Raw genomic sequence first — 144,179 nt, 5'->3', positions numbered from 1 at the left:
AACCCTTATTCTTTTGCTGGCAGTTCTTCTGTACATTCTTATCCATATATCCTCCATATAAAACTATTGTTCACTGAATAAGCCCACTGATATTTTAAGTGGTATTGTATTAAGTGGAGGATATTATAATAATAATTATAGTGACTCAACCTAGACATTAACATTGAATTTCTCCTATTTAATTCTTCCTTTATTACTATAAAATTGTTTTATAGTTATCTTCATATATATATATATATATATATATATATATATAAATGGCCAAGTATTATTATTGAAAACTTAAGCTCCTTCTCAGTTTATTATGCATCTTACACAGCTGTTTTTTATCTCAAAATGTTTTTCATTATCTTGTTTCTGTCATTTGTTTTGTTAAACCAGACTCATAGACCAAAAATAGATTTTTTTCCTTCTTGATTTCAGAGTCCTAGTGCTATATCTTTGATGCTTGCTCTGATATGACATGTAAAAATGATATTTAAATGTTTGTAATTCAGAAACTAATTCCTGTGAAATACTAAAATGTGATCAATTTGTAAGTGTTCATATATTTGAAAATATAGTTAATATCCTTTTCACTTAATTCCTTCAAAATGTCTATCAAATCCAGTTTCTTAATCAGGATATTCTATATATAATTTCTCACTTATCTTTCATCAGTACCGGAACTGAACACAGACTCCAGATGCAGTTTGACTAGACGACAAAGAACTGTGGTATTAAAATCTCTCTCATTTGGACGTTAGTAAATATCTAAGGCCATATTTGAACTCATGTATCCACTGCACTATTGAGCTGTCTTTACATCGGTAAATATGCATATATTGGCGGGGCTTGATCAAACTTTTTTCAAATATTTCGATTTTATTACTCCATTACAATCACATTACAATCATATGCCACAACATGCTAAACCATTCTCCAACTGATACGTATCCTTTCAATGGGTCCTTTTCCCTTTTTTTAAAAATATTTGGAATACAGGCTTAGTAAAGGAACAATATATGATGGACAACTGTTGTTATCTAAGAAATCAATAAACAGGCAACTTCAGAGAAGCCTGGAAAGACTTGCATGAACTGAAGCTGAATGAATAGAGCAGAACTAGAAGAACATTGTACACACTAACAGCAACATTTTTCATGATTAACTATGATAGACTTAGCTCTCCTTACTAGTACAAAGATCAAAAATGATTCTAAAGGACTTAAGATAAAAAAATGCCAGAGGAAAAATATGGATCTGAATGCAGACCAAAGTTTACTAATTACTTGCTGTCAAGGGGAGAGAGGAAGAAGAGGAGGGAAGTTGAAAAAGATATTATTAAAATAGTATAAAAAATAATGTTGAAAACTATCTTTGCATGTAGTTGGAATAATAAAAAGTAAATTTAAATTTTAAAAACTGTGCTTGAAAGCAGGAATCACCTAAATTTTCTGTTTGTATCCCCACCACTTAGTACAATGCTGGTCACATACTTAGTGCTTACTAAACATTATATTCATTCATTAAAAAAAAAGAATGCAGTTTATAATATAGAAGCTGTTCAGTGATTTTGCATGGTGTGCTCTTGCACAGATCATTAATAAACTGAAAGAGAAGATAAGACCCTAAGGATCTCTTAGGCACTAATTTGATTACTAAAACTAAATTGGGGACTCCATTCCTAAGTAGTTTTTAGCATAAAATGTATAATGTATAACTAAAGAAATGTTGCATTTCATGACTTAAAGCTTGCAATGACTTTCAGTCATTTTAATTGTGCAGTGTCATGACCTGGGGTGGGTCATTTATAAATAAAATTATTATTTATCCAAAATAAAGAAATAATAAGCAGACAAGATTTCAGAAAAACCTGGAAAGACTTGCATGATGATGAATCAAGTGAGCAGAATCAGGAGACCTTGCACACACTAACAGCAACATTGTGTGATGATCAACTATGATGGACTTAGCTTCTCTCCGTAGTTCAGGGATCAAGGACAATTCTAAAAGGCTTGTGATAGAAAATGCCATACATATCCAGAGATGGAACTGAGAAGTTTAAATGCAAACCAAAGTTTACCATCTTAAACTTTTAAAAGGTATTTTAAAGTTGTTTGGAGGGGAATGGCGGATCCCATCAGCTGAGTGTCATCTATACTCTGCCATTGAATATTTAATGAATGCATAATTTCATCTGTGTGGCTACTATATCCACTGAAGCTGATTGTCCCTCTTCTTTTAGCTCAGATATTTTTTCATGAGTAGCTGTGGCTAAAAAAAATCATTATCTGGTAATTAACCTTCAAATGATGAGCCTACTATTTATTTGTGTGCATAGATATGCACACACTGTCTTTGAGCTGATACAACTTTATTCACCAACCCAGATCACAACCTTTAGATGATCATTGTAGCTATAGTAAAAAAAAAAAAAACCCATTCACTTGGTAGCAATCTTCCATAATTCTGAGCATTTCTTCATATTTTTCATCTCCAATTTGGTATGTCAGTAAAAGAGCTCATACCACATTTGGTAAATCTTTAAGAACCCTGCTACCATGTCCAGAGGGAGCTATCAGAAGAGAACTTTAGGGGAGGTATGGAAAAGTCCTTTAGTATTTCAATACTCTGAGATGTCTGTGATCTCAATGAGAGTATTCGCTTCACCACAACAGATGACAATATAGCCATCATACCTTATGCTTGGCAATTGTTGCCCAGTTTTTTAAGGATGAGCCACTTGATAAACTAAGAATGGTTGTCTAGATTTTGTACTATTTTCTGAAATAAGTACATAGTAGATAAGTAGTCTGTGTACAACATAAATAATCATGAAGTATATGGTTTATACACAATACATATAATACAAGTATACATATAGTACAAAAATAAGAACCTGCATAATTATAAAAATATATTGTCCATAAATATAGAGTACATATGATAACATATATAAGTAAAAAGCACATATATAATTATGTGAGTAAATAAGAAATAAGTATATAGTACATTTATAAGTATATATATATATAATGCTCATGTAAGTATATATAACTATTGAATTATATGTTGCAAAGATTATAAGCATATAGTACATATATATAATGATACAAGTGCATGAACTATAAGTATTTAGTATATAGGTTCATAAGTTCATAACACTTGGGCTATCTACCTTCCTTTTGCTAAGTGACTAGATCACCTCCTTTTTCCAATCATATTTTCCTTAATTGTATCTTTTATTCCACTTTTTATCTACAACTCATCTTTAAACCAGGCTTGTGTCTCTCTATTTCATTTCAATTACCTGCAATTTGGGCACTTCAGAGATTGGAGTATTTCTTATAAAATGAGCTATATAATATTACCAGGAGAGAACACTGGATAAAACAGCATTGTTTATGTCAGCAGCTTAGGGCTTTGAAAGTGCTGCACAAATTCTTTGAGATGATCTGACATCTAAACAGTGATTTAAAGCTTTCATGATACTCCAATCATTATTAAGCCTCCTGACAACCCTGTGAGGGAGAAATATTTAGAGGTATTAAAAGAAACTTTTTCCTTTCCTGGAACTCACTGGAATCTTCCCTTTTCCCAACACTTCTATCAGCACCTCCTTCTCTTTTCTCCTTCTTCAACTGAATTCCAACACTACCATTCCTTCCCCATTAACGTAGTGGGGAGCTCAGAGAAATGACTTCCTTCCAGCACTTATATACACCCTTTCCATCCTTTCCAATCAATGATCATTGGTCTGGACCTTTCAAGCCCCACCAGTACAGAATGGACAAGGCCCCTCCTAGTATTTCTATGAAAAGGGAATAAAATGGAATAACACCTTGACTTGCCAACTTTCCTGCCAAGGTATCCTAAGCATCCACAAGTCTTGTCATATACACCATAGCTGAAACTTTCTACAATAAATGTCCATATATAATAATGTGAGGCAAGGATCTCATGGTAGAATAACCCCAAGTGTACATGAATAGAGGAAGGTTATTGACAAGTTCAGGAGCCAACTTTTTCAAACTTTTCCTTTTTAATCCTGATGTTCTCATAAAATAACACAGTCAAATCATATTTATAAATCACCTATTTTGAACAACACATTGTTCTAAATCCTAGAAATACAAAGGAAGGCAAAAAATATAATCCCTGCTCTCAAGAAGCTTATTATTTAAGAGAATAAGATTCACCTTTTGTTACTAAATGCTTTTTGTCTTTTATTTATTTCCCCTTCTTGTTACCTCAGGTTGACTTAGAAAGGTTTAGCAGTGGGCATGATCATGCTTGTGAGTCCCTGAGAGGGCTTAGCTGCCTTTTCCAATCTTTTCCCTGGGAGTGGAAGAATCTAGGTGACATCCTACAGATGAATCCTCTTTCCCAGATCTCTATCACAAATTAAGTCAAACACAATTTGGTTTAACTCTTTTGTTTTGCTTTAAATATGTCAGAGGAGTAGTCAAGAGAAGACTGGAGGAAAGTATAAGGGCACGAAGAGATAACATGAAAGATAGCATGAAAAGCTGGTCAGAACTGTTCACAAGAAATAATAGCAATAGGTTAGAAAGGTCTGGAGGAAAAAATGAGGCTAGCACAGCAGCGCCCTCACTCAAATCCAATTCATGTGTTTGTCATGGCTTCACCTCCCTGATGTTGCCACCTCCTTTGAAATTGAAGGGCAAACATTATCACAACTACAGGAACAGGAGTAGTTTCTCCATTTTAATTTCTTTCTCTCTTATGGGAAGAAAAATAGGGAAATTTCAAGAATGTTCTTGAAAAGTTACCAAAATGACATCCTTATCAACTCAAAAGTAGGAGGAAGGGGATAGGGGAAAGAAGCTCACCCTGTCTACCCTTAGTACTTTTCAAAATTATAGCTGTTACAAACTGCCAATTTGGTCATGGCCCCATCTTCCCCACCAGTTGTATAAGGTGTAATGGAAGCAGGGCAGAGAGACAGAGATGCTCAGTTTTGCCGGGCCCTCTTGATGTGAGGATGGAGGATGACTCTGACTCATCATCTTGGCTTGGTCCTTTTCTCTCTCCTTTACTGAATGTTTCTGCAAACTGTTGAGGCTACCCCTTGTAAATCATTTTAGCTGACGATGAGTTTCTGAGAGAGCAGGTCCATTGTGAGATTGGGGAAAAATTGTAAAAGTCAAAAAACAATAAAAAAAGAAAGAAAGTAGATCCATCTCCATGGTGATTATGAATCAGTTAGATTCTGATGCAAAGTTACATTTCTATGTGTTTTTTCTTCCTTTATTAGAATGTGATTTTATGAATAAGAGGACTATTTCTACTTGGGGTCACATTACAGGGTATTTGTATGCTTCTCATTCATTCATTCTCATTTTAGAGATGAGAAAACTGAGCTTAGGTTACATGACTTGCCCATGGTCACATGTCTAGTAAGCATCAGATAATGGTATTTGAACTCCTGTCTCTTTGACTAAAAGACCAGTACTCTATCCTAGGCCACAATGCTTCATAATGTAATATAGCAGCTTTTCTTCCACCTATTTAATTCTGCAGTACATGTCCCAAATAGAAATTTTGCATTTCTCTGCAAACACTAATTGACATCTTGTGAAAATAGAGATTTTTGCTTCAAAGTGGATTACTTCTGAGATTATAAAAACTTTGTAGTAACATGTCAATATCATTCAAGTTGGTGAATAAAGGAAAAATAGCTACTGACACAACCCGATTCTGATTACTGAAAGTAATAAATCTCTCTGAAGTGGTCATGTTATTTGAATTTAAAATGGAACTGATCTCTGTAATAATTTATAAATTATAATTTTATAAACTATATGAATATTTATACAAAGGTAGAGTTATAAATATTTACACAATTATATAATTTTTATTATTATAAACTTATAATGTACATAATTATAACTTTGAAAAATACAATGATATGAAACCACTTTAGGGGATAAATTATTCATACTAATTAGGACCCAGATTTATGATGTATAGAAGGCTATGCTCACCATGTTGCACTTACTTAACTACATTTCTTTTGCTATTTTGGAAAACAAAATAAAACATAAAAAGCATCGATCAAGGGTTCTGGAGTGGAACTTCCAAAGAAAAACTAGTACCTTGTTACCTTGTTAGGATAGTGAATGATAGTCATTAAAGAAAAAACTGTTCATTGAAGAGCCCTTCCTGAATTCTGAAGCAAGAAGCATTTCCTAATCCCCCTTCCCTCCGCTGAATATCTCCAGTTCATCCAATATGTGTATATATATATATATATATATATATATATATATATTATACATCATTCTTTGCCTGTTGCCTCCCACATTCAACAAAGAAAAGATTCTCTTTTACCTGTCTTTGTATCTCTCCTGTTTGTTTAGCTCTGCGTTTTGCATATAATAGATGTTTTTTATATGTTTCTTACTTGCCTGTCTACCAAAGTGAATCAGCACTAAAGAAAAAATATTGGATTTGGAGTCAAAAACCTAAGTTCAAATCCCACTTTGACTCACCTAATTGAACATAAGCAGGTCCCTGAACCTCTTTTTTTCTCAATGTAAAATGAGGGATTGGACAACATAATCTCTAAGGTTCCTTCCAGCTCCAAATCTATGGTTCTTATCATAAAAAAATTCTCTTTCCAATAATCTTTCTCCCATTTTCTAACTTCTATGAAGTATTTTATTAAAATTTCCACAAATTTTTTCTTTAAGGAAACAAGAAGGATCAAGGAGGAACTCTTGTAATAATTGTTGTAGTATTTCTTCATATATTTTTTTGGTTACTCACTTAAGCATAAATCTAACTTCAGCAAAAGAGGACAATTCAAAAGATAGAAAAATGGTCCTGATAAAAAAAGGATACCATTTCCTCCCTTGGGCTGTGATCTATGGCACCTGCAGAATCACAAATCACAGCTTTGCTGCAAGCAATGAATCTGAAGTTTCCAGTAGCTCTACTTTAGCCACATGCTAGATTAAACAAATATATCTTTTCCTACAGAGGAGGGAGGGAGCTGTTGATATACTAAATATCATTTTGAGAAAATACTTCTAGTTTCACTTTCAAATTGCTGCATGGAAATACAGTTGTGAGCATGTTGAATACCAGTCTAAAAAAACAAGATGATATTAAGAAATACACTAATCAGTTGCCAGAAAGTCATAAAATGAATTAAGGTGTGCATGTTGTTTGCTTGTGATGAATAGTATGATTTTCTAAATACATGACTATCAGGACTGGGTAGCATAGTATTAAAAATCATTCAAATAAAGAGAATATATATAAACTATTGCCAGATTTCTAATATTAGGAAGCTGACATGGTTTTGCATTCAATGATTTTGTTGTTCAGTTGTTTCAATTGTGTACAACTCCTCATGACCCCATTTGAGATTCTCTTGCCATTTCCTTCTCCTTTTCATTTTACAGATGAAGAAACTGACTTCCCTAGGGTCACATAGCTGTTTAGTATCTGAGGGCAGGTTTGAACTTTGAAGGATGAGTCTTCCAGATTTCAGATCATATTATGCTGCCTAACTACCCAAATGAGATGAAAAAAGTAGTATTTTCAGTGATTCTTTCCAAAAGAGATACAGATTTTGGTGTTGCTACCTTCTCTACTCCTTTTAGACTGGTCTTCTTGCTCTGTATATCACTAATGGCTAATTTAGACAATCAGTATTTTTTAGAATTAACAGTGCTTTCAGGGAAGTGCTTTTGAAATTCTTGTTTCCTACTGATACTCTCATCAAGGAAATCCTCAACAGCTGCATAAATGACTATCATTTTATTCTGGATGGTAGAATAGGCACAGATTGATACTAATAAATTGGTAGGTGCTAATGTTTTCTCATTAAAGCTCCTTGACTCCCAGTTCAGTAAACTTGCTCTACAAGTACAAGAATACCCTATTTATAAAATGAAAGAAGGTGAAAAACAGCATGTTCCAAGATGTAATTCAGACAACGTTAGTTCTTTCTCTGGAGGTAGATAGTCCTTTGAGATTGCCTTGGATCATTGGATCATTGCATTGTTGAGAATAGATAAGTCATTCACAGTTCCTCATCATTGTCATTATGTTCAGTGTACTCTGGTTCTACTCTCTTCACTTTACATCAGTTCATATAAGCCTTTCCAGGTTTTTCTGAAATCATCTTGCTTTTTATTTCTTATAACAAAATAATGTTCATATACCACAACTTATGCACTCATTCCCCAATTGATGGGCATTTGTTTGATTTCTAATTCTAATTTCTAATTCACCACACACACACACACACACACACACACACACACACACACACACACACACACACACACACACACACACACACACACACACCTCTTATAGTTTTTACAAATAGGTTCTATTCCCTTTTTTGATCAAAAGATATTCAGACTGAAAAGAATGAGGGGGAAAAAAGAACACCTTCCATATAGTATATGATCCAAAGGGAGTAGCAGGTATTATAGAGTAGAAAGAATATCATGGAGAAAATAAAAATGTCTAGGAGGCAATATGTAAAGAAGGCAAGAGGCTATAAAACGTGTGACCTCAGATATTTATATAGAAATGCTGAAAGTATGGATAATAGAGTAAATGAAAAATTCTAAATCAAAGAGGAATAGTCAATCTCCTAGGAATCATTTAAGATCTTGTTTAATGTGAATAGTTCAAAAATAGCAGAAATAAATAAAATGATCCCTGAAGTAAAACTGAATATTAAGGAAAGTTTATGAGAGGAAATCTAGGGAAAAGTTTGAAGAACATTAGGATGAAGATCAAAGGAGAAAGAAATACATACTATATAGGTACATAGTACAAATCCCCTAGATGAAGAATTGGAGACATATAATAAACAGACATAGTTATGGGACACTAGTTATTCAAACATCAGCTAAAGCTCTCTATCTCCTTCTGTGTGTTTTCTGTTGGTATATGTTTGTCCATCTATCTCTTGCTCTCTCTACTTTTCTCCCCTGCTTGCCCCTCAAAAGCAAGACATCTAATTTAGTTCATCCTGCCTTAATGATAATTTCATTTTTCTTTGAAATGGAGGAGTCAATAAGTGAGCCTGTTGCTAATGAACTGATTCTTAACAAAAAGAGAAGCACTGACTGTTGAAGTAAAAATAAAAAGCCTTGAGAGGAAGTATCACCCATCATAAAATTCCTGATTGAAGAATACGGAGTATAAACTGATATGTAGCCTAAATCCTGGAAATCTAGATTTCAAAGTTAAGAAAGAGAGTAAATAGTATTCTCTGACCTAAAATTCTAAATGAAAGGGAAACTCTCAGGGAGGCAATATTAGAGAGGAAAAAAAGGCAAATGATTCTGATGAAAAAAAGAATACAATGTTAGTAAATGAGTAATTTTAAAAGGCATATATAAAAAAGGTGAAAACAAGAACAATTCATAAGGGATGAATATAAAAGAATGGTTCAGGTCCTACAAGATTACTTTGGGTTCTAAAGCTACAAATAACATGAAAACAAAGAGTCAAAGGTCTCATCAAACATAAGTTGGAGACAAGAAAAAACTCAAAGAAAAGAAAAGTAGAATGTTATAAACAAGACAGACATAGTTATTGGAGGTTAATCAAAAGTGTCCTTTGATCATTTATTTATTCATTTATTTGTTTATTTTTTCATTTATTTATTGGGTAGTTAGTCTTGGGATCTAGACTATTATCTCATCATTTGGGGATGAATTGACTGGTTTTGACTTTTGTGGATTGAAGTCGCTTCCTTTTTGCTGATCTTTAAAAAACCATCAGTTGTTGGAGGAGACTTCCTTTTTTAATTTATTTGAACATAGCTTTGTCCCCTGAGAATAGACTTTAGTCCCTGAGTGAAACATGTACAATTAAATAAAAATAAACCATCTTACTCCAATTCTAGAGTGGACAGTAGGGGAAACAACAGTAGAATATTGATAAATTTTGTCACTCTTGGTGTTTGTACCCAATCCAGGGGAAAGAGGGGGAGAGCATGTGGTGTTACATGTACTTTCAACAACATAACCCCAGCAGAAGGAAACTATGAATCTTGTGACCATGTAGAAAAAGTTCACATATCCTATGTTCCAGGGAGAGAAGAGGAGTTCTTATGTATCATCAACTTCTTTGGAAGAATTATGATTCCCAAGAGCTGGAGAAACTTTGAGATACTGCAGTCATAGCAAGAGAAGGAAAAGATCTGAACTTTACTCTTTAATATTATTGAAAAGTATATAGACATGGCAAGTCTAATGGGAAGGAGTTGTCCTTGTAGCCACCCAAAATTCATTTCCTTACAAAAAAATTCCTTCCAAAGAAATTTAAGCTCTTAGAATAATACCTTAAAGCTAGCTGCCTGTATAGATTTCATAAGTGAAACTGGGAACTAAAGGTAATGTCAGGCAATTGACCTTTTAGAAACACTAAATTAATTTCCTTTTTGAGGAGAGTCTACACCATAGGGTGGAGCTAAAAGTCCAGAGGACTATATAGACCCCTAGAGAATGGTAAAACTCATAAAGGGGAAAAAAAATTTAAAGATTACTAAGAATAATTTATGCATTTTTTTTCTAAAATAAAGACTGATCTCTACCTTAGGGGGTATAGCTTCCCCTTCAGATTTCCTAGGATTCCTTCTAGGAGAAAAATGGAAATAGTTATCCTCTCTGTCTCTATGTCTATCAGCTTGAGTTTCTTAGAAGATTTTTCTCTCTCTCTTAAATAAACTGTAATCTATACTGTTTTTGTATTTTTTCCAGGCAGAAAAAAATCTCTCATATAAGTTTAGAAAATCTTTGGAATTACCTTTCTTTCAAGTTATTCCCCCTCTTTTGCTTACATTCAAATACACAGAAGCCTTCATTGATTCAATAGTTATCTGGTTTTAATAACATTTCAAACACAAAAGAGGAAAATAAAAAATATTTCTTAAAGGGTTAATAGTCTGATGTCAATTTATCAATCTGCAGCCTGAAGGGGCTTTGCCTTTTCTTGCTTCCATTCTCTGCTGGTCTGGATAAAGAGAAAGGAAGCAGCAAATGAAGGCAGATAAAGAGAAGTCAATTTCTGTTCTGAAAAAGTGCCAGAAGATTCATGCATGACTGATACTAGTGGTCTCTGGACTGTTAAAAGTCCCCAAAGATTAGGATTCCTCTTACTCAAGCCAGGGAATGGGGACATTTAGCCTGCCAGCAGCTCAACCTAGCACTGGAAAATTTAAGTATAAGAACCAGGTGAGGCTTTGTCTGGTACTCAGTTAGTCCTGTGTCACCTCTAGTCTCCAGTGAAAATGGAAGATATCCCAGATGACCCACTCCCTCCTACCACCATACATGCTCTACCTCTATGTCACACTGCATTCTCATTGGCTCCTAGAAGGAAAAGGGGATGTAAAAAGATGTTGTATTTTGAAAATGTTAAATTTTTATTTTTATTCTTTTGCTCCTTTACTCCCATCAAGCATTGAGCCAAGGTCACTTACTATGAACTAGACCACAGATAACAGTAACAAAGGAGTTTTAAAAAAAAAAGTGGTTGATTTTTGTCTGATTCAGCTACCACTGTCTAGAGTCTTCCTGGTAGGAAGGGATATGGGTGCATCTTGAGGAATAGGAAGGAAGAAGGCAGATAGCCTTCCTGACCACAAGAGATCTAGGTTCTGTCAAGCAGAAAAGGGAAGTCTGTGTTGCAAAATTAAAAGGACCTCAGACTATGAGACTGTAAAGCTCCAGGAGAGGCTTCTTTCATCCTTTCGCATTAGAATTTCTAAAAGAGAGGTGAATAGGAAGAAAGAAGCAGGAGAGGGAGAAACTGGTACACCAGAAAAGCTGTTCCCAATGGGGAGAAGATACTGATAAGAATGCAGGTACATAGAGGTATGCTTGGGAACACCTGGAATAGGCTGTATATATGCCTTTTTGTAATATCCCATTGCATATTGGCTTCTAGGAATTACAGGAACCTAAATGAATCTCTGGAACCTAACTATACAACTACACTGTTTGATGTGGAATGAAATTCCATGTTGAGTGACTCTCAATTCTGCTTTGAAAAAGTTTGTTATTGTGGCCATAATGTCACTTAGAAATAGCATTCTAGTAAATGTTTAACAAAATTTGAACTCAAAGATCAGTCTTCCTGACTCCAGGTTCAACACTTTATCTACTGAACCAGCTGGTTGCCCAGATAGTTTATAATCTTTAATGGGGAAAAAATTAAAATTATTTCAACATATGAACTGGTCTATCTTAGCTCCTATTCTATTTAAATCATAAATCTGAAGGTGAATTAAAATAGTCTCTTCTTTCTGTATATTTTCTGAATTGCTCACATCTGGGCAAAATTTTTAAAAATAGATTCAGGATGCTCTGAAAGTATAGCAGAAATTCTATCTTCCAGGCTATCCATTCTCTTCATGAATTGCAGCCCAGAAGGTTTTCTACATTTTGGGGACTGTTCAGTCTGCTCCAAATGACCCTAAATTGAGGGCAGCTAGAGAAATTTCCTTTGGAAACCCAGACTCAGGGGAGGCATGACAAGGTTTTACCTCTCCTCCATCAAACTTTGTGGAATTAGTCATTGTTAAGAACTTTAATGCAGGGAACATTACACTTAGAAATTATTTGGTCATAGTATTTACAACAAAAAGGACCTTTGGAAAATTTTAAGTGCAATCTTCATTTTAGAGATAAAGAAACTGAGGTCTATGAGGTGAAGTGACTTGTCCAAGGTCATACAGCTAGGAGGAAAGCCAGGGTTTGAGCAGTGCCTTAGACTTCAAATCCAGCGCTCTGCCCACCATACCACCCTTTGTTGTGGCTCAACCCCTTCTTTTGACAGAGAAGATATCAAACCCCAAGAGAATGGGTGATGATTCAGATCAGCACTGAGACCAAATATTTTGTCTCCTAATTCCTTGGCAGTGAGTGCCCTTTCTACCCATAGTTTGGGTGATACACAGACAAAATAGTTTCTTGGTGTACTCTGAAATAATCCACTGCATCCTAGTTCATTGCTAATATATTGATTTTTGTCTTAGGCTTCATTGACTCGGAGGAAAGAATGAGACAGAGCTTAGAAGGAGGTTACAATATATATTAATTCTGCTCCTGGGATATATTTCCTTCAACTACTTCTTATTCTCTCTCTTGCTTTCCATTAGAATTATGTAATGGTAAATGACTATTAGTCCAGGATAAAATCCATAGTGAGGTTTTTTTTTTTTTTTTTTGCAAGGCAAATGGGGTTAAGTGGCTTGCCCAAGGCCATACCACTAGGTAATTATTAAGTGTCTGAGACCAGATTTGAACCCAGGTACACCTGACTCCAGGGCTGGTGCTTTATCCACTGCGACACCTAGCTGCCCCCATAGTGAGGTTTAAAAACAGAAATGTCTGTCTATAAGTACAATTATCTCTTAATTGTACTTGGGGGTAGGGAGAAGCTAATTAGATACCCTGTTATATGCATAGTCTGCTGCGCCAAATTCACTCACCTGATCTCTGTTTGCTTTGCTCATGTAAAACATGACCTTCCACTGGGAAATGTGGTGAGTATGGAAAATCAACTATTTACATATTCTTTTATATTTTATTTTAAAATGTAGCATAGGTGAAGACTAGTCTTTGGAGTATGCATAGCTATTTCCTGCCTGGTTCCAGTCAATTCTGTTGATGCTTAGAGGATGGAAGTGGGGCAGGGTAAACCCACTTCAGGCATCAACTGAATTGTGACAAAGGGTCCTCAAAAAAATCCTGAGAAGAAAACAGTTACTAGTTCTCATTTTACTGATCTAAAATAATGTACTCTGGGAGTTCTCCTTGTTTCCAACTGGGAAGCCACTTTGAGATTCAGGAGGGGAGGCTGTCCTGTCTTTTATACAGGCTTCATGCAGCTGTGGGATCAATGCTATTTCTGCCTCTTTTTGTATTTGCTGTTTCCTGATCTTATGTGAAAAAGTAAAAGTGGATCTGCCTAGGATTGGCAATTACCTTCTGAATTCTGAAAGGTTCAAAGATTCCAGCAGAGCAGATTTTCAGAGAGGCAGCTTGTCCCAAAAGCATCAGGGAAATTTCTGAATTGGAAATGGAGAGGTAGGAGTAGCTAGGTGGTGCAGTGGATAGAGCAGAAACCCTGGAGTCAGGAGGACCTGAGTTCAAATATGGCCACAGACATAATTATTGCCTAGCAGTGTGACCTTGGACAGGTTGCTTCACCCCATTGCCTTAAATAAAATTAAGAAAAAAAAAGAAATGGGGAGATATACCAAGGGTAGATATGAATATGGAAAGATAATTATCCAAGAGACAACTTTGTCCATTGTGGTGATGAAGAGTACTACTTATGGATGCAAAAAAGAAGTTGATCCTCAGGGTTCTACTCAGCAAAGATATGTACCCAAAGGAAGGACTTCTAATAAAAGAAGTCATGAGTTACTTTTAGCTATATATATTTTTCCAAAGGTGTGTAACACTAACAATATACACTGGATCCACTCTTCCCTTCGGTGCCATGCATATTTTGGGGAAAATGTGCCCCAAATTATGAGGGTAGAGCATAATGTAACATTATATCAATGATTCTTATATCTTATACTCTTATAACTTGGTAAATGCCTTTATAGAAGTGAATTGTCTATTAGATGACTGTTAAGAAGAATCTAACTAGTGGGCGGTTAAAAATAACATTGAGTACTCATCCCACCGATAGTTTTAGCCCTAGAATCTGAGAATCTAAGTCATCCTCTTGTGAATAAAACTGTGAACATAAATGCAGATTTGAGAAAGTAGATCAGAGAGTGCTTCATATGTTTTCTCAAAGAAAAAGATGCAAATTGAGAAAGTTTTAATTCATTCAATCCTACACTGTCCAGATGTTTAATTACTCATAAAAGTAAGGAACAAGTTACTTGTTGGAAAATTAAATTAACGTTTTCTCTTTTATGGTTGTACTTCTTTTCATCTCTTCTTAATGTTCTGAATCTGTTTAACAAGGTATAGACTTTTAAGAAGAGGCTACAGAAAGGTCAGCCCATGATCTAAGGAGAGCAGTATTAGAGGCAAATGGAATGTAAAGCTGCTTATTGAAAGTAGGAACAGTGGGTTAGGACAGAACAGACTCCAACAGCAAGTAGTTGGGAGAGCAAACCTTTTATAGGGTGAGTGTTATAGGAAAGCAAGGTGTTGTGGTTCCATGGGGGGGGGGGGGGGACAGTTGAGAACGATTTGAGGTTTCCATGGAGGTTGTGAGTCATTTAGGGTTTCCATGGAGCTTAAGATTCATTTTCTCAACTGGGCAAGAGTAAAACCCAGATATGGATCCAAGTGGTACTATGTTCATAAAGCCCGTCTTTTGTTTTATTTTCTCAAAAATAATATATAAAATATTCAGAGCAGCTCTTTTGTAGTGGCAGAGAATTGGAAATTGAGAGGATGCCCATCAATTGCAGAATGGTTAAACAAGTTATGGTACGTGAATATGATGGAATACTATTGTTCTATAAGAAACTAAATGGTCAGACTCTAGAGAAGCATGGAATGACTTATGGGATCTGATGCTGAGAGAAGGGAGTAGAAGCAAGAGAACAATGTACACATCAGCATCAACATTGTGAGATAGACAACTGTATTAGTCCATAGACAGCTATGGACAATGTTATCCCCATCCAGAGGAAGAAAAACAAACAAAACAAAACACACTCACAAAAATCAACCCTTCAGAATCTGATGAATACTTTATAAAAATTACCTCACTATTATCTTATTATTTAATTAATCTCTTATTATTAATCCTAATTTTGCATACTGAAAATGACTAATATGTAAACACATTTATTAAAATATGTATGTAAAATGCTAACCTGACTGCTGCTGAGGGGGAGGGGGATGGGAAGGGAGGGTGGAAGGCAATTTTGTAATTCAAAAATATACATATGCATATGGATGAAAAAATAAATAAATTTTAATTTTAAAAAAAGAGACCTATTGAAGTTAAGTGACTTGCCTAAAGTAGCAGATAATAATTATTAGATGGTCCTGGATTCAGGAAGACCTAGGTTTGAACTCTCATGCTAACACTTTCTGCATTTCTCTGAGCAAGGTACTTATATCTTGAGTGTCTCTGACATAGATATTATCCATTAAGTAAATAAATCATTAGAAATGTTCTATTAAAATAAAAGATTGAGATCTGAATTAATGAAAGGAGCTCTTATATTGTGAATCCCTCACAGATGAAAAAATTCTAGCTCCTTCAAATATTGTACTGATTTTAATTCTACTTTATTCTAATGAGACTACCATGGGGGAAAAGTATTCACAAAATGATATTAGCTCTAATCAAATTATTCACAAGGCAATCTGGATTTGAAGGAAGTACTCAAAAGAGACATACACTGTCTTTAGGAGATAGGTTAAACTACAAGGACAAAGTAGACTCAAAGGGCACCCCTCCCAACAAATGTTTGTTTTTAGTGGAGAGATCAGGAACTTGGCAAACACAGATATGATTATCTGGCAAAAGCCATGTTTCCAGTGGGTCAAATTTAATAAGAAGAGGGGGTGAGATTTACCAAAATAATCATAGAATGACACACAGTGTTCCTTTGAGCTAACCCTCAACTATACCAAAGTCTCTCATGGTATATCTAGATTAAAGCTATAGCTACTTCAAAGACTTTACATGTAGTATACTGAATTGAAAGACAGTTTGCTAAAGAAAGACAAAAAAAAATAAAATAAAAAAGGGAAGCCCTCCAGGTGAGATAGCTGTCTGTCTGTGATTCAGCACTTCACAGACACAGATATTCTAATTAAATCAGGAAAATTGAATCTGCTTTGGTCCCTGGGGCTAAGTAGGTAATCCTATTTACTGACTATCTTCCCAGTGTAGACCTTTAGCTACCAGCTGCTACTCCACTCAGAAATTTCTCTTGATTCATTTGGTAAATAGCTTTAAGGTACACACAGTGAAAATGTTTGGGGGGTGGGGACTTAATTTGTAATTTGTTTCACTTACTGAAAACAGAAGGAAAAGACCATCTATTTTTAAAAAAAAAACAAAACAAAACTTTTTTTTTTCTCTCAAATAAGACCTCTCCACCACTTTCTGACCATGCCGGCAGTATTCTGGCCATCAAGTTTATCTCCCTCCCACCTGAACCTTGGATTATACTCAAACTCTTGTGTCTAGAACTTAATACCACATTCCAGATGAAGTCTAACAAGGGTAGAGTACAATGGAATTCTTGTCTCCCTCTTGTTGGGCATAACCTTTTTAAATGAACCTGAACATTGCATTACTTTTGTTTTAAGTTTATTGTTGTTGTTACAGTTATATCACACTAATAATTCACATTGAGCCTGGAGCTTACTTTTTAGAAATTTTATTATTTTTTCCATTAGCATGTAAAAACAATTTTTAATGTTCATTTTTTTAAGATTTTGAGTTTCACATCTTCTCCTTTCTACTCCCTGGTATGTTAAGCAACTCAATATAGGTTATACATGTGCAGTCATACAAAACACATTTCCATATAAGTCATGTTGTGAAAGAAGACACAGACAAAAACATAGAAAGAATAAAATGAAAAAGAGTTTGCTTCAATCTTCATTCAGACTTTATAATTCTTTCTCTGAAAGTGGATAGTATTTTTCATCATGAATCCTTTGGAATTGTCTTAGATCATTGTATTACGGAGAATAGCTAAATCATTCCCAGTTGATTGCCAAAATATTGCTGTTACTATGTTCAATGTTCTGATTCTGTTCACTTCATTTTTGTATCAGTTGATAGAAGACTTTCCAGGTTTTGCTGAAAGAAGCCTCCTCTTTATCTTTCTTATAGCACAAAAGTATTCCAACATAATCATAAACTGCAACTTGTTCAGTCATTCCCAATTGTTAGACCTCTCCTCAATTTCTGATTCTTTGTCATCATAAAACATTCCCATAAATATTTTTGTAGAAATAGGTATTCCCTCCCTCCTTTTTCTGTGTCTTTTTGGAATACAGATCTAGTAGTGGTATTGCTGGATCAAAATGTGAGTATAATTTTATAACCCTTTAAACATAGTTTTAAATTTGCTTTCCAAAATGGTTGAATCACTTTACAACTCCAGCAGTGCATTAATGTCCCAAATTTCCCACATCCCCTCCAACATTTATAAATTTCCATTTCTCTCATATTAGTCAATATGATAGGTACAAGATGGTACCAAAGACTTGTTTTACTTTGCATTTTTCTAATAAACAGTGATTTAGAGTATTCTTTCATTTAACTCTAAATAGTTATCATTTATTCATCTGAAAACTGCTTGTTCATATCCTTCAGCCACTTATCAATTGGGAAATGATTGTATACTTTTAAATTTGATTCCATTTTCAATATATTTGATATATATCCGAAATATATGCTGTAAAAAGTTTTCCCCATCTTTTTGCTTTCATTATAATCTTGGTTGCATTGGTAGTTTTTTTTTTATGCAATACCTTTTAAATTTATTACAATAAAATTTTTACATTGTATCCTTTGTTTAGTCATAAATTCTTTCCTTCTCCATAGATCTGTCAGATAAACTATATTGTTATACAATATGAGGTGCTTGTGTATCTCTAATTTTTGCCAAATTGGTTTCCAATTGTCCTAGCAGTTGATTGAGAATTGCTAATTTGAAAATAATGGTCAATTTTTGTCTCAAAAGTTTGATGTTTTGGCTTAGCAAATACTAAATTATTAAAGTCATTAATTTCTATGTATTGTGGAAATAATTTATTCTACTTATTTACCACTCTGTATTATAGCAAGTACAAAATTTGTTTTGGTAATTATTGCTTTGTAATAAATCTGGTATGTGAAGGCCACCCTTCTTTACATTTTTATTGATTACCTTGATCTTCCTGACCTTCTGTTCTTCCAGATTATTTTGGTGTGATTTTTTTTTCCTAGCTCTATAAAATAATTTTGGGGAGTTTACTATGGTATTGAATAAGTAAATTAACATAGGTAGAATTATCATTTTTAAAATATTGACTCAGCCTATCCATGAGCAATTAATAGTTTTCCAGTTGTTTAGATATGACTTTATTTGTATGAAAAGTATTTTCTAATTGTGTCCATATAGTTCCTGAGTTTGTCTTGGCACATAGATTCTCAATAATTTCATATTATCTCCAGCTATTTTAAATGAATTTATAACTTGCTACTGAACTTTGTGGGTAATATATAGATATGTTGATAATTTATGTTGCTTTATTTTATATACTACAACTTTGCAAAAGTTGTTTATTATTTCAATTAGTTTTTTAGTTTACTCTCTAGGATTCTCTAAGCATATACCATTATATCTTCTGCAAAGTATGACAGTTTTGCTTCCTTATGGCTTGTTCAATTCCTTATTTTTTTCTTCTCTCATTCTTATAGCAAGCATTTCTAGTGCATTATGGAATAATAGTGGTGATAATGGGGTATCTTTGTTTCACTCCAGAATTCATTTGGAAGGCTTCTAGTTTATTTCCAGTGCAGATTAGATAGATAATTCTTATTGCAGCTTGCTTTAAAAAAAGAAGATATTTTTTGAGAATCACTACTTCAACATCTTATGAAGTTAGTTTTCATTTTGTCCCTGATTGCAAGACTTTTTATTTATCATTTTGAAATTCCATCTTATTAGGTTCAAAAATGAGAATAACAAATTTGAAACTTAAAATTAAATGGAGTGAAATTTGCCAGAGTATTTCCTTAGAAGACAGGATGAATCCTACAAACTTATGAACCTTAGGTGTCCCACAAAAATGACAGTTTTTTAAAATTTCAACAATATAGGAAAATTTTTTGAAACTATTGAGAACTTTTAGTAATAGACAACAGAGCACTGAATCTATTAACTGTCACCAAATACCACACATTTCTAATATCATCACATATTTGATAAATTTGCCAATTTCAATAACAACAACAAAAACACCTCTACAAACTGCCAAGAGAGAAACATTCAAATATGAAGAAAAGGCAATTGAAATAATTTATTCCTCATTGTCATTTGAAGTCATAGGAGAAAATGGAATTTTGAATTTTAAAAAAAAGCAAAAAGACACAAATTGCAAGCCCAAAATACATATGGATGAGCTGAGTTTAAATATGAGCTTTCTTTTTTAATGTTATTTTGTTTTTCAATTATATGCAAAGATAGTTTCCAACATTTATCTTTTTGTAAGTTTTGAGTTCACATTTTTCCTCCTTCCCTTCCTCCCCACTTCCCATGACAGTGAGTAATCTGATATACATAAACATGATATACATGTTTAGCATATTTCCATATTAGTTGAAACATTGAACTTTCAATAAGTCAGGAAGGCATTTACTTAAAAAAAGTAAAGAAATTATTCAACCCAGGAGTACTGCAAACAAACAAAAATGCTAGGTACATAGAATTTAAAAGAGATGATCAAGCTATGAAATTAATTCCATCATCTTTTAAATCTATTATTTTACAAAAGAGACTGGCAAACAATAAGTCCTACTAGGAGTCAGACCCTGGGTTAAGCACTGGAGAATACTAAGAAAGGCAATGCTCTAACTGTTGGAAAGCACTTCTTGCTCTCAAGGAGTTCATTGTCTACTAGGGTAGATAATATGCACATAACTATGTACAGTATAAATTAGGGAAGTTGATGCTACTCTCCCTTCTTTTATTCAAAGAGGACCAGTGACATCACCACACTGAGGAAATATAGTGAATGATGAGCAACGTATATGAATTGGATTTAAGTGAGGCAAAAGTTTATTTTGCTGGTGGGGCCAAGAAATATAAACTGAAAATATTCTTTTATGTTATTTTATGGTGTTTTTACCTTTTTCCAGTGTTTTAATTTTGTATTTAGCATCAGTTTATCTAGATTTTATACCTGTCCTTGTTTTTAGACTATTAGGTTAGAGGGATACACAAAAAAACAGAGATTCTGTCACCTTGTGTGTCACATGTATGCTTACCTACTAAACCTACCCCATGGATAATGAGCCCCCTAAGTTATTGAGAGAACATGGGACTAAATTAGGAGATGACATTTTACGAGCTACTCTTCAATCAGATAGCTATAAGACTTTGAACAAATTACTCTCTAGGGTCAGTGATTTTTCGTGGGTGGGTTTGTGTGTGTGTGTGTGTGTGTGTGTGTGTGTATGTGTGTTTGTTAATGTCACCTATGGACCAAACCATATTAGCCTTTACAGACATGAATTTATATTTGAGAGGTGGTATTTTCTTCTATGTATACCCTACGTGAATCAAGACCCTAACTCACTATAACTCTAAAATCCATTTGGACCTAGATACTATGCTTTGTTATTATCATGCTTACAGAAACCAAGACAAACAATACCATAGTATCAGCAAACGTACAAGAAAGGAAATGGGGAAAATCCAAAGAAAGCAAAGAAAAATATTCTCAAAAAACAATCTCCAAATAAATACATTTTCATTCTCCTCTTCCCCAGTGTAGTCTAAAGAGTAAAGTTCCCATGGGTTATCCTGTCCAGATCTTTCTTACAAACTGAGGAAAAACTAAAACCTTGGAGACCTCAAAAATTTCACAGTTCATAATGTTTCATTGAAGGGAAGAGGATTCTGAGTATAGAGTCTGGCCAGAATTACCAGAGCCAGAGGGAATTGTGTTCTCACAGAGGCTGGAAAAAGATAACTCAAATTAAGAAGATAATTGAATATACCAATATTCAGTTCTGGGAACTATGTAGCATCTATTCTTTACAAAATGTAGTGACATCATTATTAAGAACACTATGGTCATCAGTAATAACAACTTGTATATCAACCATTACAAGCACCTTGTATACCAGTGTGCATTCTTATTAATTTTTTTCTGAAAGAAAATGTTTGGGGCAAATGACATCATACTTTTTTTCATCAGCTGTCCCCCATTCCTGAAAATTTCTCAACCTCTTCACCTCCACCTTCTGGTTTCCTCCTCTTCCTTCAAGACTTAATTCCACATTCTGAAGGAGGTCTTTCTGAGTACTTTTCCTCAACTGCCTCCCTACTGCCATGCCTCCCCTCTGCTATTACCTCCCATTTACACTGAATACATTTGTGTTGTTTGCATGTTGTCTTTTACCACTGGAATTGTGAGCTTCCTGAGATTATTCTATTTACCATATTTGGATCATCAGTGCCTAGTACCTTACTGATATCCTTACTTGGTGATTAACTTATTTAAGTGATAATACTTGGATTCAATTCTGGATTCTCTACCTCCACATTTCCATAGTGATCTCTTTTCATTAAACCATGTTGCCTTCTCCTCTCACTAGCAAACTTACAGAACCATAGACATTAGGGAAGCAAACAACATGGCCTTAAGAGCTTAGAATTTGAAGAATTGCTCTCCTAGGCTCTGTTGCACTGCCCTCATGATTCCTTTCAGAGTGACAGAGGAGGAGCCGCCATGGTGATGCTGGCATAAGTCTCAAAATCATGCCCACCTGAGCCTCAGGTACCCTTGTGTCTCCAAGAGTAGCCACTTTCTAAAACAGATTAGTTACTTTTTTTCATGAAGCTTGAAGCTTCAAGAGTTAAGCTTGGTGACGAGGGCTGCGGTCTTGAATATTTATAGAATACTGTACTCCTGGTGAGATCTAGATATGGGAACATTCAAGAGACAAATAAATAGTCTCAGGCCACAAAGATAGCCAAAAATGTACCCAGGACTGACTAGATCAACAAATTAAGAACCAAGTTACAAAGGCAGTGAACTAGCCAGGAGTAAAAATTGCTAGTTGGTGTAATAATTCCATTTTATAAATGAGAAAACTGAAGTAAATTGAAGTTCAGTAACTTAACCCAGTAAGTGTCTGAGGCTGTATTTGAACTTAGAAAGATGTCTTCCTGACTTCAAGCCCCCATTCTTTCTATTGTGACATTTAACTGCTCATATTTAAGTATTCTTGTTTAGTCATGACCAACTCATCATGACCAATTTGGGGTGTTCATGGCAAAGATTCTAGAGTGGTTTGTCTTCTCCAATTCATTTTACAGAGGAGGAAATGAAGCAAACAGGGTTAATTGCCCAGGGTTACCCAGCTAGTGTTTAAGGCTAGATTTGAATTCAGAAAAATTAATCTTTCTAATTCCCTGACCTGTACTCTAATGATTATGCCACCTAACTGCCCACATTGATCAACAATATCCTTAAGGGACTGAGACATTTAAGATTACTATCTGTTCTAAATCTAAGACTGGGAGACAAAAATCATAGAGTACTTAAGCTGCAGCCAGTATACTTGAAATTGAAATGAACTGGATGGCCTGCATTATACATAACTGGACAGTCCTGCCATCAGCAGCAGTAGATTTTTATGAAAGAGAATTACCAGAGTTTTAAGTTGGAATTTCATAAGATGATCATGGGACCACAGGTCCTAGAGCTAGAAAAGATCATAAAAATCATCTATTCCAATCCCCTCATTTTTAATAGATGAAGATCTAAAAGTGTTAAATGACTTCTCCAATAACACAGAGGTAGGGAGTAGAGCTAGAATTCAAATCTAGGCTCCCCAGAATCAGAATTATATGCTCTTTCTACTAAATAATTCTGCTTCTTTGGGTAGGATATGGAATTTTGTGGTACCATATGCTTAGCATTAGGCAAGCCCAGATGAAGTATCTGAAATTAAAGGTCTTTAGGTGGAGCTAAGATGGTGACAGGAGAAGATCCTCTCTTAGGTGCTCTCTCTTACTAATATTTCAAAACTTATAAAATAAAGACTCTAACTAAATTTTTGAGAGACAGAACCCACAGAGGGATCCAGTAAGGCAATTCTCCAGCCCAAGGTAATCTGGAAAATAATGGAAAGGCTCCACTCCATGGGGTTAGAAGGGTGGCTGCCAGAGTGAAGGAACTTCAGCCTCCTGGAGACAGCCCCAGGGCACTGGGAGCTGGGGCTCACTACAACAGGGCAGTTTCCTGATACATCCTGGGGAGCACCAGAACAACTTGGAAGATCAGCCAGGGCCCTCGGGGCAGCCCATATCCAGGAACCGGAAGCAGGTAGAGCAGATAAGCAGGTACCCCCAGGCAATTCAGCCTTGAGTGCTCAGCCTAAGTAGGAGAGTGGAGAGAGACTTCTGAGGTCTGTCTGATGTACCTGGAACAGGACTCTGGGTCTCTGACCACATTCAGATCCTGATCACAGCCTAGAACCCCCATAATAGAACAGCAGGGCCCCCCCCACCTCAGCCCCATGACAGAGGGGTGCACTTGTGGTTATTCACAGACCAGGAGGGAAGACAGAGCTTCACACATGGAGACCCTTGGGGGGGGGGGTTCCCAATAATACTCAAAAGCTCAGGCACAGGCTGGGGAAATGAGAAAACAGAAAAAAGAGGAACACCATTGAGAAATACTTTGTCTATGATCCCAAGAAGGATCAAAATACTCAATCAGAAGATGAGGAAGTCCAAGCTCCTGCATCTAAAGACTGCAAGAAAAATGGAAATTGGTCTCAGGCTATGACAGAGATCCAAAACTATTTTGAAAATCAAGTGAGGGAGATAGAAGGAAAAACTTGAAAAAAGTCAGCAATTTAGGCAAGATGATCCCAAAAAATGCTTAAGAAAATAACATGTTAAAAACCAGCATAGGACAAATGGATAAAACAGTTCAAAAAGTTATTGAGGAGAATAATGCTTTAAAAAGCAGAATTGGTCAGATGGAAAAAGAAATAAGAAAGCTCTCTGAGGAAAACATTTCCTTCAGATGTAGAATTGAACTGAGGGAAGCTGCTGATTTTACAAGAAATCAAAACACAATACTTCAAAACCAAAAAAATGAAAAATTAGAAAAAAATGTGAAACATCTCATTGAAAAAGCATCTGATCTGGAAAACAGATTCAGGAAAGATGATTTAAAAACTATTGGGATACCTGAAAGTCATAGTCAGGAAAAGAGCCTTGACATCATTTTTAAAATATTCCTACAGGAAAATTGCCCAGATATCCTAAAAGCAGATAGCAAAATAGAAATTGAGAGAATCCACTGATCTCCCTCAGAAAGAGATTCAACCCCCCCCCCCCCCAGGACTATTATATCCAAGTTCCAGAACTCCCAAGTCAAAGAGAAAATATTACAAGCAGCCAGAAGGACACAATTCAAATATCGTGGAGCTGCAGTCAGGATTACACAGGACTTAGCAGCAACTACATTAAAAGCTCATAGGGCTTGGAATATAATATTCCAGAAGGCAAAAGAGCTCAGAATGCAACCAAGAATCAACTACCCAGCAAAACTGAATGTCTTCTTCCAGGGAAAAAGATGGACTTTCAATGAACTAGGGGAATTTCAAATGTTCCTGTTGGAATAACCAGAGCTGAAAATTTTGATCTTCAAATACAAGACTCAGTTGAAACATAGAGAGTGGAGAAGAAGGGTGAAATAGGAGGGACTTAATGATGATGAACTGCATGTATTCCTGCATAGAAAAATGACACTGATAATACTCATATGAACCTTTTCATTTAATAGAGCAGGTAGAAGGAGCTTTTATAGATGAAGCACAGGAGAGAGCTAAATTTGAAGATATAATATAGTGTAAAAATGGAGTCAATGGCTAATAGGAAAATGTAATGGGAGTAAGAGAAAGGAGAGGTGGAATAGGCTAAGATATTTTGTATAAGATTTTTTTTCATTACAATGAGCTATTGCAATGATATGGACGGGGGAAGACAAGGGGGAATGAGGGAAACTTCACTTTCATCAGAGGTGGCTAGGAGAGGAAACAGCATATATACTCAATGGGGTATCAACATCTAGAGTAAGAAGGAGAGAAGGGAGACTGGGAGAAAGGGGGATGTGAGTGATGGAGGAGAGGGTGGACCATGGGGGAGAGTGGTCAGATATAACACATTTTCTTTTTTACTTCTTGCAAGGGGCTGGGATTGTATGGCCTGTCTGGGACCACAGGACCAGGTGGTTGCTGGGCCTTAGGGGTGTTATGTGGGCTCAGGGCCTTTTGGACCGAGATCTGGTGAGCAGTCTGCTGCACCACTCAGCTACCTACAGCACATTTAAGAAGAATGACAGAGTGAAAGGAGAGACATAATATAGTGTATGGTAGTGGGGAAGTATGAATGGAAGGAGTTGCAATCAGCAATAGCAATGGTGGAAAAATATGGATGTAGCTTTTGTGATGGACTTATCATAAAGAATGTGATCCAACTGCGACAGAGCTGAAGGCTTTGGAACACAGACTGAAACGCATTTATTATTATTATTATTATTATTATTATTATTATTATTATTATTATTTTGGGGGGGATGCAGGGCAGATGGGGTTGTGTGGCTTGCCTGGGGCTTCACAGCTGGGTGATTATTGGGTTTCTGAGACCAGATTTGGACCCAAGTGTTCCTGGCTCCAGGGCCAGTGCTCTATCTACTGGTCTACCTGGCCACCCCTACTATTATCATTGTTGTTGTTGTTGTTGTTGTTGTTGTTGTTGTTGTTGTTATTTTTGCTAATAATTTTAATTTTAATTTTTTCTCTTTTCTTTATTGGTCATGCAGGTCTATATTTTGGGGGAGGGGCTATTTGTTTACTCTTAACCAAGAATATTTTAGTAATGTATAAAAAAATATCATTTGTACAAAAATAAGAATAAATAAATAATTTTTTAAAAGCAATTAAAGGCCTTTGAGGAAAAAAGGAAGCCAAATTCCGTGCTCATGTACATGGGGGCACCTGACATAAGCAAGTAGAGTGGGCAATATTAAGCAAATATGTTTTCAGTTTGGAACTCTTTTGATCCAGAGTTTGGAAGATTGAGCTTTGTATGGGAACAGCATACTTATAGAGAGTCAACAATTGAAATTCCACTATAGATCAAACAATGGACTCAAATCCTCAGGTTATAGTACATTTTGTTGGACCTTCCTAGATCTGTGTACTATTGGTGCAGCTAGTAATACACTTGTGTCTGTGGAAGATCTGAGCAATGACCATCACCTAGAAAGAACAGGGAAAAACAATCTCAGATCTAGATGGAATGTAAAAGAACTAATCCTAGCTATTTCTGATGGTAAATTTATTGTACAAGACATCTGGAAAGTATTTTTCCAAATTTTGTAAGGAAGTACCTACTTAATGGTATCCCAAAGGAAAAGTCCTTCCACCTCTGAAAAGGAATACATTCACATGTGAATATTCATAGAAGGACTGAATAAATGTCAGCTCTCCTCCAGAAATGGAAATTGATGAAAGACTTGGTCTAGAAACTGTTCAACATTCTCTGAGAAGGAGAACAAGAATGTTCAGTTGCTTCAGATAACACTTAAAAAGCTGACCAGCTTTCCTTTTCCAGTATTTAAGCTGTAGGTCATTCTTCCTCCAGTACAATGAGATCAAGGCAGCTCTTATCCCATTTCTCCTCAAGGAGCAATAGGAAATTACAAAATTGTAAGACAGGATGATATCAGACATTGGAAATGCCAGGAGGGAGCGGAGCCAAGATGGTGACAGGAGAGGACCTTCTCTTAGTTGCTTTGGAACAAAACTTATAAGCTAAGGACTCTAACTACATTTTCAAGAGACCGAACCCACAGAAGGACCCAGTGAGGCAATTCTCCAACCCAAGGTAATCCGGAAAAGAACAGAGAGGCTTGGCTCCACAGGGTTGGAGGGGTGGCCTGCCAGAGGGGTGGCCTCCCAGAGAGAAGGACCTTCAGCCTCCTGGAGGCATCCCCAGGGGGCTGGGAGCAATGGCTCACAGCACCTGGGGCAGTTGCCTGATCTACACCCAGGGGAGCATCAAGCACAACTTGGGGGAACAGCAGGGGGACCTCTGCCAGAGCGAGCACGTGAAGCCCAGCCCTCAGGGCACACAGTGTGGCCTGGCATCCCAGATCCAGGAACCAGAAACAGGCAGAGCCAGTAAGCTGGAGCTCCCAGGGCATGAGACCATTGAGCTGAATGTGGGGAGTGAAGAGAGAGACTACAGAGCTCTGTCCTCTGCCCCTGGAACAGGACTCTGGGGCTCTGACCACATTCAGATCCTGATCACAGTCTAGCCCCCCGCAATAGAACAGCAGGCCCCCCCCACCTCAGGCCTGTGGCAGAGGGGTATGCTTGTGGTCATTCACAGACCAGGAGGGAAGACAGAACCTCACACACACACAGAGATCTTTGTGGGGATATCCCACTAATACTCAGAAGCTCAAGAAGCACCCCAAAATCAGGCACAGGCTGGGGAAATGAGTAAGCAGAGAAAAAAGAGGAACACCATTGAGAAATACTTTGCCTGTAATCCCAAGAAGGATCAAAACACTCAATCTGAAGATGAGGAAGTAAAAGCTCCTAATCTAAAGGCTCCAAGAAAGAGAAATTGGGCTCAGGCCATGACAGAGTTCAAAAAAGACTTTGAAAATCAAGTGAGGGAGATAGAGAAAAAATTGGGAAAAGAAATGAGAGAAATGCAGGAAAAACATAAAAATGAAGTCAGCACCTTAGTCAAGGAGATCCAAAAAAATGCTGAAGAAAATAGCATGATAAAAATCAGCTTAGGTCAAATGGATAAAACAGTTCAAAAAGTTATTGAGGAGAAGAATGCTTTAAAAAGCAGAATTGGCCAGATGGAAAAAGAGATAAGAAAGCTCTCTAAGGAAAACAAATCCTTCAGACAAAGAGTAGAACTCAGGGAGACTGATGAATTTACAAGAAATTAGGACTCAATATTTCAAAACCAAAAGAATGAAAAATTTGAAGAAAATGTGAAACATCTTATTGAAAAAACAACAGATATGGAAAACAGATTTAGGAAAGATAATTTAAAAAATATTGGAATACCTGAAAGTCATGACTAGGAAAAGAGCCTTGACATCATTTTCAAAGAATTATTACAGGAAAATTGCCCTGATATCCTAGAAGCAGAGGGCAAAATAGAAATGGAGAGAATCCACCCATCTCCCTGAGAAAGAGATCCAAAAAAAACAACCCCTCAGAATATTATATACAAGTTCCAGAACTCCCAAGTCAAAGAGAAAATATTACAAGCAGCCAGAAGGAAACAATTCAAATATTGTGGAGCTGCTGTCAGGATCACACAGGACTTAGCAGCAACTACATTAAAAGCTCATAGGGCTTGGAATATAATATTCTGGAAGTCAAAAGAGCTTAGAATGCAACCAAGAATCAACTACTCAGCAAAAATGAATGTCCTCTTCCAGGGAAAAAGATGGACTTTCAATGAACCAGGGGAATTTCAAATATTCCTGTTGGAATGGCCAGAGCTGAACAGGTTTGATCTTCAAATACAGGACTCAGGTGAAGCATAGAGAGTGGAGGAGAAGAGGAAAATATGAGGGACTTAATGATGATGAACTACATGTATTCTTGTATAGAGAAAATGATACTGATAATTCCCATATGAACCTTCTCATTTAACAAAGTAGGTAGAAGGAGCTTTTATAGATGAAGCACAGGAGTAAACTGAATTTGAAGATATATTGTGGTGCAAAATGAAGTCAATAGATAAAAGGGAAATGTAATAGGAGAAAGAAAAAGGAGAGGAGGAATAGGCTAAGATACTTCATATAATAAGATTTTTCTTTATTGCAGTGAACTATTGCAATGATTTGGAAGGGGAGAAGGTGAGGGGGAATGGGTGAATCTTTGTACTCATCAGAGGTGGCTAGGAGAGGAAATAGCATATATACTCAATGGGGTATAGACATCTGGATTAAGAAGGAGAGAAGGGGGACAGGGGGAAGGTGGGGAATTTGAGTGATGGAGGAGAGGATGGACCATGGGGGGGGGGCGAGACTGGCCAGATATAACACATTTTCTTTTTTACTTCTTTCAAGGGGCTGGGATTGGGTGGCCTGTCTGGGACCCTAGGGCTGGGTAGATGTTGGGTACGGTGTGGCATGTGGGCTCAGGGCCTCTTGGCCCCAGGGCCAGGGATCTGTCTGCTGCACCACTCAACTACCCTACAGCAGAGACAGAGTGAAAGGAGAGAGAAAATATAGTTCATGTTAGTAGAGATGTATGAATGGAAGGAGTTGCAATCAGCAATGGCAACAATGGAAAAATATGGAAGGAACTTTTGTGATGGACTTATCCTAAAGAATGTGATCTACCCACAACAGAGCTGGTAGTGTTGGAACACAGACTGAAGCACATTTTTAAATTATTATTATTATTTTCTGGAGGGGGGTGTTGCAGGGCAAATGGGACTGGGTGGCTTTCCTGGGGCCTCACAGCTGGGTGACTGTTGGGTGTCTGAGGCCGGATTTGGACCTGGGTGCTCCTGGCTCAAGGGCCAGTGATCTATCTGCCACCCAGCCACCTCTACTATTATTATTACTATTTTATTTTATTTTGAGTATTTTTTTTTTGGTTTTTGCAGGGCAATGGGGTTGGGGTGGCTTTCATGGGGTCACACACCTGGGTGATTGTTGGGTGTCTGGGGCCGGATTTGGGCTTGGGTGCTCCTGGCTCCAGGGCTGGTGCTCCGTCCACTGTGCCACCTGGCCGTATCTACTATTATTATTATTGTTGTTGTTGTTATTGTTGTTGTTGTTGTTGTTATTTTTAAATTTAAATTTTTTCTCTCCCCTTTACTTTATCGCTTATGCGGGTCTATATTTGCTTTGGGGGAAGGGGTATTATGTTTACTCTCAAACAAGAATATTTTAGTAATGTATAAAAAAAATTACTTGGAAATGCCAGGAAGAGAGGAAGAACTATATGTTTGAGGCTGTGGGGTTCAGAGCTGTTTTTGTTTTCCTGCACCTATTTAAACATATTAACAATGTTGGTAGCCTTGAAGGTTGGAAAATGTTTTGAGTGTGTTAAAGCAAAGAGAATTGAGCAGAAGGTCTGCCTTACTATTGATAAGAACTTTCTGACAATTTTAAGTAGTGATTTAAATATAGATATGTGCACCTGATATTTGTGGACTGGCTTAGTTTAGTTTCAAGTATATATTAAGTGTCTGTGTGCCAGACTCTGTACTAAGTACTGGTGATATAGAGAAAGGAAAAAAAAAAAAGTCATGCTCTCAAAAAACTCCTCACATTCTAATGAGTGATACAATGCATAAGTAAATAGATACATATAAGATTCATACACAGTATATGTGTGTGTGTGTGTGTGTGTGTGTGTGTGTATAGGTATGTCTGTATATTGTGTGTATACATACAATGTTTATTTGTGATGAGTGGGGAGTAGGGATGTGAGATGTCATTGGGAGTGAGAGTCTTGATAAATGGGAGAATAGGGGTGTCCTTGATAGTTCTTGATACTGTGAACAGGGATTTTGAACATGTTGAGTTTGAAATCATTCACTCTGGATCATTTACTTTGAGATGTTCAGCAGTCACTGGTCATATGAGATTAGATCTCAGAAGCCAAGAGTTTCTTGTCTCTTTCCTCAGATATATCCTAATTCTTTTGTGGCTTATTTAATACTTTAACTTCACCTTTATTTAAATGGATACATAAAAACATAGAAAGATATGAAAAATTTTAACATAAAGAGATCATGAAAATAATGACAAGATTTACACTGTCTTCAACTTGAGAGAAATATAATAATTTAATAGTTTTTCTTAATTGTCTATACATTCCTATTGGTTCCCTTTCTAAAATGTTATGAGTTTTAGTTGATATTTATTCCTTATGTTGCATATTTAACTATCCAGTTTAAAATTGTATTAAATTTTTTTCTTAAAATGAGAAATTAAACATCATTATCATCATGGGACTATAAGATTCCCTCTACTCCTAATAGTTAATCCACTACCTTGGGTCAAAATAGTCACCTATGTCAAAGGAATGACTAAAAATTATATTCAATTGCAGAGTTTCTTTTTTTTCAGTTTTTGCAAGGCAATGGAGTTAAGTGGCTTGCCCAAGGCCACACAGCTAGGTAATTATTAAGTATCTGAGGCCAGAGGGCCAGTGCTCTATCCACTGCACCAATTTGCCTAGAGTTTCTTCTTAAGACTAACTACTGATCTATTTCCTTCAGCACAGAGGAAAACTTCTCACTTTTTAAAAAATTTAATTAAATATTTTATTTATTTTGAGTTTTACAAGTTTTCCCCAATTTTACTTCCCTCCCCCCCACCCCCCACACCCACAGAAAGCAATTTGTCATTGGAAAACTTCTCACTGTTGATATGACACTCCCATATACTAGGAAGAAGACCATGCTGGGGCAAGTTCTTGAAAAAGTTCAGGAAGACTGATATTATTTTCAAGTTGGAAAGTTTGTGCTGGCACTACCCCGGAAAGTATATTAGATAACTAGTTGCCATAGAGACCAAGATGGGAAAACCTAGAACAGAAATATAAATAAGGTAAGCTTTCATGAAAATAATAGTCCTTGCTCTTATACATTGCCTTGTTCAGACAAAAAGATTGACTTTAAAGTTCCAGGAAGAAATATGGTTGGTCTGTTTTATTGTATAGAAAATCCAACTTTAGGAGATGGCTGCTATAGTGACTCCAGGCCAGATAGATTAGGGCTTTATCAGAGAGCAACAAGAAAGTTGAAGCTCTTCAGGGAGAATTATAGACTGATTTGAAAGACAAATATCATGTAAGGCAATCTCCTTGTGTCTGGATTTGTTCAGTTGTGCAGCAAAAAAAAGTCAAAGTTGACCTTTAGCCTAGGATCCTTCCACCATTGTTTGTTTTCATTAAAAGAAGACAGTTTCAAGCTCTGCAGGTTTTAGAAACCGCCTGGTATCTGTCAAGGTATTATTTTGCTATAAATTAGATCTATTCTGAAAAGTGTTAGAGGGTTCAAAAAAGATAAGAATTCTACATCATTATCAACAAAGAAATAGGCTTTGTAAAAATCTCAGCAGTCAGATGGAGAGAGATATTAGAAATGCTTCAGAGGTGGAATTCACATAGAAGTTCACCAGGAGATCTAGATTTGCTCCTACTGGGAAAGTTGTGACTAGAGCTGCTTCTGCCTTGCCTGGCTTTGTGGGTCTGCTGTGAGAAGATGAAGGATCAGGTTTAGCCTTACTGCTGAACATTTAGGAAAGTCAGGGATGATATCAGGGAACCTGGGAACCAACCATGGAATTAACGATACCTTAGGTTGAAGATAGCCAGAGCTACAGGTGATAGCTTATTGAGTGCCAAAATGTTGGGATATGGTGTCCTGAAAAAATTCAGACTCAAGCTATCTTAAAGTTCAAGTGAAGGGAATTAATTTTCCTATGGGACTGATGCTCCCAAGACAGTTTCTCTTCTAAGGAGTGAGCTATGTACATTCTTTTAAGTATCTCCATGCAAGGGACAGCTATATGGTATAGAGTACCAGTTCATGAGTCAGGAAGACACATCAAGGTGAGTTCAAATTTGGTTTCGTATTCTGGCTGTGTAACCCTGGGCAAGTTACTTGATCTGTTTGCCTCAGTTTCCTTATCTGCAAAATGAGTTGGAAAAAGAAATGGCAAACCATTCCAATATCTTTGCTAATAAAACTCCCTGTGGGGTCATGAAGAGATGGACACAAATGAAAACCAAAAACACAAAACAAAACAAAACAAAAAAAACCCAATAATTTTCTTGTAAAGTCATATTCTGGTAATAGGTTTCAATCCAAAGACTCAGTGACACTTGTGAGGTCAAGTTTCTTTTTTTTTTTTCATTTGGACCTCAGATTGGATATAGCATACACAGATAATTAAATTCAGAGTATTGGGTTGAAGAGAGAGCACTAATGCTGGGGATCAGCAAATGCCTGGGTAGGAAGTGACAGCTGAGCTGAAGAGGAAAGCTTGTGCATTTATATGGCAGAATGAAAAGGTATATTACATATAAAGAACATATTGGCTGGCATAGGGAGTCAAAGAATTGTGAAATGTCTGGAAAGATAATCTGAAGTCAGATTGTGAAAAGCTGCAAATATCAAACAGAAGTATTTGTATTTTATCCTAGAGGTCATAGAGAGTCACTGAAGATTTTTGATCAAAGAAGAGAAATATTTAAATCCTAAATAAAATGTCACTGCTTTTATAATCCTTCCCTAATAGAAATGATCTTTCCTCTCAGATTTCATACAGAATTTTGTTTTGTTGCTATAGAAATTATTTACCATTTGTTATTACATATTCCAATTGCCACCCTTGGCTCAGGATCTCAGATCTAAGTTCACACATGGGATGGGCTCAAACTTTATGGTCCCTCAAAAGTAACTCCTAAACAGTTTGGCCTTCACTCCTGGACCCTAACCTCTGGGAACAGAAAAGGATAACTGGTTATTTTCCAAGGACCCTGTTATTTGTTTCCTCTGCAAAACAGTAAAAACAATTGTTCAGAACAATTGAAGAAGGAATACATGTATTAATAACTGCAAGAAAACTCACCCAATAAACTGCAAAAGAAGTAACCTCTCTAATTTATCTTAGTCTACCTTAGTAACTACCTGAATCTCAGCACATTGGTTTGTCTTAGCAGCACTTAGCTGCTTAAGAAATTGTTGTGGAATGACTGTAACTTCACCAAGGACAAAAGAACTAAATAAAATAATGGTATATTTGGAATTCAAAGATAGAGGGAACAAAGATGATCAGAACAAAATCAAAAGAAAAGGATTGAAAGCATGCTTAGCATCTCTTCAAAATAAAGAAAATGATCGTAAAGACATATTTCAGTAGCAATTTGAGAAGTGTTGGTCTCACAGAAAGATGATAGCAATAATGAAACATCCCATTTCAGAAAGCCATACAAGAAAATTACCCAGAAGTATTTGAAACCAGGTAAAATGTAGACTGATAGATTGAAATAGAAGCTACTCAAAGTTTAAATCAACTAAAAATATAGTTACCAAGAAATGGGAGAAAAATGTCTGGAAAATATTCTTAAAGCAAAGGAAAATAATTTTCAAACTTTTAAAAAATATACTATACAATTGAGTACAATAGCTTATTTTTTAAATTATTTTTGGCATAATTTAAGAAATTTGACTCATTTTTAGAGAAGTAATGGCAGCTAAGTGACTCAATTAATAATAAATCAATAAACATTTATTAAGGGACTACTATGTTCTAGAATTTTAAATGTTCTAGAGAGAGAAAAAATAGGTAAAAGATTGTCCTCTCAAAGGAGAATTAGATTTATAATCTAATAGAGGAAACAACAAGCAAACATATGTTCAAAAAGAGAGGTAAATTAAGAAATAATTAATAGAAGGAAGACATTAGAATTAAGAGGGTTTGGGAAAGGCTTCCTGTAGAAGAACGGTTTTAGATGATCAGGGAGAGTATTCTAGGCATGGACAGTCAGAGATAAGAGATGGAGTATATAATTCATGGAATAATGAGGAGGCCAGTCTCACTGTTTCAAAGACTACATATCAAGACTAAGGTATAAGAAGGTGGAAAGGAGGAGGGGACTAAGTATAAAGAACTGTGAATGCCATATTTTGTTTTTCATCTTAGAGGAACAGGGATTCGAGTAGAGTTTATTGAGTATAGGCATGATATGATCAGACGTATTTTACGAAAATTTTAGTGGTTAAATGGGAAATGTAGTAGAGAGGGGAGGGAGGCAGGCAGACTTAACAGCAGATTATTGCAATAATCCATGTATGAGGTGATGGAGGCCTGCTCTAGAGTGGTGGCAGAATAAGAAGAGGGAAAGAGGAATATTAGAGAGAGGTTGCAAAGGTGAAGTTGACAGACATTGGCAATAGCTTGGATGTGGAGAGTGAGAGAATGAGGCGTTAAGGATGACATCTGGTTAGTGAACTTGAAGGACTGAGATAATGTTGTTATCCTTCATAGTGTTAGAGAAGATAAGAGTGGGGCAGAGTTTAGAAGAAGGATAATGAGTTATGTTTAGGAAATGTTTAATTTAAGATGGCTACTGAACATTTAGTTTGAGATGTCTGAAAGGCGCTTGGAGATAGGAGATTGGATGTCGGCAGAGATAGACTCTTAGGTCTAGAGTCAGTAAGACCTGAATTCAAATCCCACCTCAGATACTTACTAGCTGTGTGATCCTGGACAGGAAAAATTGAAGAAGGAATAAATGTATTAATAACTGAAAGAAAACTCATTCCAAAAAAACTGCAAAAGAAGTGGTCTTTAATTTAAAATCCTAGTAGTCTTAGTCTCAGTACCAGAGAATCTTGCCAGCTTTTCTGTCTAGGGCCTATTTGTCTCAGTTTCCTCAACTGTAAGAAGAGGATAATAATAGTGGTCACTTGTCAGAGTTGTGAGAATTTAATAAAATAGCATTTATCATTTGCAAAATGCTTAGCACAACTCCTGGAACATAATAGGCAATTTTTAAATACTATCTCTTATTATAATTAGGATCATAATTATTTATAGACCTAATGGATAAATGTCCATAGAAATGACATAGAAATTAATAAAAACAAAAGAAACTTAAAAAATTAAAAAGCCAAACTAAAGGTCAATATTTTTGTGTTAAAAAGGAAGAGATAATCCTATATTCCTTTTAAAAGTTTTACTTTTTTAAAGGGCAAATGACAGATTAAAAAGAACATGAACAAGTAAATTCCATGAAGAGAATCGGTTAGCAACATTCAAGATGAGATAATAAATGAGAAAAAGAAATCAAGGAATTTATATTTCATTTCTTTCCCTCTTTCCATTTCCACACAGACCCACTCACATAATCTCACTTCTCCAACCTATCCTCCACCCAGCTGCCAATGGGATTTTCCTAAAGTTCAGGTTTGGCAATGACTCCCCCACCTCACCATCTCCTTCAACAAACTAGAGTGGTTTCCTGTTGTCCCAGGATCAAATATAAAGTGATATATAAAACCCTCCACAATTTGGCCCTTCCTATCTTTCCTCTCTTCCTCATACTCAATGATGCAGTCCAATTGGCCTTCTTCTTGCTCCTTGTTATATGACTCATTATCTCCCCATTCTGTAGTTTTTCATTGTCCATTCCCCATGCCAAGAATGCTCTGCTTCTACAACTCTGCTATCTAGTTTCCTTCAAGACTTGACACAAATCTTTACCGTAGAAGCCTTTTCCAGTCTTTCCCTCAACCCCATACTGTGCTTATTTTCCATTTATGGTTTATATAACTCATAATTATTTGCATTATAGTTAAATATATATGTAGCTATATACATGTTATAATTATTTATATCATTTATATGTTGCCACACCCATTAGAATATGCCCTCTTTGTGGGCAGGAATTGTACTTTTACCTTTCTTTGTGAATACAATGCCAAAGAATAAGTGCTAAATAAATGTTTTATTGACAAATGAAAATGTACATTTACCAAGTATCACAATGACTGAGTTCTTCTTAATCGACTAGTTCCACTATTAGCAATGCCATTGTTTGGAAATCTATTGCTAACTTTTTTAAAGGAGCTATTTTCCATAACAATAATCTAAAAGGGGAATCTGTCGTTTATTTGTTTAAAAATTTAGCACATATATACATGAACAGGCAAGTTGAAATTTCCTCTAAATAATGAGATGAAGTGCTGATTTTAATTTCAGAAGTGGTACCCATGATGATGAAATACCTTGAGATGATGCCATATAATGTCTAGATTTTAATAAATGAATGTGCTTATGTACACACACACACACACACACACACACACACACATATGTCAACTTCTTTGAAAATCTGAAATACTATGTAAAAATAGCTCTTAAATAATGGTCAATTGAAGAAGAAAAAACTTAAGAGAAGGATATGGTAGCTGAAAGGCTGTATTGTAGAAAAGAATAAACCTATTCTATTTGCAGAATGGGGAGGGGAACATAGATGTACATGGAACATAATCCCAGTGTGCATGGTCTCACACTTTCTGTATTCCTATGGGAAGATGTTACAAAGAGGCAAATTTCGACCTAATCTACAAAAATACCTTCTTTTAATCATATCTAAGATAAAGTAGAACTAGATTTCATTGTAGTTAGTGAGTTCAACCTCATTGAAGATCTTCATTTTAAGGCTACAAGAACCACTTAAGTCATCAGTATTAGTTATGTTGGAGAGAATTGTTATTCAGGTTTGGCTTCTTCCAATCTGCTTCTGCTTTCTCCATAAAGTTAATCTGCAATCTTTCCTCTTTTGGTAAATGATCTTTATGAATTGCTCTGGCCATTGAACTTAAATACCTAGTGGCTGACAAACACAAGTGTATTATTCACCCTTCTTCAAAGCAGCTGGGTGTTGTAGTGGATAGAGAGCTAGCCTTGGAGTCATGAAGATGTGAATGCAAATTTTGACTCAGATTTTGTGACATATAACTTAAAAGATTTTGGCTTCCGTTTCCTTATCTATAAAATTGGGGTAATCATACCACCTCCCTCACAGGGTTGTGCTGAGTATCAAATAAAGTAATATATGCAAAATGCTTTGCAAATCCCAAAGGTCTATATGACACCTGTCTATTATTATTATTATTATTATCATTATTATTATCATTATTATTATCATTATTATTGTTATTCCTTTCTAAATTGGTGGGTGTCTTGCTAAGTTTACAAAAGCTCGGTTTTATCCTTGCTTCATGAAAAAGAGTCAGAAATTAAGCAGAGGGGAACTTAACAAGTCTTCATAAATTTCATTGCATGATAGACACCATGCCACTTATTTTCTTTGAAAGCACAAAAAGTTACTCACAAATATAATAAAACCTATTTATCCATATAAGAAGCAAACTACCTTCCAAAGTTTCAAGGTGAATGGCTTACAATTTGTTAGATGCAAGTTATTGTTTTTTTTTAACTTTCAGTAAAAAAATACTATCAGTTATGATAGGAAGGCAGGGAGGGAATGGTCTCCAGTTATATAAAATATTTTTATCTCTGTATGAGAAAATTTAAATCTCTATATGTGAAAACAGATTGAAAAGGGTTGAGGAGTGAATATGAGGAGAGGAAGTGAAGGCAGCAAGTGTTGACAATGTTTTCAGTGTTTTGGCCAAGAAAGGGAGGAAAGATGACAATAATTTGGGGCCAATGATGGAATCTAATGAAGTTTTTGTAAAGGATACAAAGTAAAGTAAGCATGATTACTTTTAAAGGATAGGAAGTAATGTAAGTAAGATTCAGTAAGAAAGTATGATTAAGTCTAGGGCAAAAAACACACATGCAGATGATTAATTTTACAGCCATAGCATGAAAACCTGCTTCTTACCAGTTCCAAACTCTTTCCCACTCCATCTATCCTTCCAGTTTCCCCCTTGGTGGGGGGGGGACGGACTATATTTACGCTAGACAATGACTTATATTTCTTGAAACTCTGATTGTAACTTAAATCTGATCATCCTTTTTCTACCAAATATCCTTCTTCCTGACTTCCTTTTTTCTAAACAATGTATCTCACTCTCTTTCTGCCTTTCATAATTGAATCCTTTGGCTATTAAGAATTTAACAAGGGTCTACCTTGGAAAGGGGATATGATTACAATGCATACATAAATCAAGCAGTGTGGTATTTCACTCCAGGGAGATACAAAAGATTAGATGACATGTTTCTTTCCCTCTAACTACTTTAATCTAATTGGAATAAGAGAGAGCCCCAAGCAGCCAGGCTGACTATTTCCTTGTCATTGGTGACATGATGAAGAAGAGACTGTGACAAAGCCTTAAATAGGTTGGACTTCTTTTGGAGATCCAGACAAACAGGGAATGTTGTATTAGGCCAAAATGTCAAATATTTAGGAGGAAAGTAACCTGTTCAAATGTTATTTTTCTCCTGGGGTAGGGTTGGAAATACCAGACAAGTAGGCAGGCAAGAAATGTAAAACCTGAACTGCATGGATTGAAGGACAGAGGCTTTTCTCTACTTTGTTTCTAGCATTGAATCTCTCTAAATCCTTGCTAAATCAAAAATGGTATAAAGAATTATTTTGGGGTGGGGGTGGCTAGGTGGCATAGTGGATAAAGCATGGGCCTTGGAGTCAGAAGAAACTGGGTTCAAATCCGGTCTCAGAATCATTACCTAGCTGTGTGGCCTTGGGCAAGACACTTAACCCCATTTGCCTTGCAAAAACCTAAGAAAAAAGAATTGTTTTAAGTAAGTAGTCTTTTATATACCAATGAAGGGGAAAAGAACAACATTTGGGCAAGGTGTTTAATTAAAAGATTAAGTCCCAAATGAAAGTTTGGATTTACAAATGACAATCATTTGCAAGTCATTTCAGATAAAAAGAAAAAAAAAATGCCTGCCCTCAAAAAGAAATTGCCTGCCCTTATATTCTAAAGAGAGATATGTAAATAGCTAGTTACATTCAAGAAATATAGAGTAGATAGGGGGTAATCTCAGATCCAAAGGCTCTTACATCAGAGGGTACTAAGAACAACCTACTACAGAAAGTGAGATTTGATCTGAGAACCAAGGAAATTGTTTCCCCCCAAAACCAGGGAAACTAGCACACAGAGCGGAGGGTGAAAAGTATAAGGTATGGGGGACCAAGGCATGTAAAGAGTATCCTGTGTAAGGAGCAGCTAGCAGGCCAGTGCTACTAGACTTTAGTTGGTGTGGAAAACAAAAAATGTAAGAAAACTGAAAAGACAGGAAGGGGCCAGATCATTAAGAACTTTAAATGTCAAAGTTTATATTTGACCCTAGATGTAACAGAGATCCTCTGGAGCTCACTGAGCAAAGGGTTGACATGGAACACCCTATGTTTTAGAAAATTCAACTTGGCAGATGAGTAATAATCTAGGGATGGACTTGAGGTAGCCACACCAATTAGGAAACTATAGTTAAGAGGCAGATGATGAGGACTCGAACCACTGTGGTAACTAAGTGGAGAGAAAGAAATATATAGGAGAGATGTTGTGAAGACATAGACCATAAATTTTTGCAATGGATAGGATATGCGCAACGAATTCAAGTCAAGGATGACATGGACATTATAAAGTAAGTGGGTGGCTGAGAGGATTGAAATATCCTCAATAACAGGGAAATTTGGAAGAAGTTTGAAGGGAAAGAATATTTTTAAGAATTATTCTTTTCACAGATTTCAACATACACAAATGTTAGGTTGATTGTTGTCCTTCATTCTTGAAAAGGACCAAAATGGTATTATTATATTAAGAGCCAAATAACAGTGAATCCAACTGGCTGATCAGACTGATATGAGCTTGGAATGCTCTTCCACAGGTTGAGCACAAATAGACAATAATAAGAGGTTTAATTTCAGCTATTTAAAATAGTATCTGGTTTTCAAGTCACTTGACTCACTGTTATTATCTAAATGATGATAAAATCCTACATTATAGAGAAAATTTTATACTTCTCAAAGCATTTTGACAAAGATTATCTCTTAATATTCTTTTTAAAAACACTGTAATGCCTAGTTCAGTTTTGAAAATTATGTACTATTGTGTATAAGTTATTGTCTTTCTTGGTTCCTATACTCCTAATGAGCTTATGGCATAGATTTTTACTTAAGTGCTTCAACCATGAATGATTTCACTTATGTGGGTGTTCCTTGTAGTCTTCTCTAGTATCTGTAGTACATTGCTAAATATGTTGACACATCAATAAAAAAATCAACCAGTGCCTAATTCTCTGGTGATAAGCCACTCAGAACTTAGTTAAACTTATCATCAGTCTATTGACAGGTTCATCCTGATGAGGATCCTATACTCCATGGACAAAACCTTCAAGATCCTGGTATCACTTTGATGTCATAATGAAGCATTTGAGGTTCTTTCTTTAAAAAAGTTTAAAAGGGCAACTGTGACACTGGATCCTATCTTCCTAAGGAAGCTTTGCATGTTTCTATTACAATTCTTACATTCATTCAACAAGTATTTATTGAGTGCATACTGCATATAGAGTATTGACCTAGAAAAGAATGAGATACAAAATTTACAAAAGATATTGCATAGCACCAATCAGAGCTCAAAGTCTAATAGGGTATAAGATATAAGTACAGATAATGCACAATAATACATGTTAAGTGCTTTAAATGTGGACAAAATAACATTAGGTAAGGGCTAAGGGAGAAAGTCTTTGCTGACAGAGGTAATTAAGGAAGGCCATCTGGATGAGACAATATTTGAGTTGGGTTTTAAAGGATGATTTCAACAAGCAAAGTGAACCTGGACATGTTGAGTTTGAGATACCTACAGAATGTCTAGTATGTCATGCCCAACAGTCTTACCTAGTCTTGTGGGCTGTGGTTCAGTAGCAAAATTAGGAGTAGATATATAGACAAGGGAGTCATTTGAATAGATGATAATTATATCTATGAGGACTAATGAATTCATCAAGTGAACAGGTATAAAGAGAGAAAAGAGCATACCCTAGAAAATGAGTGTGAAATGATTAATGTATTCAGAAAAAAAAAAGAATGAGAAGAGGCCAAACAAGAGATTCTAGAAAAAAATAGCATCAAGCCATTCCCAGAGCAGAAAGAGTAAATATACAGAAGCAGATCGTAGTCAACAGGGTCACAAATTCCACAGAGAGGTCAAGAAGGATGAAAATTAAAGAAAAACTATCAGATATAATAATAAAGATATCACCACTGTGGAGTCAAAGAAAACAAAGAGGATGAGGACCAGGAAGACAGGAAGAATATGTTCATGTCCATGAAAATAGGGAAGTTCAGAAGAAGAGTGAATTGCTGGTAAAAGATTGTTATTGTTGAGTCATTTCAGTTGTGTTTGACACTTTGTGACTCCATCTTGGAGTTTTCTTGGCAAAGATATTGGAGTTTTTGTTGTTTGTCCTCTCCAACTTATTTTATAGATGAGGAAACTTAACCAAACAGGGTTAAGTGATTTGCCCAGAGTTATATAGCTAATAAGTGTTTGAGGCTGTATTTGAACTCATGAAGATGACTCTTCCTGATTCCAAGTCCACATTGCACTACACCACCTCTCTTCTCTAAAGATACTATCATTAAAGCCTATCTATGCCAGCTCATTCTGTTATCCACTTTTTCTCACTGGGGAGTGGAATGGCTAGTATGGGAGAAGGGTTTACTCACCTCTCTAGGAGCATTTCTGAAATGATCAGGGGAAGAAGGCAGGGAATGGTGGGATCAAAGTTTTGCTGCACATGGCAGCTGCCTAAGTCAGGTTCAGTTACAACCATCACTGAGGGGATGCAGCCATAGAAGGAAGACTTATGGTGGGAGGGGGTGAAGTAAGATTATTGAAGGGGATGATGTAGTTATGTAAGAGACAAGACCATCACTGGCTGTATCACTGAGACTTGATATAATTCATTTTCCTGCTCTCTAATAAGACAGAGATCACTGTACTGAAGGAAAATAAAGGAGTAAGGCCTAACCCCACTACTTACCATTTTCTGAAGGATTATCTAGAGAGAAAACTGTTGGAAATCAAGGAAAAGTTATGATTATCATTCTGACAACTTTGTTATTCCCATTTAAATTTGTGATTATTTACTCTCCTTTAATTCCCATCTTTGAATTCCTTATTTTCTTCATAACAAATCACATTTATATAACTGCTTTATATTTGCTTCACCATACCCCTTTAAGGTTGGTGATACAAGCATATTATCCCCATGCTAAAGATAAATAAATTGAAACTCAAGGAAATAAAATGATTTTCTCATGGCCATAGAAGGAGTGAAGTATCAGAACTGGGAAACATACCCACATTACTTTTTTGTTTTTAATTTTTTAATATTGGATATTAGAGAGATCCACTGAAGCTCATTGTGCAAGGGATTGATATGGACTGACTTAACTTTTTGAAAACTCACCTTGGCAGCTGACTGAAACTTAGAAATATATGAAATATGTGCATAGTAATGTATAATATCAACATATTTTATGTATCATAATAATTCATTATTAGAGGGTCAAAATTTTTTACCTAGATTTTCCAGATAGTGGGGGCACCAAATCCCTAAGACTTGTGATGTGGAAAGGATAACTGCAAAAACAACTTTTAACCTTTGATTTGTTGGGGTTTTCTTTTACAATTTTGAATTCCAAATTCTCTCATCCTTCCTCCCCTCCCTCATTATTGAGAAGACAAGCAATTTTTTTCACTTTTAATATTTAATATTTATTTATTCTCATTTTGTATAAATAATGATTTTATACATTAATAAAATATTCTTAAGAGTAAACAAAATGCCCCTCCCCCCAAAAATATAGACTCACTTGAGTGATAAAGGGGAGAGAAAAAAATTGAAATTAAAAAAATAATAATAATAATTGTAAGTATGGCCAGGTGGCACAATGGACAGAGCACCAGCCCTGGAGCCAGGGGCACCTGAGCCCATATCTGTCCTCATACTGCCAACAATCACCCAGCCATGTGACATGCAAGCCACCCCAACCCCACTGCCCTGAAAAAAGGAAAAAAAAAGGAAAAAAAGACACAAAATAAAAATAAAATAGTAATAATATTAGGGGTGACTGGGTGGCGGACAGAGCATTGGCCCTTGAGCCAGGACCGCCCAGGTCCAAATCTGGCCTCAGATACCCAATGATCACCCTGCTATGCAGACCCAGGCAGGCCATCCAACCCCATTTGCCCTGCATCCCCCCAAATAATAAAAATAATAATAATAATAATAATAGTAATAATAATAATAATAATAATAATAATAAATGTGCTTCAGTCTTTGTTCCAACACCAACAATTCTGTCACAGGTGGATCATATTCTTTATGATAAGTCCATCGCAAAAGTTCCTTCCATATTTTTCCACTGTTGCCATTGCTGATCGCCACTCCCTTCTTTTGTATTTCTCCACTACCATGTACTGTATTTTCTCTCTATTTTCACTCTGACTCTGCTGTAGGGTAGCTGAGTGGCACAGCAGACAGATCCCTGTCCCTGGGACCAAGAGGCCCTGAACCCCCATACCACCCCTTAGGCCCAGCATCCACCTGGCCCTATGGTCCGGGACAGGCCATCCAATCCCAGCCCCTTGCAAGAAGTCAAAAAGAAAATGTGTTATATCTGACCACTCTCCCACCATGGTCCATACTCTCCTCCTTCATTCACATCCCCACCCCTTCCCCCTGTTTCACCCCACTTCTTACTCCAGATGCCTATACTCCATTGAGTATATATGCTGTTTCCTCTCCTAGACACCTCTGATGAAAGCTAAGTTTTCCCTAATTCCCCCTTGCCTTCCCCCTTTCCATATCATTGCAATAGCTCATTGTAATAAAGAAAAATCTTATTAGATGAAATATCTTGGCCTGTTCCCCCCTCTCCTTTTTCTTTCTCCCATTACATTTCCCTTTTTTCTATTGACTCCATTTTTATACCATATTATATCTTCAAATTCAGCTTTCTCCTGTGCTTCAACTATAAAAGCTCCTTCTACCTGCTCTATTAACTGAGAAGGTTCATATGAGTATTATCAGTGTCATTTTTCTATGCAGGAATACATGCAGTTCATCATCATAAAGTCCCTCATATTTTGCCCTTCTCCTCCAGTCTCCATGCTTCACCTGAGTCCTGTATCTGAAGATCAAACCTTCTATTCAGCTCTGGCCATTCCAAAAGGAACATTTGAAATTCCCCTGGTTCATTGAAAGAGGACATTCATTTTTGCTGGGTAGTTGATTCTAGGTTGAATTCCAAGCTCTTTTGCCTTCTGGTATATTATATTCCAAGTCCTACGAGCTTTTAATGTAGTTGCTGCTAAGTCCTGTGTGATCCTGACTGCAGTTCCATGATATTTGAACCGTGTTCTTCTAGCTGCTTGTAATATTTTCTCTTTGACTTGGGAGTTCTGGAACTTGGCTATAATATTCCTAGGGGTTGGTTTTTTGGGATCTTTTTCTCAGGGGAGTCGGTGGATTCTCTCCATTTCTATTTTTCCCTCTGTTTCTAGGATATCAGAGCAGTTTTCCTGCAGTAATTCTTGAAAATTATGTCAAGGCTCTTTTCCTGATCCTGACTTTCAGGTATTCCAATAATTTTTAAATTATCTTTCCTAAATCTGTTTTCCATATCTGTTGTTTTTTCACTGAGATATTTCACATTTTCTTCTAATTTTTCATTTTTTTGGTTTTGAAGTAATGAGTCCTGATTTCTTGTAAATTCATCAATCTCCTTGAGTTTTATTCTTTGTCTGAAGGATTTATTTTCCTCAGAGAGTTTTCTTATCTCTTTTTCCATCTGGCAAATCTTGCTTTTTAAAGCATTCTTCTCCTCAATAACTTTTTGAACTGGTTTATCCATTTGACCTAAGCTGGTTTTTAGCATGCTATTTTCTTCATCATTTTTTTGGCTTTCCTCGACCAGGCTGCTGACTTCATTTTCATGTTTTTCCTGCATCTGTCTCCTTTCTTTTCCCAGTTTTTCTTCTAACTCCTTCATTTGATTTTCAAAGTCTTTTTTGAGCTCTGCCATAGCCTGATCCCAATTTCTGCTTTTTCTTGGAGTCTTTAGATGGAAGAGCTTGTGTTTTCTCATCTTCAGACTGAGTATGTTGATCCTTCTTGGGATCATAGATAATGTATTTTTAAATTGTGTTCCTCTTTTTTTTTCTCTGCTTGCTCATTTCCCCAGCCTAAGCCTGTTTTTGGGGTGCTTCCTGAACTTTTGGGACACTCCCACAAGGGTGTCAGCATGTGAGGCTCTGTCCTCCCTCCTGGTCTGTGAATGACCATAAGTGCCCCCCTCTGCTATGGAGCTGAGGTGGAGGGGGGCCCCTGCTGTTCTCTGGGGGGGGCCTAGACTGCGATCAGGATCTGAATGTGTTCAGAGCCCCAGAGTTCTCTTCCAGGGGCAGAGGAAAGATCTCTGTAGTCTCTCTTCACTCCCTTCATTCAGCTCAATGGGCTCATGCACTGGGGGCTCCTGCTTACGGGCTCCGCCTGCTTCTGGTTCCTGGATCTGGGCTGCCATGGCCAGGCTGTGTGCCCTGATGGCTGGACTTCACGTGCTCGCTCTGGCAGAGGTCCCCCTGCTGTTCCCCCAATTTGTGCCCGGTGCTCCCCGGGGCATAGGTCAGGAAACTCCCTAGCTGCTGTGAGCTGCAGCTCCCAGCGCCCTGGGGCTGTCTCCGGAAGGCTGAAGTTCTTTAGCTCTGGCAGGATACCCCTCTGGCGGGCTGCACCTCCGACCCAGGGAGCAGAGCCTTTCTGCTCTTTTTCAGGTTACCTTGAGTAGGAGAACTGCCTCACTGGGTCCCTCTGTGGGTTCTGTCTCTCAAAATTTTAGTTAAAGTCCTTAGTTTTGAAGATTTGTGAGAGAGCACCTAAGACATGATCCGCTCTTGTCCTCATCTTGGCTCCGCCCCAGGACAAGCAATTTGATAAAGGTTATTCATGTGCAGTCATGAAAAACATATTTCATATTAGAGAAGTTGTAAAAGAAAACAGACAAAACCTCAGAAAAATTAAATAACAGTATGATTCAATCTACATTCAAATTCCATCAATTATTTTTCTGAAGGTAGATAGGATTTTTCATCATAAATCTTTCAGAATTATTTTGGATGTTTGTATTGTTGAAAACAGCTAAGTCATCCAAAAGTTAACCATCATACAATATTGTTCTTACTGTGTACAGTTTTTCTGATTCTGCTCAGTGAAACCCATACTTTGCTTCCAAGTCTACTATTCTTTCCATTATGCATACTGCCAGGTAATTTGATATTTAGGAATTTGCTTCATTTTAAAACACACTAATATATGTTATAGGTATGTTTCACTTAAAGAGAACCTAATATACAAAATTTCAGACTTAGAGATGTTAAAAATTAGGGAGTGATTCTCAGTAAGAGCTAGAAAGCATTTTATGAATTATCAAAAGATTTTATTAAAAAACAAGCTCTCATATATTTAAAAGATTCTATCTCTGCATAGATTTTAATAGTTCTGCAAGCTATTGGTATATTGCTAAGGTTCCTTCACAATCATTATTATTGGGAAGAAAAACACCAGAATGATAAAATATAAGTATCATGGACCAAATTGATTGATTAGTAATATCTAAGAAAATCCATTAAGTGAAGATAGTTTTTTTTAAATTACCATCAAAATTTTTCTATGGGGTGGCTAGGTGGTGCAGTGGATAAAGCACCTGCCTTGGAGTCAGGAGTACCTGGGTTCAAATCCAGTCTCAGACACTTACTAATTGCCTAGCTGTGTGGCCTTGGGCAAGCCATTTAACCCCATTTGCCATGCAAAAACCTAAAAAAAAAATTGTTTCTATCAAACTTTTTACAAGTGTATAAGCAAAGGGTGGTTAGGTGGCTCAGTGGACAGAACACTGGCCCTGGAGTCAGGAGTACCTGAGTTCAAATGTGATCTCAGACACTTAATAATTACCTAGTTGTATGGCCTTGGGCAAGCCACTTAACCCCATTTTCCTTGCAAAAACCTAAAACAAAAAACAAAAACAAAACAGGTGTTTGGGCAGAGTCAAATATGGTGAGATAACAATTCTAAAAGTTTAGTCTGTTTACAGGCCTTTGGAGAGGATACATCCAAATGTAAAGCAGTACATCCAGATTGGGTATGAGGTTTTTAGGGAGACACAGATTACGAACTTCTCAAGAGGAGGAAATAGTCATTTTTACCTTTATATTTTTGGTGTTTACTGATTGACTCTTCAGGGTTTCTTTCAGTACCATAATGTATTATTGGTGGGGTTCCTCAGCACAAGAAAGGGGCTAAATTCAACTTCAAGACAAAAATATTATCACTGGAAGTAAATTTTTAAGGGATAGTATAGCTTCAGTTTGTTTCTAAGAAAAGATGCTATAATTGATAAATACTTAAAATGGATACTGAGATCCCTTGGTATCTTCTCAATTTCAAGAAGACCCTAACACATTGGCAGATTTATGGAAGAACATGAAAGGGTTGTACATGTGGTGATTTGAATCACTAAAGGGAATATGCAATTTGATGAAATCACAACCCAGTCATTTTTTTCAAGTCATTTTATAAATGAAACTTTTGATTTCAACAGTGCAAACTGTCAACATCTTCCAGCAAGACCTAGCAGCACCATTTCTGGGTGCAGAGAAGTTAGGGTGACATTAGTTTGATGAGCATGAAGTAGATAGAGCTTGCTAAGCTTCAAAACCACCTCTCTATCTACTCTGCCACACAAATTTTCTATAGGATGTCACAGATTAGGGCTGGAAGTAACTGTTGTCCAATCATCTCATTTCACAATTGAGAAAACTGAGTCCTGTGGAGAAGTTTTAAGAAGTTAAGTGAATGGGGTGGCTGGGTGGTGCAGTTGGAGAGAGCACCTGTTCTGGAGTCTGGAGGACCTGAGTTCACATCTGGCCTCAGACACTTAATAGTTACCTAACTGTGCGGCCTTGGGCAAGCCACTTAACCCCATTTGCCCCGCAAAAACCTAAAAAAAAAAAAAAAAGTTAAGTGAAGTTTGTGACTCAGGGTGAAAAGGTAAAGTGGAAAGGGTAGGAATTGGACCTAGGTGGTCTGACAGTGGTCTTTTCATTGATAATGGATAGAAGGGTGTCCCTTATCCTCATTTGCAAGTCTCAACTCCATGTTACTGACAGGTGTCTAGAGTTGGGATTTTCTTCATTCAGGTAATTTACTTGTTCGTGAAAACCCAACACTGTTAAGAGTATTTCCTCTGTGACCTCTCGATTTGCTTATAAGGACTCTCAAATGCTGATTTTCATGGCAGAGATGAGTGTACTGAGAGCTGTTGCTTTGGTCCCATTTTCCTAATGAGGAAATACCTATAGCGTGAATCTGGAATCTCTGTGGGTCGCCTTTTTCCCCCCCTTAAATTTAGTACCATGCCATTTCTTGTAGCATTTATTCAATTTGGCGTAAGCTTCTGGGCTGGCAGAGCTAACAGACCTATTGCCGGCGGATGCCCTTCGGGGTGGCGCGGGGGGCTGGGGCCTCGAGCCTGGCCGCTGCGGCGGCAGGGGGCAGCCTGCCCGGTGGGGGTGGGCAGGGGCTTGGCCAGTGACGTCACAAAGGGACCCGCTCTCCGCGCGGACAAGAGGTCGAGCCGAGATCAAGGTGGGTCGGGGTTTTGGAGGGGTCTGTGCCCGCTCCGCGCCCGGCCCCGGCCCGGCGCGCCTCCCCCCCAGGCGCGGCCTCGCAGGCCGGGCATGCTCAGTAGCCGGGGCAGGCGGCCCCGCCCCCGGCCGCTCGGGCTATAAGATGGAGGTGCGCGCGGCGCCCCGCGACACCGCGAGGGGGCGGGAGCGGCGGGAGCGGCCGAGGCTCCGCGGGGGAGGGGCGGGCCGACGAGGAGGGGGCGGGGCGGCAGCCCAGCGGCGCCCAGCGCAGCCCCGCCGCCCGCCGCCCGCCGCCGGCCGAACCTCTCTTTCCCACTCCCACCCCCAGACCGAAGACCCCTGAGGGACCCGCACAGCCATGAGCACGGCGTCCCGCGCGGGCCCCGCCAAGCCTCAGGACGACGGCGGCCCCCCGACCGGCCAGTGCGAGGTGGTCGTCATCGGGGGCGGCATCTCAGGTCAGTGGGGCCGGCGCTCGGGGGCGGGGCTTCACTCCCCCCACTTCACAGGGGGGCACCGAGGGGCCGCGCACCCCGCGACTGCGGGGGAGCCGGGACACCCGCAGCCCCGTTTTACAGACGAGGAAACTGAGGCAGGCGGCCAGCAGCAGGGGCGCCGGGCCGCAGCTTTGGGTCTGAAAGGGGGTCTTGCGCCCCCCCCCCCAGGCCAGCCGTGTGACGGACGAGCAAAGTGAGCCTCAGGAGGGGCGGTGGGTAGCCCAGCCGTGCCCACCCCAACGCCCCCTGCCCCCGGGGAGCCCCGCGCAGTGGGCACACACGCGGGTTGTCATGGGCATAACTCATGTCTGCCCGCGGGCAGCAACAGTTGGCATCATCCAAGGCCAGGGACGGCGTATAGACTTATCTGTCTATGGAGAGAGAGAGAGAGAGAAACAGGCACAGAGAGAGACAGACAGATATCTGTCATCTATCTATCATCTGTCCATCTATCATCTCTCTATCGTCGATCTACCATCTATCCATCTATTATCTATCCATCTATCATCTTTCTATCCATCTATCTATCATCTATGTATCTAACTCTCATCTCTCATCTATCCATCTAACTATCTATCATCTATCTGTCATCTATCCATCTTTCTACCAATCTATCCATCTATCATCTATATCATCTATATCATCTATATCATCTCTCTGTCGTCTATCTACCATCTATTATCTACCCATCTATCATCTTTCTATCCATCTATCATCTATGTATCTAACTATCATCTATCCATCTATCGATCATCTATCTGTCATCTATCCATCTTTCTACCAATCTATCCATCTATCATCTATCATCTATATCTATCATCTCTCTATCGTCTATCTACCATCTTTCCATCTATTATCTATCCATCTATCATCTTTCTATCCATCTATCTATCATCTATCCATCTATCATCTATCCATCTATCTATCATCTGTCATCTATCCATCTTTCTACCAATCTATTCATCTATCATCTATCTATCATCTATCCATCTATCTATACACCATCTAACTTCCTAAGATATATGATATGTGTATCTATCTATTTATATATATATGTATATATACACACACACGTGTGTGTGTGTGTGTGTATGTGTGTGTGTGGAGAGAGAGAGAGAGAGAGAGAGAGAGAGTGAGAGAGAGAGACAGGAAAGGAGCCCCAAGCTGTACACCTGCTGCCTGAGCTTATAGAGAGGGAGTATCTTACTTGCCCTCCCCTCTCTCTCATCTCATCGGAACTTCCACACTGCTGCTACATTTTTATTCCTATTTTTAAAAGTCTTCCTTGTTTTCATCTTTCCCTCCTCTACTATCTGGGGGGCGGGGTGTGTTATTGTCAGGAAAAGTCCAATTAGGTGTTTGGTTATCTTCTGATCCAAACCTTTTTTAGTTCTCTTCTCCTAGGAGGACATTCAAACCCTTAGGAACAAGAAGCAAATAGGGAGAACTTAGTCCTTCATTCTTAAGGGGCTACTGCTGGCTAGCCCTTAAACAGCCTCTGCAAAGGAGATGATTAATTCTGAATATCTTGTAGAAGGGCTAGTGAATGACATGTTATCAACAGGTGTTTAGATTGGGATTTTCTTCATTCAGATAATTTACTTTTTCTTGAAAACTCACCACTGTTAAAATTATTTCCTCTGTGACCTCTTGATTTGCTTATTAAGAACTTTCAAATGCTTTTCATCACAGAGATGAACATAATGAAAATTTGGTCCCATTTTCTAAATAAGTTTGTCAATTCATGAGGAAATGCCTATAGTCAAAATATGAAAATGGATCTGAAATCTCTTTGTGGGTTGATCAGTATGAAAATTAGGATACTCATCCATGCCTGCTCAAGCCCGTAGGAGGGTCTGCTGAACTTGCTTAGAGGCCTTCCTTGGTTTACCCATAGATTCTAATTCCTACAGGAGCCTTCATTCTGTAATATCCTTTGGGCAGAATCTATGTACATAATTCCACATTAATTACAGATACCAATGTTTTTCTCACACAAATTGGAGATCAGCACTTTGGATCATCAGGGTTGAAGTGACTTGATATTAGTGGCTACGGCAGATGGCTCAAGGATTCAAGTCTGACCTTAGGGGAAGGTGGATATTGACTCTTGTTTTAGGGCAGGGAAAGGACCAAGTACTATGACTTCCATATTGTTTCACCAGGAATAAGGAAATAGATCTTTTAGTCTGGACATCACAAAAAAGTATAGTAGTAAAAACCTCTTAAAAAGATGTAGGGTGCCATTTATAAAAAACTTCTACCCCCTACTTAGCACTAGCCAGTACTTCATAATTCAAGCATTAATACCTGGATTTCACATGTCTTTGCGACTTGTTCCTGTATGACTTTTAAGGATCTTGCCTCTAATTGTTTGACAGCTTTTCCTTATTTCAGTTCTCTTCCATTCCCCTCTCTCTCCTCCCTTTCTCTCCCTAATAAGCTATTATTAAATTATAAAAAAATGAGGAACTGTAAAAGTTTTTTCTTTTTTTTGCATAGCCATTTTAAGTTTTCATAGAGGAACGGTGACACTAGACAGACACCGGGCAGAACAAAGATTAGGACAACTGGCCTTTTCTGATCTACCACATTCAACTGGAGATATTGAAAATGGTAAAACCCTTTCAGAGAAGAACTAGGACTAAGGAGAAGTCATATGTTTGTAAGGTATTTCACTAAATATTCACAGGATAACTTAGGTTTTACTGTCATTAAATCTAGAATACCTGTGATTTCAAGAACAAATCTTTTCATTGCTAAGAAGTGTTCCCATGAGTTTATGTATTACCCCAACAGCAATTAGTTTGGTTCCTGGGATATCATTTAGAAACATTACCAGATGGATGCTTTTACAAATTATCACTTTGAGAGTTTGAATGTTTTGATAAATAACAAATGGGTTTTTATGTGATGGAATTTAAAATTATTTTGAAATGTTTTGGCTGCACAAAAACTATACTACAGTGATGTCCATGTCCAGATTTTTTTTGTCATTGTAAAAGTAGAACTTTTACAGATAAGAAAACTTGAGACTCAAACAAGCGTAGTAGTGGCTTGTCTGGGTAACACAGACATAAGTTGGATGGCTAAGATATGAATCATAAACATTCCCCTTCCCTCCCACTAATTAAATAACTTCTATATTGAGTAGGAGAAAAATTTCCAAAGGAAATAGTTCAAGCCATTGTTTTGGGGTGGGCAGCCTGATCCTAATTTCCTTTTTCTTCTTTTTTCCAAACTGAAACATAATAGTTCAAAACATATTTTCTCAGCTTTGAACTTTTGAACTCTATTGAAACTATAACATTGCTGGTCACCCTTTCTTTTTGAAGCTCCTCTTTTGGTTTTATTTTTCTCCAACTCTACAGCTGGGCCTTTTCAGTGTTTCTTTGGTTGGAAACAGAAGCAGTGGTTAGCCACACCTACTCTTCCCACAGTCTAATTTTGGGCTTTCTCAAGACTAGATCATTGGTTTTTGTCATTCTCTTCTCTTTCCTAGAAGATATGCCTTTTCATGCCTTCAGCTTCTCTTGATGACTCTCAAATCAAAATCTCAGGTCCTGTCTTGTGTTTACAGCTGCCTTAGAGGTATATTCACTTATATCTTTGAGTCACCTCAAATTCTTTTCTCCAAAAAGGAGAAGTTGCTCCACCTAGTTTCCCATTGCTTTTGTTTTTAAGTTTTGGGGAATGATGTTGCTGTGGCTACTAATCACATAGGCTCAAAACCTTAAAATGAGTTATTGGTCTTCTCAATCAGACATGGAGTTGTCATTTTCTGTTTTAAAAAAAATATCTCTCATATCATCCTGTTTTATTCTCAGTGTTCTTATCTTAAACCCTTATCACTTCAGTGTCTCCTAGCTGACCTCTGTGATTATATCTTCCTCTCATTTCACCCCGTCCTACCTATTGTTTCTGGATATTAGTTCTTAAACTTTTCCTTCATGTCACTCTTAGCATCAGCTCCTAATACTTGAGGCTTTCAAGGCCATTCACAATTTGGCCCCATTCTAAAAATTCAGTTAATTCAAACCTTTTTTTCTCAATGCTTATCTCCATGGAACTATGTTTGCTCTGTCCAAACTGTTTCTTCCTTAAAAAATTCACCATGCTTATTCCGACCTCCATGTCTTCAACTTTCTTCCCTTACCCTGTTATGATCTCTCTTCTTTACCTGAAAATTGATTGATAGCTGACATTTTAGCATTTATTTAAGGTTTTAAAAATTATATATATATATATGTGTATGTATATATACATGTATACACACACACACACACTCACACACACATATTATTTTGATGCAGTGGATAGAGCCTGGAGTCAAAAAGGTTTAACTTCCTGAGTTCAAATCTGCCCTCAGACACTAGCTGAGAGGACCTGAGCAAGTCATTTAACCCTATTTGCTTCATCTGTAAAATGGGTACAGAAGGAAATAGCAAATCACTCCCAAGAAGACCCATGATGAGTTAGACATGTCTGTAAAGACTGACCAACAGCATTAGCATTTTTATCCACATTTTATAGATGGAAAAATTAAAAATCAAAGAGACATGCCCATTGATCACAATTTTTCTTGTATCAGAAACAGAAACTGAATCAATCTCTTTCTAATTCCACCTTCACTGCTCATTCTACTAGGCCTTTTACTTCTTTCAAAGGCAGAATCTTCCATCTTTCTATGGTCCTTCCCACCTCTAAAATTAGAATTTCTTTTTTCTGATTTCCAAGCTTCTTTGATTCCTTCAGTCCTCTTTGGTCATTTTTATCCCTGAAATCCAGTAGCACTTCAAACTCAATCCTATCCAATTAAGCACTTAATTTTATTCACTTAGGCTTTTTTTGTTTTTATTTTTCTTTCGCATATATTTAATTTCCCTGTGATGCCAGGAACCCACATGTACTTCTTTCAAAGTACTTGTCTGAGCACTAAACATTACAGTAGATGCTCAGCAAATTCTTATTTTAAAAATAAGTTTCATTGATGCCTTCTGCTAATTTCAAGGTAATTTGGGGAGTTCAGAGGGAAACATTCCTCTTTCAAATCAAACCCTATGTTGTTTGTATTAAACACCAAATATGGTGACCAGTTTGTACAATGTATTCAATATTCTATATCTTATTAATTCCCTATATATCTACTATGAAAAGATAATAGAATTAGAGCTGGAATAGACTTTAGAGACCATCTAATTTAACTGTCTGTTTTTATAGATGAGAAAATAGACTTAGTGTGTGATTCGGCAAAGTTTTAGTTAGTAGATACCAAAGAACTGAATGTAGGGGCCTCTCCTCCAAAATCTTGTGTTCTTTCCATTTAAAAAAAATCAGTTTTTTTCAGTTACTCAGAATTTACTTTACTTTTATGAATCTTATTTAAACTGTTATATTAACATTGCTCTATTATTCTTTTGGTTCTTATTTTCTTTGTATCACCTGATACAGATCTTCCAAAGTTTTTGTATTCCTTTTACTTGTCACTTCTTAGTGGACAATAATATTTCATTGAATTCATATACCACTTTTTTTTCAACCATTCTTCACTTGATGGGTATCTACTTTGTTTCCAACAAAGAGTGCTGCTATGATTATTCTGATCGGGTCTCGGGCCTTGGGAGTGTAATGTCAGTACTAGGACTGCTGATTTTTTTTTTTTGTAGAATTCTAAATTGAAATTCAGAATGACTGAACCACTTGATGTCTCTGTAATCTGGTATATTAGTCGGTTTGTCTTTTCACAGCCTCTCCAATATTGACCATTTGCATTTTTTATCTTGCTTGTTAATTTGTTGAGTCTGATGTAAAATTTCAGTTATTTTTTTTCTTTATTTCTTTTACTATTAATGATTTGTAAACATGATTACATATGATCATTTATATCAGTAAATGATTGTTGATTCGACGTAAGTGGGAATATTGAGACTACATTTTGACATATCTGTATGTAATCTTTTCTTCATTTCCCTTTCCATCGCCCTCTTTCAACAGAACACACCTGAGTGACTGAAACCAGGGTGACAGGGAACCCTTTCTTCATTAATAAAATCCATTCTCAAAAAACTCTGAATGTGCTGTAGATGCAATTTATGTCTCTCTGTCTTAACAGGATGTATTTTGTACTTTTGTGTATGTGATGTTTATTAGATTATATATTTAGAAAACCAAAAAGCTCGAGTCCTTGTATTCTATAAGAGTTGAATATATTAAACTATCATAGTGTCTATGCAAACAGAAAAAGACAATGACATATGAGAGGGAGAATATTAATATTTGTAATTAATATTTTGGTGATTTTTATATGTTTGGATTTTATAAATTTTCTTTTCAAATTGTCAGGAGATCTGAAAGGAACTGAGAGTCTATTTCATATTAAATAATTGTCTCCCTGAATTATATCTATTGCTGTATCTCCCTTTGTTGAATTAGATATCGGTCTCTGTGGAGAATATCTGTCTAAATTAAATGTTTCTTCTTAATGTTGCTTCAATGATGAAATGCTTAATGCTAGGTCATTTGTTGTTATTTTGTGTAGTGACATTCTTTTGTGTAGTGATACTCTTGAGTAGGATTTCTGTCTTAATTAGATTAAAAAATACATGAGAATAATCAAATTCATAGTCCTTTTTAAAAATGCTTTATCCGATCTAGACACTGGCAAAGATATAAAGGTTCTACCGATTGAAATGTTCAACCTAACTGAAAGAGAGGAAAAATAAACATCCAACTGTAATACGTGATTAATGCATAAGAGAGATGCAACCCAAGGGCTACATGGAATTTGTAGAGAAAAAGATCATTCAGGGAAGGCTTTATGTTATAGGAGACATTCAGTTTTGGTATAGGGCAGTTCCTAACTCTGCTACTTGTCTACATGACTGTGGGCAGGTTACTCCTTATCAGGACTTTGTTTCTTTATATGTAAAATGAAGGGCTAGACTAGATGATCTCAATCTCCAAGGTGTTTTCCATCTGTACATTCTGTGACCAGCTATGTAGGAATTAAATGGGCAAAGAGAATACCTTTAAAATAGAAAGAAAAAGATTGTCACTTGAAGGGCTCTTTATATTGACCGTCACCCTAGGTATGTTGCCAAGTTCTCTTGTAACAGGGATTGTTTACGAATCTTTTCTCCTGCAACAATATATTCCATGATTAAAGAAGGAATTGAATATTTTCATTTGAAAGATCCTGTTACCATTTTGGATTCCCATTCCTACAAAAACCACTAAATTCTATGCAGTTGTAATGTTGTGTGTTTTGTGTGTTGCTTTTCATTAACCTTAATTATTTATGCAACACTTATCATTTGTCTCAATACTTTGATACCACTCTCTCTGATATTTGAATTGTGATTGAGTTATTTTGGTATACTTTTGGATAACCCAATTTTCTACTCTTTTTTTTCCCAGTTTATAGGATCGCCGTTTAGAATTGGAAGGGACTTTTAGAGACCCTTCATTTTACATTTTATAGAATGAGACCAGGAACCCACAGTTAAAAAAGTCATAGAACCAGGATTCATATCCAGTTGCAATAATAAAAGTGAATATTAAAAATATCTTTATCCCAGATGAGTGTTTATTTTGACTACTGCTAGTCTTGGTTTTGTTGGTATGTGTTGAAGGGGGGAAAAAAAAACATTGTCTCTGCAGAGAGAGAGCTTGGATTCAGATTTTGTCTTAACAGTTACCTGGACCAGCAGAGATATAACCATTGAATGAATGAGACTTTAAATTCTGAATCCAAAGAATTTTAGAAGAATTTCTACTTGTATCTCAATTATCTGTTGAGTCTCTGAGCAACACTAAGATTTCAACATACCTCTATAATGAAGCAACTAGAGAGAAAGTAGAGTAGAAAATAGGAATAATAAGCATGTGGCTAGGGGGTCTTCTTTGGTACTTTGTTGATACATTGCTTTTTCATTTCTGTGGATGCCTTAGGCTGTGAAAATTTAAATTTATAGACTTGCTAACATTAACATTGTTGTTTTCATGTTTTCCAAAGTGGAGCACAAAACAACCCAGTAACATTCCTGCCCAGTAAAGCAGTTCTAGAGTTTTGCCTGAACTTTCATAACAATGCTAACTTCAGGAATGGTAAATTGGGCAATGATGTTTTGTGCTAGCTTGCCATTATTCAGCATTTCAATATACTTTTTAAAAAATTCTTGTGTCTGTTCAAACTAAATTCATAATTATATTTGTGAACACTCTTTAATAGGATTATTTCTTCCAGAGTATATACAAATTTCAGTCATTAGAATATGAAATATATACACACCGATATACACGCATGTACATATACATGTGTATATATATGAATATATACATATATATGTATGTTGTTTTCAGTCATCTCTAATTCTTAATAGCCGCATGGACTATTTGACATGCCAGGCCCTTCTGACCTGAGAGGTTCATCTTTTGATGATATGTTTTTTACCTTTTTAATACTGTCTATGGTGTTTTCTTGGCAAAGATACAAGAATGATTTGCTTATTTCCTTCTCCAGTGGATCTCACTCTGTGTGCGTGTATGTATGTGTGTATATACACATATATGAAAACTAAATTAAATTTTGTATTGTAATATATATATATATATATACATGTATTTATATTGGATGGTGTGTTGTGAGCACACATATATATTCAAATACAAGTTTAGTCATAAATTTCAGATTCCCTAGATAAGATGAATAATGTTAATGAAAGAAGTTATAAGTACTATAAATTCTTATAACTGCATAACCAATCATAAGGGGAGATTAGACTTGTTCACTTTACCCATGTTAAGAGGCAACACCTATAGCAGTGATTACCCAAAGTGGTATGGGTTTGCTCAGTAATTGTTTATTCTCCATGAAGATCTTTACACAGAGGCTGTATATCCCATTATGGTGGATATTCCATTTTAACTTCAGTTAGACTAAATAGTTTCTGATATCTCTTCTGATCCCATGAAAGAGAAGCTTGTCTAAGTACAAGAGTCAGTCTTTGTTCAGACTTGGCATACAAATACATAGAAACTTTTGAACAGTTTTGGTAAATGACTTTTGTGACTCTCATTTGTATCTTAACAGGTAAATTAGGTGTTATATAATCAATGATACATGTGCAAATCTTTTGTCTAGGATTGTAAAACTAATCCCACAGTCCCTAAATATTTGTTGCATGAATTTCAATAATAGGATATAATTTTAAAAAATAAATACAGAGAAATAGAAAAAAAAAATCAAGCCACATCAAACAGATGCTATAAGTACTTGAGATGAGTTGATTATTAAGAGCTATAACTAAATTTATGGAATAATTTTATTTTATCTGCCAAAAAGTTGGATTTTTTTTCCTCCTAAAATTTCTTCTGTATCTGATCTTGGATTTGAAGCAGAGGAATAGAGAATATGCTAGAATGATGGGTAATAGTTCAGTTTAGTTGAATGTGGAGTGGATGAAAGGAAATCTGTGAAATGAAACTTTTAAAGTATTAGGTGGATGCTAGGTCAAGGAGGCTGCATTTTTAATCCTATAAGGTCACGGAGTTATTGAAAATTTTAAAGCAGAGGAATGATAGGGGAAAAGAACTAAGCATTTATTCAGTGTCTATGTGTCTGTCTGTGCTGGTTGCTAAGGAAACAATTGCTATCCTCAAGAAGCTTACATTCTAAAAGGAGGGGGGCAATAAGTTCCTTTGTAGGATATATAGAATAAATATTAAAATGATGAATACAAGCATGTAGACAAACATTTTTAATCCTATAAGGTCACGGAGTTATTGAAAATTTTAAAGCAGAGGAATGATAGAGGAAAAGAACTAAGCATTTATTCAATGTCTATATGTCTGTCTGCTGGTTGCTAAGGAAACAATTGCTATCCTCAAGAAACTTACATTCTAAAAGGAGGGGGGCAATAAGTTCCTTTGTAGGATATATAGAATAAATATTAAAATGATGAATACAAGCATGTAGACAAAGGAGGATTGAAGGGATCAACCCTGTTTTGCTTGAGTGCCTCTAGAAGGAAGAGGTTAGATGGGGAACACATGTTTTCTAAATCTGCTTTTGATAATGGAAAAGGGATTATTTAGATGAGGTGTCACATGGGAAGATGGCAGCATGTAGGATTCCTGGAGGCATATTGCTAATTAGGTGAGGCTGAAGTGTTGAGTTCTGTAAAGAGCTTTAAAAAACTCAATAGAGTTTTATATTTTATCCTAGAATCAAAGAGACACGTGGCCAAATTTGAACATAATGTTTTAGAGAAATTTTAGTGTGGTTGATGAACTAGAGTTGGGGGAGAAGTTTCAGGTAGAGAAACCAGTTAGGAAATTATTGCCATAACCTAGATGAAAAGTGATGAGCATCTGAGGCATGTGACAGCAGGGGCGGTACAACAGAGGAAGAGATGGATGGTGTCATGGAAGCAATGATACTGCACTTGGGCAAACTTCAAGAGAAAGTAGAGGATAGAAGGGCCTGGCATTCTGTGGTCCAGGGAGTCATGAAGAGTCAGGCACAAGTGAACACAGAAACACAGCAAGATTTGGCAACTTTGCTGGATATGTTGAGTGAGGAAAAAATGAGTACCTGACAATAGAGAAGCTGCTGGAAAGGTTTTTTATGGGAAGTAAGAGAATGATTTCTCTTTTGGATATGTGGCTTTTGATTTTCTTCTAAAATGTTTAGTTGGAAATATTCAATAGATAACTGCATAAATGTTCAACAAAGGCAAATTAATTTGGCTTTTTGAGAAGGATGAATTGGAGAGAAGAGGAAATTAGAATCAGGAAGACTATGGGGGGGCTGTCAAAATAATTTAAGTGGCAGGTGGTTAATAGTCCCAAACTTTTAGAGTAGCAGCGTTAAATAGAAAAGGAAGGGATGATTTTGAGGAATCCTTTTAAAGTCAAGTCAACACAAGGTAACTTACTTAGGCATTCCCTATTTCTCTAAACCCATAAGGACCAAAGAAAACTTATGTCTTCTCTGCTTAGAGCCTCATTTACTTTTCTTTCCAGCATTTATTTCATATTTCAACCTTCATAATGTTTTTACATTATTTTAGGATGAGATTGTCCCTCTTAGGCTATGTTAAGCTCTTCCTTTGTATCTTTCAAAATGATACAATAGCCAACCCTAAGCAAAATTTAGACCCTCCCGCTCGATTTCTTGTTTTCTTCTTCAGAGGGTCATGGGAAGTTATTTTGTTATGAAAAGTCTCTATTTTTAGGTATGTTTGAGTCACAGTAAACAAATATTTGTTTATTTGTTTATGTCACTGAAATCATAAGCAGAGAAAACTGGTTTTATAAACATTTAATGATATGATAATCTTTGAGAACTGAAATTTTATTGTTTATCAGACCATAGACTTGCAAGACTTGTAAGATCATTTAGACCAATTAGACTTCTCTTCAGCTGCCCCCCCCGCCCCCTTTTTTAAATAGATGAGGAAATTGAGATCCTCAGAAAAGTGAAATGGCTTAAACCAGGTCCCAGAGCTCAGGCTAGAGTTACTCTTAGGATTCCCAGTTAAATATTTTTCAATTCTATTGCTTCTTTGACTCTGATGGCGGCAGCATGGCATTGTGGATGATAGAAAACTGATCCTGAACCCATAACGACTTAGGGTCCAAGGGGCAGCTAGGTGGCACATTGGATAAGAGTGCTGGCCCTGCAGTCAGAGGACTTGATTTCAAATTCAGTCTCAGACACTCATACTTACTAGGTGTGTAACCTTGGGTAAGTCACTTAATCCCATTACCTCACAACCCCCCCCCAAAAAAAAAAAGACTTGTGATTCAATACTTTGTAACATACCAGCAGTATAAGTCTAGGCTTCAACCCTTATAGTTCTAGTCTTCTTTTTGACACTCTTAAGTTACAGAGAAGGAGCTGATGTGTATTTAAAAATTTCTTTCTTTATTTCAATTATATGTAAAGATTTCAACATTCCTCTCATTGTAAGCTTTGAATTCCTTTTTTTTACTTCTCTCCCTTCCCATCCCCCCTTGACAGCAAGTAATATGAAATAGATTATACATCTACAATCATGTTTTTAACATATTTCCATGTTTATTAAATTGTGAAAGAAGAACCAGAACCAAAGGGAGGGGGAAAAACCATGAAAACAGTATGTTTTGGTCTGCCTTCAGACTCTATAGTTTTTTCTCTGGATATAAATGGCATCAAAAGTCCATCATAGTTGATTATCACACAGTATTAATTGTTAATATGTATAAACTGTTATATGTGTATAATGTGTTTAATGCTCTTCTGGCTCTATTCACTTTACTCAGCATCAGTTCATGCAGATCTTCCCTAGCTTTTCTGAAGTCCCATCCCTCATTATTTCTTACAGAACAGTAGTACTCCATCATATTCATAAACCACAACTTGGTCAGCCATTATCCAGTGGATGAGCATCTCCTCATTTTCCAGTTCTTTGCCATGACTAGAAGTTGCTATAAATGTTTTTGAACATTTGAGTCTTTTCCCTTTTTTATGATCTCTTTGGAATACAGAACCAGTGGTATTGTACACAGTTTTATTGTCTTTTGGGCATAATTCCAAATTGCTGTCCAGAATGGTTGGATCAGTTCACAGCTCCCCTAATAATGCATTATTGTCTCAGTTTTTCCATACTCCCTCCATTATTGATTATTATCCCTTATCATTTTTAGCCATGCTAATAGGTTCAAAGTGGTACCCTCAGAGTTATTTTAATTTACATTTCTCTAATCTGATTTTCATATTATTATAGAAAGTTTTAATTTCTTCATTTGAAAACTGCCTGTTTATATCCTTTAACTATTTATCAAATGGGGAATGACTTGTATTCATAATAAATTTTATTTGGTCTCTATATGGTTTAAAAATAGACCTTTTTAAGAAAATTGCTTCCCCTTTCTGTGTTTCTTCTTGTCTGGTTGCATTGATTTTTATTTATGTAAGAACTTTGTAATTTAATGTTATCAAAATTATGCATTTTGCATTTTATAATGTCCTCTCTCTCATTTGATCATAAACTCCTCCCCCCCTTCATAACTGACAAATAAACTATTTCTTATTCTTCTAATTGGCTTATAGTATCAAGCTTTTTGTCTAAATCTTATCTTGCTATAGAATGCTGATATATATTTAGCATAGGAGTTTTCCTGCCTGGGAACTTCCCTACACCTATGGAATCTCAAATCTAGTCCCTGTTGCTCTAAAAATGAATATGTAGACTGCTGTCAGGAATGCTCTGTAGGGGTTTATAACTTGAGCCTGAATAGTTCTTTTTCATGTCTCTGTCTTGGTAACTTTGCATAGATGCAGAATGTTCTTAAATAATTTTCTGAAGGAATTAATAAATGAAAATTGGAATGATAAGATTTAGGGGCAGCTAGGTGGTACATTAGATAGACCATTGAACCTAGAGTCAAGAACACCTGAGTTCAAAGCCAGCCTCATACATATACTAGCTTGGTGACCCTGGGCAAGTCACTTAACCTCTGTTTGCCTCAGTTGCCTCAACTATAAAGTGGAAATTATAGTAATCTGTCTCCCAGGTTCATTGGAGGAACAAATATAGTTGTAAAATTTAGCATAGTGCTTGGTACCTAGTAAGTTCTGGTATATAAATGTTATGTTATTAGAACTATAATAGAACTTATAAGGGAACCAAAGCCCAGAAAGATTAGTACCAAAGCCCAAGACCAGTCAAATAGTCAGTTGTAGAATTTGGGTTTGAACTCAATTCAGTCCTATTACTTTTCACTATATCACTTGGTGACAAAATATTAAATTTAGAGAACTGATAATAGGATTTAAAAAAATAAATGGTTTGGAATCCAGTCTCTTTTATAATGATAGCTATCTTTCTGAAATCCAAAATTCAATCTTTTGATTCCATAATGCTTTCAACACATACATGTATGGGGTGTGTGTGTGTGTGTGTGTGTGTGTGTGTGTGTGTGTGTGTATGTGTATACATAAAGAGTTAAATTATTTCAAATAAATGAGTTTGGGGAATATAATTTATACATTTTACAAGTTATTGATAAATCTTATAAAAACTAAAAGACTTTTAGTTTTTAGTTACAAAACTAAAACTTTAGATTGATAAAAGATAATAGAGAAGAGGAAATAGGAGGATAACAAGGCATTCCTGTAGTGGTATGGAATTCATTCTAAAATAGCCCACCCTGAGCCCTGTGTTCTAAAGTTGAGGAAATCTTCATGTTTATTAAGCACCTACTATGTATAAGATACTGTGGTAGATATGACAAAATGAAAAATTACCTAGTCCCTGATCTTAAGGGACCTAACAGGTACTCAAGTATAACACAAAGTAGGGTGTAATGGGAGCAAAGGAAATTCAGCAAAAGTGAAAATTTGAAGAGATAGAGAACATTTCTGCATGACAGATAAGGTTGTATATCCTGAAAGGCTAGATGTGAGCATGGAAAGAACATTTTGACATGTCAAGATGAGGTATACAATTTTATTCCCTCTGCAGTATTCAAAGAAAAACCAAGTGTTTTGAACAGGTAAGTAGAGTTAGATCTATAACAACTGTGTAATGAATGGAGTGGTGACTGTAGAGATTAGAGGTTGTGAGATGTACAATTAGAGATTAATATAGTAATAATAAGACATAATGTGATGAAACTAGGGAGGTAGAAATGTAAATGAGTAAGGAAAAGCTGGATTTAAGAGAGACTGCAAAGGCAGGAGAGATTGGACTTGGATTGCCTGAAATTGACTTTTGAGGGAGAGGCAAAGTCAAATACAATTAGTAAATTTTAGCCTGACTAGGAAAATTGTAAAATTTATTAATAAGTCAATATAATATTTTTAAAATCTGTAGCAACACCATAACAGACATTGGAAATACCATTGTAGAGAGAATTTAATGTTCTCTTGCAATGACGTTTTGTGAAATTTATAGTGATGACATTCTCATTCTTAGACCAATTCCTTGTAGCTTAAGTGAAGGTGAGAACTAAACAATAATTAAATGAATTGAGTTGTTTTCAAAGTATTTTTTGAGCTCTATCATAGCCTGAGGCTGTTTTTTCTTGGAGTCTTTAGATGTAGGAGCTTGTGCTTCCTCATCTTCAGACTGAGTATTTTGATCCTTCTTGGGCTCATTTGCAAAATATTTCTCAATGGTCTTCCTCTTATTTCTTTGCTTGTCCATTTTCCCAGCCTAAGCCTGTTTTTTTGGGGGTGCTTCCTGAGCTTTTGGGACACTCCCACAAGGGTCTCAGTGTGTGAGGTTCTGTCCTCCCTCCTGGTCTGTGAATGAACATAAGCGCCCCCCTCTGCCACAGGCCGAGGTGGGGGGGCCCTGTTGTTCTATGGGGGGGCCTAGACTGGGATCAGGATCTGAATGTGGTCAGAGCCCCAGAGTCCTGTTCCAGGGGCAGAGGACAGAGCTTGGCAGTCTCTCTCTTCACTCCCCTCCCTCAGCTCAATGGGCTCATGCCCTGGAGGCTCCTGCTTATGGGCTCCGCCTGCTTCTGTTTCCTGGATTTGGACTGCCAAAAGACCAAGCTGCTCCCTGTGTGCCCCGAGGGCTGGGCTCCACGCGCTCCCTCTGGCAGAGGTCCCCGCTGTTCCCCCACTTTGTGCCGGTGCTCCCCGGGGTGCAGCTCAGGAGACTCCCCCCGCTGCTGTGAGCTGTGACTCCCAGCGCCCTGGGGCTGCCTCCGGGAGGCTGAAGTTCTTTGGTGCTGGTGGTCCACCCCTCTGGCGGGCCACCCCTCCGACCCTGGGGAGCAGAGCCTTTCTGCTCTTTTCCAGGTTACCTTGAGTAGGAGAACTGCCTCACTGGGTTCCTTTGTGGGTTCTGTCTCTCGAAAGTTTAGTTAGAGTCCTTAGTTTATGAGTTTTTATCAGAGAGCTCCTAAGATTCAATCCCTTCATGTCGCCATCTTGGCTCCGCCCCCCGAATTGAGTTGTTTAGACACCAGTTTGTAGTTCATGCAAAATAAAACCAATTGTTGACTTTATTCATTTGAAACCAAATTGAGTCCTTAGCCTATCTAAGGAAAATTGTCATTGGAATGTTTAAAAAAGAATGTTTCTGTGAAAAGAAATGCATATACATATAGGTTTATCTTGGCATAGATGAGTTTCTGTGCACAAGGCAGATAATTATTGATAAAGATGCATTTTTTTGCTGCCAGCACATTTTTTAGTTCTCATTACAGAAAAGCTTTAAAATCAATTGACACTACCAGTCTTAAGTGAACATGAAGTTTCACATGGTTTGATACTTCTATCTTTGTATCTTGTCTTAATTAGTTGAGACATACGTACATTCAGAATTGGTTGCCCCTACGTTATGCTCTCAAACTTCAATTTTGTCTTTTTTTGGGAGGTTTACATGACTCATTCAAATATTTGAACTAGATTACTAGTTTGTGCATGAGGATTAACACATTTTTTAATCAAAGTGAAGATGTTTTCCATTTTTTTCATTTTTTTTCCCTCTCTTCCCTTGGCTTCACTGACTCTTCTGATTTGCCTTCTCCTATGTGACCATTTTTTACTTGTCATTTTTGCCAAATCATCATTCTTAATGTGAGCATTCTTCATAACCTTGTCCTGGACCCTCTTTTTTTTTTCTCTCTCTCTTTGCACTATGATTCAAGACCTGATCCATTTTCATTGCTTCAAATAATATCTATCTGCAAATGATTCCCTAATCTATATCTTAAAATTATAATCATTCCTGGAACTAGGACTACCCTTTCCCTCTCCCTTAAGGAGCTTTCTACTTTGCATCTAGACACATGGTCTAGACAAAGGGAACTAGACCACCCAGAAGAAAGGCCATACTCCCTTTCTTGTACTTTGACTGGTTATATCGCCTGCTCTTGTATTCCAGGGTAGATTTACTTAAAGTGAGTAGAAGGACACTCAATGTATAATGTAAGTCAAGTGTGTAGCAGGTTTCCTATACACAAAGACCTACTCGATGGAAAGGCTCTCACAGGTTTATATTTAACAAGGAGTTAAAATAAGTATTAATAATAACTATTCATATTCTCCTGGGAGGATTGAGTCTTATACCTCAAAATGTGAAACAGTTTACCAAATTGCTGTTTTAGACATTAGTTAACATTGTGTTTGCTCTCTACTGCCTCCCCACAAGGTGTCTTCTGACAGGGATATTGATTGGTGTCATTTTCCAGCTGATTAAATATAAACATCTCATGATACTAATCAGCATTGATTAATGGACCTAATGACAATGTTACCAAGACTGTATGTTCATTTCTAGATTGCTGTTTAGTCACGTCTAACCACATAAAAATGCAAGACGAGGCAGCTGGGGCTCCCAGGCCCAGGGAAATGTCTCCTGAGTTGCCTGTAAGATCCTACACAATATAGTTTTTCTTTCTAGCATTTGAATGATGATTAGTTCTTTGAGAGAATAAATGTAGAAGGGAGAAAATGATCAGAAACATAGAATTTGGGAGGTCATTGGGTGAAAGAAGGAAGGCAAGGCTGCAGAAAATGCAACAATGAAGTTAGAAAGATAATAAATATTTATTTTAAACACTGGCCTCCAAACTTTAAAAATCTTGTACATCTATAAGTAAGGGCAGTTAGATGGCACAGTGGTAGAACACTGGGCCTGGAGTCAGGAAGACTCATCTTCCTGAATTCAAGACTGATCTTAGATACTTAACAGCTGTATGACTGTGGACAAAATCACTTAACTCTGAAAGCCTCAGTTTCTCCATCTGTGAAATGAATTGGAGAAGGAAATAGCAAACCAGTTCAATAAGAAAACCTCAAATTGGGGTCATTGAAGAGTCATACACAACTGAAATGACTTGAACACCAATATTTCAAGATGCATTCTATGCTTAAGAGGGAGACTTATTGTTAAAAATAATGGATAGAAATCTATTAAAATAATCTTTGATTTTTTTCCTTATTTAGTTGTGATGAGTTCACCCATAATTTGATGATCTCCTAATTGTGAATATTGCATGAGGAATAGGAGTAGCTGAGTCAATTCTGTTGTTTTCTTGTTTGCTTGTGTTTATATCACTTAATATGTTAAATTTGTAATTTCTCTGCAGGACCCCCCTTTTTTTTAGAGACACTTATACTTTTTGTGAGAATAGCTTTAGTTAAGAATCTTAAATCTACAGTTTATTTGAAAGGAGTCTTTTAAAATAAAATATTTTTGTGAAGGCTAATTCAGTAAAAAATAGATATCTACAAATCCTCTTAAACAAGGTACCTGTAAATTGAATTATGTCATAAGACAGCTAAAATGAATGAGTGTAATATGCCATCTGTCAATACTCTTTCCTCAGGATATTTTGTGTACTGAATGTGTTACATGACTCTCTGACATATGGATTGAATATCAATTTATATATTAAATATGAAGAAACTTTAAATTCTCTTTTAGATTAAAAAATTTAAATAGAAATTTTAATATTTTTCCATAAACTGCAGATTTGGGTACTACTGGTTTAAAAAAAGTTTGTTAGTGACCTTAGAACAATAGATATTTTGTGTAGAAGCCAATTTCTAGGGGCCAATATGTGAGTAATGACAATGGAATCAACACACTTATTAATAACTTGAGGAATTTAGCCTTGAAAGAAAGGATTAAAAAAAGTAGTGGTTGAAAAGTCTTGAATTTGTCAAATAATGACCTGCCCCCCCCCATTGCATATATTTTGTTTGGCCAATTCAAAAATTTTATAATTGAAGAGTCCCTTAGAGATAATAATCAAACTCACATGGGGGTACAACTCCCTCAATGACAGCATTAATTTCTACATAGTGGAAAGCAACTTTAGAAAATGAATTTGTAGAGTGAGAGACACAAAGGTGCCTGAGAGAGGAAAAATATTTGGGACTCAGTCCTAAGAAAAAAATGAGATATTTAAATTTTAGAAAGTAGAAGACCGTCTCTGTCTCTGAGATTACACTGTATATTTAGTTATTCCTTATGCTGGTCTGGCTTTATTTATTAAATACATATTTTTAGCATGTGATGACAGCATTTTTTAGGTTTAAGCAATGCAAAAATCAATTGAAATACAGTTTTCTTAAACAGTATCTCTAACTGGAGCTTTGTTTGCCATTGCCATGATAACTATGTCACATATATTAATCACCTTGCCCTGATTAAGTTGCTATAGTAATAGACCAATACTGAAATCTCAAACAAGGCTTTTAAAAAATATACTTTTATATTTTGTCACATTAACTTAAATCACCTTCAATCCTCCTTCCACCCCTTACTGTGAAAACCACAAAATTAAATAAAAAATTCAAAGGGGAGAATTTTATTTTTAAAATTATTGCTATTTGAAGGTAGGATCATGTTTCTCATTTGTAAAACATTGGAGTACTCTGAATTTGCAGTGTTTGCATCTGAAAGAGAATCATAGAAATCTATGATTACTTCAGGAGTAATCTGGGCTTCATTTATTCTAAAGTGAAATCTCATAGGTTGGCTGTTAGTATCAAAAGGATCCATGCATTTTATAATGCAAAATTTTAATTTTCAAACATTCTATAAATTTTCTGGGAATTTTATATATTGCCTAAAATATAATTAAAAATATTAATTGTATGTATGTATATACATGAATATATGGGACTTGTATATGGCAAATATATATATATATATGTATTATGATTTCGTTGATAGGAGTTCTCTTTTTTTTAGGTTTGTTTTGTTTTGTTTTGTTTTGTTTGCGAGGCAATGGGGGTTAAGTGGCTTGACCAAGGCCACACAGCTAGGTAATTATTAAGTGTCTGAGGTAGGATTTGAACTCAGGTACTCTTGACTCCAGGGCTGGTGCTCTATCCACTGCACCACCTAGCCATCCCCATAGAAGGGATTCTCAGAAATACCCCCTCTAATAATGGATATCAATATATTCTCTTCAACTTATAGAGAGTTGTATAGAGCACAGAATTATTGAATGACTTGCCTTGGAACATATAGCATGTGGCAAAGATAGAAATTGAATCTAGATCTTCTTATCTCTGGCACTAGAGGCATTTCTCTAGCCATTTCATGAAGCTGCCTATCACATATATATGTAATATATGTGTGTGTGTGTGTGTGTGTGTGCGTATGTACATTTGAACAGACTTCTAAAAAGTCTTATTGGTTTTAGTTAAACTGAATTTTTATTCCTTGAAATACACCATATATTTACATAAATATTTGTATGTAATGCCCAGGCATTTTGGAGAAGTCAAGAAATGGTTTAGTAATCATATGGTATGCAAAAAAATTGCTTAATGTGTAAAGTATGATGATAGGAAATATGTGAAATTCAGGCATTTTGTAAATCTTATGACAAAGTGTTTGGATGCATTCTTTTTTTATGCATCCTTTAGATGTGATATCTTGAATGGATATATTCATTCCTGAGATATTTACATTGTAAAAAGAGGAAACAGTGGTAAAACTATTGATCTTGAATTCATAAAAATCTAAGTTCTAGTTCTGGCATGATATTTATTTAAGTGTGTTGCTGGGCAAGCCCCTTTCTTCATTGAACCTTAGAGTAGGCATTGTGAAAAGTATCCCTGGTAGTTCCCCATCATTCTTTCCTTTCTCTGCTCAACTCCCCGAGAAAGAAGACATTAATGCTTCTACTTCCTTCCTCTTATGCTCCCAGTCCTCCTGACTCTTGGTGCCTTCCTTCCCTCTAAGATTTAGCATGGTTTATGTTTATACATAACCATTGACCTACTGTCTCTCCATTGGACTGGAGGCTGCTGGAGAGCAGGCAGGGGCTGTTTGTACTTTTCTTGTGTTCCCAGGCCTCTGTACAGTGCCTGGTACATATTAGGCACTTAAAAGATGCTTGTTGATTCATGGTACTTAAATTTTTTTTTTCCTCTAAATTATTCTGGGCCATTCTTTGGTGTTTTGTAAAATTTGGCTTATAATTAAGGAATAAAATTTAGGGAACCCTGACATTAGCTGGGCAGCAAGGACTGGAAACCTGAGTTCCAATCCAGCCTCAGCCATTTACTAACTGTGTGACTCTGGACCAGTCATTTAATCCAGTTTTCCTCAGTTTCCTCATTGGTAAATGAGCTGGAGAAGGAAATGGCAAATGACTCTAGAATCTTTGCCAAGAAAATCCCCAAAGGGGTCACAAAAAGTTGGACATGATTGAAAAATGATTAAGTTAAAAGTTGTAGTTAAAAGTTGTAGCTATATGTACTCTTGAGTGTCTTTCATTTTTACTCTTAGATTAGCAATGCATTTCTGGGACCAATTTTTTTTTAGTTGCCTATAATATGTTTTTAATTTTTGGCCAGCTTATGAAAGGATTTAAAAATCAAATAGAGAAGTTTACTATAAATTGACGAACAGTTGACAATTTACTTTATAGGAGTTTCCTCACTGGAAATACCTGTGAAATCATTGATTCCATTAAACAGAAATTCAAATAACACCTTTTTCAGAAGTTGCTTTATTGGAAAGATGATTTAAAAATACAATATAGTAATTTTTCATTACCACATAATGTTTTTCCATGTAACTAAAACTAAAACACCAAATATTTTTCAAAAATTATTTTAATGGAAATTTTCCATATATATATATATAATGTACTACTCTGCATTTTCTGCATTTTTAAGCAGAAGCCAGGGAACATAGCTTGACATTTATCAGTTGCTCAGAAGTGTCAGTAAGTGTATCTATTATAATAGCACAAAGAGCATTTTGGATTTTTCTTTTTTCCTACCATCTTAACAAATCAAAAGACATTGAAAAGTTTGTACTTCAGTTTTCTCCTTTGTAAAATGAATGGGTTGGACTAGATTTCTATCTGTAAAGTCATTCTCCCTCAACAGGTCATCTGTTCCCACTTTGGGACAGTCATATAGCTTATTTTTGCTTTATTGACTCCCACCCCACTTCTTGTTGCTTTTAGTAACCAGCTCCTCAAACTTGAAGCATTGTGAGGGAGATCTTATGTGTTCAATGGCTTTTTCCCCCCTCTAAATCTGAGTGGGCAAACCATGACTTCATGACCAAATATCACCCACTGCCTGCTTTTGTATATATGACTTGCTAACTAGAAATGGTTTTTACATTTTTAAAAATACAATTTTATTTAAAGATGTAAAAACCATAGTTTGTCAGCAACAGTTGGGATTTGTCCCCAGGCTTAAGTCTGAAGACCTTTACTCTAAAAGAATGAATGAATGAGGCATCAGTTAAACAAAGAACTGTATTAAATGTTGGGGATACAAGTAGAAAAGTAAAACATACCTTTTTTTCAAGGTTACTAAAATATGTGGAATGTTTCATTTGTAAATAAGATGGTAAGATATGGTTGTCCTTATGATGCAGAGGCAAAGAAGATAGTGATGCCTCCACTTAAATATCATTTTTGCTGATCAGATCACACCAGTTTCTGCTGTTGAACCATTTGATGTTACCAAAGACTTTCTACAACAAAAGCTTTCTTTTTTGGATCTTCAGCAGCTGTGGCTGTAGCACCTGTAGGAACAGTTGACAGGCTGCTTCTCCCAGGGGTTGCTTCCCAGGAAAAATAATTTAAACATTTTGTTTTTCATATTATTTATCATTAAAATTATGGCAAAGAGATATTAGTCTCTATACTGTTCCTATTGGTCAAACATCTGCTATAGATGAGCTCCTACATGAAGTAGAAAACCTACACAGTGAAAGGAGCCTGAAGACCATTTATAAACATGATACATGTCATGTAGAATACATGTACTTCAATAATAAATCTTTTATGGGATTTCATATGCTAGAACACATTACTGAACCTAATGAAAAACACCTGTATTATTCAGACCAAAAGAGTTTTAAAATGAGGTTCAAACATCTATCTCGTTTGGATTAGCTTTACTTATTAGGATAATTTAAAACTCTTTTATATATAGTTGAATGATATAAAATACAAAATCCTATTCTAGTGCCATCTCATCATGTGAAGGTGATCCTGAGTTCTCAGTAGCTATAATCAATTCACAAGTTCTAAATGGTCCTTCCAAACTGGAAAAACTTTTTTAAGTGTTGACCCATTTAACCAACTTAAATATTCCTTATCTGGACTATTGTCTAGACCAGAGGGGTTAAACTCAAATCAATAGAATCCTTGTGGTGGCAGATTGACTTAAAAAAAATCTCAAATTAACATTATCTGTATTGTATCGTACCTTTCTTTGTTCTGTCAAACATTTCTCAGTGTTCATTTTAATCTGATTCTAGCCTAAGCAATTAGAGTTGGTACAGGCAAGGCACTGCTATAGAAGTAGTAGGAAATATGTTGTTCTGATAACAAGCAAGCAAGCAACAAACAAATAAATAAAAGTAAAGCCAACTTAAATCCTGACTCCATGCAGAGAAAGACAGAGACAAGAGACCAAGAGAACAACAAGAGACCAAATTTGAAATCTCCTTAGATCTGGTAGAATACATGTTCATCATTTACTTATGCATAACTTTCTGTCTCTTAATCTCTTATTTTGTCTTAGGTCTGTCTGCTGCCAAAGTGTTAGCTGAATATGAAATTGATGTTGTGGTCTTAGAGGCCCGGGACCGAGTTGGAGGAAGGACTTACACTGTGAGGGTGAGAGCTTCTTAATACTTCATTTGCAGTTATCTGACATAGGCTGTAAGTACAATTGAGATTTAGAGGGCTTTAAAGGCTTACAATTCAGAAGGTTAAGACTCTAAGAAGTCAAGTTTACCTGCTTGTCTGTGGTATCATGGAACCTCAGCTCCTCCATCAGTTTAAGAAAGATTGTACAGTTTCCTGCAATAACCCAATAGCACAAAATTCTTTTCTAATCAAGATACTTTTAAATCCCTCCTGCTACCTTTAGAACAAGGATTCCTGGTTTTAATATACCACCATTCGCTTTTACATGTTTTACTGCCTACTATTTCCATTTCTGATAGTATGAAAAGATATGCCTTTCTTTTAAAAATGAACATACATTGAGCTGATTTTTTCTTTCAGTATTGATAGGTATTGAATTGATGAAACAGGATATAATGAGTAGAAAGAGCACTGGATTGAGACCCCATCAGGAGGATTGTACCCCAGGATTTCTAATAATTATTTGTATGACCTTTGGATAAAACATGTACCCTCATTTCCTCCTGACAAAAGGAGTTGGAATAGTTGATCAAGAAAGTTCTAATATTCTTCAGTTTTAATAAGAGATATCTAATAGTTCTCAAAAGTCTGGATTGTTGATTCCTCCTTTATGACTCAATAAATATAAATCTTCTTATCCTTAATTTGCTTAAGTCACTAAAAAGAAACATTCCCATAAAACACTTTAAAGTACCAGATTCTCTGCTTCAGGAAGATTTATATTTCAGTATTATTTCCTCCATACATATACACTGCCTTAGGTTAGTTTCATTCCATGCTGTATCATTTCTGTGTATCAAGGGGTTCGTAATCTGGGATCTGTGGAGCAAATTCAGGGGATTCATGAATTTGGTCAAGAAAAAAGAACATCTTTATTTTTATTAATCTCTAATATTTAGCATTTCCCTAAGTTACTTAAAAACATTATTATTTTTTTTAGGGTTTTTGCAAGGCAATGGGGTTAAGTGGCTAGCCCAAGGCCACATAGCTAGATAATTATTGTCTGAGGCCAGATTTGAAATCTGGTACTCCTGACTCCAGGGCCGGTGTTCCATCCAATGCGCCACCTAGCCACCCCTAAAAAATTATTCTTAATAGTGGTCCATGACACAAAATAGGTTAAGAACCTCTATATATCATTGTTGCATAAGAACTTGGTTCCATTTATAGCAGTCTTTCAGTTTTCAAATAAGACTTTAAACCTATTCATCATCAGTTATGTTCTTGAGAGAAGGGGGGGGTGACAGATAATAATGATTTATGGAATAAATAGATTATTTAAATATTAGTAGATTGATTTTAATATGAATAGATTTCTTTGCAATAGAGGACCAAATAGAATCATTTTACCAGTAGGTTATTATGAAATTTGTCTTTGATTAGGCTAATCCTATTAAAATACTACTACTACTAATTCATCTAAAATAGCAAAATTTGATGTGGTTTGAGAGAACCTTCACCTGGAAGCTGCACTAAATATTATCAAGGACTGAATACATTTGTGTGAGGAGATAGTCTGAGCAGAAAGTTGACAATCTGTGTCTCTGTACTACATAGATTTATTATCCACCCCAGACACTTGTTCAACATCATACAACCCCCTGCTATTTTTTTCTCTCCTTCCTTCTACCATCTCTTTTAATGAAGTAGCTCCTCACCTCACCAAGGTCAACCCCACAACATTCCACATATCTCATTCCTCCTGGTTTTTTCAGTGGTTTTACCCCACTGTCATCCCGTTACTCTCTTTAATCTTCGGTCTTGTCCTAGAGAAAGTCAGTTCTGTGTGAATGCCAGAAAAAAGAAAAGGCTCATGAAAAATTTATTATGGAATGGACAGAACCATGGAGTATACCCACATCAATTGTGATTATGATCCTGCAAAGAAGACTAAGAAAAAGGAGTCAGATAGGAGGGAGAGAGACAGAGACAGAAAGAGGCAGAGAAACAGAGAGAGAGTGGTCACTGAAATCCAGGCTCTGTGCTAAGAGATAGGGATTCAGAAAAGACCAAAGACATGCCTGCCCTCAAATTAAAACCTAATGGAGGAGATAACATGCAAACAAATATATAGAAAACATGTTATATACAACATATATACCAAATAAGAGCAGCTAGATGGCACAGTGAAGAGTGCCCAGCCTCCAGTCAGCAAGATTCCTGGAGCAGGCCAACTGAGGGTGACTGAGACTAGACTTGGCAGCACCAGTGCAGTGGAGAAGGGCCCTACATTGGAGCTGAAGCCTCAAGGTTTTGGAAGTGAATGTTCAATCTTTTTGCATGTAGCCAGAGGGAAAGAAAAATAAAATAAAGCTTAGGGGGGAAGAAAGAATCAAGTAAATTCAAAAAATGGAAAAAAAAAGATGATCAGAGCCAATAGGAATGTCTTATTTCTGGAAGTGCAAGGAGACTACTGTCACTGAACAGAAAGGGGGGGGGGGTGAGGGGTAAGGTATTAGAAGAACAAAGACAGAGTGGGGCTTTCAGTTTGAGATATCTTGGAAGAGATATCTTGGAAAGACTTGAGGATAAGTTCATCCCTTTCAGGTGCAGGAGAAGCTTATGTTTACTATGTCTAATAGAATATTTTGTATTTATTTCAGGAGGCAACAGGAAATCATTGGGCGTGAATGATGATTAGATTGTGTTTTTTCTTTTTTTTTTAAAATTAGATTGTATTTTAGGGAAAATCACTTTTGTGGCTGAATGAAAATGGATTGGAATGAGGAGAGCCTTGAGATAGGCAGGATCCCCCCCACTCCCACCCCCCAGCAGACTATCAAGGTGTGAGGTGATAAAGACTGAGCCTGAGTAAGTAGCGGCAGCCTCAGAAGAGAAAAGCGTCTGTTTAAAAGATGCTTCAAAAGTGAAATTGGCAAGTCTTGCTAACAGTTTGGATATGAGTTGGGGTGAGGTGGGTGACAGATAGCGAGGAAACCAGGATTTCCCTTGAGTTGTGAACCTGAGTGACTAGGAGATTGATGTTACCTTCTGCATTCTAGAGAAGCTTTCATTTCCAACCTAGTGGTGTTATTTTGGTGGTCTTTGATAGTGAAGGACAAGAATCAACCAGCTAGAGAGGGTAGGAGTTGATGAGAAGAGTTCCATAATTCAGTCATCTTCACTTCCACTCTGTCTCTGACACAACAATTAGACCTCTTCCTCATCATGCCAAACACTGTGGCCTCCAAAAAAGCAAATTCCTATCCTGTTTTTTTCATGAGAAAGTTATAAAATTGGGCTGATTGGCTTCACTAAAAATCTCAATGAGGTGTTCAATACTGCTTGGTATCTTTTTAAATTTTCTTTTTCTATTCCTCAAAACACCCACCTCATTTCTCCCACCTTACTTTATTGAGAAGATTGAAATCATTAGACAATTTTTTTCATTTCAAAATATCTTCATCTTTGCCCTTTTGGTATATGTCATCTCAGAAACTTTTCTGAGGTACTTTTACTTATGTCCTTGGTTCTTCCCCTTCTCCTATCCTCTGAGACCTTGCTCTTTCAATTTCCTTAGCCTTCAGCAAAGATTTATTAAACATTTACTGGGTGAAGTGCACTATATTACATACTAAGGAGATATAAAGATTAGCTAAGATAATATCCTAGTTATGGAATTAATCTAATCTAGTAAACCAACTGGCCTGCCATTAAAAGTGAATACACCAATGAAGAGTTTTGAGCAGTTATAGTTTTAGGAGTGTGGACCCACAGAGTATCTTGAATTTGATAAAGTCAGCCCTCATGAAACCAACCTGTGAGTATAGCCCAGATGGGGCTATGATGAATCCTCAGCATATTCAGTAAAGTTATAAAATCATGTCAATTATATCTCCAAAGTACCTCTTACATCTGTCCCCCTCTCTCCACTCATATTTCAGCCTCTGTACTTCATTGTTTCTTGCTTGACTATTATAATAACTTTCTAATGACTCCCTGCCTCAAATTTTTCTTCATGTGATAGGGATTGGACTTGTGATTTTATTAATATGGGGAACTTTCAAATGGCCCTGGTCGTCTTCAAGAATAAAGGATAAGGGGGCAGCTAGGTGGTGCAGCGGATAGAGTGAAGAGTACCTAGAGCCAGTTGGACCTGAGTTCAAATCCAGCCTCAGACCCTTAATAATTGCCTAACTGTGTGACCTTAGGCAAGTCACTCAATCCCCATTGCCTTAAATTAAAAAAAGGATAAACAAAACAACAGCATGGGGAGGGTCAACTGTCTGAGGAAGGATTTGAATCCTGATCTTTGTTTGAGATCAGTTTTTTATCCATTGAGTTTTTGTGTCTCTTGATTCATAGTAAGTTGTGTTCAATTGTTTAGTTATGTGACTCTTTGTGACTACATGGACTATCCTATCCATGGAGTTTTCTGGGTACATAGTACATAAATGTTTATTGGTTGATTGATTCAGGCATCCTCCAGTGTGCTACCAGATTAATCATTTAAGATTTAAGATTAATCATGTGACCTTGGGCAAGTCACTTAACCCCATTACCTTGCAAAAAAACAACAACAAAAAAAGTATATCTCAGGGAAGCTAGGTAGCACAGTGGAAAGCTACCAGCCAGCCCTGGAGTCAGAAGGACCTGAGTTCAAATCCGGCCTCATACACTTAATAATTACCTAGCTGTGTGACCTTGGGCAAGTCACTCAACCCCACTGCCTTACAAAAACTTTTTAAAAAGTATATCTCAAACCATGTTACCCCTTTTCTACAAAACCAATGACTTCCATTGCCTATTGAATAAAACTATAACCTCTTTATCCTGACATTTAAACTTGTCCACAACTAAGTGCCAACTTGTTTCCAAGTTTATCTCTACCTTTAGATAGTCCATATCGTAGCCAAACTGAACTATTTACTCTTCTGTGATGACTTAACTATGTCCTAAAGTCTCTTGCCTTTACTCATACTATTATTTTTGAAAAAAAATTATTTCCCCAATAATATTATAAGCATTGTTAACCCCTTGAGAGAATGGAGGTTCCGAGGCTTTACCTATCATCACAAAGTTCCTGAGAAACAGAGGGCACACAATCAATGGGGAAATCCTTTGTAAAGACTAAAATTATTATTTGAAAAAAAGTATTTAATGAAAATCTTATAATCTATCTTTTTTGTTTTCTAGAATGACTTGGTTGATTATGTAGATATTGGTGGAGCTTATGTTGGACCTACTCAAAATAGAATCCTACGATTATCTAAGGAGCTGGGTTTAGAGACTTACAAAGTAAATATAAAGGAATGCCTTATTCATCATGTAAAGGTAAGCATTTTTTTAGTGAAATAAATTATTTTCATTAGTTATTTGATTTGGAAAAGTATTTTGTTTCAAAAGTTTGTGTGATATTTTATAAATAATATGGCTTTAAAAGTATTGATTTCCTAGTTTATTCTTCCTTTGAGCTTCTGCCAACTTTCTTTTTTTTAAAAAGCACCAATTATTTCACTTTTGACTTTTCAGGATTATTCAGTTGCACCAATCAGTTCAGCCACTCTTTAACCTTTATTTCTCTCTAATTGGGTCCCCTTAATGTGCTTCTTTTTTGTGTTGGTTTTTATCCTTCTGAAGAAGTTGAATTAATCATTTTGTTTTATACTTATCTCTTCCTTTCAATTGTAAGAATTTGAAGGTAAAAGACTTCTCCCCCTTTTCTCCCAGATTTTCTACTTGCTTTGTTATTTCTTTTTCCTGATGGAACATGGGTGGATAAAGCACATCATGGGAGCTCAGTAAATGTCACACTTATCTCAAAGAGTTGACCAAGAAGTCTCCTTAACCTCTACTGTTTTTTAATGGAAAACCAGTTCTTCAAAACTTTAATCACAGACATTTACAAATCCAGTAACCTAGAAAAGCAGCAATAGGTTGGTATGCCAGTTTCAATGAGTATGGTTTATATTTAAGTGAAAGATTTGGAATGTCTTCATCTTGGACCAGGCCATGACAGCCTGAAATCACAAATGCTTGACCTCTTTGTTCTGTTTGCTATTGCTTAGGCAAGAAGCTATTTGAATTTGAGCTACTGGTATATCTACCAAGAAACCACAGTTGTAGCCAATGTTTATCTTCCTCCCTGTGGATAAATGTATAAAAGCTGAGGTCTGGAAATAGGCCCGGAGAAATAAAGAAATAAAGAAATAAATTCAGTTTGACAATGCGGTCCTAGACAGGTTTCCTGAGAGCGCAAATTCAAGTATGGTGGACCAAGACTTTACTTACTCACCTTAGCTTTCAAATGCTGATAATATTTATTCCTCCCCCCAAAAGGATATTTATTCCTCCCCCAAAAAGTCAATGCAGAATGTGTTATAATTGAAAAATAAATAAACTGCAAGTCCGTTGAAAAAGTATAATTGAAAAAAAGGAATGGATTGAAAGTCAGAAGATCTGACTTTTAACTCCAAGCTCTGAGACAGGGGCAAGTCTCTATGCATCAATTTCCTCATCTGTGAAGGGAAAAGGCAAAAGGAAGTTTCTTTTTAGCCTTTAAAACTTCTTTTGCTCTACAATAAGAGATATGAGAAGATGCCACTTTTTACTCTTTTGTTGAGATGAGAGGAAGAATGGAATATTGTATAGTTTATCAGATTTTTTTTGAAGTACTGTTGAATTTTGCTGGATTTTTTCTCTCTGCTTTAAAAGTATGCATTCCTTTTTAAAAGGAATGACTCTTAGGAAAGAGATAAGGGGAGGGATGAAGAAAGAAATCTAGATGATATAAAAATAAAAGATATCCATAAAAATTTTATTCTTTTAAAATTTCATGTTTTATATATGATCATCTGGTGGTCTTGTAATCTGGATTTGGTAATTGTTTGGATGAGCAAAACAATGTTTTTAAAAATGTCATTTTGGAGACAGTCTAGGGATACTGTTGCACAAAAAAAACCCCTAACTTTTTTTTTAGAGGAACTTAATATTCATCTTGAAGTGAGATATAAAGTTTGTAAAAAACAAGATGAGGGAAGGAATTCTTTTCCACCCCTTCTCCACCTTCTTTCCTTTCTTGGCCCATCATCATGCATCTCCTTCCCCTTTCTGAATTCTTAGAATAGCTACAGAGAATATGATATCCTCTATGAACCTGGATCCCATTTATTTCATGCCATTACTAAATTGACATTCAATCAGTCTTCATGTGGATCATCCCAATCTTAAAGAATGCATTACATTTAATTGATGGAAGTGTAATTAAACAAAACAGTACCATTCTATATCTCTTCTTAGTTAATTAAAGAATGGAAAGAAACTAACTCTTGAAAATTTGTTCTTATGTCTCTTATATCACATTTAGTCTTGTGGGACATCATAATTGCACAATTCTATCTTTTTTTAAATAAAATTAATTCAAAATAACCTTTATTTAAAACAAAAAAAGATTTTATACTCACATAATTTTTGTTAGAAAGAGAACTTGAACAGCAACAAATGCATTCAAGGAGAACTTTTATTTTCAAGTGTATCTACAAAACAAGTCAATATTACAATATTTTATAAAAATATTAAGTTTTAAAAAGTGTTTGTGCTAGAGGTTTTTTTTTTTTTCTGCCAACTTTCATTTTTGGTTAGGCTAAGTTCCACATTAAGATTTTAGAGATGAAAAGTTGTTGGAAAGAATATTTAATGTATAAAGAAAATTGATTTGCTCAACAAATTTAAAAATACATAACCATTTAAAATGAATACATATTAAGTTAGTGTTTAATTTCTTTACTATACAAATGTTATTACAAGGAACTGTTCCATTTGTTTAAAACCTAATGCATACCAGCATCGTTTTTCTGGCTTTTTTTCTTTAACAACATTAGTACATAAACATATAATTTTGTTACCCTTTTAAATGCTTAGAAAAATTACAATTTCATAGTTTACATAAAGCCCTTTAAAAGTCTGATATCACAGGTTTAGAGAAGATAAGGGAAAATAATATGATGGCACTTTTCTTAGTAAGATCCATTTGGTAGAGGGATTCATTCCTAAGTAGGTAATATAAACATGGAAAAATCATAATTTTTAGTACCAGAATTCTGTTGCCCATTTATTAAGATTAATTGCATTATTTGCATTAAGATTTTTCATCACATTTTTTTAAAAAGTGACTTGAATTTCAGCCAATACCATAGCATAAATTACACACAATTCTATCTTTCCATTAGATCTGAATTCATTATGTCCTTAGCAGTATCTTGTACTTTACTTAATAAATATTGAATTTAATTAATTAAACGTTAATAAAAATATCTACTGAATGCAAAGTGCAGTGCAGGGGAGATTAAAAAAAAATTTGAATAATGACCTGGTCCTTCCCTTGCTAGAGATAGAGCTAGTGTGGGGAAAGGAAGTAATGAAGAAATAGAATATTATCTATTAAGTGAAACTGAGAATTGTAAAATGCTGAGACCAAGAGGGAAGAATATTCTTGATCAGCTAAGGAAAGCTATAAACTAGCACTTGGTTTAAGTATTAAATTAATAGGTAAAGAAAAAAATAAAGAAGGAAGAAGAGAGTATTCCAGACAGAGGGAAGAATGGGGAACAAAGCATGGAATGCTGAGGGGACATTCAGATGGATCTCTTTGGTGGAAGTGAGGTAAAATATATGCTCACATCATATCAACAATCTATCTTCTTTTTTGATCATGCTTGTCTTTGATGATACATCCTCTATATCAGTTAAAGAAATCAAACATCAGTGGGACAAATTAATAAAAAAAAAAAGGGCAATGTCATTACAGGCTACACCAGGTTACAAGAGGCAGAAGAGTGTTTTGTGAATAGACTAGACTATTATACCATTGTAACAATGATAGAAATACTCCTGCAATCAAAAGAAAAAAGTAGATTTAAAAAAGCACAGGCATAATAGCTGATGTTAATATAATGTTTCAGGGTTTATAAAGAAATCATTTTATTTTTTTTCCTTCCAGATTTAACTTTTCCCCTTGGAGTATATATTATTTTTTCCTGCTTTTGCCTCTTTTCAAAGTTCAGTTGCAGTCTAGATACAGCTATCCAAATAATTCATAAAGAAATCTGTGTTGGGGCGGCTGGGTGGCGTAGTGGATAAAGCACTGGCCTTGGAGTCAGGAATACCTGGGTTCAAATCCGGTCTCAGACACTTAATAATTACCTAGCTGTGTGGCCTTGGGCAAGCCACTTAACACCATTTGCCTTGCGAAAAACTTTAAAAAAAAAGAAATCTGTGTTTCTGAATTTAATAGGTTGTGAACAGGGAGGATATATGCAGAAGAATATTATATTATGTATTATCCTATCCCACAAATAAGGATTCATCCAATTCAAACACTGATATGAACTTGAATTCCAAATTATGAGGAAATGGTTTTAGTTTTAATATAATTTATGTTTCATTAAAATTTGTAAATCACTAATTTCACATGTAACGAAGTTGTTGCTATAAAAGAAATCACAATTAAATACAACTTCCCTGCAAACAAGTTTTAAAAAAACATAATGACTTCATATATCCCTTAATAAAGAAGTTCAAGGAGACATATGGAATTTATAAATATGGCAGTTAAAACATCATTTCAGGTTGATCAGCTATAGGAAGATGACCATAGAAAATTGAATTGACTTCATTTTTTAAATGCAGTTTTAAATGCAAATTTGAAGAATCTCTGACTCCAATTCCAAGTCTTTGGAATTAGAATTGGAAATGCTAACTTTCATCTTTCCTTTCCCTTTAGCCCTCATCTACCTAGTCAAAAGTCTTATGTTTTTTCCCCCCAAGACTCATAAAGAGTGGTAGTTTGCTAGATAAAGGAATAATAAATTGTAAACCAAATGAATTCCTGAGTCCCTGGAAAACATTCATTATAATAGTGGTATTGGAGACATACAAGCAGACAAATATATTCAAACTTTTTTAGCTCTGTACATTATAAACTTTTGAAAATGATCTTTTCTCTTCAGGATTATAGCAGAGCACGCAGAAATAAGATAAATCAAATTAAGCTAATTTTCTAGCATCAAGGCCAGGATTTCCTAACTTTTCCTGGTTAATATTGTACTTCTCCTAATGCTCAGGGATATCTGGATATTTCCTAAGTAGATATTTGGAAGAAACACAGATTGTGTTGTCTAAGGATCAGTTTTCATATTTTAAGCATGCTACTTTCTACCAATCTAATTAAGGATAATTCATTTAATGTCTATAAGCCTCAGGTTTTTTTTTTCATGAATAGATCCTATTGCTTATCTACCCACTTCCTGTCCTGGTGGAAAAATTCTTTATTGAACTGATTCCCATTGCTATCTCCCTCACCCCCCTTCCTCACATTTACTTACTGTTTTGAGTGGTATATTGTAACTCCTTTATCCCCAATGGTCTTGAAAAGGGCATGGAGTTCATAACCTCTAGCCCTCACAACTTAATTCAGTGAACTACTTAGATCTTTTCTTTTATCTAAGATTGATTCTTTATTTCTTCCAGGAAGGGCTTGTGCTAGTGACAGCTTTTAAGGGCTGTTCCCTACTTCTTATGTAGTATACACTAGGGTTCTCTGAACTGGAAGCAGGCATATCAGTTAATTTCCTTCCAGATTAATCTTCTTTATGGTCGAAAATATTTGGGTAATTGTCTGGAGAGGTTACTCAATAATAAAAGAAGGTTGGACTTGAAATCAAGGACTTGGGGAGGGGGAGTAATCTCACTATCTTTTAACATATGCTGCCTCTATGTCCTTGGGTGATTAGTTTATCTTGACTGACACCAAGGGCACCTGTAGAATGAGATTAGACTAGATGGCCTCTAAGGTCCCTTTCAGATTCTAATGCATGATCCTATTTTTATCTACTAAACAAGGATGCTGTTGACTTGGCTTATACTTTCCCATAGCCTAGCTCCAACCATCAATCTCTCAAATAGCCATAGCAATCCTCCTATCCTCCTTACCTGATTTACTTGGAGGAGCAGTTCCAGTTTTGATTAGCCCATGGCACTGGTTAGCATGCAGATTTCAGAATTCTCATCATTATTCTGTCTAACATTGCATTAGCAAAAGTCTAATTCATTGCATCTAGGTGACGGGTAAGCACTTAGTTAAGTTCTGTCAAAGTGAGCTTGGCGGTCTACCCTCTCACCTCATGATGTGCTCAGAGAAAGACATTGCACTGAGCCTGAGCCCAGAATTGACACTACAGGCGTCATGTGTTATGTGTTCTCAGTTTCATTTTTATTTGTTTGTATCTGCAAGGACACACATTTCACAGCTGGCTTGTCTTAATAAAAGTGAGTTGTGATTGTGTTTGGTTTTCCAATCTGTGCCAGTTCAGTTCCCCAGGAGATGTGATTTCCAGGCTTGTGTCATCACAACATACACAGACAGAGAAATTGCCCTTTCTGACTCTTCCATCTCCATCCTTGATACTAAAGGCCTTTGGTGACCTTCAGAAGAGCCCTTCATTAGAGCTATAGAATTATCAGGCACAGAGAAGCGTTTAAAGAAGTTTATCATTTAAAGAATGATTTCAGGTAGGGTTAGGGTAAGGCAATTTGGGGCTAGAGATAACTTAGCTAGTAGATGTAGAATCAATATCACAGAATCTTAAGTTAGGTTCTTGTCCAACCTCCTAGTCAGTCAGTTAATAAGCATTTATTAAGTTCCTCCCAATTTCAAACTTTTAAGTACTGGAGATACAAAGAAAGACACTTTCTGCCCTCAAGGAGCTCACAATTTAATAGATGTGAAAATCAGTAATAGGTGAGAAAATCAGATATGTACCAAAAAACTATCTAGAGGATAAATAAGGAAATAGCAGAGGGAAAGGCTGCCTCCAGAATATTAGCTAGGACTTTAAGGAAGCCAGGAGGCAGAAATGAGGAGGAAGAGCCTTCCAAGCAGGGAGGATAGCCAGAGAAGATGCCTGGAAAAGAGGTTCATTTAATTGTTAGTGGATTAACCTGGAGGCCAGTGTCACTAAAACCAAGAGTAATGGGGACAGGGGGGAGGAGGGAGGGCAAGAGAATATGTAAGGTATAAGAAGACTGAAAATCTGAAGGTAGAGGCTAGATTATGAGGGGTTTTGACCTCCAAGCAGAGTATTTTTTGCATTTGATCCTAGAGGTGGTAGGGAGCCATTGGAATATTTATTGAAGGGCAATGGTGGTGCCATGGTGATACCTACCTCCTAAGAAAATCATTTTAACAACTGAGCGGAGGATGGACTGAAGTGGGAAGAGGACCTGAACACAGATCCCCTCTATAGAATATACACCCCCCAAAATTAGTATTCTACCTTAAAGACCTTCATTGAAGGGAAATCTACCACTTCCTGAAAGCAGCCCATTTCACTTTGGAATAGCCTTAATCAATAGAAATTTATTAATCAAACCTAAATTTGCTTCCTTGAAACTTTTACCCACTGTTGGTTCTTCCTTCCTTTTTTTCCCCACCTTTCTCCCTCCTTTATTCCCTCCTTTCTTCTTTCCTTTCTCCTTATTGTTACAGCTAACATTTCTAGAACTATTTGAAATAACAGTGGTGACAATGTATACTCTTTATTTTTCTTCCTGGAAAGTTTTCTGTTGATTATCCATTCCAGATAATTCTGTCTATTGTTTTAGAGTGATAGTGTTTGCTGTATTAAAAATTGGTCCATTCTGTGTTTTTTAGTGTTTTTAACATAGAAATGAGGTGCTTTGTAAAAAAAAAAACTTTTCCTGTATTTATTATAGTAATATTGTCATTTTTTCTTATTAATAAGATCTATTATATATTTTTCCCATTATGTAGTTTTTCCAATATTGAATCAACACTGCATTGCTGTAATAAAACCAGATAGTATATAATCTTTTCAATATATTGTAACTTCTTGTTGATATTTTCCCCAGAAATTTTAGCCTCAAAAAAACTCTGCTTAAGAACAAAACAAAACTCATTTTGCTTCCTCATCCTCAGGTATTATAACTGATACTGAAAATGCCATTGATATTATAAAAACTCACAGATTTGCTCCATTTCCTATCTTATCCTCCTTCCATTTTCAACTATAAATGCTTTTCTAGCATGTTCTGACTTCGCTGGCTCTCACAAACTTCTTGTGGACTCTTCCTTTTTCAACTGGGTGTTGCTATTTGGGGAGACTAGCTAAAGTGCTAATATTCTTCCATTAGCAAAATGAACTTTGTCCTAATGCACTGTTGGTTGCCAGACTTCTATTTGGCAATAATATCATGTGTTTGCCACTTGAAGGTTTGTCACTGAAAGTTGATGCCAATTGAAAGTTTGCCATTTGAAGCTCTACTTTTAACTATTTTTCCAATTCCATTGTTTGAATTCCATTGAATTCCATTTCTCCATTTCATTGTTTGAATAGATCAGGTTAAAGCTATTAAAATTATATATAGTTTAACTTTCACATTTTTTTAAGAAGTCATTGATTGGGGTGGCTAGGTGGCGCAGTGGATAAAGCACCGGCCCTGGAGTCAGGAGTACCTGGGTTCAAATCCAGTCTCAGACACTTAATAATTACCTAGCTGTGTGGCCTTGGGCAAGCCACTTAACCCCATTTGCCTTGCAAAAAAAAACCTAAAAAAAAAAAAGAAGTCATTGATCTGGGACCATTGGGTGAAACAGTGGATAGAGCACCAGTCTTGAAGTCAGGAGGACCTGAGTTCAAATTTGACCTCATATACTTAATAGTTACTTAATTGTGTGACCTTGGGCAAGTCATTTAACTCCATTGCCTTGCATAAAAAAAGTCTAAAGCAGTAATGATCTGTATGTCCAGAAGACAGAAAATGAAATATACACCATTCACCTCCTGCTAGAGAGGTGATGAGTTCAAGTTGCAGAGAGAGACGTTTCCAGCCTTGACCAAAGTAAGAATTATTTTGCCATAATACGTTGTATACTGTGCTATATTATGTTTATGATGAGTAGTTTTTTGTGGTAGTTGTTCAATAAAGTAGAAGAATTATAAAAGTGTGTAAAAATAAATTTTTTTAAAGAAATTATTGCTCAGAGTTCTGTTACTGAAATGAGTCCTATGTTAGTAAATCCTATGTTTCTTGCTTTATTTTTGAGCATGCTATTTGGTTTTCACTACTTTTTATAGCTTCAAACTTTTGCCTCATTCATGTTTTAATTCTGAATCAAAGATTTCAATTTTTTTTTATCATTTTTACACTATGCCCAACTTCCCATTGAAAACACAGAGCATAAAGTTATGTTTGACTTGGTTTGGAGACATTTTATTAAAAATGTATTTATACCTGTGACAGATTGTCAGAAGCTCTAGCCATCTTCATAGTGCTCTGTTCCCTATATTCATCATGAACCTAGCAAAAGAAGATGATTGAAGAGAAGAAAGAAGAAAATGATCTTTCTTACTGCCCTTGGAAGTTCAGTGAAGTCATATATATTCACTTGAACATTACTTATGAGCTAAAATTTTCCTTGATTTTATAATTTCATAATGACTTCCATTCTTTTTTTTAAAGAATATTCATAAGAAAGTGCTCTTATTTCTGTTTTCAAATGTCATTTCATTGATTATTGAAAAGGGAACTCATTGCATGAGTGTCTGTCAGATGCCTCTAAAAAGTGTTAGAACACCTTTTGCTCCCTTTTCAGATATGAAGAACCTAAACTCAAATCCAGCCTCACACTCCATATTAGCTGTGTGTCCCTGGAAAAGCCAATTTAAGCCCTTTCTGTCTGCCTGTTTCCTCAACTGTAGAATGAGGATAACAATAGCACCCCTTCCCAGGTTGTTGTGAGATAATATTTGTAATGCATCAGGTATTATAGAGTAGGCACTTAATAAATCTTTGTTTCCTTCATTGCTACATTAGCTTCAAGTAAACTAGACCAATGACCATTGATTTATTGGTTGCTTGGTTTGGTTATTTCCTTTCATGGGTCACATAGATAAAGAATAAATAAATAGAATATAGCCTGCTGTTGCTGAAGCTCTCTATACTGTGAACTTGTCTTTTGTTAGGACTGTATGATGAGGTACTGAAGTAGGATTTTTTTGATTGAAGCAGCAGAAATTATATAAAATAAAGTCATAAAAGGTAAAGTCAGTTTGTTGATATGCTTTTTTTCCATTGATGCTAACTTATTCCTATTCCAATAGCAGACCAATCAGATGGATATTATTACCCAAAGACAAGATTTACAAGCTTAGGAATGGCAAAAGTTCCAAGAAACAAGAGATTCTTGGGCAATTGTTTGTGAAATTTTTTTTTTTATTTTTTTAATTTAATATTTATTCTCATTTTGTACAAATAATGTTTTTTAATACATTAATAGAATATTCTTGTTTAAGAGTAAACAAAATACCCCCCTCCCCCAAAAATATAGACTCGCTTGAGCAATAAAGTAAAGGGGAGAGAAAAATTAAAATTGAAATTAAAAAACTAATAGTAATAATTGTAGGTATGGCCAGGTGGCGCAGTGGCCAGAGCACCAGCCCTGGAACCAAGAGCACCCGAGCCCAAATTCGGCCCTGTACACCCAACAATCACCCAGCTGTATGACATGCAAGGTACCCCAATTCCACTGCCCTGCAAAAAAAACAAGAAAAGACCCAAAATAAAATAATAATAGTAGGGGTGGCTGGGTGGTGGACAGAGCACTGGCCCTTGAGCCAGGAGCACCGGGGTCCAAATCCCATCTCAGACACCCAATGATCACCCTCCTATGCAGCCCCAGGCAGGCCACCCAGCCCCATTTGCCCTGCACCCCCCCAAAAAAAATAATAATAAAAAATGTGCTTCATTCTGTGTTCCAACACCACCAACTCTGTTGTGGGTGGATTACATTCTTTATGATCAGTCCATCACAAAAGTTACTTCTGTATTTTTCCACCATTGCCATTGCTGATCACAACTCCCTCCTTTGGTATTTCTCCACTACCATGTACTATATTTTCTCTCTCCTTTCACTCTGACTCTGCTGTAGGATAGCTGAGTGGCGTAGCAGACAGATCCCTGGCCCTGGGGCCAAGTGGCCGCAAACCCCCATACCACCCCTTAGGCCCAGCATCCACCTGGCCCTATGATCCTGGACAGGCCATCCAATCCCAGCCCCATGCAAGAAGTAAAAAAGAAAATGTATTATATCTGACCACTCTCCCCCCATGGTCCAGCCTCTCCTCCTTTATTCACATCCCTACCCCTTCCTCCTGCTCCCCCCTCCTTCTTACTCTAGATGTCTATACCTCATTGAGTATATATGCTGTTTGCTCTCCTAGCCACCTCTGATAAGAGTAAAGGTTCCCTCATTCCCCCTTGCCTTCCCCCTTCCATATCATTGCAATAGCTCATTGTAATAAAAAAAAATCTTATTATATGAAATATCTTGGCCTATGCCCCCTCTCCTTTTTCTTTCTCCCATTCCATTTCCTTTTTTTTTCTATTGACTCCATTTTTACACCATATTTTATCTTCAAATTCAGCTTTCTTCAGTGCTTCAATTATAAAAGCTCCCTCTACCTGCTCTGTTAACTGAGAAGGTTCATATGAGTATTATCAGTGTCATTTTTCTATGCAGGAATACATGCAGTTCATCATCATTAAGTCCCTCATATTTTCCCCCTCTCCTCCAATCTCCATGCTTCACCTGAGTCCTGTATCTGAAGATCAAACCTTCTGTTCAGCTCTGGCCATTCCAAAAGGAACATTTGAAATTCCCCTAGTTCATTGAAAGTTCATCTTTTTCCCTGGAAGAGGACATTCATTTTTGCTGGGTAGTTGATTCTTGGCTGCATTCTAAGCTCTTTTGCCTTCCAGTATATTATATTCCAAGCCCTATGAGCTTTTAATGTAGTTACTGCTAAGTCCTGTGAGATCCTGATTGCAGCTCCACAGTATTTGAATTGTGTCCTTCTGGATGCTTGTAATATTTTCTCTTTGACTTGGGAGTTCTGGAACTTGGCTATAGTTTTCCTGGGGGTTGTTTTTTTGGGTCTCATTCTCAGGGGGATCAGCAGATTCTCTCCATTTCTATTTTGCCCTCTGCTTCTAAGATATCAGGGCAATTTTCCTGTAGTAATTCTTTGAAAATGTCAAGGCTCTTTTCCTGATCATGACTTTCAGGTATTCCAATAATTTTTAAATTATCTTTCCTAAATCTGTTTTCCATATCAGTTGTTTTTTCAACCAGATGTTTCACATTTTCTTCTAATTTTTCATTCTTTTGGTTTTGAAGTATTGAGTCCTGATTTCTCATAAATTCATCAGTCTCCCTGAGTTCTATTCTTTGTCTGAAGGATTTGTTTTCCTCAGAGAGCTTTTTTATCTCTTTTTCCATCTGGCCAATTCTGCTTTTTAAAGCATTCTTCTCCTCAATAACTCTTTGAACTGTTTTATGCATTTGACCTAAGCTGCTTTTTAGAATGCTGTTTTCTTCAGCATTTCTTTGGATTTCCTTGACTAAGCTGCTGACTTAATTTTCACATTTTTCCTGCATCTCTCTCATTTCTTTTCCCAGTTTTTCTTGTATCTCCCTCATTTGATTTTCAAAGTCTTTTTTTAGCTCTGTCATAGCCTGATCCCAATTTCTGTTTTTCTTGGAGTCTTTAGATGCAGGATCTTGTGCTTCCTCATCTTCAGACTGGGTGTTTTGATCCTTTTCGTGATCATAGATAATGTATTTCTCAATGGTGTTCCTCTTTTTTTCTCTGCTTGCTCATTTTCCCAGCCTAGGCCTGGTTTTGGGGTGCTTCCTGAGCTTTTGGGACACTCCCACAAGGGTCTCAGTGTGTGAGGCTCTGTCCTCCCTCCTGGTCTGTGAATGACCACGTGTGCCCCCCTCTGCCACGGGGCTGAGGTGGGGGGGCCTAGCTGTTCTGTGTGGGGGGCTACTGCGATCAGTATCTGAATGTGGTCAGAACCCCAGAGTCCTCTTCCAGGGGCAGAGGACAGAGCTCTGCAGTCCCTCTCCACTCCCTCTCGGCTTCTGCTTCCTGTTCCTGGATCTGGCCTGCCACAACCATGCTGCTTGTTGTATGCCCTGTGGGCTGGGTTTCATGTGCTGGCTCTGGCAGAGGTCTCCCCCCACCATTCCCCCCAAGTTGTGACAGGTGCTCCCCAGGGCGTAGGAGGGGAAACTCCCTGGCTTCTGTGAGCCGTGGCTCCTGGAGGCTGAAGTTCTTTCGCTCTGGCGGGCCGCCCCTCCAACCCTGGGGAACAGAGCCTTTCTGCTCTTTTCCAGGTTACCCTGAGTAGGAGAACTGCCTCACTGGGTTCATCTGTGGGTTCTGTCTCTCAAAAATTCAGTCAGAGTCTTTAGTTTATAAATTCTATGAGAGATCGCCTACAAGATGATCCTTTCTTGTTGCAGTCTTGGCTCCGCCCCTCTGAAAAATTTAAGAGGTAAGCCATTGTGTCAAGATTAGATCTAGGGGTAAGTAAAATCAGAGTAGGAAAAATGAAAGAAGAGAGATGAGTCAGAGGACATGAGGTCACATCAAAGGCAAAGAGTATGTTAGTTGTGAGCATTGAAAAGTGGAAGGACGGGGTTAAGGTTGAATTAGTTGGCCTCTGAGGACTCTTCTGACTTACAGGACTGTCTTTTAATAGCTGACTCACAATCTTCCTCTCCTTCCCAGCCCCTAACAGAATCCTTGAGACATTTAATATACCGGTGCCCCATCTAACAACCTGACCTCTTAGTTCATTCACATCTTCCTCTCCAGTGACCTTCTCCTCCACATTGATTTATCCACACCATAGCATGTGTGGCTTCATCTCACTGTCTTTTTAATTCCACTACCTCAAGAGTCTGAAACTTAAAAATTCTACTCTTCAACCATAACTTCCTTTTCTATACACTATAAAACTCTCCAAAATGCTGCTAAATATTAAAAAAATAGACAGATGAATTTGTCTGCAAAATATATGACTTGGCGTTCATCACCAAGAACATTCTAGAAAATATTATTAAAGGAATAGAAGCAAAGTGATCAAAAGGAGAGTTTTGCCATATCCTAAATTCATGTCTCATTTTGATAGGGTTACTAGACTAGTTATATTATGGAATACTGCAAAATAGTTTACCAAGATTTTAGTAAAGTGTTTTACAATCTCACATTCTTTCCCTCTGGATATGATGGAAACATATTGGCTAGACACAGTATGGTGAGGTAGATAATAGAATAGGCTCGATGGCTACTCAAAACATCATGATTAATGATTCAGTGTCAGCCTGGAAGGAGATCTCCAGTGCTGGGGATCTGATTTTGATTCTGTATTATGTGTGTGTATATGCATATGCTTATATATATATGGACATGTATCTATATAATCACTTGTATGAAGGCATAGCTTGCATACTTGTGAAAGCTGCAGATGGCACAGAACCAGTAGGAATTGCTTTCCTGCATGATAGGATTAAAAAAAAACCACTAGGGGTGGCTAGGTGACACAGTGGATAGAGCACTGGCCCTGGAGTCAGGAGTACCTGAGTTCAAATCCTGCCTCAGACATTTAGCTGTGTGGCCTTGGGCAAGCCACTTAACCTCATAGCCTTGCAAAAACCTAAAATAAAAAAAAAAAAACAACTCAAACTAAAACAATGGAGTGAATTTTAATAAGGTACTTTTTTTTTATTAAAGATATTATTTGAGTTTTACAATTTTCCCCCCCAATGCTACTTCCCCACCCCACCCAACTCCCCAGGGAAAGCAATCTGTCAGTTTTTACTTTGTTTCTGTGTTGTACATTGATCCAAATTGAGTGTGAAGAGAGAGAAATCATATCCTTAAGGAAGAGATAAGAAGTCTAAGAGGTAACAAGATCAGACAATAAGATATCTGTTTTTTTTTTATCTAAATTAAAGGGAATAGTCCTTGAACTTTGTTCAAACTCCTTGGCTCTTTATCTGGATGCAAATGGCACTCTCCTTTGCAGACAGCCCAAAATTGTTCCTAATTGTTGCACTGATGGAATGAGGGAGTCCTTCAAGGTTGAACATCACCCCCATGTTGCTGTTAGGGTGTACAGTGTTTTTCTGGTTCTGCTCATCTCACTCAGCATCAGTTCATGCAAATCCCTCCAGGCTTCCCTGAAATCCCGTCCCTCCTGGTTTCTAATAGAACAATAGTGTTCCATGACATACATATACCACAGTTTGCTAAGCCATTCCTCAATTGAAGGACATTTACTTGATTTCCAATTCTTTGCCACCACAAACAGGGCTGCTATAAATATTTTTGTACAAGTGATGTTTTTACCCTTTTTCATCATCTCTTCAGGGTATAGACCCAGTAGTGGTATTGCTGAGTCAAAGGGTATGCTCATTCTTGTTGCCCTTTGGACATAGTTCCAAATTTCTCTCCAGAAAGGTTGGATGAGTTCACAGCTCCACCAACAGTGTAATAGTGTCCCAGATTTCCCACAACCCTTCCAACAATGATCATTATCCTTTCTGGTCATATTGGCCAATCTGAGAGGTGTGAGGTGGTACCTCAAAGAAGCTTTCATTTGCATTTCTTTAATAATTAATGATTTAGAGCAATTTTTCATATGGCTCTGTATTGCTTTGATCTCCTCATCTGTAAATTGCCTTTGCATATCCTTTGACCATTTGTCAATTGGGGAATGCCTTTTTGTTTTAAAAATATGACTCAGTTCTCTGTATATTTTAGAAATGAGTCCTTTTGTCAGAATCATTGGTTGTAAAGATTGTTTCCCACTTTACTACATTTCTTTTGATCTTGGTTACAGTGGTTTTATCTGTGCAAAAGCTTTTCAAATTAATGTAATTGAAATCATCTAGTTGGTTTTTGGTGATGTTCTCCAACTCTTCCTTAGTCATAAACTGCTCCCCTTTCCATAGATCTGACAGGTAAACTAGTCTTTGATCTTCTAATTTGCTTATAGTATTTTTTTTATGTCTAAGTCCTGTAACCATTTGGTTCATATCTTGGTAAAGGGTGTTAGGTGTTGGTCTAATCTAAGTTTCTTCCATACTAACTTCCAATTTTCCCAGCAGTTTTTATCAAAAAGGGAGTTTTTATCCCAATAGCTGGACTCTTTGGGTTTATAAAACAGCAGATTACTATATTCATCTCCTGCTTTTGCACCTAGTCTATTCCACTGGTCCACCACTCTATTTCTTAGCCAATACCAAACAGTTTTGATGACTGATGCTTTATAATATAATCTTAGATCAGGTAGGGCTTAGCCCCCTTCTTTTGCACTTTTTTTCCATTAAGCTCCTGGCAATTCTTGAGTTTTTATTTTTCATATGAATTTACTTACAATTTTTTCTAATTCATTAAAGTAATTTTTTTTTTGAATTTCGGTTGGCAGGGTACTAAACAGGTAGTTTAGTTTTGGTAGAATTGCCATTTTTATTATATTAGCTCTGCCTATCCATTAGCAAGTTGATATTTGCCCAGTTATTTAAATCTGATTTGACTTGTGTGAGAAGTGTTTTATAATTGTTTTCAAAAAGTTTCTGAGTCTGTCTTGGCAAATAGACTCCCAAGTATTTTGTCTGAGGTTACTTTGAATGGGATTTCTCTTTCTAGCTCTTCCTGCTGTTTCTTGCTAGACATATATAGAAAAGTTGAGGATTTATGAGGGTTTATTTTATACCCTGCAACTTTGCTAAAATTGCTAATTGTTTCCAGTAGTTTTTTGGATGATTTCTTGGGATTCTCTAGGTAGACCATCATGTCATCTGCAAAGAGTGAGAGTTTTGTCTCTTCCTTCCCAATTCTAATTCCTTCAATTTCTTTTTCTTCTCTAATTGCTGAAGCTAACATTTCTAATACAATATTGAATAGTAGTGGTGATATCGGCACCCTTGCTTCACCCCGATCTTATTGGGAATGCCTCTGGCCTCTCTTCATTGAATATAATGTTTGTTGATGGTTTCAGATAGATACTGCTAATTATTCTAAGAAACAGTCCATTTATTCCTACACACTCTAGTGTCTTTAGTAGGAATGGATGCTGTGTCTTTAGTAGGAATGGATGCTGTATTTTGTCAAAAGCTTTTTCAGCATCTATTGATATGATCACATAATTTCTGATAGATTGGTTGTTGATATAATTGAGTATACTAACAGTTTTCCTAATATTGAACCAACCCTGCGTTCCTGGAATAAATCCTACTTGATCATAATTTATTATCCTAGTGATGACTTGTAATAGTTTTGCTAAGATTTTATTTAAGATTTTTGCGTCTATATTCATCAGGGAGATAGGTCTATAATTTTCTTTCTCTTTTTTAACTCTTCCTGGTTTAGGTAACAGCACCATATTGGTTTCATAGAAAGAGTTAGGCAGAGTTCCATCTTTCCCTATTTTTTCCAAAGAGTTTATATAGGATTGGAACCAATTGTTCCTTAAATGTTTGGTAGAATTCATTCACTTGTGAATCCATCAGGCCCTGGAGATTTTTTCTTAGGGAGTTCAATGATGGCTTGTTGAATTTCTTTTTCTGAGATAGAGTTGTTTAGGTATTTTATCTCATCTTCATTTAACCTGAGCAACTTATATTTTTGTAAATATTCATCCATTTCACTTAGATTATCAAATTTATTGGCGTAGAGTTGGGCAAAATGATTTCGAATTATTACTTTAATTTCTTCCTCATTGGTGGTGAGTTCACCAATAAGGTAAAATTTAATAATCGTCTTACATATGTATTCAGAGGATAAACTTTATAAGTACAGGAAGTGGGAGCCATGTCCAGATAACTTTTATTTTTAAATGCTAATAGCTAGTATTTTTCTAGAATTTTATGGTTTTTGAAAGCCTGTTTATATGAAAATTTCAATTAGTCCTCATATTTAATATGGAAAATATATTATCCTTATCTTTTGTTGTTCTTTAGTCATTTTTAGTTTTGTCCAACTCTTCATGTTCCCATTTGGGCTTTTCTTGTCAAAGATATTGAAGTAATTATGCCATTTTTTTCTTTGACTCATTTAACATGTTTATATGTTTACTGTGGAAAACAGTATTAAATGACTTGTCCAGGGTCACACAACTATTAAGTGTGTGAAGTCAGATTAGATTTTTAGAAGTTCCTTACTTTTAAGTTTAACTTTTAAGTTTAACACTGTATGATGTCACTTTGCTAACTTGGTAAGATTCAAGTTCAATTTGAATCAACTATGTGATAGATAGGAACTAACCCCTCTCCAAAATAAATCAAAACAAAAATATTCTGTAAGGTTGCCATAAAGGAGGGGACTCTGTGTCCAGGATTAGAGTGTTATGATCTTGCTGCACTGATCACATTGCATCCAGAGTCTTGTGTTCAGTGCTGGACTCTTCATTTTAGAAAGGAGATTAGTAAGCTAGTGAACATCTTAAACCAGGACTACTAGGAAGGTGGATGTGATGATTGTAATTATAAGTATAGAGGATACTTCAGTTATTTGAAGTGTTATTTAAATTTCAAAAGGTAGCTAAGAGTGCTAGGCCCTGTCTGACCTCAGACACTTACTAGCCTTGGATAAGTCACTTAATTCTATTTACCTCAGTTTCTTCATTTGTATGATGAGCTGGAGAAGAAAATGGCAAATCAATCCAATATCTCTGCCAAGAAAAGTCCAGATGGGGTCTTGAAGACTCGATTATGACTGTAGGAAATAAAGAACAAGCCATGTGGAAGGACTTAAGCTATAATAATTTCATAAGAGGTTAAAGTTGCAAAAAAAAAAAACCAAACAGCAGTGACTTCTTTATCATAAATCCTTCAGAGTTGTTTTGGGTCACAGCTTTACTAAAAAAAAAAAAAAAAAAAAAAAAAAAAGCTAAGTCATTCACAAATGATCATCCTGCAATCATATTGGTATATGGTACATTTCCCATTGCATCTGCTCATATAAGCTTTCACATAGCTTTCTAGGAAAGCTAACACTTCTAATTTAATATTGAATAATAGTGGTGATAATAGGTATCCTTGTTTCAACCCCAGATCTTAGTGGGAATTCTTCTAACTTATCTCTGAAATATACAATTCTTACCAGTCTTTTTAGATAGATATTGCTCATTATTTTAAGGAAAATTCCATTTATTCCTACGTTTTATTGTGTTTTTAATAGGAAGGATGCTGTGTTTTGTCAAGCTTTTTCAACATCTATTGAGATAATCTTCTGATTTCTGTTAGTTTTGCTATGGTCAGTTATGCTGATTGTTTTCCTAATACTGAACCATCACTGCATACCTGGTATAAATTCTACCAGAATGTATTATATTATCTTAGTGATAAATTACTGTAATTTCCTGATAAATATTTTATTTAAAATTTCTGTATCAACATTCATTGGGAAATTTGTCTATTTTATTTCTTTGGTTCTTTCTGAATAAGATATCAGTACTGAATTGGTATTACAAAGAATTTGGTGGGACTCCTTTGCCTATTTTTTTCAAATAGTTTATACAGGATTGGAATTAATTATTCTTTGAATGTGGAATTCACTTGTAAATTCATCTGGCCCTGGAGATTTTTTCTTAGGTAATTCAATGATGGCTTGTTCAATTTCTTTTTCTGAAATTTCTCTTAATAACTGCTTTGGTTGTATTTCACAAGTTTTGGTATGTTGTCTCATTATTGTCATTAGATATCATTATTAACTTGGATGAAATTATTGCATTATTTCTATGGGTTTTTTTGTTTAATCCACTCATTCTTCAAAATTAAGTTATGTAACTCCAAGTTTATCTTACAACTTCATGGAAAAAGTCTTAGAATAGTTTTGAGACCACAGCAAAGACTCTCCTTAAAACATTTTTGCGCATAATTCCATGCATGTTTTTATTTATTGCTAAAATATTTATACATTTATAAATATTCTGCTTGAGCATCCAATAAAACATGCAGTTTTCTATTTTTAAAGGAATAATACTATTAAAGGGTCACAAATGCAACAATCTGTGTTTCAAAAATCCTAATTATAAAATTGTGGGATGCCATTTTATGGCATTTATGGTAGGCAAACTGGACTAATTTAAATGAGATGTTAAATCTTTAGAGAATTATCTGAGATCCAGAGAGGGTGATAATTTAACTGGGGTCAAATAGTTGGTTAAGCATAAGATGTAAAATTGAAATCTTCCAAATCTAACATTATCCACTATTCCAGGATGCATTCTATAAGCACCAGTACTCACTTTAAAATCTCTTAATGACGCTAATATTTCAGTTTTTCTCAAATCAATTAAGAAGAACTATTTGAAGGTATTTCAGTTTTTCTCTCACTTCATTTTCTTTCATTCCTCTGAACTTCCTTCATCATGCCCCAAATAGCCTTCTCTTTCAAAAAAGTTCACTCTACCCTGGAAATTCACTTTGCTCTGTACCCTTCTTGCACCTGGTCCCCCTCTTCTCTATTTTATGGAAAATGCTCAAATCAATCACATCTTCATTTTTCGCTAGATTCCACTGTTTGGTTTTCCCCACTATGACATACTTTATATTTCTTTATGGTAGAGACTTTTTAATTTGTAATCCTCCCCCCTTCACCCTGTGCTTTTAACCCAGGCCTGGCACATGGTTGATGCCTAATGAGTGCTTCTTGACTTGACCTTATACCTGACTCACCTTATATAAACCTAAATTAAGACAGTTACATGGCTATGTTTGTATGTGTTTGAAGATGTAAAGCAGTGACTGTTGACCTAGACATCTACATGCCACCTCAATAATTTACTTTTCCTTTGGCATTATTTGATAGCAACATTTAAACATCAGTAATCTTTTTTTAATTAAAGATTTTATTTATTTTGAGTTTTACAATTTTCCCCAATCTCACTTCCCTCCCCCCACAGAAAGCAATTTGTCAGTCTTTACATTGTTTCCATCTTGTACATTGATCCAAATTGAGTGTGATGAGAGAGAAATCATATCCTTAAAGAAGCATATAGTATAAGAGACAACAAGGTCAGACAATAAGATAGCAGTTTTTTTTTCTAAATTAAAGGGAATAGTCCTTGATATTCAAACTCCACGGCTCTTTATCTGGATACAGATGGTATTCTCCATTGCAGACAGCCCAAAATTGTCCCTGATTATTGCACTGATGAAATAAGCGTGTCCATAGGTAATTAAAAAAAAAAAACATTGTGCTTTTATGATGAATAAAGGATGGGAACAGGATAGAGAGTAATACTGAAAGATAATTGAGTCAAACACTTTATCTTTCATAATTAGAAACCCCTCACCTCTATTTAAAAGAACTATCTATCTCAAGTAGTGTAACAGGTTAATAATTCACTTGTCTTTGCTGTATCATGAAATCTGGTGTTAAAAAAAACTCATAAGACTGCAGTTTGGAAAAAAAATTAGTTCAAAATCTAATGGATATTCAATTATTTGCCTCTCCTTGTAATATAAACTAAAAGAAATTTGACAAAATGACTATTTATTCAATGTCTGTAAATACAGCCTTAAGTATTGATCATTTGTTATGTAGATCATTTGTTATATAAGTGATCAACAACATATACTAAGATCTTATATTCCACACTATGAGTTTGGGAAAAGAAATCACTACAACCTTTTCTAGAATGACTTTATATTGCCATTATTGATAAAAGCTTACAATTCTGATTGAGCTGTTCTTAAGTGCTCCTGAAATGCTTAAAAAAGGTATTTTGATCATAGATTTGCAAGGTGGCCCAGTGAATAGAACATCAGTCCTGGAGTCAGGATTACTAGACCCTTGACACTTTTTAGCTAATGATCCTGGATAAATTATTTAACCTCTGTTTTCCTCATCATAGTGCTATATAAATATTAAGCTATTATTAATTGATATTAATTTCATCATTAGTAACATAATTACTATCCTCCCACAGGAAGTTGCACTTTCATAAGCCTTCTGCTCTGTATCTCAATAGCAAATTCACAAAGTAACTTGTTATTAATAATGTTAATGTTAAAATGACATTATTATAAAATGTTTAATTGGATCTTATTGAACCTATCTTACATGTTGCATATATTTTGTTAATAGAATCATGTGGTATAATGATTTTTCTTGTTCAATAGATTTCCTGCAAGTTTGTGTCAGTGGCAAAGTTTAATATTTGTGTTTTACTTAGTATTTGTGTTTTACTTAGTTGGAATATATCAAATCTATAATGAATTTTTCTCTCTTTTTTGCCTCAAGAGAAGTATTATTTAAGTGAGAGGTACTGTGATCAGGCAAAATTTAGAACAGTTACAGTGGATTGCTTCTCTTCTCCACCCCCCCAGTTAATTATGCTGCTTATTATCATAAAATAAATAAGTTTCAAATTCCTGCTTCTGCAGAAACACAATTAAATTTTGTTTTAGAGTTTGTTTTTAATAGAATGCTTGGAGATTTATGTTTATCTTTATAGTACCATGTTATGATGGAAATACTCAGGATTTTCATTGTCTACAGCTTCTGGACTGTTCTGTAACACAGTTTGATTAAAAGTCAAGCAACTCATAGAATTGAATGAAGAAACAATTTGATATGACCCATCAGAGCTTTTGCTGCCCTGCTCCCATTTAGTACCCAGAACCTCACAGAGAGCATGAGATAGGTATAAGAGAAGGGTGATGATGTTGTGTGTACATGTACGATACATGTTTAGAGGACTTTGCAATGAGAATTTTTTCATTATTTAAGAACCCAGGTTCTACAAAAAATACAGTTTATCTTGTTAGTAATCCATCTCAGATAACTGACTTTTCAGTATTTATTTTGTTCTTTACACAGACATTTTATTCATGGTTACTATGCCAATGACTGAAATCAGACTTTTTTTAGGGCGTATGTGTCCTGGAATCCTAAGTAAAATGTTTGAACCAAATGGTGAAGGCTATTTGTTTGATTTTTGTTTGTATTAGTCAGACCTAGCTGTAACTGATATTAAATAGATTTATTCCTTTTCAATTTGTGTTAACATGTTTCTTTTAACTCATAGGGAGATCTTTCTGTTATCCTTATTGAAATTATTAATTTTTTCTTTCACAGCCCTTAACTAGGAGGTTTTAGATAACTACAATGTTAAAGCTTGCAATATCTGATAATCATTTTATTGCCATCATTCTTTCTTCTGATCCCACAGTATGCCTTGTATCTCTCCCATATTCTTCCTTCCAGAAAGAACAGTGAAGCACACCATGGCAACCAGCTGTACTGTAGCCGTTGGTGGACCTCTCATTATGTTACTTTAGAAATTAATGTTTTGGCATAGATTTTGCTGGGAAGAATGCCTAACAGCACATGGTGTTTACTCTTGAACTATGTTCCAGTTCTGTAGAATAAATACTTGAACTATGTTCCAGCTCTATAGAATAAATAGATAATAAATTCAATGCACTTAAGTGCAATATAATTTGAAAAGAGGGGGCTTCAATATTCAGGGGGAAAATAGAAAAGTCTCTATGCAAAAAAATTATTGAGTCTTAGTTAAACATAAAAGAAGAGCAAGACTCTACAAGTTGGGAACCAGGACTTAGATATAAAGTCAGGACAGAGAGTCATGTGTGAGGAGCAGTAAAAAAGCCAGTGATGTCCAACGAGACTGGAAAGATTGTTGAGAAAAGTCTGTGAAGGGCTTTAAAAGCAAACTTAGTTAATCTTAGTGATAATAAATAGCTGCTGAGTAGTTATACTGAGAAGAGAATTCACAGGGTTTAGATCTGTGCACTTAGTTAATCTTAGTGATAACAAATAGCTGCTGAGTAGTTATACTGAGAAGAGAATTCACAGGGTTTAGATCTCTGCTTAAAGAATATCACTTGGGTTGGACTGAGGAGAGTTTTGAAACAAAGAAATCCCCTCAAGCACTATGTACTCCAGCCAAATTCTATTTGTACATTCTCATTTCCTATCACCATGTATCTAGAAAGGTGTTCTCTCTTTCCTCTAATGTAATTTCTTCTCATGTCTTCTTTTTTAGGAGCATTATAAGGTTCATCTCAAATATTCCCTCCTTCAAAAGAGCTTTACTGATTTCTCCACTTATTAGTGTGCCCATGTATAACTGTATACTTATTTTGCATAAATTCTATGTGCACTTATCTGTGAATATGTTGTAACCTCCAGTTGATAAATTATTTAAGGTCAGGGATGGTCATACTCTTCTATTTGTATCCTTAGTGCCTCACACAGAGTAAATTCTTAATTTTTTGTTGTTTGACTGCATCCTTTGTCTTGTGCTATCAGGTTGTTTAAGTGGTTAGAGTAAAGGTGATAATGTTGAATTAGAAGAAAAAGATGAAAAGACTGGGCAACTCTAGCCAAATCTGTCAACTCTGAAAAATGCAAAATGAACAAAAGTAAAGATTTAACTATTATCATTTTTAGAGAAATTTGATCAACATTTAACACTGACTTGATAAAAAAAATAAGGAAACCAAAAAAGCCTAGAAATGGTCTTATACAGCAAATACTTAATCATATTGACAAGAAAAGAAACATGGCAGCCAAAGGTGACACTAGTTTGAATATAGACTCAATTGTGAAATATTTGGAAGAAGAGGATGGATGATTTCAGATGCTATTTATTTTATAATATGTGGGAAAATAGAGTTGAAAATGAGATTTTTAGTGTGAGATCCAGCTAAACCATCCTTGTAAATGAGACTGAAAAGAGAAAATTGAGACCATTTTGCCTAAACTTTCTATTTTCTCATTCTTCACCTCAAAAACCCCTAAAAAATAATTCCTATTCTTTCATTATCTCTGGTTTCTAATAAAGAAGTTGTCCTTCTTGTCAAGGCTAACTCTATCTACTTGTGCTCTTGATTCTAATCTCTCCTTTTTTCTCCAGGAGCTTTTCCTTTCCATCATCCTCTCTTTGTAATTTTAATCCTCTTTCTAATCATGAATATCTACAGTAATTCCCCCTTTTACTGACAGACTATTTGAAGAAGCTGTCTCTTCTCATATTATTTCCATGTTCCCATATCCTACTCATGTCTCAACCTCTTGCATTTTAGCTTCTGATTCTACCACATGAATGAAACTGCCCTTTCAATTGTTAAATCCATTGACCTTTTTTTTAGTCCTCATTCCTCTTAATTTTTTTTTTTGCAATATTTGATGCTATTGACTTCAGGATACTACTCTCTCTTCTCTGAGTTTTCATGATGCTACTTTTTCCTTGACTTCTTGCCTGCCTGGCCTCTTGTTAAATTTTCTTTCCTCCTAACTGTGAGCATACTAAAAGACTCTGGCTGGGGACATTTTCTCTTTTCTTATTACCTCCTTGCTTGTTGACCTCTTCTACTCTCAATTACCACCACCATGCAGATCATCCCCATACAATATTTAGGCTTAGCTATTCCTCTTAAGCTTATGTTCTGCCTTCTAGACATCTCAGACTCAATAAGTCTGTCACAGGTTGGTGACTTTGGAGTCATCCTTGACTTTTCTAACTGCCTATCCCACAATATCTGGGTAGTTGCCATGTCCTTCTGGATTTCAGTTTCTCTCATTTATCCCCTTCTCTTCACTCATACAACTATACCTCCATCACCCTCAAGTTCAGACCCTTTATACCTCTCTTCTAAACTATTAACAATAGCCTCCTAATTGATACCTGACTGTGAGTCTTTTGTTTTTTCCCTCTAATTCATCTTACATGTAGATATCAGTATAATATTCCAAAAACACAAGTTTGTCCATGTTATTCCTCTGCTGAAACAGTTCAGCAATTCCATATAACCTCTAGAATTAATGGCAAACTCTTTTGTATGTCATTTAAAGCCTTCACAATCTGAATTTACTTCACCTTTTGGGACTGATTCATATTTCCCCCCGTAGCTTCTCACTCTGTTTATTTCTTGCAGATGATATTTAATGAATACATCTGTGCCTTTGGACAGACTATCTGCCATGCCCATAAATGTACTATCTACACAAATTTGCTCTTTACTTGAGGCAGGGGTGGGGAAGCATTTATTTTTTAAATACATTTTTCCTTATATTTGCCAAGAAAACCCCAAATGGGAGCACAAAACAACTGAACAATAAAAGTTTATGAGCAAAGATACTTGAGTGGTCTGCCGTTTCTTTCTTCAGTTTGTTTTACAGATGATGAACTGAGGTAAAGGGGAGTAGATGACTTGCACAAAGTTACAAAGCTAGTAATCTTTGATGTAGAATTTGAGTCTTCCTGACTTTAGGCTCTATTCTCTATCCACAGCACCACCCAGCTACCTCCATATAATCTTAACGTATTGCCACTAATTCTGTCATCTGGGACTAAGCAGATCAAGAATAATCTCTTTTCCCATAAAACTCTACTAATATTTAAAGATGGTAGGGGCAAAAAGGAGGGGAGAAGTAGCACTGTGTCTCATTATATTTGAAATGATCCTTGTCTATTGTGATTTTGAATCTCATCTAGGTTTCCTTTCTTTAGCTTTTAAACTCCCTCCTCTTATTAAATGCAGTGCCCCCAAACCAAACAAAGCATTACAAATGTGGTCTAACCAGGGCAGGGCACACCAGGAGAACTGAGAATATCATTTTAAGAATGTCATGAGCATAAGATAACATCATTTTATGCCCCACAGTGCCTTGTTAACCACATAATAGGCACAATGGTGATGTCCAGTTCAATAAACTTCAAGCTCTTTTTATGTGCCAGATACAGTGCTAAACACCAGGAAGACGATTAACAAAAGGAAAGATAGTCCCTGACCTCAAGGAGCTTGCAATCTAATGGGGGAAGATAACTAACAAAATAAGTCAGAAAATTGGGGAGTGGGATGGGGAGAAGAAACTGCTATGCAGTCAAGTCTGTAGACTTGAAACCAAACCAGACAGATACAGAGTAGACAGAACATTGGATTTTGAGTCAAAAGACCTGGTTTCAAATTCCAGCTCAGGCATGTGACTGAGAAAGTGTTAGAATGAGAATATGAGAATTCAAAATGAGAATAATTACCATATCTATTTCACAGGGCTGCTATGGACCAAATGAAATATAATACATATAAAGCACTTAGGCAACCCTATAGTCATACTACATAAATGTAAACTATAATTTTTAAAAATATTGTTTCAGTAGAGATCAGTCATTTTAGAATAAATGTTATTATGTGGAATAGTATTGGAAATTAGAGTAAAATTGATGTAGCACTCAGGGTATGTGCTGCTGACGGAGCCCTGTGACTCATTGCCATGTTGCCATTTTCTCACCATATCTTAGAGGAATATAGAGTTCTAGAGTACAGTAGAGTGATTTATGTGTATTTGCTTTTGCGCCACTCAGATGACCCCTCTCTGTAACAGAACACCTGAATTTCCCTGGGGCAGACCCTCATCTGGTTTTTCCCTTCTCCAGGTCATGCACTACTTAGCTGTCAAAGTGACCAACTCAGCATGTTCTCTGGCTCTGTCCCATGCTTGGAATCATTATCACTACCTGCCTTCATCTAAGTCCCAGCTAAAAATCTACCACCTACAGGAAAGCCTTTACTAATCCCCCTTAATTCTACTGCCTTTCCTCTTGATAATTTCCAATTTATTACTTTTATATAAATTGCTTACATATATATATATGTGTGTGTGTATGTGTAGCTGTTTTGTATATTGCCACCCCCATCAAACTGTGAACTCCTTGAGAACAGACTGCCCTTTAACTTCCTTTTTATATCCAGCTTTAGCAGTCTTAGAACAGAGTTGTTTCTGTTTGTCCTTCATTTTCAAAGAGGACCCTGGCATCAGGAGTTGTTGCCATGACTTGTAAGTGAATTAGATTTGAGTGGAGGGGTGCTGTGCTAAGCCACCAGCCTCACTTTTGCCTCGGCAGTCATTGGGTCCAGTGATCATATGTGAATCAGAATGCCTGAAGACCAGGATGTAGTAGGAGACCTTCACTTTTTTAAATTAAGGTCTTTCCCAAGTCTCAGCTTCATTGAAGCAACACCAATTTGGTAATTAAGGCTAGGTAAGAAATGAGATAAAGAATGGCCTCTTACCCAACTGACAAAAAAAAAAAATAATCTCCTCCCAGATTGCACCTGTCCTAGGTGTTTAACAAATGCTTGTTTGCCTTTTAACTGACGATATAATATTCAGTAGGTTGTGCCTTCCTTCTCTTATTTTCTTGGTCTTATTAACTAACCCTCCATCCTCCTCGCCACATGGCCTATCCCCCCAACTACCAAAGGACCTACTTTTATTGATTATTCTCATTATGATCATTAAATCCATGTTCTAGTAAGGTAATGCTTTTCCTCCTCAAGTTCAGTACGGGTCCTATTGTCTTTGTTTACTTGATTGAATGGCCTACATTCAGGTCCAATATTATCCTCTTCTCTTATGGAGTGTGGGGAAAGCAGTACTCTCCAGCTTTGGGGATATTTTCCTATTACATTTGTTGTGATGAAAGTTTTAAAGGGGAAGGTTTTTGGAGTTTCCAAATTCATACCTTTCCACATTTATTCAGTATTTACCATCACTAGTCATATGTTTTTGTTGGGAAGATTTAATTGATAGAAGTTGACCACTGATTAGGTAGAGCAAACAAAAGAGGAAAGTTGCAAACAAAAGAGGAGAGCCAAACCTGACTCTTGAGTTACATTCCTGAGGGATCAAGAGAAAGGGATTCTCTCATAAGAAATAGTGAAGTTTGAATGAGGAATGAGGATTTAAGGGTAAAGCTAATGAATCCCCAATAATTTAAGGTGAACATATTCATTTTAAGTGTATTGTTGAGTCTAGTGGTTTGTTAAATACAGATAATTTCCTATGTTACAACCACCTCCACTTCAGTTCTGGGTACCTCTCAAATTCTAATATGACCCATTGATGTAGAGTGCCAGGCCTGGAATCAGGAAATCTCATGAGCTTCTTGAGTTCAAATCTGACTTTAGATACTTAGAAGCTATGTGTTTCTGGGCAAGTAAGTCACTTAACTGTATTTGCCTGTTTTCCTAATCTATGAAATGATTTGGGGACAGAAATGAAAAATCACTTCAGTATCTTTCCCCAAAGAGGTCATTAAGATTTGTATATGACTGAAATGACTGAACAACAACAACAAATGTTATAGATCTTGAAGACAGCATTGTAGAGAAACAGGTGACAGCTTTTTCATTATAGGGTCAAACGCTCTTGGTTAAAATGAAGGTGAAAATTGAGTGATAATCAGATGAATTGTGTCTGTCTAGACAACCAGTCTGGCCAATTTGGACAAAATTAAGACAATTGTTAACTTTAATTTTGGTGATTTTTAAAATTAATAGTGATTTTTTTAATATAGCGAAGAAATTCTAAGGTTTAGAATTTTTATTTTTTTATTTTTAGTTTTTAGTTTTTTGCAAGGCAAATTAGGGTAAGTGGCTTGCCCAAGGCCATACAGCTAGGTAATTATTAAGCATTTGGGGCTGGTGCTCTATCCACTGCGCCACCTAGCCACCCCTAGAATTTTTAAAAGTAAAATTCTCTCAAAGGAAGAATAGAATTTTACGTAAATGGTACTGTGTTGAGTATGTTTTTCTTGGAATTTCTTTAAGATAAAAAAATTAGTAACAAGTTTTTACTTCAGGTTCCAATATAAGTCTCATTGGAGTCCTTAAAAATATGATAGCAATGATGTTATTTAGAAGTCTATATGTCTTTGTTAAGTCTTTATGAATAGGTGGCAGGTCAAAATTATTTATCTCATACTTAAAGGAAGAGAAAAGATGCATATATATGTGTCTGTATGCAAATAAAAGACAAAAAATAGTGCCCTTTGTAAGGTAGAGCAAGACAGGGTCAGTATGACTGGACCTAATTGTATATGAAGAGGAATGTAAGTAAGAAAACTAGAAAGAAAAGTTTGGGTTAGGTTATGAAGAACTTTAAATACCAAGTAGAAGATTAATTAGATCCTAAAGGCAATAGAGAACCACTGAGCTTATTGAAGAAGAGAATGATATAATAAGATCTTCACTTCAGGAAAGTAAACTTTGATGATTAAGTGGAGGATAGATTACAGAAGATAGATTATTAAAGATAGAGAAACCAGTTAAGAGACATCTCTGTTCAGATCAGAGTGGATGAGCTAAAAAAAAAAAAGGTGGTAGCTAAATTAGAAAAAAGGGGATAAAATGAAAGATAAGGAAATAAAAAGAAAATATTTGACAACTGATTGGATTTGTGGAGTTATTTGAGAGTAAAGTTTCAAGGATGACCTTAACGTTTTGATTGTGAATGACTGGAAAGATGATGGTACCTTTAAATATAATAGCTTTGGGAAAAGGATTGATTAAGGGGAAAAAGAATGAGTTCTGTTTTGGACAGGTTGAGTTTGAGATACACATGGATCAGCCAGGACAAAATGTCCAATAGGCAATTGATTATTTGGGACTGCAATCAGAAGATAGATTAGGATTAGATATTAATATATGGGAGCTGATGAGATTACTGAGAGTGAGTATATAAAGAAAAGAAAGAAGATACTCCATTGACCAATGATGATCTAGCAAAGATACTGAGAAAGCCAGGAGACAGACACAATTCATTTGATTATCATTCAATTTTCACCTCATTTTACTATGCATTATGCACTGTGTAGCTTGCTTAATCAATATTATCTCATTTGATCTTTACAACAACTCTTTGAGTCAGGTGATAGCTCTTTTGTAGTTGAAGAAATTGAGGCAAACGTTAAATGACTTGTAACACTGCTCACAACTGAGACCATATTTGAACTTGAAAGTCAGATCTTTCTGACTCCAGTTCATCACTCTTTCCACTGTACCACTTAGTTGCCTAGAAAAGTATTCATATAGTTAGGGGGAGACACCAAGAGACTGGAGTGTTAGAAAAATCCAGATTGGAGAAAGTATTCAGAAAGAGACTGTGGTAGACAGTATCAAATTCTAAAGAATGGGGGGGGGGACAGGAAATGACCTTTAAGAAATAAGCTATGGGGCAGCTAGATAGCACAGCGAATAGAGCACCAGCCCTAGAGTCAGGAGTACCTGAGTTCAAATTGGGCCTCAGATACTTAATAATTACCTAGCTGTGTGGCTTTGGGCAAGCCACCTAACCCCATTGCCTTGCAAGAAAAAACAAACAAAACAAAGTTAACTAAGAAAAGGAGGAAAGAGCAGAGCCAAGATGGCAGAGTGGAGGTAGGTATTTCCCAGAAGGTCTCCCCCAGATCACTCCAAATACCTTTAAACAATGTCTGTAATCATTTGGAACCCACAGAAAAACCTGAGTGAAACAATTTCCCAGGCCAAGTCAACTTGGAGGACCTACAGGAAAGATCTGTCACTCCAGGGTTGGAAAGTCCCACAGTGCATCCCAGAGCCAGGAACAACCTGTGGGGTACCTGGATCCCTGGGGCAGTGGGGCAGTTTTCAGACTTCTCAGGCCAAGGATTATTAACAACTTGAAAGGATAGCAAGAAAACTGCTGCACCAGAGTGAGCACAGAGCCCTGTCCACCTCAGACATCAGTGCAGACTTAGCCCTGGGAACCAGGAACAGGTCTGGGGAGACATCCAGCAGGTGTCCATAGTGCTCAGCCCACAAGTGGTGAAAGGGTTGGGGGAGATTGCAGGATTCTGTGACTTTGCCTATGTTCAGATCTAGGTCATAGTCTGGGCTCCAGTTTCAGGAAAAGGAACTTTACTGCCTTAGGGAAGCGGGAACCCTCCCCACAGTTTCAGGATAGAAAGGATTGCTTGTGGTCATCCACAGACCAGAGCACAGACCAGGAGAGCAAATGGTAATGCAATGAAAATAGCAATTTGGATCACTCATTTGTTAAGTGTGACCTTAAAAGGAAATAGAGGAACGTGATCATAATTGAAAGTATCAGGTAAAAGAGAATAGATTAATTCTGCCTTCTTCCACACAGAAAGAAGAAAGAAAACCCAACATCCCTTTTTAAATAGCATTTTTTCCAATAACATGTAAAATCAATTTTTAGCATTCATTTTCAAAATTTTTGATTTCTAAGGTTATCTCCCTCCTTCACAACTCCTTCCTAAGATTTAATATAGTAAGGAATTTGATATAGATTATTTATGTGCAATCATGTAAAACATTTCCATATTAGTCATGCCATAAAAAAGAAAAAGGACAAAAGAAAAGAACCATGAAAAAAACAAAGTAGAAAAATAATATGCTTCAGTCTGCATTCAGATTTCATCAGTTCCTTCTCTGGATGTAAATGGCATTTTTCATCATGAGTCCTTTGGAATTGTCTTGGTATTGTATTTATTGCTAAGAGAAGCTAAGTTGTATATAATTGATCATTGTACAATGTTGCTGGTACTTTATAAATTGTTCTTCTGTTCACTTCAGTTTATATCAGTTCGTATAAGTCTTTCCAGATTTTTCTGAAGTCTTCTTGCTTATCATTTCTTATAGTATAATATTCTGCATTCAGTAACATTCATATATACCATAAAGTTTTCAGCCATTCCTCAATTGATGGGCAATCCCCTTCCAATTTTTTTTTGCTGCCACAAAAAGAGCTGCTACATTTTTTTACACGGGGACCTTTTTTATGATTCTTTAGGTTACAGACCCAGTAGTGGTAGTACTGAATCAAAGGATATGCACAATTTTATAGCTTAAAGATGCTATAGCATCCAACCTAAAGTTGGACTTCTTGAAAGGTTATTTCTAAATTAAAAAAAAACCTCAAATGATTCTCCATGCTTCATTCACAAATGAAAGACCTCAATACTTAAAAGGAGTGGCTAGCTGAGTCACTTCATTAAGATTATGAGAAAATAAATTACTGCAAGTATCTGATTTTCACTTTAGCATCTGAGTGCCCTTAAGTATCTTGGCATTGTTGCCAGCAGGTTTGATAAGGAGAACTGGCACAGCCTAATAGGTGATCTTATCATGGGAAACCAAGAAATAATAGTAGTGTACAAACAGAGGTGACTTTAGAGATAATATACCATAATATTCTCATTGTGAGCTTGAAGAATTTGATGTCCAATTCAATTTGGCTCAGTTTTAAGATCACCAAGCTAAATTGTGGAAGAGCTGAGACTGGAACCCAGATCTTCTGCTTCATCTTCAGTGAATTTTCCTCTTTGGTTGTTTTTCAAAACAAAGAAATTTAAAATACAATTCTTAGGTACCCCCCCCCAGACATTTCATAGATAGTGCACTGGGCTTTATTAATATGTCAGACTTAAAAAGTCTATACTTTAAAGAAAAACCTTTTAAAGATATTTTAAAATAAAGATGGACAATAAAAAAAATCAAGCAGTGCCAAGAGTAAATGGTGGTGGTTGTTTTCTGGTGTCCCAACATTTGGCTCATCTTGAAAGGGCCAACACAGTAATGTCATAGGTTCAATAAATGATTATCTCTTGAACAGTGTTCTCTCCTTATCACAAATATGGCTTGGTTTAAACAGTACTTACTGTAAACAGCCCAAGAAGCTTTGGTTCACTTCCAGGGACATCATGTTCTGCTTAGAACAACAATTCTTACTTCTTTACAGGACAGTTTTTCTTGAAATAGAAGTACTAACCATCTGGGAAGTAATTGAGATCTCAAAAATCTGGGACTTGAGGAGTTATGTGCTTATTTCTCAGGTGTCTGACTCACCGAAGCTTAATTTACCAAAATCTTTTTTCATGAGAAATGTGTGATGATCAAGAGTCTTTGAAATCCTGATCATATTGTCATATTATCACATCTGGGAGCACTAGAGATTCCAAAGCGTGCAACGAAACACTAGAGATTTTTCTTAGCAATGTTGCTAAGAAACTTAACAAACTTTCCTTTGCTGCTTTTCCTCTACTCTTCATATAATTTTCCCTTCTATGAAAAGTTGAAGTTGTTAGAGGCTTAGGTTTTTCCATTTGGCAGAAAGAGACCCCACAGAAGGTGTGTTTGACCTGAGTTTTGAAGGAAGCCAGGGAGGCTAAGAAATGGAAGTAAGGACAGATTTAAGAGATGGAGAATCTTGGAAAAAGAACAGTAAGTAGATCAGCTTGGTTGAATCATGGAGTTGAAGAGAATAAAATATAAAAATAATGTAAAGGTAGGAAGGATCCAGGACTTAATATTTGAGACTGGAGGTAATTGGGACTCACTGGAATTTACTAAGTAGAGGAATGATAATGGTCAGATCTGTACTTTAATGGTCAACTGAGTGGAGAATATATTGGAATGGGCCTACATGAAGACCACCTAAAGAGCTATCAGGCATGAAGTTCAGAGGAAGGAATCTCTTAACAGATCTTTGAAGATAAAGGAAGAAGAATCTTGAAAATATGTGGAAATGTGTGCACATCTGCATATTCTCCTACCATTCTAGCTCTCCTGGTGAAGCAATTTGATGTTATGGATAGGGACTCATGCCTCTAGCAGTTAATAGCAAGTTAATTATTAACATCTTGTCTTAATTTCCTCATGTATAAAGTAGAAATAATAATAATAATAATAATAATAATAATAATAATAATAATAATAATAATAATAACACCTACCTTATATGGCTGTTTGAGAATGAAATGTGGTAATATATATAAAACACTTTGCAAACTTAATTCTTTATATAAGTTTAGTAGTTAAGTGATTATTACCTCCCCCATTTTCTCATTGATCTGTTTTTCTGCATCAAAACTTACAGAGCCTGCAGGGCAACCAGGAACAACTCTTTACATTTACAACTATTTAATATGACAGTTTTTAGTTTTTTTCCCCGTGGTCTTTGAAATGACTATTTTATATTCTCTAAAGTAACTGCACTCATTTCTTATTTGTTTCCACTTATAAGATGTTCATCTCTTTACATAGTGAGACACCTACATCTTGACTCTTCTACTTGTTTTCCAGAAAGCAAATTCTTTGGACTTCAAGGCAATGTGCAAAGTACAGTTTATTCAGTGAGTCTAGAGAGTTTTAACTTAGGGATGTAGGAAAAATACTGTTTAATTTTGTCTAAAACATTCTAAATGTACCCAGAGACATGCCCTGTCTGTGGCAAATTGAAAAGAATCAAATGGAAGCATAAAATTGTGCAGCAAAACATATGCTTATTTTCCAATGAGGGTTGTTTTTTTCAAGAATACATTTTTTGCTGAGAAAATGTGAACTAAGTCCTAATTAAGACAAGAACTACCTGTATAGTGAGCTATCATTGCAATTATTTACCCAAATATAACGTCTTAAATCTCTTTTCTCTTACCATGTTTAAATAGATTCTCTGTCATTGTACTTTCAGAATACATGGCATATCTTGTAGGGTCGTTTTGGACTAGTCCAAATATATTTTCTACTCTTCTTCTAAGTCTCCTTTTATTTTTTAAGAGAACCAGAGTTGTTTGCTAAAGATTTATAAATATTATTCTAATGTTTCCATTCATTTAATAATTTCATTCTCACAATAGATTTGACTTGCCCAATTGTTTATAAAAACCATTTTATTTCTTCTTCTAAACAATAGTAACTATCAACAAAAATAAAGAAAACAAAAGTTCACAGACACTTGTAATCATGAATCCTATTATCTAAAGTTTGCTTTTAAATATAGCCATTAATTTTAACAAAACTATAACAAAAATATCTTGTTTACATCTGTCTCATTACTCTTTTTCTTCTGCTTTTTTTTCTTTTTTTAGTGGGAATAGCTTTTATTTCTAATAGTTTACATATTATTTTACTTAGTTCTTTATCATATATGGTTCCATATATAATTTTCCAGAGTTATTGGTATCTGTGATGTTTGCCATTTCTCATTTTATAATAATTTGTTATTATATTCATATGATAATTTGTTCACAAAGACCTCAGCTATCTCAATCATTAGCCCGTGGTTCACAGTTATAAGTAATTGTGTTATGAATGATTATGTTATGAATACTTTGTGCAGATATTTTTTTTTCTTTCAGGAACATTACAGTTCTATTGGTAACACCTGGTTCTGAATAGCCTCACCTACATTTGCAATTAATAAATATGAGATGGTAACTCAGAGATATTCGTACTTTTGTTTCTCCAGTTAGCAGAGTTTAAAATTTTTTCATTTATCTTTTATAATTTTTGTTTTTCTTTTCAAGATTTTGAAATCAGAGAACTGGTTCTGATACCAACTGCCATTATTTGTGACATCTTGGTCACTTCTTTGGCACTATTTAATCCGAGGAAAATGAAGATCTTGCACTAGATGATCTCTATGGTACCTTCTGGCTCTAATCTTGTCCTTCTGTGAAAAATGCTCTTATGCATTTATTCATCTTGGCCATTTTCCTTTGGAAAGTAGATCACTTAAAAAATTTAGATGTCATTTTTTCAGAAATATCAATAGTAAACATCTTTCCTAATATGTTTCTTTTTTTATAATGTATTGCGTTCTGTTGTAAAAAAAATGTTTTGAGCTATTCTAATATATCTTAGCCCCAATATTTTCTTCAATTCATACCTTATATAGCTGTTTTCAAAATGAAATGTGATAATATATTGCAAACCTTAACATTTTATATAAATGTTAATTATTATTTTATTGTCACCTCCCCCATTTTCTCATTGATGTTTCTCTATATCACTTGTAACATATTTTTTGTAGTATTATTTAACTTTTAGTGTATTTGTTTTTTCCCTCGACTTGATAAGTATTAATTTGTCAGGTGCTGAAAGATCTTTTATTTGTATATAGGTGAGAATATATTAAATATTCTTTCCTGAAAGCACAAAAATAACTAACTTGCTGTCTTCTTATCAATCTAAAGAATTTAATTTCTCTGACTGAAAATTAGCAGTGTGTCTATGTGGTAATATGTATATGACTGTTCTTATTGATTAACCTACCTATTTAACTATTTACTGATGATAATAGTTTGTATTTTTTTGTTTCCTGTTACCAAGATTTAATTCAAAATGTTGTATAATCTAATTGATTTTCCTAATTTTTATGTTACAGGGGAAATCTACAGCCTTTCGGGGGACTTTTCCTCCAGTGTGGAATCCCATAGCATATCTGGATTACAACAATCTATGGAGAACAATAGATCACATGGGGAAGGAGGTATGATGGGTGTGAAGTTTCCATAGGAGGCTTATCGAGCAGTTATGCTTTATGCTATCATTATAGCCCTTCCAGCTATATTACAGTCCTTGAACTCAGATCCTACCACCTTTGAATCAGAGGAATCCTACCTCTATCTATGACTTTTGGCAAGTCATATTAACCTTCTTGCACCTTAATTTATTTGTCTATACAATGAAAGGGGTTGGAATATGAACCTTATTTATGAACTGATGAAGTGGTTCTAAGGTTTTTCCCATAAATAATAAATGATGTGAAAATTAAAAGTCTCACATTCCCACATTCAACATGACAACTTACTGTGTACAAGAATCTCATGTGTAACTGGTTGATTAAGAAAGGTCACCATTTAGGGTTCAATATCACCCTGCAGAGGAGCATTGACATAGTCCCTAAGGAATATGTATGTTTTCTTTTCAGATTCCTGCTGAAGCTCCCTGGCAGGCACCACATGCTGAAGAATGGGACAAGATGACCATGAAGGACCTCATTGAAAAAATCTGCTGGACAAAGTAGACCTCATTTAATTTTGGAATTCCTTTTAAATTTCCCATTCCTTTTAGCCACTGCTGATGGGGATTTCCTTAGTAATTTAGAAGAAGAAAGTAATATACTTAGATCAGGGATCCTGTAAGCCACGGACCCTTTTGAAAGTCGGGTAGGGTTGTGATTTCCTTTTCAGAAAAATATATTAAATGTATAAAATTAAATATTTAGAATTACACAGGAAAACAGTTATATTGAAATATAATATTGAAAGCTTAAAAACCAACAATGGAAGTAGTAGAACTTTTTTTTTATAAGTCATAGTTGTCAGAAGTTTGAAAAAGGTCATCCTTTCTCAGTGACAAATAACAGGATAGCTGTACAAGCAGTACAGGAGTGACTAAAACATATGTGCCATATTGTTATTGTAGAAAAGGATGCTTATTATTGGACTGCATTAGTGAATCCTTGAGTGTGTGTGTATATATAAAGCAAGTCTTTTCCAGGGAAGACATTTCAAATGTCAGTGATTTTTCTCATCTGTAAAATGAGCATAATGATAGTAACCTAACTCTTGACTTGTGAGAATAAAATGATACCCCATTATGTTGTACTTTACAAAGCTTAAAGTGCTATTGTTGTTCTTGGGTCACTTTAGTAGTATCTGAGTCTTCATAATCCCATTTGAGGTTTTCTTAGGAAAGACATTGAGATGGTTTGCCATTTCCTTCTCCAGCTCATTTTACAGATGAAGCAAGCAAAAATGTGATTTGTCCAAGGTCACACAACTATCAAGTGTCTGATTTGAATTAAGGTCTTCTAACTCTAGGCCCAGTGCTCTAGCCACTAAGCCAAGAAATGCTATTGTCAAAAGTATTATTAGAGGTCCAACATGTGATACAATTATGACCTCATAGACACATCCTTGAATAATTACTCTCAATCCCTTTAAATCAATCAATAATGCCATGTGCAGAACATTATAAGTCTCTTTATCTTCCTATCACCTCATTCAAAGAGTACACCAAACTTAGCCTGGCTGCTTTCTGGTTTCAGTGGAGTGAGGAAGGATAAAGAACCAGGTCCTGTCTGAGTGTCAGTGCTGTTACCCTGGCTACAGTAAATAATTGCCCATTTCTGACTATTAGTGTATTAGAGCTACTATTAAAATAAAATATTTAAATACCAGTTGTCTAAAGTGCCACTTACTAAGGTGTTTAGGCTTTAGGCAAAGTTTCTGATGCTAAAATTTCATCATCATTATTCTTATTACTCATTAGACATACAATCTTAGTGAGATCTTCTCTATCATTCTTCCTCTATTGTTAAATAAAATTATAAAGTACACATGAGCCTATTCTGTCCATGCAACTCTCCTTTGAATCTGAAGGATGCTGGACAAAGATCCATGATTTAAATAACACCTTGACTTTCCTAGAAATTATGTAATTATATGCCAAAATTGCAGTAAAAATGAATGAAATTGCTTTGACTTAGGGGAAGAAAATACTAAATTAGTGGCACATCTGAATTGTAGCATATTTTCAAAGAAGTATAATTTTATGACTTTCACCTCTATACATTAAAACAAACTAATGACTTAGACAATATTGCCAAGTGAAGGTCATTTGACTTTAATGAATTCATAGGGATCACTTTTTTTTTAAGGTTTTTGCGAGGCAAATGAGGATAAGAGGGATCACTTCTAATGAGTTTATTTTGCAGGGTGCACAGATAGTTGCTGCTTACCACTTATTTATTTCTACCTACCTCACATGGTTGTTATAAAGGAAGTACTTTGAAAATCTTAAGTCATTGCAGAAGTATTATTGTTCTCTGAAGGAGGTTTGAGTTTTAAAGGCCCTCTATGTGTCCAGAGAGAAGGTGATTTATCATAGACTTGGAATTATCTAAGGTTAATGGTGCAGGAGTTCCTTTTGTCCTTCCCCAAGTATGTGATCCTTCCCTTTATAGAAAATTCTTGGTCAGAATGCAGTCAAAAATCAGCTTATCTTTATTTATACACTAGAAGGAAAGTACAGACATAAATAAAAAAGATGTATTAGAGAGAACAGGAAACTCCCAGGGTAAGCAACACCAGTTTGCCAGGCAGTAATGAAGTAGTACCAGAGAGGAAGTAAATAAGAGATAAACTTTGAGAGGTCCCAGGAAACCATCAGTGAAACAGCAAAATTCTGTGTGGACAGGTTACCCTTTAAACTGGTTAATGAGCCAGACAGCACGTAAACTGTTTGTGATAGTATTAAGTTTGGGGTTGCAGATATACTTGCAGTTTGCTGGCTCTGTCACAGGTTCATATCTGCATCATGGGACCCCTTTTCCCTGAAGGCTTCTTAACTTCTCAGCATCATTTTCATTTCACAAAACTGTGATAGTGGGATGTTTGAATTTTGAGATTTTACTTGAAATTTCTACATCTTCCATAGTATAAACATGACCCATGAACTTGCCTTTAGACTAGAAACAGCAACTAGAAAGCCCATATCAAACTTTTGTCTTTGTAATCAACTAAGGATGATATTAAATTTATAAAATTTACAAAATAAAGTTTATTAAGATGTGAGGGAATGTGAGGGAATTTTTTAAAGGTTTTTGCAAGGCAAATGGAGTTAAGTGGCTTGCCCAAGGCCACACAACTAGGTAATTATTAAGTGTCTGAGGTCAGATTTGAACTCAGTTACTCCTGACTCCAGGGCTGGTGCTCTATCTACTGTGCTGCTTAGCTGTCCCTGAGGGAATATTTCAATTGCAAATATTTCTATTTTAGGCATTTTCATCCTCCAAAAATATGATTTGCAGACTAGTACTTTTGAATGTTTACTTACTCGAAGACTAGAGTATATGGGGCAAAGCCAAAGATTTTCTGAAAGCAGGTCAGACTTTGTTCCACTCTTACACTGGTCCCCCTTACTCCCCAAGTCCAATAGAGACATTAGGGGAAAGTAAGAAGAAATGTATTTTAGTGATGATAGAAATGTCAACTGAGACAAACGAGAATAGATGATTGATTATCTATAAAGGATCAAAGCGTTTAACATGCATGTGAACATGTATTTGGTCTTTGTTGTTCTTTGGCAGAACTGCCAGGCAATTTGCTTTTCTTTTTGTCAATGTCAACGTTACGTCTGAACCTCATGAAGTCTCTGCCCTCTGGTTCCTGTGGTATGTGAAACAGTGTGGGGGCACAACTCGAATATTTTCTGTCAGCAATGGGGGCCAGGTATGTAATGTCTTTCTTCTAACCATATTTATCTTTAAGTCTAGCTTTGTGACAGAATGATAGTGGTGTCTTAATGCCATCTTAATAGTCTGTGAGTGAATGGCAACTTGAACTTTCTAGTATGAGCTCTCTTCTTAAAAAGTAATTTCTAATTTTTAATTCTCCTCATTCCTTAAAAGAAAGATTTAAAACATTGAAAGATCTCATTTTTCCCCTTTGAGATTAACTTCTTAAAAGTTAGAGGTATGTATCCCATTTAACCTAGCTTTGCTTAATTCAGGATGTGTTTTCTCTCACTCCTTTATAAAGAGGTAGTAATATGAAAAACTTTGTCTGGAGCCAGAAGAACCTGAATTCAAATTTCAGCTCTGGTACATCTTTGCTGTGTGACCCTGTGCAAATGAATCTCAGGGCTCCAAGACAATTCTTTTAAAATTATACTGTGCAATTTTTTGTTATTATTATTTGGGGGAGGGTGTAGGGCAAATGGGGCTGGGTAGCCTTCCTGGGGCCACATAGCAGGGTGATCTGTGGGTGTCTGAGGCTGGATTTGGACCCTGATGCTCCTGGCTCAAGGACCAATGCTCTGTCTGCCACCCAGTCACCCCTACTATTATTACTATTTTATTTTATTTTGGGTCTTTTGTTTTCTTCGTTTTGGTTTTTGCAGGGCAGTGGGGATCGGGTGGCTTGCATGTCACATGTCTGGGTGATTGTTGGGTTTACGAGGCTGGATGTGGGCTTGAGTGCTCGTGGCTCCAGGGCTGGTGCTTCGTCCATTGCGCCACCTGGCCATACCTACAATTATTACTGTTATTTTTTAATTTTAATTTTTTTTCTCTCCCCCTTACTTTTTCGCCCAAGCAAGTCTATATTCATGGTGGGGAAGGGTATTTTGTTTACTCTTAAACAAGAATATTTTATTAATGTAAAAAAATTTGTACAAAATCAGAATAAAAATATTTTAAAAAATAAAAAAAAAAAGATTATATGTTGCAGAGAAGGTCCCCACCACAATGGTACAAGATATTTTCCTCACCTGGAAGTTCAACATATCAAATAATATTCTTATTTACCTGCTATGCTGTTTTCTTTAATATCTTAAATGGAGACTGTGAACTAAAGCAGTCTTTAATTCCCTAGTCAAATAACCCATGCCATCCATTAATCTATATTAAATCTTTTAAGTGGGTACTTCTATTTTCAGCCTCTCCATTTTGGCATAGCCAGTAAATGTGCACTTGATATTCATTGAAAATATTTTCAAGCCCCTTAGCATCATTATCCTATTTTAAGATTGTGTCTTTTTGAAGTTAGGGCAGCTAGGTGACAGAGTGGATAGAGTCAGGAGTCCTTTGAGTCAGGAGTCTGGCCTCAGACACTTGTCTCCTCCTTCTGTGTGACCTTGGACAAGTCACTTATCCCTGATTGGCTCACATCCAGGACCATCTCCAGTCATCCTGATTCATATCTGGTCACTAAACCTAGTTGGCTCTGGAGGAGAACGTGAGATTGTGACTTAGCACAGCCCCCCACTCACTTAAATCCAATTCTAGTTCGTGTCATGATATCACTTCCCTGATGTCATGGTCTTCTTCAAAAATAAAGGACAGGTATCTAAAATATTTAATCTCTTCTCCTAAATAGCTTATGACTAGAGTGTGTTCATTCCTCACTCTAGGGGCCTTTTCTATGAATTGTAGATTAATTGTAGAATTATGAGTAATAATTGTGTCTGGAAGCTTACAAGTGACTCCTCTCCCAAAGTAGTTTATAACTAGTTGGAAAACAAGATGAACCCTCATGAAATTATTTCATACCTATGTAATCAAAGAAATCTTTATTTTTACCATTAATTCCAAAAAATCAACATTTTAAATATCAGAATAAATAAGACACTTTAATGTCATCTTCATATATGTAATTTGAAGAAATAAAGCAAGAATGATCACTGCTTAGATTTTTCAGTTTTGAGTTAGCATCCTAAGTTCATATCCTCCATGTAATGTCAACTTATCCTTTCCCTATGTTTTTCATCCAAGGGTTTTTTCAAGTTGTAGCTATTATAGTAATCTTGAATTCAAATGCAGCCTCAGACACTAGCTATGTGACCCTGGGCAAGTCTTTTAACCCTGTTTGTCCCCATTTCCCCATCTGGAGAAAGAAATGGCAAATCACCCCAGTTTTTGCCAAGAAAATTCCAAATAAGTTCACAAAGTATTGGATACGACTAAAACAACTGATCAACAATAACCTATGATACTAGATGATTATAATTTCATTAGTTCTTCAAAATAACCCCCCCATTGATTTCTTTCTCATTAAAGAATTTAATTTTGTGTATTTGTGGTATTTAACTGTTTTGCTTTGCTTTGTGATAGGAAGAAGTAATGATTAAAATAGAACCCATTAGGTTCTTTGGCCATGTTAAAGAAGTAAATTGGTCGAAAAAGGCTGAGAATTTTTAATTCAGACAATTCCTTCAAGATATTACCTAAAAAATCAGAGAAATCTAAAGATGTCACCTTTAAGTTACTACATCAGTAAAATTTCCATTTCACTTTAGTATGGTAGACAGAACATTCGAACCTCTAGTCAGGAAGGCAGGATTCTTGTCCTACCATGGAAACTTAGTAACTGTGGGACCTAGACCAGATCATTTAATTTTCAATCTATTTCCTCATCTAAAAATGGGTATGTTGGGGCAGCTAGGTGGTGCAGTGGATAGAGCACTGGCCCTGGAGTCAGGAGTACCTGAGTTCAAATCCAGCCTCAGACACTTAATAATTACCTAGCTGTGTGGGCTTAGGCAAGCCATTTAACCCCATTTGCCTTGCAAAATCCTACAAAATAAAAAATAAAAATGGGTATGTTGATATTTTTCTTTAAATATTTTTGTTTGGGGCAGTGTCCTGAAAGAATTCTTTCTATAAGCTGTTAATGGTTGTTCATTGTTTTGAGTCATGCAAGTGGTGTTAAGTTAGATTGGAAGAGCCTTAAGAGAGGGAGTAAGCATAAATGAAGCAGGCACCAGTACTTTACAAATCTGAACTGAGCCTCACAACTCATGAGAGGTAGGTGGTTTTGTCCCCAGTTGAGTAAAATAGACACACACAGGTTAAGCAGTTTGCCAAGGTTCACACAGCTATTATATTTTTGAGGCCAGAATTCAAGTTCAGATCTTCCTGAGTCTATGTACCACTCAGCCCTTGACCCCTGAAAATAATGCTAATTCAGCTATCTATTGGAAAAGAGTACTGTTGATATCCAGGTGAGTCATTTAGATAACTAATTATGATTTAAGATATAAAACATCAAAAATCTGCTTCATTTATGTGTACATATTCCTATACCTATGCCCTAATAGTGAATCTTCTTGAGTAATTGTGACTAAATACATTTATCTTGGGGTAGCATCTTTCTGGTGATATACTTCTTGGAAAAAGCCTTTAGTCAAAGAAAGTTATGTGACTGGAGTGTGAACTCTGGGAGGCAGCTACTCAAACCAAAGTATGATTGCTGATTATTTTGTAATTTGGGTCTATGCTTACTACATGATCTTCCTCTGTTATATCCATTATTGATCTCATCGAGTAGGGTTTTTACAATGTGTGTTTTTGAATTTTTTTCTCTTCCATTTTCTTTCCTATCCTTCTCTCCTCTCTTAGGAAAGAAAGTTTATTGGAGGTTCTGGTCAAGTTAGTGAAAAGATCATGGAACTTCTTGGAGAACGAGTAAAGCTGGAGAAACCTGTCTGCTCTATTGATCAGTCAGGTGATACTGTCCTTGTAGAGACAACAACCCATGAGAGATATGAGGTAATTTCATTCAACCAAAGGAGCTTATTAATGGGTGATGTCTAATGCAGCTTCTAAATAAAGTAATGAGATATATTTGCTTTTCTTGCCTTATTTAAAACATCTTTACAACTCTTTTGACTGCTTGGTTAATACTGATTTGTACCTTTTTCATCATTTCCATTAGTACCTATAGTTACTCTTTCTTCTTTATGTTTTATTTTTCGAAATAATCTTACTTTAGATGTTGTTACATACTGTTCAGTGTTGGCCCTGGAGTTAGGAGTACCTGAGTTCAAATCCAGATTCAGACACTTAATAATTACCTAGTTATATGGCCTTGGGCAAACCACTTAACCAAAAAAAAAAAAAGAAAAAAAAGAAAAAAACTAAACTAAAAAAATGTAAAGAATTGTTTTTCTACCTTTCTCAAAAGACTGCAATCATAGTTGAGTTGATGTCATATGTATGTTTTAGTGCAGATATGTAATCAGTGCCATCCCTCCAATTTTGACTTGCAAGATCCACTTCCGACCAGAACTTCCATCAGAGAGAAACCAGTTAATCCAGCGTCTTCCAATGGGGGCCATCATTAAATGTGTGATGTATTACAAGGAAGCCTTTTGGAAGAAGAAAAGTAGGTTGCTCTTATTTATATACAAGTCATTTTAAGTGAGGGATCTGCTGTGGCAAGAACCAATGTATACATTGGACATAATTTTAAAAAAAGAAAAAATCCAACTAATTTAAATAAAAAAAAAAACAGATTTTCTAGTACTCTTTCATAAAATGATCCCATCCATTACTGGTGCCCTACATGCATATGGGATAATATATGCATACTTAATAAATGTTCGAATAAAAAGAAATTATTTAAAAGGAAAATGAGGACTATTTAAAGAGGAAAGTGAGACTAAATTAATAGCAGTACTTCCATTTTCCTAGTTCTGACACAAGTGTTGTCACTCTTTTTAGGACCAATGGAAAAAAAGTGACTTTTCTTTTCATACTTTTCCAATAGATCAACAAGAAAATGCACTAATGATCTAGAACAAGGAGATTGTTCTTGGTATATATTAGACAGAAATGTTTCTGAACAAGGAGACAAAATATTTCTCCCTCTTTGAGCAAAATTTTTCCATGAAATTAAGTATTTGTAATTAAGAGAGAATAAGTTGCAGATTTAAGAGTTTGCCATGTCTTTAGCAAATTGTGTTTGTATGTAATTATTCAGAACAATATTATCCATCTCTAGTTGTTTGTCATCATCTTGTTTTACTTTTCTTTCCAATAAGATTACTGTGGCTGCATACTCATTGAAGATGATGATGCTCCAATTTCAATCACCTTAGATGACAGCAAACCAGATGGATCTATACCTGCTATCATGGGGTAATAGTGAATTTTAAAATGTTTTGTTTTAAGAATTTATAAACTTTGTTGGGAAATGATATTTGTTACATATGGAGCTCAACTTGGGACTTCAGAAGGACTTCATTTGAATTCAGCAAATATTTATTCAGTGCATACTATCAGTAAGGCACTGTGCTGAGCCCTAGGAGACAAAGAGAAAACTGAAATGTATTCAGGATACAAAGTAAGCAGTTGTGGAAGTTCAGGAACACTGGGTGTGTGAAGTAGATGAGAAGCATCTTTGACATTGTAGGAGGTGGCATTTGAGAGAATCCTCACTGGAGATGGAGATGCTGAGAGAGAGAGAGAGAGAGGAGGATTTGAGAGGATTTCATGGAAGAAGGCAGAGGATGGAGGGTCATGTAGGGGGAAGAACAAATAGACTATGGAATCAGTCAAAAAAGATAGGCTAGAAAGGAGTTTCTCTTTGATCCTGAAAGGAATAGGCAGCCCCTGGAGTTTCAAGGAAGTTACATATATCTTTACCTTGAAGAATATCAGTTATGCAACCATGTGTGAAGAAGATGGATTGGAGAATGTTGGAAGAAATGGTCAGTGTGGAGGCTATTCTAGTAGTGCAGGAGAGTGATATTGAGGTCCTAAAGAAGACTGGTGACTGGCTGGAAAGGGAAGTGAGTTACAAGGCTCGACAACTGATTGGGTTTGGGTAGTAAGGGAACAAAAGCAAAGGAGTTTATATTTGATCTCTAGGAGAAATATAGATGCATTAGACTTTATAGAATGAGAGGAGATGAAGTGCTTAGGAAAAAATTCTCTTAGGAAAATTTCTGTGAGGAGGATGAATTGGAGCAATGACAAGAAGCAGGGAAAACAAGTAGCTATTATAATAGCCTAGGTGACTGGTGATGGGGGCCTAAAATAAAGTAATGATTGTCTGAATAGAAAGAAGGGAACAAGCAAAAGACATTTTGCAGTTAGAAAGTACAAGGTTTGGTAGCTAACTGCTACATGGAATGACTTTAAAGGATGACTTTGAAGTTGCAGACCTGAGTAACTGTAACTGGAAGGGTAACAGTGTCTTTGAGAAGGATGAGTTTATGGGAAAGATAATGAGATGTATTTTGGACATGCTGAGCTTGAAATGCATACCAGATATCCTATTCCAAACATCTGGTAGACAGTTGGAAATATGGAATTGGTTCTCAGGTGGCAGGCTAAAACTGAATATGTGGCTCTGGGAGTCATCTGCAAAGAGATGCTAATTGAACCCATCATGGAAACTATTGAGATCATGAAGTGGGAGAATGTAGGAAAAAAGAGTATACCCAAAATAGAGCCTTGGGAAACACCCACAATTACTGAGCATGACATAGATGTTGATCAAGAAAAGGAGAATGAAAGGAAATTATCAGATAAGTTGGAGAACCAAGAGGTAACAGTGTCACAAAATTCTGTAAAGAAGAGAGTTTTCAGAAGTGTGGCTTGATTCACACTGTCATTTGCTTCAGAGAGCTCAAGCAGGATAAAAATTGAGAAAATCTATTTGGCAATAAAGAAACTGCTCACCTGGGGAGAACAGCTTCAGCTCAGAAGCAGGTCAGAAGCTACACTCCAGAGGATTTAGAAGAGAGGGAAAGGAGGGGAGGCCCTAAGAGAGCAGACCTTTTTTTTTTTTTTTTTTTTTGTTTAGTTTTTGCAAAGCAATAGGGTTAAGTGGCTTACCCAAGGCCACACAGCTAGAGTGTCTGAAGCTGGATTTGAACTCAGGTAATCCTGACTCCAGGGCCGATTCTCTATCCACTGTGCCACCTAGTTGCCCCAAGAGTGGACCTTTTGCTCATTAGAGTAGAGGAACTTTTCCTGTCAAGTATTGAATCTTGGAATTTCTAGTTAAAAACCAAAGGGAAATAGGACTCTGTTTTCTTATCTTTGCTTCTTATTATTGCACCAGTGTGTAATTTGCAGAAAAAAAAGGATATCAGTATCTTATACTGATACTGAGTCTTGGCTAGTTGCCTGGTAGAGGACCATGGAAATATCTGTGCTTCTTCCTGCCCTGAGTATAACCCAGTGTGGCCCAAAGCAGCTCCAGATTAAGGGATTTCTAGTCTGAGGAGGAAGAGAAAAATCCTGATATACCTATCTGAGGAATAGATACCTCCCTTTCTAGTACTGTGGAATCTCTAAATTTCCCTTGCTTCAGGCTCTCAAAGACTAATTTTATTGGACACCAAGGAATTTATGTAAAAGAGGCTTGCTTGTGTCTGTCATATAATTGAGACCACATGTTTGACACCAGCAGGTAATTTTTCAAGGAGCCAAGGACCTTAGTTTTTATTTGTTTGTTTTTACCTAGATTCAACCTAGAAGGACACATTGCTCGGGCCCTTGAGGAGCCAGAGTAGAATTGGATTTAGAACTTCAAAGGCAAAAGCTTCCTGGGCTCTAAGCCCTTTCCTTAGTTGACTTCTGGCTCTGAAATTTTCTTTTGTAGTTTCACCTTGGGCAACTAACAACTCTGGACCTAATTAGATTCCTCCTCTCTAAATGAAGGAGGAAGACAATGACCCATAGAGTCTCTTTTATTCTAGTATCATAGTGGTCAATAATTCCTGAGTGTATCAAGATGAAGTAATGAAGAGTAAAATGAGTAGAACCAGGGAACACTGCATACAGTAACAGCAATATTGTTTTAAGAACTACTTTGAACAAATAAGTCATTTTGACCATTATAAATACCCAAATAAACTATAAAGGGTAGATAAAGAAAGATTTGTCTTCATCTTGAGAAAGAACTAATTAATAGAAATATGTACAGAATATTTATAAATACACACGTATGTATGTATTTGTAACTTAATGGTAGCCACCTATAGGACATGGGATGGGGGAAGGAAAAAGGAAAATAAATTTGCATGATAACTGTATTATATATTTAAAAGTAATAACAGATTGTACCTAAAAGTTTTGCAAACATGAGCAGTCATTTATTAAATGCTTGTTTTATTTCATAAATTAAAAATAAAAAAGTAAAAATTCATTTTTTTCTCATCAGGTTTATCCTTGCCAAGAAAGCTCATCAACTTGCCACCATTAGTAAAGAGCTAAGGTAAGAGTTGAATTTGAAAAAAATAAAAATAAAACAGGACTTTGGTTGGATTTTGTTGTTCAGATCTGTGATTTCAATATTGTAGGAAACCGCCATTCAGAAAACTCTCTAATCACACAAATCAACAACTGTTCCATGATTTAAAGTAGTGAGAAGCAATGTGGCTTCCTCTACGTAAGGAAGAACTAGGTGCATGATCTTTCTCTGACACTAAACAAGTCATCTTCATTTTAAATGGGTTACTTTGGATTGTTCCCATAGAAAGAGTGATGAATGAATCATGGACTGATTAAAGTTGCCAGGACAATACCTTATAAATCATCTCATGCAAACTTCTCTTCTGCCATAGACTATAAAGTTGAAAGGCAGAGTAATATAGGAGAACTTAAAGCAAAAGACTTAGATTCTTATCTATTTCAGATACTGTGAGAAAAATTTCTCATTTCTCTTATCTTCAATTTCCTCATCTCTAAAATGACAGTAGTAATACACTACTTAGCTCAAAGTAAGAAAAGTATTTTATAACCACTAAACGTGTAATTGATTTTTGTAAGCAGGTGCACCCATAGATATTTAAACATTTAATGAATATCTAGTCATAAATATTACAACTGATTGTTGTTATAGTTCTTTGTCCGTTTTAGTTATGACCCAGCCTTTTTGATCCTTTCAGGATTTTCTTGACAAAAATACTTAAATGATTTGCCATTTTCTTCTCCTTGCCTAATATTACAGATGAAGCACACAGAGTTAAGTGACTTATTCTGGGTCACCCACCTCGGGGGTCAGATTTGAACTCAGGAAGATGTCTTCCTGACTCCAGACTCAGCTTTCAATCCACTTTACCACCTAACTGCCTCTTTAAACTTATTATCATATATCAATTATGAATTTTATGTCTGTAAAGCTGTTAATTAACTTTGAAAGAGTTGATTTTAAAAATTCCAAAATGATAAAAGTGTGATTTTGAAGAGAACTGGTAGGAATGAAAGGATCTAGTTAAACTTTGGACTTAAAATTTTGGTAATATATACAATTCTAGAAGACTCTTTGAAAAGTACTTGCAAGAGTTACAGGCTTTAAAAAGGTTGCTTTGCTTTAATAAGGTTGGAAAACAATGAAAAACACTAGTAGTTTTCTTTTAATTTTACTGAGCTCATGTCAGAATTCTGATAGTGTAAATGACTCCGAATTATAAATGATTCTCTGAACTTAAGCAGTTTCTAGATGATTAGCCCATTTTCAGGATTTGCACATTTTTTGCAAATGTAAGCTAAACCATAATAATAATTACTTAAATCCAGAGATATTTTCATTTAGAAAGTTGATTCTTTTTACTGAAACTTTATTTTTATTTTTATATTTTTTTTCAATTACATGTAAAGATAGTTTCAATATTCATTTTTGTGCAAGATTTTGTGTTCCACATTTTTCTCTCTAATTCCTTCCCCTTCTCCCTCCCCAAGACAGCAAGCAATGTGATATAGGTATAAATGAATAATCATGTTAAACTTATTTCTATATTAGTCATGTTGTGAAAGAAGAATCAAAACAAAAGGGAAAAAAAACCATAAAAAAAAAAATAAAGCAAATTTAAAAAGTGGAAATAGTTTGTTTTAGTCTGCATTCAGACTCCATAGTTTTTTCTCTGGATGTGGATGGCATTTTCCATTACAAATCCTTTGGAATTGTCTTAGATCACTGTATTGTTGAGAAAAGCTAAATCTTTCATGGTGATCATCACACAATGTTGCTGTTAATATGTTATGTTCTCATGGTTCTTCTCACTTCACTCAGTGTCAGTTCATGTAAGTCTTTCCTGGTTTTAATGAAATTTGGATATCTGGTAAATGCTGATTATTGGTTGGTTGAAAATTAGTCACTACCTTCTCCACTAGGTAGATTTTGAATCTTGAAAACTATTAGGACTTCAGAAACTTATAATTCGAGCTAAAAATTCAATTCAACAAATACTCATTAAATAAGTATTACCTTGTACAATGTATCATTTAAGAGGATGCAGAAACAAAGTAAGCATCCCCACTTCCTGAAGTTTACATTCCACTGAAGAAGATACAGTATAAAGACAAATTGGTGTACTTTGAAGGGGTACAGGGAGATAACCATCAACAAAAAAAAGCTTCCTTAAGAAATTACCACCTATGTTGAGCCTTGAAAGAAGACAAGATTCTGAGGGGCAGAAATCAGAAGGGAATGGCCAATGTGAATAATCAAAAAGTGAAGAAATAAAGTGTCTTCTTCGTGCAATATTAAGCTTCTCAAAAATAAATGGTAATCATTGAAATCTTAGTGTGGTATTTTTAAAACAATAAGACATTCTATAATATTTAGCAATTATTAAAATTATGGGAACTGTAGTTATTAGTCTAGATTGAAAATATAAGCTTAATGATAATAAAATTTGTGATCAATCTAAATTCTAAAGGAAGGCTAGAGAAAATGAAGGTATAATCTTTAACATCTTGAAGTGGCATCATAGCAATTGGCTATGATCCTGAACAAACTTTTCTTTGGTATGTACCTCATTATTAAAACAGAATCCTAAATCAGGGGTTGGACCATTAGCATGCCTGAATCTGGTATTTTGTATGCACACTTTCAAATTTTAATTAAACCTTATCTTTATTATTTCAGACAAGAGTATAAGTTGTTGGAAGATAATCTCATTATCATGTATAGAACCTCAAAAACTTGTAGGAAGTATAACTACTTGTTCCCTCTTTGTCCAATAGTCATGCTTTGAAGGTTGATTTTTGAAGTAGGCAATACAGAAAAAAGAAATTCAAGGCCTGGACATCATCAAATTGAATAAGAACTGACATTATCATGTAGTAATTTTAATTACGAAAATGTATTTGTAATTTATTTAATTATTCATGCACTAAATTTGATTTGAATTCATGAATACGTAAAGAAAATAACTTGGAATTATTGATTCTGTTCTGTTACAAGTTATCAGAGCTTAAAATTTATGTTTTTCTTGTTTTTGCCATCTTTATAATTTCCTGTAGGAAGAGGAAAATCTGTGAACTTTATGCAAAGGTGTTGGGATCTCAAGAAGCTTTGCAAGTAAGCAATTATGTCTAAACTGTGGATATAGTCTCCTGCTTGATTGAGGTATTGAAGCAATGCATATGATAACTATCCCTTTAATGGGAAGTTTTATAAAGTGGTCTGTTTTTGAGGATTCATGTTAGCAATTAAAGGTAGTTAAAAATACTAAACTTTCCAAGTGCAAATAGTATCTGAGGTCATAAGATTCTTTATTAAAGGTTTAATTGGATGACTAACCATTAGACTAACCATTAAGTCCATCACTCTTAAGCATCTTTAGTTATTGTCTCAAAGAGTAGATTAGTTTAGTAGTTCCAGGAGGAATCACATACATATATTTTTCCCCCAGTCCTTAGTTCTACACTATAATTTCTTTTTTTTTAGGTGTTTTTTTTTTTTTTTTTTTGCAAGGCAAATGGGGTTAAGCGGCTTGCCCAAGGCCACACAACTAGGTAATTATCAAGTGTCTGAGACCGGATTTGAACCCAGGTAATTCTTGACTCCAGGCTCGGTGCTTTATCCACTGCACCACCTAGCCGCCCACTACACTATATTTTCTTATATTCATTTTCTTCCTTCTCCTTCCCTATTTCTTTCTTCCCCCTCAGTTAATTTTTTAAGAAAGAAAAGAAAATTCTTCAGCAGATATGTGAAGTCTAGTAAAACTAATATCTGCATTGATCATATCCAAAAATGTTTTAGTCTTTTTGGATTTTAATTTCATATTCATAACCTCTGACAGGAGATTAGTAGCATCTTTTTATTCTCAGTTCTCTGTTTCCACAATTTATCATTGGTCTTAGAATACCAAAGGCTTTCCCAAGAAGTTAGGCATTATGATATCTATCCTTTCAGTAGCATTCAGTAACCAAGAATCTCTTTTGTCTTGAAAGACATTCACAATAAGAATTTTAAGAAAATAAGTTAAAAACTATTACCAGGCAGTGGAGACAGGAGACCCAGTGGATAGACTGTTGGACCTGGAGTCAGGAAGACTCATCTTCCTGAGTTCATATCTGACCGCAGACAATCACTGTTTGAGCCTGGGCAAGTCATTTAATTATGCTTCAGTTTTCTCATCTGTAAAGTGACCTGAAGAAGGAAATGGCAAACCATTTCAGTATATTTGCCAAGAAAACCTCAAATGGGGTCATAAAGAGTTGGACACAATGGAAAAAATGACTAAATAACAGTGGTTACTAGTCATTGTGAAGCATTCTTGTGCTATGCAAACTTTAGGCCTTGCAGGTTCATTTCTTTTTAAGGAGTTAATAATTAGCTTTTTTCCCTATATTCTCTGTCCAACAAGTACAGGAATCTAGAGAACAAAATTAAGTTAAAAATAAAATCTAATTTGGGGCTCAGGTCTTCTAGCATTCCATTGACACACCCCTTTCAATAAATGCGAGAAAAGTTAGAGAGGACATCTCTATCTTCTTGAGCAGATATTTTTAACCATAACTGCCTTCATTCAAATATCATCCCCAGCAGGTCTTCACGCTTAGTAAAGCTTTCATTGAAGTAAGCTTTTCTCCAATTTCTCTAATCTCACATTTTCTTCCCTCCTACATTATGCTCAGTATTATTAATAATAATAGTTCAAATCCAGCCTCAAACTCTTACTGTCTATATGACTTACGTTAGCCTCAGTTTCCTTATGATGATCAAAATAGATAATGTCTGAAAGAAGCACTTATCAAAGGGTCTGGTACGTAATTGGTGCCATAAAAATGCTTAATCCCTTCCTTTAATAGTCTTTCACACCATCAATCCCACTCTTCTGGATATTTTCTTCTTTCTAGTTTTTTGATATAGTTCTCAGGTTACCTCCTAGGTCATTCCTTCAGGTCCAATTCCAAAGTCTTTTTTGCTGGATCTTCATCTAGGTCAATCCCCTTAATCATTGAACATTTGAATCCCAGCACTCTGTTCTGAGCCTTCCTCTCTTCTACCTCTAAATCATTTATTGTGTGATCTCATCAGCTCCCATGGATTCTGTTATCGTCTCCAAGAAGATGATTCTCAGATCTATTTATCCAATCCATTTCCAACTGTCTGTTAGACATCATGAATTGCATTTCCTATGGCTATTTAAACTCATTATATTAGATTGAACTCTGTCTTTCTTCCTTATTTCTTCCCTCATATCTTTCCATCTTCCTAATTTTCTTTAGTGGAAAGGACACCATTGTTTTCCCAGTTACCCAGATTCACAGCTCAGGTGTCACCTTCAACTCTTCATGCTCTTTCATCCTCAAGTCTAATCTGTTGTCAAGTCCTCTTGATTCTACCTTTGCAGTAGCTGTCGTATGTGCTCTCTCTTTTCCTGTGACACTATTACCCTCCTTGTGTAACTCCTTGTCACCTCACACCTGAATTATTTCCATAAGCTTTTGGCTGTTCTCTTGCCTCTAGTTTCTCCCTACTCCAGTCCATTATCCTCAAAGCTATCAAATTCAGCCTGATTATGTCATACCATATGCAATAAACTCTAGTAGCTCCCTGTCCCTCCACTCTTTTGTCAGGATTTTAAAGTTCCTGATAACCTTTTCTCTTGACTTTTTAGTCTTCTTAATGCTTTGCCTTGTTTTACAGATTCCAATCCAGTGACTCTGCTCTATGCACATTGTCCTTCCACAAGATGCTCCTAACTCTGCATTTTTACTGCTTGTCTCCTATGCTTGGAAGTTTCCCTTCTCATCTTGCTCCTGACTTTATTCAAGTCTCAACTAAAACTTCATTTTCTTCACAAAACATTGCCCCCAAGAGAGAAAGAGATAGACAGATAGATAGATAGATAGAGATGATAGATGGATGGATGGATGGATAGATGGTTTTTCTGTAGCTGTTTGCAAGTTGATCTACCATATTTTAATGTAAGCTGCTTAACATAGGTTGTACATGGGAACTCATGAAAAATATTTTTTCCATCCTAGTCATATTGTGAAAGAAAACACAGATCTTCTCCCAGTTCTTCATGATCTCTCTGTTCTGTATGATATCACCAAAATCATTGACTATGATGCATAAATTATATCTCCCAGTTTAGTGGAAAATATAAGTCATCCAGATCTTCTTAGTATCTCCTTATTTATCTTGGTTTTAAGTTTGCATTAACCATTAATTCATGTTCTAAAGATCATTATCCTTAGAAGAGAAAGTAAAACAAAAATGAATCAGTTATGTTGTCCTTTCATTGTTAGTTATCATCATTGCATTCAAGTCATCATCCTTACACCCTTTTTTCCAATATAGATTTTTAAAAATAAGTTTTTGTTATTAGCCAGCTCAGTCTAGTTCTCCTGACTCTCTTCTTGGGATAGTCTACACTTTTGATGTTACTATGTGGTACAATGGATAAAGCAGTTAGTGTTCAGCATATCTATTTGGATATCACCTCAATACACTTATTAACCACTGCCTCTGGGCAAGTAATTACCCCTTTTAGCCTCACTTTCTTCATCTATCAAACTGAGATGATAACAGTGTCACCTGTCCCAGAGTTGTGAAGATCAAACAAGATAATTTTTGTAAACAACTTTGCAAGCCCAGATTAAATAGTTAACTATTGATATCATTATTCATCCTTTGCCTCCTACCCTTGTTTCTATCTTCTTTGTATCTTTTAAAATAGGTTGATTCATTCCCTGAACAAATCACATAATTCTCTTTAAACATCTTCCTCTTTTAAACCTCCTTATACTGATTTGTGTGTGTGTGTATATGTTTGTGTTTGTGTGATTTTAGAATTTAATTCTTCAGAGCTTCCCAGTTCTCTTGGTAGGATTTTCCTATATAGAATTTTAAGTTACAGGATCTTAGCTACCATTCTTTCTTTAAATGCTCTCCAGGAATCTAAAAGATAACATAAGATTAAGCCTGACTTTCTTCTATAACAGATTTAAATATGGGATGATCACTCCCCTCTAAAAGTCTCTTCATGACTACCAAAACTCAGTTCCTCCTTTGAAAGTGAGAAGCAGGGACGGCTAGGTGGCTCAGTGGATAAAGCACCAGCCCTGGAGTCAGGAGTACCTGAGTTCAAATATGGTCTCAGACACTTAATAATTACCTAACTGTGTGGCCTTTGAGCAAGCCACTGAACCCCACTTGCCTTGCAAAAACCTTAAAAAAGTGAGAAGCAAATGTAGAATAATTTATTTTTCTTCTGCCTTTTGAAAGATGAGGTAAAGCAAAAAAATATTTAGTTTCTTTTTTGACATGGAGATACTCAGATAATTGAAATCTTCTCTCACAACTATAATTATATTTCTTTGTTGTCAGTACTTTGATTTTTTCCTAGAGCTCCTAATCTTTTCGGTCCTTCTGCCTAGATTTTCTGTGGTATATGTATATTACAATGACCTTATCAAGTCTGTTAACCCAAATATCTCCCCTCCTCAAATGCTTGCTTTGATTTCCTTACATCAGGTAATCTCCTTATTCCTGTATCCCAATCCCCCTGCCCATCTCCCATATATACATATATATATATTTACTTTTTTATCTTTGTTAATTTTGAACAAGGTTTGTCCTTTCAGACAGTATTCTCGTTATCCCACATACACACACCCTCAAATATCCATAAAGTTAAATTGATTGGCATCCATATATAAACCCATGCCTTCTGACATTGAGTTCATAGCTCTATTAATACCATCCTACTCCTCTTCAAGGTTACAGTATGGATAAAATTTGAATGTTCACCATTCTGTCATTTGACATAAACATAAATCTTATCACTGAATGCTACAGAATATTGAGATGGATTTTGTTATTCTTATTATTGGGAATAGATTGTTTTCCTTAATTTCATAATTTCAGCTTTTTTCCTATTGTACCATTTCCTATAAATCTTGTAGCCAGTACATTATGAGGAGAAGAACTGGTGTGAAGATCAGTATTCTGGAGGCTGCTACACGGCCTACTTTCCCCCAGGGACCATGACTCAGTATGGAAGGTAAAAATAAAGAACTTTCTTTTAGAAATGCAAAAGCAGTAAGGTTAAGGGCTAAGAAGATAAATAAAATTAAAAAAGTAATCAAAGATTTTATGGTTTTTAGTGCATCTATGAATATGTAAATCTAGGAGCCTTGGTATCAATTTTTTTCTAGTTTTGTAAATAGTCAAAGTATAGTAAAAAAATTTTGCTTGGTTTTTTGGGGGGGAAAGAAAATCATGATATTTGAAAATGATGATGAAATAATTTTTCCCCCATAAAAATAAAATAAAACCCAATAAAATAACTTGTTTACAGGACCCTAGACAACAGCAAAGTAACTTGAGAAGACAAAATATATTTTCTTTCAGAGAGGGTAACCAGCTAACAAAAGAATTGGAGCAGGATAATTGAAATCAAGGATTGCTAGATTGGAAAGTAGAAAAGCATAGAGCCTTAGGAAAAGAGAAGAAAGCAGTTAAGAATCCTATTCTGCCCATTCTTCTTCCTTATTCTCTTTGCCAAGGAACCTTCCCATATGTGAAATATCCCCCATGGCTTCAGTTACCAGGAGAGGGTCTTTAACTTGATAGAGCATCAGCAGGCCCTTCCGTTGCCAGAACTGCCATCTTGCTGTGTTTGTATTCCCCCAACCATTTATTGCTCTTTCCCTGCTCACCCCAAACTTTGGCAATGAGGCATTTAAAAAATTTTATTTAAGGCAACGGGGTTAAGTGACTTGCCCGAAGTCACATAGTCAGGCAATTATTATGTGTCTGAGTCCGGAGTTGAATTCAGGTCTTCCTGACTCCAGGGCCAGTGCTTTATCCACTGTACCACCTAGCTGCCTCTGCAATAAGGCATTTTTAAGGAATTTATCACCTTAAAAAGCAGGGGGACCCCACTTGTTTGTTGTCATCAGTTTATTATTGGCACAATCATATAGCCTAAGGAGTGAGAGAGATAAAGAGATTTATTTCCCTAAAGTAATGATGCTTGTTGAAAATAGATTCCTTTTGAAGATTCCATAATGCATTTTTGACTACATAGAGAGTGAGGCTTACCTCCAGCTACTTGATAATTTGATTTTAACATAACTTGGTGTTTTTACCTCTAGCTGAAAACCAGGGAGGTTATTTGTTTTTTTTTTTAAATAATTGAACATGCCCCCCCATCTCCATTGTGAATGCATTAATTGACTCTTGTCATTTTCCCAGGAAACACTTTTTGACTTCTCATATTCACTTTGAAGGGTTATCCGCCAGCCAGTTGACAAGATTTATTTTGCTGGGACAGAGACAGCAACCTATTGGAGTGGATACATGGAAGGAGCTGTGGAAGCTGGAGAAAGAGCAGCTAGAGAGGTATATAGAAGAGAAAATGGAATAATGCACTATACATCATTCTCATGTTAGTTTGCATTTCTATAACAGTTGTTCATTTATAAGATACTTTCCTTACAGCCTGTTGCAACAGATTGTATAAATATCTGTTTTACAAATGAAGAAACTGAGGCACACGCATTTTGTGACTAGCCCAATGTTGTAGAAATATTTAAATTTTTTAAAAAACACAGGATTCTAATTCAGATCCCCATTTCTACTTTTCATCTTCCCACATTACGCATTTGTGTTTTATGAATAAGGAAAGGTCAAGAGTCTTCTTCTTCAGAGCCCAGAGAGAAGGGGGAAATGGGTTTATAGCATAGAGAGATTTTAGTTGTAAAGGAAGTAATTGAGAGAGAATGTTCAATGTTACTTTACCTCAATCTTCTCAAAGTAGAAAGAAGCAAAAATTACTTATGTAGAGAAATGGAATGGATTTAAAATATAGATATTGATTTGAGAATGATGTAAAATTTTTTAGAACATCTACACTGGAAAATTTGAGGGAGTGCCAAAAAGATTGCTCTTAATATTTTTAAATATATAAAATATATAGAATTATAAAAGAAAACAGGGATATCAAATTATTATCAACAATTTTTTAAAAACAAGTTCACAGAGCTTATTTTTAAAACTTCTGTTATCTCTAAAACATAAAATCAGAATCATCCCAGATATACAGACTTAGCAGAATGATTAAACAAAGACTGTAGAAATATATAGTTACCATGCAATATCAGTATATGTTATGGTATATAAATATATTGTACTTTGTGTACTATAGTTATTTATCTAATCTACATTAATTAACATGATATATGCTATTGCTCCATATGTGGTGTGGGAAGGCAGCCCTGAGTTTTTGAAAACTATATGCTGGGGAAACAGATCAGACAAGCTAGAAAGTCCTTCCAAGCTAGAACTTATCAGCATTTCAAGTAAATAGTTAGATGTGGTTGGCTATGGATATTATAAGGACAACCAAGATTAAATCTAATAAAAGAAATTCATCACCAGAAGACTAGTATTTTTTTAAAAAAAAATATTTTTTTCACTTAACATGTAAAAATAATTTTTATCATTTATTTTAAAAATTTTTGAATTTTAAGTTTTCTCTTTCCCTTTGTCCCCCCTTCCCCTTCTCTTTGAGAAGGCAAGCAATTTAATATAGGTTATATATAATCAGTCATACAAAACATTTCCATATTAGCCATGCTGTGAAAGAAAATACCAACCCTTCCCCCAAAAAATATGCTTTGAACTATATTCAGGCTCCATCAGTTCTTTCTATGGAGGTGGAGAATATTTTTCTTCATAAGTCTTTCAGAATTATCTTGGATCGTATTTTTTAGAAAAACTAAGTCATTCATAGTTGAACATCTTTCAGTATTGTTGTTACTGTGTATAGTGTTTTCCTGGTTTTGCTCACTTCACTTTGCATAAATTCATCTTAGTTTTTCCGGGTGTTTTAGAAAATCCTCCTGTGCATCATTTCTTATAGTATGAGTATTCCATCACAATCACATACCTCAACTTGTTCAGGCATTCCTCAGTTTATGGGCATCCTCAATTTCCAATTTTTTGACAATGAAAAAAAATGCTACTATAAATATTTATATATATAGGTCCTTTTCTATTAAAAAAAAATTTCTTTAGGATATAGAACCAGTAGTGGTATTGATTGACCAAAGTATATGGGGACATTGCTTTCCAGAATCAGTTCACAACTCCACCAATAGAACATTTATGTTCCAATTTTTCTACCCATCCAACATGTCATTTTCCTTTTCTGTCATATTAGTCAATCTCGTAGTTGGTGAGGTGATACTTTAGAGTTGTTTTAATTTACATTTCTCTAATCAAGTAGTGATTTAGATCATTTTTTCATGTGACTATAGAAGGTTTTGATTTCTTCATCTGAAAACTGTTTATTCATATCTTTTGACCATTTATCAATTAGGGAATGCCTCATTCTTACTTTTTTCCTCTATATGTTTGAGAAATGAAACCTTATCAGAGAAACTTACTATAAATGTTTTTCCCATATTTCTCATTTCTTTATAATCTTGGCTGCATTGGTTTTGTTTGTGCAAAATCTTTATGGTTTAATAACTCAAAATAAGCTATTTTATATCTAATAATGCTCTTTTTCTCTTGTTTGGAAATAAATTCTTCCCTTCTCCTATACTTCTCTGATTTGCTTATAATATCATCCTTGATGTCTAAATCATTTATACATTTTGACCTTATCTTTATTTATAAATAAGATGTTGTTCTAGACTTAATTTCTGCCCAACAACTTTCTAGCAGTTCTTGTCAGATGGGAGTTCTTGTCCCAAAAGTTGTGATCCTTTACTACTCTTTGATTTGTGTACAAATCTGTTGCACTTATCCATCATTCTTTTGCTTTGCCAGCACCAGATTGTTTTTATTGCTTTGTAATAGAGTTGAAAGTCTGATCCTGCTAAACAACCTTCCTTCACATTTTTTTCCATTAATTCCCTTGATATTCTTTATCTTTTTTCTTCCAGATGGATTTTTTAAACTTTTTTTTCTAACTGAGTTTTTTGGTAGTTTGATTGGCACAGTACTGAAAAGGTAATTTAATTTAGGTAGAATTGTAATTTTTATTATATTGTCTTGGTCTATTTTTCCATTTGTTTAGATATGACTTTTTTGTGTGAAAAATGTTTTGTAATTGTGTTCATATAGTTCCTGGAATGTCAAAGATTTAATATTGTCTACCGTTACATTAACTGGAATCTTTCTGGAATTTCTAATGTTGAACTTTGTTGGTAATAGATACAATGCTGATAATTTATGTGGGTTTATTTTACATCCTTCAACTTTAAGTTGTTAATTATTCCAACTAGCTTTTCAGCTGATTCTCTAAGATTCTCAAAGTCTTCCATCATATCATCTGCCATGAGTTTTAGTTCCTCATTGCCTATTCTAATTCTTTAAATTTCTTTTACTTAACATTTATCTTTTCCTTTAAAAATTTGGATGCTATCCCATTTGGTGCATATAAGTTTAATATTGATATTGGCTCATTAAAGTATGTTTTAGCAAAATGTATATAGTTTCCTTTCTTATTTCTTTTAATTAGGTCTATTTTTGCTTTTTGCTTTGCCTGAATTCATAATTGCTCTGCCATTGCTTTTTTCCTTTTAACTTAGCTGAAGCATAATAGATACAGCTCCAGCCTCTTTTCTTTACTCTGTATATGTCTCTGCTTTAACTATGTTTCTTTTAAATGACATATTATAGGATTCTGAGTTTTAATCCTCTTTGTTGACTACTTTTTTATGGGTGAGTTTATCCCATTCTAATTCATAGTTAAGATTTCTAGCTATCTATTTTCCTTCTATTTTTATCCTGTTTATTCTTCTCTCTCTCTCTCTCTCTCTCTCTCTTTCCTTTCACTCTGTCCTTCCTCAAATCTTTCTTCCCTTCTATCAGTCCCCTAACTTATCTTGCCCCTTCTCTTACTTCCCTGTAGGGTAAGATAGATTTATGAATCCAGTTGAGTGTGTATGTTATTCCCTTTTATAGCCAATTCTAATGAGAGGAAGATTCAGGAGTTGCCTGCCACTCCCCTATCTTTCCTCCCATTGTGAAAACTTTTGTGCCTTGGTTTTTTTTTTAGGTTTTTTTAAGGCAGTGGGGTTAATTGACTTGCCCAATGCCACATGGCTAGGTAATTATTAAGTGTCTGAGGCCGGATTTGAACTCAGGTACTCCTGACTCCAGGGCTGGTGCTCTATCCATTGTACCACTTAGCTTCCCCGATTTTGTGCCTCTTTTATGTGAGATAATTTACCCCATTCTACCTTTCCCTTCCCCCTTCTCTCAGTGAATCCCTTTCTTACCTTAATTTTGATTTTTTAAGAAAGAATATTATCCAATTATAGTCAACTCACCACCTGTGGCCTCTTGTCTTGTGTTCTCCTAACTGTCCTAAATACTGATAAGGTTCTTAGAAATTATAGATATAATCTTTGTACATGGGAATATAAACATTTTAATCTTATTGAATACCCTTATGATTTCTATTTCCTATTTACCTTTTTATTTTTCTCTTGAGTCTTATATTTGAAAATCAGATTTTCTGTTCAGCTCTGATCTTTTCATGAGAAATACTTGAAAATCATTTATTTCATTAAATGTCCATTTTTACTTGAAGGATTACATTTATTTTTACTGAGCAGGTAATTCTTGGTTGTAATTCTAACTCCTTTGTTCTCTAAAACATCATATTCCAAGTCCTCCAATCTTTTAATGTAAAAGCTACTAAATTTTGTATTGTTTCCTTCTGGCTATTTGAAGTATTCCAGCTCCTGGAATTTGACTGGAACAGTCTGATACATTAGTTGGATTTTATGGGGTAAAAGAGAAATATAAAATATTCTAGGAAAAATCTAAAGGTTGAAATTATTTTCAGTTGAGGAAGTTTTAGGGAGGCTTCATGGAGGAGGTGGTATTTGAACTAAATCATGAAAAAAGAAAATATCAACAGGCAGTGATAAGAAGGGAATGTAATGTGAAATAAAGAATGTCCTGAATAAATGAATGGATTAAATCATGCAGATCTAAATCAGAGAGCAGGATTGAATCAATTTAAATATATCTATATCTATTTTCTTAAATACATGTGTATATTGTGTGTGTATGTGTGTATATGTGAAATAAGGGGCAAACCTAACAGTTAGTGACACTCTAACTTCATTGATATTAGCCTCTTACTTGACTGGGCCAATTCTACTCTCAACTTTTAGATTTTTCCTCGAATATTTCATAGTTTTACCCCATCTTTTACCCTATCACATTCAACCAATATATCAGAATTGTTTTTTCATATGTTGTGCCTTGTCCTTGCCTCCTTCAGATTAAACTGTCAAACTCAGGATCCTTGAGGATAGGGGGTTCATTTTTGTAACACTACCCCTAGAAAAGTATCTTACATATCATAGACATGTATATGAAATAAATGAATGAATGAATTCAGTAATACTTAATAGTATTTCCTTTTAGGTATTGAATGCCTTGGGGAAGGTGCCAAAAAAAGACATTTGGGTACCAGAACCAGAGTCAAAGGTAACAGTCTTCTTTCTTTCTTTCTTTCTTTCTTTCTTTCTTTCTTTCTTTCTTTCTTTCTTTCTTTCTTTCTTTCTTTCTTTCTTTCTTTCTCCTCCTCCTCTTCCTCCTCCTCCTCCTCCTCCTCCTCCTCCTCCTCCTCCTCCTCCTCCTCCTCCTCCTCCTCCTCCTCCTCCTCTTCTTCTTCTTCTTCTTCTTCTTCTTCTTCTTCTTCTTCTTCTTCTTCTTCTTCTTCTCTCTCTCTCTCTCTCTCTCTCTCTCTCCTCTCTCTCTCTCTCTCTCTCTCTCTCTCTCTCTCTCTCTCCATTTTTTTCTTTCTTCTTCTTCATTTCTCTAACCATACCTAATATCCCAGGGGAAACTCTGGGATTATTGAATACCATGAAGTATTCTAGTGCCTTGCCTTCTTTGTCCCTCTTTTTGGAGCCTGACAGATGTCCTCTTGTCGTCTTTCATCCAGGACGTTCCAGCCCTAGCAATCAACTCCACCTTTTGGGAGAGAAATTTACCATCAATTCCAGGCCTGCTGGTGGCTTTTGGAGTGTCCTCTTCCATAGTTGCCCTCTGTCTGATGATTTGGAAATTCAAGAGACTCACACGATAGATTCTAGAATTTCATTTTCATGCTTCCTATTTCTTCCTTCCCAGTACCATCAACAGGAAAACCTGGAAAAATTAAATGTGGTAATGTTGGACCCTATTTTTGTGCACTGGATTTTACAAGTCAGTTTTTCCCCTGTCAGTGTTAAAGTCATCCCCCAAAACAAAACAAAGCCAAAAAAAAATCACATTCAGTTTCAGTAGGAGCAAGGTATTTCTCATCACTTGTATGTGGAGATTAATTTGTATTCATTGATAGAATAAAACACAGTGTTAGATTTTGAATTTCAGAAAATTCAAAGTCTTAAAGGAAAGCTTTTAAAGATCAGATGTTCATTAGAAACACTTCTATTTCCTGATTTCTCTTTTAAAAAATAAGAACACCTTATGATTTCATAAATAAATTTCTTTTTAACCTTCTCTCTGTAATGACTCCATAAGTTAAGGATCAATCCTGTGAAATAATCATCTCCGCATGAAGACTGGCCTGAGGGTCAGATGGCAGTGGTGACTAAACTATATTGTTGGGGTCCCTCTTTTCCTCTTTGGGGATTAGGGTGTTTCTAGAGCCCTCTATTCACAGAACTTCCTGCAGTTGAGCAGGCCTCCTTTCTTTCAATCATTTTAATATGGTACTAAAAATTAAAAAGTTGGAATTCAATGTGTGTTTAGAAGCACATCTCTTATTCATCTGCTGTTGAGAATGCCATTCCATTTCTGATTTCCATGAATTGTCTTATGATGTGGTCTTCTCTTTTGCCAAGTAGATGTGTGCGTGTATGTGTGTCCGTGCGTGTGTGTATGTGTGTGCGTGTGTGTGCATGTGGTGTGGTTATGTGTTTTTCTCTGCTGCTAGAGAAGTACTGTTTTAAAGTGTTGCACTGGTTGATAGGATAAAAACTGAATAGAATCTTTATTAGTCCAAATCAGAATTTTTCAAAAGAATTATAATTAATGTATTCTTAGAGATAAAAGCAATATTCCCTCCTCCT

The 144,179-nt window shown here is 35.9% G+C and overlaps 1 protein-coding gene across 4 annotated transcripts; it reads left to right on the top strand.

Moving 5' to 3' along the window:
- The first annotated feature begins 49,928 nt into the window (after positions 1-49,928).
- On the top strand, positions 49,929-143,848 carry MAOA (monoamine oxidase A). Of its 4 annotated transcripts, none has more exons than XM_074214145.1 (16): positions 49,929-49,961; positions 50,292-50,421; positions 73,988-74,082; positions 79,252-79,389; positions 115,959-116,063; positions 116,505-116,596; positions 119,670-119,811; positions 123,480-123,629; positions 124,086-124,245; positions 124,904-125,000; positions 128,038-128,091; positions 131,124-131,181; positions 136,029-136,126; positions 137,358-137,469; positions 142,525-142,587; positions 143,048-143,848. In XM_074214145.1, exons 2-16 carry the CDS (start codon positions 50,322-50,324, stop codon positions 143,189-143,191), a joined length of 1,608 nt encoding a protein of 535 aa, XP_074070246.1. In that variant the 5' UTR covers positions 49,929-49,961; positions 50,292-50,321; the 3' UTR covers positions 143,192-143,848. The 4 variants fall into 4 exon arrangements, with proteins under 4 accessions (XP_074070246.1, XP_074070247.1, XP_074070245.1 ...); XM_074214146.1 differs by lacking the exon at positions 49,929-49,961 and adding an exon at positions 49,968-50,111; XM_074214144.1 differs by lacking the exon at positions 49,929-49,961 and having other exon boundaries at positions 50,168-50,421.
- Positions 143,849-144,179: the final 331 nt, after the last annotated feature.

The sequence above is a fragment of the Macrotis lagotis genome, chromosome 1 (assembly GCF_037893015.1).
Source record: "Macrotis lagotis isolate mMagLag1 chromosome 1, bilby.v1.9.chrom.fasta, whole genome shotgun sequence".
Classification (NCBI taxonomy): domain Eukaryota; kingdom Metazoa; phylum Chordata; class Mammalia; order Peramelemorphia; family Peramelidae; genus Macrotis; species Macrotis lagotis.
This window is presented reverse-complemented; position numbering and strand designations above follow the sequence as displayed.

What these genes read in the sequence shown, in the direction of transcription:
- MAOA (XM_074214145.1), top strand. Translation starts at nt 50,322, where the DNA reads ATGAGCACGGCGTCCCGCGCGGGCCCCGCCAAGCCTCAGGACGACGGC. An exon ending in AGCCTTTTGGAAGAAGAAAA is followed by an intron (nt 124,246 to 124,903) that starts GTAGGTTGCTCT and finishes CTTTCCAATAAG; the next exon opens with ATTACTGTGGCTGCATACTC. An exon ending in GATCTCAAGAAGCTTTGCAA is followed by an intron (nt 131,182 to 136,028) that starts GTAAGCAATTAT and finishes TAAATCTTGTAG; the next exon opens with CCAGTACATTATGAGGAGAA.